Source organism: Ranitomeya imitator, chromosome 9 (genome assembly GCF_032444005.1).
Source record: "Ranitomeya imitator isolate aRanImi1 chromosome 9, aRanImi1.pri, whole genome shotgun sequence".
Taxonomy (NCBI): domain Eukaryota; kingdom Metazoa; phylum Chordata; class Amphibia; order Anura; family Dendrobatidae; genus Ranitomeya; species Ranitomeya imitator.
The window spans coordinates 99,560,744-99,704,922 of record NC_091290.1 but is presented as its reverse complement, the minus strand read 5'-3'; the positions used below and the strand labels follow the sequence as shown (position 1 = coordinate 99,704,922).

Genomic DNA, 144,179 nt, shown 5'->3' with positions numbered 1-144,179 from the left:
CTCTGCACCTCTATTCTTTCTTAAATTATTAATTGATCTTACCCCACCCCCCATGCCACCACCACCCCCAACTTCCTTATTTGTGCCCAGGTCTCTGTCTGCACTATCTTCCCCTCCTATAAAATGAATACCCTCCCCCAATTCCTAGTTTAAACAATCCTCCAACCTTCTAGCCATTTTCTCCCCCAACACAGCTGCACCTTCCCCATTGAGGTGCAGCCCGTCCCTAGCGTAGAGCCTGTAGCCAACTGAGAAGTCGGCCCAGTTCTGCAGGAACCCAAACCCCTCCTTCCTACACCAATTTTTGAGCCACTTATTAACCTCCCTAATCTCCGGTTGCCTCTCTGGTGTGGCACGTGGTACAGGCAGTATTTCGGAAAATACCACATTGGAGGTCCTTGCTTTCATCCTAATTCCCTGAAATCGTTTTTAAGGACCTTCCACCTACCTCTAACTTTGCCATTTGTGCCAATGTGCACCATGACCGCTGGGTCCTCACCAGCCCCTCCCAGTAATCTGTCCACCCGATCAGCGATGTGTCGGACTCGAGCGCCAGGTAGGCAGCACACCGTTCGACGATCCCTGTCTTTGTGACAGATTGCCCTATCTGTTCCCCTAATAATTGAGTCCCCCACTACCAGCACCTGTCTGGCCTGCTCTGCTCTCCTATTTCCCTCCTTACTGGAGCAGTCACTCCTCCGGCTTTTAGAGGACATACCTGGCTGCAGCAGTGCTACCCCTGTACTGGCACCCCCCTCATCTGCCAACTTAGCAAACTTATTGGGGTGTTCCAGATCAGGACTAGCCTCCCTGGCACTCTTCCCTCTACCCGGCCTTCTAACTGTCACCCAGCTTGCTGCTTCCCCGTCCTGCAGCTCCATCCTACCATCCCCCGCCTCATCTGTCCCATTGAGCGTCTGCTCCGTGAGCAGAAGACTCCCCTCCATATTGTCAATGAATCTCAGTGTTGCCAGCTGCACATTTAGATTCAGAATCTGGGTTTCCAAATGCTCAACGTGCTCACATCTCGCACAGCAGTATGCACCCTCGATCGGCTGTTCAAGGATTGCATACATGTGGCAAGATGTGCACTGGATGGCATTAACAAGAGTGGAGCACATTTCCTAATGGGGATTGCACCAGACAGAAAAGTTAAATAAAAAATAAATTCAAAGTATCAATAAAACACAGACAGCAATTCAGTAATTCCTCCCTTGAAAACTCCCTGAATCCAAAGTTACTGAATCACAAATCACACACTTATCGCCGTTCACACTTACGCTCCGGTCACACACAGCTCGTTCACACTCGCTAAGCTGAAAATTTAAAGATTTTTTTTTCTTTTCCCTCAACAGCAATCCACCTTGCTGTTCAATGCACTTCCCCCCAAAAAATTATTATATTCTACTAGATGATGGCCCGATTCTAATGCATCGGGTATTCTAGAATATGCATGTCCACGTAGTATATTGCACAGCCCACGTAGTATATTGACCAGTGATGTAGTATATTGCCCAGTCATGTAGTATATTGCCCAGTCACGTAGTATATTGCCCAGTGATGTAGTATATTGCCCAGTCACGTAGTATATTGCCCAGCCACGTAGTATATTGCCCAGCGACGTAGTATATTGCCCAGCGACGTAGTATATTGCACAGCCCACGTAGTATATTGCCCAGCCACGTAGTATATTGCACAGCCCACGTAGTATATTGCCCAGTCATGTAGTATATTGCCCAGCCACGTAGTATATTGCCCAGCGACGTAGTATATTGCACAGCCCACATAGTATATTGCCCAGTCATGTAGTATATTGCCCAGCCACATAGTATATTGCCCAGCGACGTAGTATATTGCACAGCCCATGTAGTATATTGCCCAGCCACGTAGTATATTGCCCAGCCACGTAGTATATTGCCCAGCCACGTAGTATATTGGCCAGTCACGTAGTATATTGCCCAGTCACGTAGTATATTGCCCAGTCACGTAGTATATTGCCCAGCCCACGTAGTATATTGCCCAGCCACATAGTATATTGCCCAGGCACGTAGTATATTGCCCAGGCACGTAGTATATTGCCCAGCCACATAGTATATTGCCCAGCCACATTGTATATACGTAGCAGAGCCACGTAGTATATTGCCCAGCCACGTAGTAATTTGCCCAGTCACGTGGTATATTGCCCAGTCACGTAGTATATTGCCCAGACACGTAGTATATTGCCCAGTCACGTAGTATATTGCCCAGACACGTAGTATATTGCCCAGTCACGTAGTATATTGCCCAAGCTCATGTAGTATATTGCCCAGTGACGTAGTATATTGCCCAGCCACATAGTATATAGCAGAGCCACGTAGTATATTGCCCAGCCACGTAGTATATTGCCCAGGCACGTAGTATATTGCCCAGGCACGTAGTATATTGCCCAGCCACATAGTATATTGCCCAGCCACATTGTATATACGTAGCAGAGCCACGTAGTATATTGCCCAGCCATGTAGTATATTGCCCAGTCACGTAGTATATTGCCCAGACACGTAATATATTGCCCAGTCACGTAGTATATTGCCCAAGCTCACGTAGTATATTGCCCAGTGACGTAGTATATTGCCCAGCCACATAGTATATAGCAGAGCCACGTAGTATATTGCCCAGCCACGTAGTATATTGCCCAGCCACGTAGTATATTGCCCAGGCACGTAGTATATTGCCCAGCCACATAGTATATTGCCCAGCCATATTGTATATACGAAGCAGAGCCACGTAGCATATTGCCCAGCCACGTAGTATATTGCCCAGCCACGTAGTATATAGCCCAGTCACGTAGTATATTGCCCAGGCACGTAGTATATTGCCCAGCCACATAGTATATTGCCCAGCCACATTGTATATACGTAGCAGAGCCACGTAGTATATTGCCCAGCCACGTAGTATATTGTCCAGTCACGTAGTATATTGCCCAGTCACGTAGTATATTGCCCAGACACGTAGTATATTGCCCAGTCACGTAGTATATTGCCCAAGCTCACGTAGTATATTGCCCAGTGACGTAGTATATTGCCCAGACACGTAGTATATTGCCCAGTCACGTAGTATATTGCCCAGACACGTAGTATATTGCCCAGTCACGTAGTATATTGCCCAAGCTCACGTAGTATATTGCCCAGTGACGTAGTATATTGCCCAGACACGTAGTATATTGCCCAGTCACGTAGTATATTGCCCAGACACGTAGTATATTGCCCAAGCTCACGTAGTATATTGCCCAGTGACGTAGTATATTGCCCAGCCACATAGTATATAGCAGAGCCACGTAGTATATTGCCCAGGCACGTAGTATATTGCCCAGCCACATAGTATATTGCCCAGCCACATTGTATATACGTAGCAGAGCCACGTAGTATATTGCCCAGCCACGTAGTATATTGCCCAGTCACATAGTATATTGCCCAGACACGTAATATATTGCCCAGTCACCTAGTATATTGCCCAAGCTCACGTAGTATATTGCCCAGTGACGTAGTATATTGCCCAGCCACATAGTATATAGCAGAGCCACGTAGTATATTGCCCAGCCACGTAGTATATTGCCCAGGCACGTAGTATATTGCCCAGGCACGTAGTATATTGCCCAGCCACATAGTATATTGCCCAGCCACATTGTATATACGTAGCAGAGCCACGTAGTATATTGCCCAGCCACGTAGTATATTGCCCAGCCACGTAGTATATAGCCCAGTCACGTAGTATATTGCCCAGGCACGTGGTATATTGCACAGCGACGGAGTATACAGCACAGAGCCACGTAGTGTAGAGACTTACAAAAAATAAACATATACTCACCTTCCGAAGTCCCTTTGAAGTCCTGCTATACTTACCATCCGCCGCCTTTCCCGCTCCCGGGACCGCTCTATTGCAAGCTGCAGCTTCCGGTCCCATGGCTGGTATGAGCAGGACCTGTGATGACGTCGCAGTCACATGACCGTGACGTCACGGCAAGTCCTTGTTGCACACCAGCCCTGGATAAAACGGTTATCAGAACATATTTTTGATGCACAAAATAGTAAGGCTGTGTGCACACGTTCAGGATTTTTCGCTATAAAAACGCTTAAAAAACACATACATATGCATCCCATCATTTACAATGCATTCCTCAATTTTTGTGCATATGTTGCGCTTTTTTCTACAAAAAAAACGCATTGCGGTAAAAAAATGCTGCATGTTCATTAATTTTGCGGATTTTTTGCGGATTTCCCACTATATTATTGCATTGGGAAATCTCCAGAAAAAAATGCAAAAAATCCGCAAAAACACCCGCGAAAAAAACGCATGCGGATTTCTTGCAGAAAATGTCCGGTTTTGTTCAGGGAATTTCTGCAAGAAATCCTGACATGTGCATATAGCCTCAGACGCACAGTTTATCTGGTGTTTCAAAGCATTTTCTGCATGCTCACTCAAGGCTACTTTCACACATCAGGTTTTTGGTTTCAGTCACAATCCGGCAAATTTGCTAAAAAACGGATCCGGTGTACATAGTGAAGAAATGGATGCAAACTGATGCACCGGATCCGTTTTTTTAGCTGGATCCGGCTCTATGTACTGCGCATGGTTTTTGAGGAGAGAGAGAGATATTTCTCTATTCGAGAATCAAAAACAAAGCTTCTGGGCATGCTCAGTGTGTTAAAAACGGATTCGGTCCCCGGAAATGTTCTTTCACACATCAGTTCCATGCGTTTATTGCCGGAAACGTCCCTTCAGGCTTTTTCGCCGGACACAAAAACGTTGCAGGAGACGTGTTTTGTATCCGGCAAAAAAGGCTGAAGGGACGGATCCGGCACAAAACGGATGAAACGCATGTCCTTCAGGCACAATCCGGCAGTAATACAACTCTATGGGGAAAAAAACGGATCAGGCATCAGAAAAAAACTGATCCAGATTGTGCCTGAAACTGCCGGATTGTGCCTGAAACCAAAAACCTGATGTGTGAAATCAGCCTAACAATGTGTCTGATTTAAAAATCACTACAATCGAAAAAATAAATATGAGACACCGTGGAGGGGACATAGTGCATAAAAGACAAGCACTCTGGATTCTGCGTTTAAACACCCTTAGGTTTTTTATTATTATTATTATACATTTTTATAGCGCCATTTATTCCATGGCGCTTTACATGTGATTGAATCAGTGATTGAATACAGGTTTGAATCAGAAAACAGATTTATGTTATTTTTATTAATTTTTTTTCCCTACAGAAATAATCTTTGGGTTGATGCTCCATAGTTTTTGATCTACACGTGATATGCGGTTTCTTATATGTGTAGTGTTCCTTATTGATTGGTATGTGTTCTAACATTGATTACACATCAGCTGTTTCACCAATGTCATTTCCTCTCTTGAGCAGGATATCAAGTCAGGAGGTTTGTTTTTTACTCATTATGATTAAGACCCACACATGGGTGGAAAAGCGTAAAGTTTTATTCTCATGTGGGATTAGCTATCCCTCTTTGTCTTTATCTCTAACAATGTTTTTAAGAGGATTTGAATAAAGAAAAGGTTTTTTATTATCAAGAAGATGTGCTGGATAATCATGGATTCATTTTGCATGCAGGCTTGAACGCTATTCCATGCACCTTTGTGGATAACTGCACATGCTGAGGACAATTTAAGGGTGAGCTGTTGAACTTTTCCTTATATTTTATGGACCACAGGTCCAGGTATATCATGTCATGTGCTGGTCACGTGATCATGATATCACTGCAGGTCCTCAAACTCCTGCAGGGAAAGGAGTACGGTGAGCACTCTCCCTCCTGCACTGTGGGTGCTCACATCTAACCGGCCCATTAAATTCTGTACATGGCCTCTCAGCACCGAGTGTGCTGGAAAAAAAAAAACCCTCCGGTTTCAGATCACTGACCGCTGCATGTGCAGTGACATGTACCTTCCTTCCTCTGCAAAGGCAGTTTCTGTCGCTATATATACACACACACACCATAACATAACCAGGCTTACTATGTACAGTTGTGCTCAAAAGTTTACATACCCTGGCAGAATTTTTGCTTTCGTGGCCTTTTTTCAGAGAATATGAAGGATAACACCAAAACTTTTTCTCCACTCATGGTTTGTGGTTGGGTGAAGCCCAAACTACTATTGTCAAACTACTGTGTTTTCTTTTTTAAAATCATAATGACAACCCAAAACATCCAAACAGTGGCGTAGGAAGGGGGGTGCGGGGGGGGGGCGGTCCGCCCCGGGCGGCACAATGCTGGGGGCGGCCGGCGCTGCAGGAGAAGAAGATAAAAAAAAAAAAAAAAAAAAGACGCCCCTTTAAATCTTCGGGCGGCGCCGTCCGCCGCCACGACCAGGGCCAGCTCCCCCCACCCCCGGGTCCCGCCCCCGCCCCCGCCCCCCGCTCTATACTCACCTCTCCTGGTTCCTGCGGCGCCGGCAGCTGCAGCGTCCTCTGACTCTGCGACGTCTCAGAGCAGAGGGCGCGATGACGTCACTACTGTGCGCGCCGCTCTGCCTCTCTGTCCTGAGCGTCGCAGAGCCGGAGAGACGCTGACTGCACCGGACCTGCGCTGGGAACGGGAGAGGTGAGGATTTTACTTTTTTTTTTTTTTTTCTTTATGTCTGACTGTCTGGGGCTGGGGCAATGCTGGACACACTGGGGCAATACTGGAGACCATGGGGCAGATTGCTGGACACACTGGGGCAGTACTGGAGACCATGGGGCAGAATGCTGGACACACTGGGGCAATACAGGAGACTATGGGGCAGATTGCTGGACACACTGGGGCAGTACTGGAGACCATGGGGCAGAATGCAATACTGGAGACCATGGGGCAGATTGCTGGACACACCGGGGCAATACTGGAGACCATGGGGCAGAATGCTGGACACACTGGGGCAATACAGGAGACCATGGGGCAGATTGCTGGACACACTGGGGCAATACTGGAGACCCTGGGGCAGATTGCTGGACACACTGGGGCAATACTGGAGACCCTGGGGCAGATTTCTGGACATACTGGGGCAATACTGGAGACCATGGGGCAGATTGCTGGACACACTGGGGCAATGCTGGACACTGGGGCAGATTGCTGGACACACTGGGGGTAATATACTGGACACACTTGGGCAATGCTGGACACTGGGGGTAATATGCTGGACACACTGGGGCAGACTGCTGGACACACTGGGGAAAGGCTGGACACTGGGGCAGATTGCTGGACACACTGAGGGCAGATTGCTGGACACACTGGGGGTAATATGCTGGACATACTGGGGCAGATTGCTGGACACACTGGGGGTAATATGCTGGACACACTGGGGCAGATTGCTGGACAACATGGGGGTAATATGCTGGACACACTGGGGCAGATTGCTGGACAACATGGGGGTAATATGCTGGACACACTGGGGGCAGGACTTGAGGCATGGGCAGAATGTAGATACGGGGCATGATTGGAGACACGGGGCAGGATTGGATCATGGGGCAGGACGGATACGATGGAGGCTGGTGGGGCAGGATGGGGAGATCATATGGGGTAGAATGGATACTCATGAGGGCAGGATACGACAACATATGGCTGGAGCCAGGAATGAGATAAACGGGGCCAGGGTGGGGAATATTATTACCATAGGGGATAATTAAGGGATATTATTACTGCAGTGATGTATTTATTTTATTTTTTGAGTATACTGTTTTAAATGGGGGGGCGGTCCTGTTACTGTGCAGAGTGACACTATATCACCTTTTTTTCTTCATGTGGTGTAATGTAGAAGTTGTGAAAAATTAAGTAATGTGTTCTGCAAGCGGAGCTCGAGATAACTGTGTTATTTCCTGCAGAAACGAGTCCTGGCTGGAAGGAATGATGGCGGTCTGTGCTGGATGAAAGATGAAGGACTTCACCTAGAGACGTCACTGGTGAGTCAGTGTTACCTATACACTGACACTATACACTGTATACTATATAGAGGTCCTGTGTATAATGTCACCAGTGATCTCTGTATTACCTCTACACAGACACTGCATACTAAGTACAGATCTCCTGTGAATACTGGCACTTATGGTGATAGTATTGTGGTTTTTTTTTTATTACTGATCAGTATTGTAGTATTCAGTCACTATGTGGTGGTAATATGTGGTCTGGAAATGGTGCGGTGGTATTTGTCCCTTGTATGTAGTATTATTCGGTCACTATGTGGCCTGGTCATGGTGTGGTGGTATTAAGTCACAGGTGTGGCATGTGGGGGTGACACCATTAGGCCCAGTTTAAGTTCTACAAAACAGGAAAACCATTTTTGGTAACCTTTGTGTGTATTGAGCTGGGGGGGGGGGCGCCAAACTCGGGATCAGCCCCGGGCGGCAAAAGCTCTAGCTACGCCTCTGCATCCAAATGACCCTGATCAAAAGTTTACATACCCCATTTCTTAAAACCGTGTATTGTCACCTCTAACATCAATGACAGCTTGAACTCTGTTGTGCTAGCTGTGGATGAGGTTCTTTATTTTCTCATATGGTAAAGCTCTCCACTCCTCTTGGCAAAAAGTCTCCAGTTCCTGTAAATTCCTGGGCTGTCTAGCATGAACTGCGTGCTTTAGTTCTCCCCAGAGAGGCTTAATGATATTGAGGTCAGGAGACTGAGTTGGCCACTCCAAAATCTTCTCTTTGTTCTGCTGTAGCCAATGACAGGTCGACATGGCCTAATGTTTTGGATCGTTGTCATGTTGGAACATCCAAGTATGTCCCATGCGCAGCTTCCGGGCCGATGATTGCAAATTTGCCACCAGTATTTGCTGATAGCATGCTGCATTCATCTTTCCTTCAACTTTGACCAAGTTTCCTGTGCCTTTATAGCTCACACATCCAAAAACATCAGCGATCCACCTCCGTGCTTTACAGTAGGAATGGTGTTTCTTTCATCATAGGCCTTGTTGACCTCTTTCCAAATGTAATATTTATGGTTGTGACCAAAAAGTTCAATTTTGGTCTCATCACTTCAAATTACCTTGTTCCAGAAGTTTTGAGGCTTGTCTCAATTCTGTTTTGTGCATTGTAGGCGAGATACTTTTTGGAATTTGTGCAGTAATGGCTTTCTTCTGGCAAGTCGACCATGCAGCCCATTTTTCTTCAAGTGCCTCCTTATTGTGCATCTTGAAACAGCCACACTGCTAGTTTTCAGAGAGTCCAGTATTTCAGCTCATGTTATTTATGGGTTTTTCTTCGCATCTCAAACAATTTTCCTGGCAGTTATGCACAACATTTTTGTTGGTCTACCTGACCGTGATTTTGTTTTTACAGAGCCCCCGATTTTCCGTTTGTTAATCAGTTTGAACGCTGCTTACTGGCATTATCAATTCCTTGGCTATATTTTTGCATCCCTTTCCTGTTTTATACAGGTCAACTGCCTTTTCCCGTGGATCCACAATTCTTTTGCTTTCCCCATGACTCACAATCCAGAAACGTCAGTGGCTCAAGGAAAGATGCAAGAGTCTCTCTGGATCCCAGAAACGCACTCAGCTTTTATGCACACACACTGATTACAAGAAAACAGGTCACAGGTGAGGATGTTACCTTTAGTAGCCATTCAAACCCATTTATGTCAACTTCTGTGCATGTCATCAGGCCAAAATCACCTGTGTATGTGAACCTTTGATCAGGGTCATTAAAATGTTTTGAGTTGTCATTATGATTTAAGAAGAGAAAACACAGTAGTTTGACAATAAATGGCTTCACCCAACCACTATCCATGAGTGGAGAAAAGGTTTTGGTGTTATCTGTTATGGACCTGGTGGTTAGGAGCACCCGGAACGACCTGATGGTTAAACTATCACAGGACAAGCTCTGGGAAGTGGGAGCTCTGCTGACCGCAACCCCTAATCCTATCACACACACTAGAAATAGCCGTGGAGCGTACCTAACTCTGCCTAGACGCCTCTTCACAGCCTAAGAGCTAACTAGCCCTAGAGATAGAAAATAAAGCCTACCTTGCCTCAGAGAAATTCCCCAAAGGAAAAGGCAGCCCCCCACATATATTGACTGTGAGTTAAGATGAAAGTCACAAACACAGAAATGAAACAGGTTTCAGCAAAGGAGGCCAGACTTACTAAACAGACAGAGGATAGGAAAGGTATCTTTGCGATCAGCACAAAAACTACAAAAAGACCACGCAGAGTGTGCAAAAAGACCCCCGCACCGACTCACGGTGCGGAGGTGCCACTCTGCATCCCAGAGCTTCCAGCTAGCAAGGCAAAATCATAATAGCAAGCTGGACAAGAAAACAATGAACAAATAATTAACTAGCAGGGACTTAGCTTCTGCTGGAGTAGACAGGTCACCAGAAAGATCCAAGAATGGGCAGCACGGTGGCTCAGTGGATAGCACAGCAGCCTTGCAGCGCTGGAGTCCTGGGTTCAAGCCCCACTAAGGACAACATCTGCAAAGAGTTTGTATGTTCTCTCCGTGTTTGCGTGGGTTTCCTCCGGGTACTCCGGTTTCCTCCCACATTCCAAAGACATACTGATAGGGAATTTAGATTGTGAGCCCCAACGGGGACAGCGACGATAATGTGTGCAACCTGTAAAGCGCTGCGGAATATGTTAGCGCTATATAAAAATAAAGATTAAGAACGAACTGAACCAGTACAAGAACATTGACTGCTGGCATGGAGTAACGATCTGAGTGGAGTTAAATAGAGCAGCCAGCCAAAGAATAAACTAAGTCACCTGTGGAAGGAACCTCAGAACCAGCAGCTCCACTCACAGCCACCAGAGGGAGTCCATAGACAGAACTCGCCGAAGTACCATTCATGACCACAGGAGGGAGTTTGATAACAGAATTCACAACAGTACCTCCCCTTGAGGAGGGGTCACCGAATCCTCACCAGAGCCCCCAGGCCGATCAGGACGAGCCAAATGAAAGGCACGAACTAGATCGGCAGCATGAACATCAGAGGCAAAAACCCAGGAATTATCTTCCTGACCATAACCCTTCCACTTGACCAGGTACTGGAGTTTCCGTCTCGAAATACGAGAATCTAAAATCTTCTCCACCACATACTGCAACTCCCCCTCGACCAACACCGGGGCAGGAGGATCAACGGAGGGAACCATAGGCGCCACGTATCTCCGCAATAACGACCTATGGAACACATTATGGATGGCAAAAGAAGCTGGAAGGGCCAAACGAAATGACACAGGATTGAGAACTACAGAAATCTTATACGGACCAATGAAACGAGGCTTAAACTTAGGAGAGGAAACCTTCATAGGAACATAACGAGACGACAACCAAACCAAATCCCCAACACGAAGTCGGGGACCAACACAGCGCCGGCGGTTAGCGAAATGTTGAGCCTTCTCCTGGGATAATGTCAAATTGTCCACCACATGAGTCCAAATCTGCTGCAACTTGTCCACCACAGAATCCACACCAGGACATTCCGAAGGTTCAACCTGCCCTGAAGAGAAACGAGGATGGAAACCAGAATTACAGAAAAAATGCAAAACCAAAGTAGCCGAGCTGGCCCGATTATTAAGGGCGAACTCAGCCAAAGTCAAAAAGGACACCCAATCATCCTGATCAGCAGAAACAAAGCATCTCAGATATGTTTCCAAAGTCTGATTAGTTCGTTCGGTTTGGCCATTTGTCTGAGGATGGAAAGCCGAAGAAAAAGACAAATCAATGCCCATCTTAGCACAAAAGGACCGCCAAAACCTCGAAACAAACTGGGAACCTCTGTCCGAGACGATGTTCTCCGGAATGCCATGCAAACGAACCACATGCTGGAAAAATAATGGCACCAAATCAGAGGAGGAAGGCAATTTAGACAAGGGTACCAAATGGACCATCTTAGAGAAGCGATCACAAACCACCCAAATGACCGACATCCTTTGAGAGACAGGGAGATCTGAAATAAAATCCATGGAAATATGCGTCCAGGGCCTCTTCGGGACCGGCAAGGGCAAAAGCAACCCACTGGCACGAGAACAGCAGGGCTTAGCCCGAGCACAAATCCCACAGGACTGCACAAAAGAACGCACATCCAGTGACAAAGAAGGCCACCAAAAGGATCTAGCCACCAAATCTCTGGTACCAAAGATTCCAGGATGACCAGCCAACACCGAACAATGAACCTCAGAGATAACTCTACTAGTCCATCTATCAGGGACAAACAGTTTCTCCGCTGGACAACGGTCAGGTCTATCAGCCTGAAACTTCTGCAGCACCCGCCGCAAATCAGGGGAGATGGCAGACAAAATTACCCCCTCTTTGAGAATACCCACCGGCTCAGGAACACCCGGAGAGTCAGGCACAAAACTCCTTGAAAGGGCATCAGCCTTCACATCCTTAGAGCCCGGAAGGTACGAAACCACAAAATCAAAACGGGAGAAAAATAGCGACCATCGAGCCTGTCTAGGATTCAACCGTTTGGCAGACTCGAGATAAGTCAAATTCTTGTGATCCGTCAAGACCACCACGCGATGCCTGGCTCCATCAAGCCAATGTCGCCACTCCTCGAACACCCACTTCATGGCCAACAACTCTCGATTACCAACATCATAATTGCGCTCAGCAGGCGAGAACTTTCTAGAAAAGAAGGCACATGGTTTCATCACCGAGCCATCAGAACTTCTTTGAGACAAAATAGCCCCTGCTCCAATCTCAGAAGCATCAACCTCGACCTGAAACGGGAGCGAAACATCTGGCTGGCACAACACAGGGGCAGAAGAAAAACGACACTTCAACTCCTGAAAAGCCTCTATGGCCGCAGAGGACCAATTGACCACATCAGCACCTTTCTTGGTCAAATCAGTCAACGGTTTAGCAACACTAGAAAAATTAGCGATGAAGCGACGGTAAAAATTAGCAAAGCCCAGGAACTTCTGCAGGCTCTTCACAGATGTCGGCTGAGTCCAATCATAAATGGCCTGAACTTTAACAGGGTCCATCTCGATAGTAGAAGGGGAAAAAATGAAACCCAAAAATGAAACCTTCTGAACTCCAAAGAGACATTTTGACCCCTTCACAAACAAGGAATTCGCACGAAGGACCTGGAACACCATTCTGACCTGCTTCACATGAGAGTCCCAATCATCCGAAAAGACCAAAATATCATCCAAATATACAATCATGAATCTATCCAGGTACTCTCGGAAGATGTCATGCATAAAGGACTGAAACACAGATGGAGCATTAGAAAGCCCGAATGGCATCACCAGGTACTCAAAATGGCCCTCGGGCGTATTAAATGCTGTTTTCCATTCATCGCCCTGTTTAATACGCACAAGATTATACACCCCTCGAAGATCTATCTTGGTGAAGCAACTAGCCCCCTTAATCCGAGCAAACAAATCAGACAGCAGCGGCAAAGGGTACTGAAATTTGACCGTGATCTTATTAAGAAGGCGGTAATCAATACAAGGTCTCAAAGAACCATCCTTCTTGGCCACAAAAAAGAACCCTGCTCCCAACGGTGATGACGACGGGCGAATATGCCCTTTCTCCAAGGATTCCTTTATATAACTCCGCATAGCGGCATGCTCTGGCACAGATAAATTGAACAGTCGGCCCTTAGGAAACTTACTACCAGGAATCAAATTAATAGCACAATCGCAATCCCTATGAGGAGGTAGGGCACTGGATTTGGGCTCATCAAATACATCCTGGTAATCCGACAAAAACTCAGGGACTTCAGAAGGAGTGGAAGACGAAATTGACAGCAATGGAACATCACCATGTACCCCTTGACAACCCCAGCTGGACACAGACATTGATTTCCAATCCAATACTGGATTATGGACCTGTAGCCATGGCAACCCCAAAACGACCACATCATGCAGATTATGCAACACCAAAAAGCGAATATCCTCCTGATGTGCAGGAGCCATGCACATGGTCAATTGAGTCCAGTACTGAGGCTTATTCTTGGCCAAAGGCGTAGCATCAATTCCTCTCAATGGAATAGGATACTGCAAGGGCTCCAAGAAAAAACCACAGCGCCTGGCAAACTCCAAGTCCATCAAATTCAGGGCAGCGCCTGAATCCACAAATGCCATAACAGAATAGGATGACAAAGAGCAAATCAGAGTAACGGACAAAAGAAATTTAGACTGTACCGTACCAATGGTGGCAGACCTAGCGAACCGCTTAGTGCGCTTAGGACAATCGGAGATAGCATGAGTGGAATCACCACAGTAAAAACACAGCCCATTCCGACGTCTGTGTTCTTGCCGTTCAGCTCTGGTCAAAGTCCTATCACATTGCATAGGCTCATGCCTATGCTCAGAGAATACCGCCAAATGGTGCACAGCTTTGCGATCACGCAAGCGCCGATCGATCTGAATGGCCAAGGACATAGACTCATTCAGACCAGCAGGCGTGGGAAATCCCACCATGACATCCTTAAGGGCTTCCGAAAGACCCTTTCTGAAAATTGCCGCCAGGGCACACTCATTCCACTGAGTAAGCACAGACCACTTTCTAAACTTCTGACAATATACCTCCGCTTCATCCTGACCCTGACACAAAGCCAGCAAGATTTTCTCTGCCTCATCCACTGAATTTGGTTCATCATAAAGCAATCCAAGCGCCAGAAAAAACGCATCTACATCACGCAATGCAGGATCTCCTGGCGCAAGGGAAAATGCCCAGTCTTGAGGGTCACCACGCAACAAAGAAATAATGATCTTTACTTGTTGAACGGGGTCACCAGAGGAGCGGGGTTTTAAAGCAAGAAACAGTTTACAATTATTTTTGAAATTCAGGAACTTAGATCTATCCCCGGAAAACAAATCAGGAATTGGAATTCTAGGCTCTAACATTGGATTCTGAACCACAAAATCTTGAATGTTTTGTACCCTTGCAGAGAGATGATCCACACAAGAGGACAGACCTTGAATGTCCATCTCTACACCTGTGTCCTGAACCACCCAGAGGTTAAGGGGAAAAGAAAGACAAAACACACTGCAGAGAAAAAAAAAATGGTCTCAGAACTTCTCTTATCCCTCTATTGAGATGCATTAACACTTTTGGCCAGCTGTACTGTTATGGACCTGGTGGTTAGGAGCACCCGGAACGACCTGATGGTTAAACTATCACAGGACAAGCTCTGGGAAGTGGGAGCTCTGCTGACCGCAACCCCTAATCCTATCACACACACTAGAAATAGCCGTGGAGCGTACCTAACTCTGCCTAGACGCCTCTTCACAGCCTAAGAGCTAACTAGCCCTAGAGATAGAAAATAAAGCCTACCTTGCCTCAGAGAAATTCCCCAAAGGAAAAGGCAGCCCCCCACATATATTGACTGTGAGTTAAGATGAAAGTCACAAACACAGAAATGAAACAGGTTTCAGCAAAGGAGGCCAGACTTACTAAACAGACAGAGGATAGGAAAGGTATCTTTGCGATCAGCACAAAAACTACAAAAAGACCACGCAGAGTGTGCAAAAAGACCCCCGCACCGACTCACGGTGCGGAGGTGCCACTCTGCATCCCAGAGCTTCCAGCTAGCAAGGCAAAATCATAATAGCAAGCTGGACAAGAAAACAATGAACAAATAATTAACTAGCAGGGACTTAGCTTCTGCTGGAGTAGACAGGTCACCAGAAAGATCCAAGAACGAACTGAACCAGTACAAGAACATTGACTGCTGGCATGGAGTAACGATCTGAGTGGAGTTAAATAGAGCAGCCAGCCAAAGAATAAACTAAGTCACCTGTGGAAGGAACCTCAGAACCAGCAGCTCCACTCACAGCCACCAGAGGGAGTCCATAGACAGAACTCGCCGAAGTATTATTCATGACCACAGGAGGGAGTTTGATAACAGAATTCACAACATTTATCATTCATATTCTCTAAAAAAGGCTAAGAAAGCAAAAATTCTTACGTGTTATGTAAACTTTTGAGTACAAGTGTAGATACGTTTCATTATCTATATATACAATTGCCTAAGGGGTACTTCCGTCTGTCTGTCGTGGAAAACCCGGGTCCCTGATTGGTCGCGGCCGGCTGTCCGCAGGCACAGTCCAGCCATGAATTGGCCCCTCCCTACTCCCCTCAAGTCAGTGCCCCCATTGCGGTTCAGCAGTCCGTTAAACGAACTGCGTTACACCGCAGCATAACGCAGTGTAACGCAGTCCGCGAACGCTGCTATTAACTCTGTGTGACCAACTTTTTACTATTGATGTTGCCTATGCAGCATCAATAGTAAAAAGATCTAATGTTAAAAATAATAAAAAAAATAAAAAATCATTATATTCTCACCTTTCAGCGCCTTTCCCGCTTCTCGCGACGCTCCGGTCCCAAGAATGCATTGCGGCAATGACCGGAGATGACGTAGCGGTCTCGCGAGACCGCTACATCATCACATGTTATTGCCGAAATGCATTCTTGGGACCGGAGCGTCGTGAGGAGCATCGCTAAACACCTGGGCTGGATCCGGGGGCCAACAGAAGGTGAGTATATAACTATTTTTTATTTTAATTCTTTTTTTAACAGGGATATGGTGCCCACATTGCTATATACTGCGTGGGCTGTGGTATATACTACATGGGCTGTGTTATATACTGCGTGGCCTGTGTTATATACTGCATGGCCTGTGTTATATACTGCGTGGGCTATGTTATATACTACGTCTCTGTGCTATATACTACATGGCTGGGCAATATACTTCATGGCTGGGCAATATACTGCGTGACTGTGTTATATACTTCGTCTCTGTGCTATATACTATGTGGCTGTTATATTTTACGTGGCTGTGCAATATACTGCGTGGCTGGGCAATATACTACGTGGCTGGGCAATATACTATGTGGCTGCGTTATATACTATGTGGGCTGTGTTATATACTGTGTGGGCTGTGCTATATAATACGTGGCTTGTGCAATATACTACTGTACATATTCTAGAATACCCGATGCGTTAGAACTGGGCCACCATCTAGTATTATTATAATGATCATCATATATTCATATTTCACTGTAACCAAAACTTCTCTATTTATTTGTTTCCTTTAACTCACAACTTAATTAAAAAATCTTTTAAAGATTTCACTTCCATGGGTATATTTATCTGTACACAGTTTCAGCCTGTGTGGATAATTGCTTACGTTATTGAATTAGATTTTCTCTAAAATTGAGTGCACATGATGATTTGGTCAGATAATGCTGACAGGGTACGAAAGCAATGATACTCTAACTCCTTAAGGCCCGAGTCTCATTTTTCAATTCTGACAGGTATCACTTTATGTGATAATAACTCTGGAATGCTTTTACATTTCCCAGTGATTCAGAAATTTTTTTTGTGACACATTGTACTTTGTGTTAGTGGTAAATGTAGGTCGAAATATTGTCCGCTTTTTTTAAATAAAATATTAGATGAAATAAAAAAAAATCAGTGTAGAAAAATTAGCACACAATACCACACAAAATACCGTATTTGTTGGACTATAATATGCACATAGGTTTTAGAAGTGGAAAATAAAATTGAAGCAAAAAAAAGTGGTCAATCCTGTACTAGTATACCCCATACTGGTATATATGTGTCCCCAATCCAGGTATACATGGCCCCCTCATCCCAATACTGGTATACATGGTCCCCTCACCCCCATTCCAGTATGCATGGGCTTCTCATCCCCATTCTGGTATGCATGGACCGCTCATCCACATCCTGGCAGGCATGGCCCCCTCATTCCCATCCTGGTAGGCGTGGCCCCCTCATCCCCATCCTGGTATGCATGGCCCCATCAGGAAAACATTTTTTTTTTAAATTCTACTTACCTTCTCTGTGCTCCCTCTCAGTGGCCTGTTCTGATGCCAGCAGCTGATTTCAGCTGAGGACAGCTGCCGGAATACTCACTGCTCCCCACGCCCGAGACAATGGTCATCTAGAGCAGTAAATATTCATTGATCTTTAAAAGCAGGCACACTGGTAGCCGCAACCACTGGCTTCCTGCAATGTGGGCGTGTGCCCACTATTAAAGAGAATGAGTATTCACTGGTCTCCACTACAATGGGCATGGAGAGTAGAGTTGAGCGACTTTTACTCTTTTAGGATCGAGTCGGGTTTCACGAAACCCGACTTTGTCAAAAGTCGGGTCGGGTGAAATCGGCAGATTATTGCGAAAAGTCGGGGGCCAACCAAAACACGAAACCCAATGCAAGTCAATGGGGAATCAAAGTCGGCAGTGAGTGGATGACAGGAAAACACCTACAGTTTCCATTTTAATGCCAAAAACATCAATTCTTATTTCTTAAGCTTGTCAATCTTAATTTACTTTATAATAATAGTTAGGCATTGAAAACTGGGGGTCATTTGGCTAAAGCTGTGGGGGGGTAGGGCTGGCTCAAGATTTTTGTGGGCCCAGAAAACGCGGAATACGTCATGGCGGTGGAGCAGGGAGAGGTAAGTATTTCAACTTTGCAAGTGCTGTGATCCTGAGCAAGCAGGGGGGCCCACTCGTTGGCACTTCGCACTGGCACAGGGCCCCTCATAGTACGGCGGTGTTAAGTAAATAAGGCAGCACACTGCAGCGCTAAAACATGCAACCTTGAAACACGAAATTTGAACTGCATTACTGCACTAGAAATATGAAAAATTAGAACGTTTAGCGCATAAAAATGGCCAATTTTATGTGTACCTGGTAGCCCCTTTATGGCATCTCTCTTATACCAGGTCCTAAACTTGCCTTACCTCGCTGAGAATAAACGTCTCCATCTGAATGGGTACATGTGACACCTCTTCCTAGACTAAAATTCTCTCTCTCTGTGGAGGGGTATTGGACCTGCTGTAATTAAAACACCTGTGGCTAGGAGGCGGAGTGCACGATCAGAAGGCTAAAGAATACATTTCAAAAACCTGACCGGCACATCCAAACATAGACTAAGTGTGAACAGGTGCTGAACCTAGAGTCGCCAACTCGTATATAGTTAAGTAAATAAGGCAGCACACTGCAGCGCTAAAACATGCAAGCTTGAAACACGAAATTTGAACTGCATTACTGCACTAGAAATATGAAAAATGAGAGCGTGCTGAACCTAGATTGCTGCCTTATTTACTTAACTATATACGAGTTGGCGACTCTAGGTTCAGCACCTGTTCACACTTAGTCTATGTTTGGATGTGCCATTTTTATGCGCTAAACGCTCTCGGAATGACCTGATAGTTACTGATAATAAGGACGAGCTCTGGGACGTGGGAACTCTGCTGACCGCAATCCCTAATCCTATCAAACACACTAGAAATAGCCGTGGATTGCGCCTAACGCTCCCTATGCAACTCGGCACAGCCTAAGGAACTAGCTAGCCCTGAAGATAGAAAAATAAAGCCTACCTTGGCTCAGAGAAATTCCCCAAAGGAAAAGGCAGCCCCCCACATATAATGACTGTGAGTGAAGATGAAAATACAAACACAGAGATGAAATAGATTTAGCAAAGTGAGGCCCGACTTACTGAACAGACCGAGGATAGGAGAGGTCACTTTGCGGTCAGCACAAAAACCTACAAAAAGACCACGCAGGGGGCGCAAAAAGACCCTCCGCACCGACTCACGGTGCGGAGGCACTCCCTCTGCGTCCCAGAGCTTCCGGCAAGCAAGACAATGTCGGGATCACACTCAGTCGGAGCAGCCTTTGGAAGTGGGGAATCACCAGAAATAATACACAAGACACGTCTTGTATAGTGTATCACTGGGAAGTCTCTGAAGCACGCCTGCCTTCAAGGTGCTATCCCTTCTTTATATAGTTGTTTCAGTAGGTTTAGTGGTTATACAAGTTTTGCATGTTTAAACAAAGAGACAAAACAGGAAAGAAAGAAAAGAAAAGAAAACAGTTTCGTGGGCGGCAGTTTCACAACAAACAGTACAAAGGCAATTCCACAGACAAGAAAAACAGGATTTCATACTATAGCTAAAATGTCCTTGAATGGACAGGTCAATATTTATCACAAATTCTTTTTTTTTATTTTTGTTCATTGAGGTAATCATTTTTGTTCTGCTCTTCACAATCCCCCCTTTGACATATTCCATTCAAAACCTTGTCGATCATTTTAGTCATTCTTTTTGTGATATTACAAAAAAAACTTTATATTCTCGCATCCATTACACAAAATTTATTTGTGCATACCGAGATACCCTTGAGTACAACCTTGAATAATACATACCGTATATACTCGAGTATAAGCCGACCCGAGTATAAGCCGACCCCCCTAATTTTGCCACAAAAAACTGGGAAAACGTATTGACTCGAGTATAAGCCTAGGGTGGAAATGCAGCATTTACCGGTGAATTTCAAAAATAAAAATAGATCATTATTTCCCCATAGCTGTGCCCCATATAGTGCTCTGCACCGTTCATTGTGCCCCATAGCTGTGCCATATACGGTGCTCTGCTCCGTTCATTGTGCCCCATTGCTGTGCCATATACGGTGCTCTGCACCGTTCATTGTGCCCCATATCTGTGCCCATATACGGTGCTCTGCTCCGTTCATTGTGCCCCATACCTGTGCCCATATACGGTGCTCTGCACCGTTCATTGTGCCCCATATCTGTGCCCATATACGGTGCTCTGCACCGTTCATTGTGCCCCATTGCTGTGCCATATACGGTGCTTTGCACCGTTCATTGTGCCCCATTGCTGTGCCATATACGGTGCTCTGCACCGTTCATTGTGCCCCATAGAAATCTCTGCCGCCGCTGCTGCAATAAAAAAACAAACCACATACTCACCTCCCTTGATTGCAGCTCCCGGCGTCTCGTTCCGGCGCCTCCATCTTCCCGGCGTCTCTGCTCTGACTGATCAGGCAGAGGGCGCCGCGCACACTGTATGCGTCATCGCGCCCTCTGCCTGAACAGTCAGAGCGCAGAGACGCCGGGAAGATGGAGGCGCCGGCCGGGAAGATGGAGCGGCGCCCGGCGGCTGGAACGAGGACAGGTGAATATGCTATACTTACCTAGTCCTGGCGATCCTCGCGCTGTCCCTCTGCCTGGTCTTCGGTGCCGCAGCTCTTCCTGTCAGCGGTCACCGGCACCGCTGATTAGAGGAATGAATAGGCGGCTCCGCCCCTATGGGAGGTGGAGCCGCTTATTCATATCTCTAATGAGCGGTCCCACGTGACCGCTGAAGAGGGGAAGAAGCTGCAGCACAGAAGCCCGTGGGACGGCAGGGACAGCGCGAGGATCGCTGGGACTAGGTAAGTATACCTCAGCGCCCTCACCCCCTCACCCGCCGACCCTGCCACCCACATTGACTCGAGTATAAGCCGAGAGGGGCACTTTCAGCCCAAAAATTTGGGCTGAAAATCTCGGCTTATACTCGAGTATATACGGTATATAATTACAATAACCATAACTGTATGTATTAGGCTTTGCATAATCCCGGTAACCCACCCACCGATCCCTCTGAACCAATTGGCCGGGTTAAGAAAAGAAAAGGTATCTGACCACCAGCTATCCTTATTTTGGTCATTGTCTTTGTCATACTGATCCCTGAGTCGTTGTACGTCTTTTAATTTAAATCTCATACTCATAGTACTATTCGGGTCTATATAATGACAGCAGGTGGGTCCGATGATTTGACACATACCCCCTTGTGAGGCAGTTAGGTAATCCAATACCAGGGTATGTTGGTTAGTGACTATTATAAGCTGATTCTGTACAGCTATACTAGTATTTAATATGTCTAATATATCCCAAATCTGATCATCTAGATAATCCGTGGCTCTAACTAATTTATCCCACATTTGTGTTAACATAGGATAAATAAAAATGGTACTAGCAATTTTGTTGGGAATTCCCATTTGTACTATATGCGGCCTCCCCGAGGGACGTGGTGAGTTATCTGCAGCTCTTTTATACAGTGTGTGCTTGGGCACGGCTTGCATATTCACTTGTTTATTTGAAATTATGAAAGTAGCCGGGGTTAGGCGTCCTAATGTACAAGTACCCTTTATACCTACGGGAAGCCATTTATATGCTCCTCCGCATATCCAAAATGTACCCTCAGGCAGATCCCCCAATGCTGAGTGCTGCAATACCAATCTGTGAGCCAAATCCACAAAACTAGATACATTCTGAAGCATACACCAAGAGGGTTTTTGTCCCAAGGGGCTACAGTACCTGGCTGCGGGATTCCCACATACATGCATTCCGTTGACATACTCATTGGATTCATTACAAACCAGGTTCCCCGGCTTACTTGTACAACTGTCTGCATCACCTTGGGGGAACAACTCAGAATGTTCCCATTTTCTATTATGTATGTATCTTTCCAATACTGTAGGTTTGAAAGCATCAGAGGAAGGGGTGGTTGTACTGAAACTGAGCTGTAGATTTTCAGTGGGGACCTGTCCTAAATCAGTTAATCCAGTCTTATTCCTAGGTACCCATTTTCCTCCCTTGAATGCTAAATATTGTAAGTTGTCTATTTTTCCTGTAAGATTGCCCTGCCACCAAGGAAATTCTACCCATCCCACAATTGGTATGGCGATTGTAGTATTCCATAGTCTAGTATTGCCAGGTTGGTTGTTGGCCAGGTTGTCTGAACAATTAGGCCAAGCGAATATTTCTTCAGCTGACACGGGAACTGCTAGAAAAGGTATACTTGTGGCTGATACTGGTGAATGGGTACAGATCCAACAATCTGCCAGGGGTTGCGTATTATTTAACAAGTCATGCACTAATTTTCTATGATGTTGTACGAATCTATTGTTCAAAGGGGCTAGAGAATTCAGTCTTTCCCATGCCTCCGTTGAGGTTAACATTATTAACATCAATATCATGAGTCTTATACTGCTTTTTTGCAATGGCTTGCATGTATCCATGATGCCTTTCCTTCAAGCTTGACTGCTGTTGGAGTTGTTAACAGGACTTGGAAAGGTCCGTCAAATCTCGGTTCCAGAGTCTTTCTGGTGTGTCTTTTCACGTAGACTTGATCACCAGGTTCCAACTTGTGGCCTCCTTCGAGATTTTCTGGATCTGGAAGGGAAGCAAAAACTTGCGAATGCACTTTAGTTAAACGTTTTTGTAATTCTTGTACATAAGCAGTTAAAGTCTCAGTATTCAACATCAGTTGTTGTGGAAAATAACAACCCAAATTTGCTGCTCTACCAAAAAGAATCTCATGTGGTGACAGCTTAGCCTTCCCCCTTGGGGTGTTTCGGATGGAATACAGGGCAAGTGGTAGACACTCGGTCCAAGGCTTTCCTGTTTCTGCCATGGCCTTCTGGATTTTTAATTTTATTGTCCCATTTAATCTTTCCACTTTACCTGAACTCTGTGGATGATATGGAGTGTGAAACTGGTTTTCTACTCCCAACATTTTCATAACATTCTGGAATATTTCCCCAGTAAAATGGGTACCCCTATCTGACTCGATCACCTCAGGCATGCCGTAACGGGGTATCAGTTCATGTGCTATTTTAATGGCAGTAGTTTTTGCTGAGGCTTTACGAACTGGATAAGCCTCTGGCCACCCTGAGAACATGTCCACACACACAAGCACATATTCGTATCCATTGTACCTAGGAAGTTGGATGTAGTCGATCTGGAGTCTTTGAAAGGGATACAGTGGTCTTACATGATGCTTGGTTGGGGTTTTAATGGCCTGACCTGGATTGTGTGCCAGGCATATAGCGCATGCAGCACACATGTTCCGAGCAAAATTACCAAAGCCTGGAGCCAACCACCTTTCTTTTACCTTGAGCGTCATACCATTTGCCGACACATGCGTGGGTAGGTGGAGGTCACTTGCCACTGCGGGGTACCAGGCTCTGGGTAAACACAACAAAGTTCCTTTTTTTCCATAATCCTTGCTGATCTTCTGCCCCTTTTTTCTGCCACTGCCCTCGTTCTTCGTCGTCTACCTGTTTCTGAGCTTCCTTCAATCTTTCCTCATCATCTTCAGAGCTATCTAGTGTGTGGGCATGATGTAAGGGTTTACGTGCTGCCTGTTTTGCTGCCTTATCGGCTTTATCGTTACCCCTGGCTTCCTCGGTGTCGAGTCTCACATGTGCAGCTACCTTTATCACCGCTATTTCTTTAGTTTCTTGTGCTGCCTCCAGAATCTGTCTAATGAGGGAGGCATGTTTAACAGGTTGGCCTGAAGCAGTCATATAACCTCTGGCTCTCCATATTACGCCAAAATCGAAAATAATGCCATGTGCATATCTAGAATCAGTGTATATGTTTGCTGTCTGATCTTTGGCTATTTTTAGAGCTTCAACTAATGCCGTAAGTTCTGCTTCTTGTGCAGACTGATTAGCAGGGAGAGGTTCTGCTTTCAGCACTTCATGCTGAGTTACTACCGCATAACCTGTATGAAATTGTCCATTCATATCTGCATATCTACTGCCATCTATGAAAAGTTCAAATGTAGCATTACAGAGTGGCTTGTCACGTACATTACATAAGCCCTGAGTCTCTTGTTCCATTAATTGTACACAATCATGCATTGACTTTGATGGGTCAAAGGAGTTGGAGAGTGCAGTTTCAAAGGAGTTGGAGAGTGCAGTTTCCTCAGGTATGGTACCCCCCTCAGACTCTAAAGGGAGCAAAGACGCGAGATTAAGAGTCTGAATCCTGGCAAAGGAAATGTTGGGCGGCAGTAGTAGGGAACATTGGAGATGGAGGTGTCTGGCCATTGAAATATGTTTAGGTTGGACCTGGTTAAGAATGCCATGTACATCATGAGTGGTCTGAACTAGAAGTGGGTGATCAAGAACAATCTCAGAAGCTTTATCTAATAACAGTGAAATTGCGGCTACTACTCTTACACAAGAAGGTGCGGCTCTAGCTACAGGGTCCAGATGAGCTGATATGTATGCCACAGGTCTCTGTTTGTTTCCATGTTTTTGTGTGAGCACCCCTGTAGCATGTGAGGATATCTCAGCTGCCATCAATTGAAAAGGTTTAGTGTAGTCTGGGAGTCCCAAAGCCGGAGCTGATACCAGTGCTGTTTTCAAAGAGGAAAATGACTGTTTAGCCTCTTCACTGAGTGAATATGGTGTGTTGGCAATACAGTCATATAAAGGCTGCATGAGTTGACTTGCATGTATGATCCACTGTCTACAGTGTGAAACAATACCTAGGAAAGCACGCAGCTGTTTGTGATTCCTGGGTTCAAGCATGTTACGTATGGCTTCCGTACGTTGAGGTGTGAGGTGTCTGATGCCCTGTGATATGCAGTGACCTAAAAACACGACTGTTTGTTGACAAGCCTGGAGTTTCTGTCTATTTACTTTACAGCCTTCTTGCGCTAGGAAAATTAAGAAATTAACAGTTGAGGTAACTGCCGTCTGTTCATCAGGGCAACAAATAAGTAAGTCATCTACATACTGTAGAATGACTACTCCTGGTTCTGGGATGAAATTTTTTAGCACGGTCTGCATTGCTTCAGAGTACAAAGTTGGTGAGTGTACCATACCTTGTGGCAATCTTGTCCATGCTAATTGTTTACCCTTGAATGTAAAGGCAAACAAATGCCAACAGTTCTTATGTAGTGGCACAGAAAAAAATGCGTTTGATAAGTCAATTACCGTAAAACATGCAGCAGTGCTGGGAATTTGAGACAGTAAGGTATGAGGATTCGGTACCACAGGGGTGACCGGTGCCAAAACCTTATTGATTTCCCGTAAGTCGTGCACCATGCGATATTTCACCATAGTTTCTTTGGAGGACACTTTCTTTTTAACAGGATATAAGGGTGTATTGGCGGGTGACCTGATTTCTACCAAAACACCTTGTAACACATAATCCTGAATTTGTTGAGAAATCGCCTGTTCTTGCTGGGCGCTGATGGGGTATTGCCTAAGCTGAGGTAATATGGTTCCCGGGGCAGTTTCTAACAGTATAGGAGCTACTGATAAAAATCCTACATCAGTGTCTCCTTTTGCCCATAGGCTGTCAGGAACCCGAGACAAGTCAATTTTTGCTTGTTGAGTGTAAATTTCGGGAAAATCCTCCATTGCCTGTATTCTAACATATGGTTCCAGAGTTTCTGCATCTTCAGGGATGGTCAGCATAACTGTGCCATCTTCTCTAAAATGGATGTTTGCATGCATTTTACTTAAGACATCAGTACCCAACAAGCAGGTAGGTGCACCTTTAGCAAATAAAAATTTGGATACAAAAGTTTTAGGGCCAAAGCTCACATTTAAAGGTTTTGTAAAGGGCAACGCCTGAATTTTACCATCATACCCTTCTGCATATGTAACCTTTGAGGATATATTGTCAGGATATGGTAAAAAGTCCTGATTTAAAATGGAGGATGTTGCTCCCGTATCTATCAGAAAAGGTACATTTTTACCCTCAACTTCAACTTGTATTATTGGACTTCTAGAAGGAAGAGAGACCTGCATAACTTTCAGTCATTCTGAGCTGTCTGTTTGATCAGGCACTGGGTTATTTATCCTATTTTTGGGTACAAAGGTTCCTGAATCTATATCTGTTTTTCTCTTCCTACATTCCCTTTGGAAATGTCCTGGCTTCTTACAGTAATGACAAGTAAACTTTTGATTAGCAGAGCCAGTATTAGCCTGTGCAATTCTTACTGGCTTAGAATTTTCTCTTAAGTCCATTTCTATCCCTACAGCTTTCTGTCTAGCCAGGTGTGGGTCTTCCAAGGTTCTCCAATCAGGGGTTGCGGCCTTAAGCTTTTCCTTCACTTTTGGAGACAATCCATCTATAAAGGTTTTTGTAACTAACCTCATCATTCCTGGAGCGGTTAGATCCATGCCTTCATCTCTGAAATTATTTTCTACACTTAGATAATATTCGTCTACTGATTGTCCAGATTTCTGAGCCACCACTCCCGTTGTTCCTCTCTGCCTCTGTCTCTCCCTCATGAAAACCATTAAGTGATCTACAAATTGTGTACCTGATTCTATCGTTTGTAAGGCACCATCTCCTGCTTGGGGCCTATGTACCTGTAGATTTGCTAATAGCTCCTGGAAGAGTCCAGGAGTCATTTTCATTCTACATAATTCTTCTCCATCTGCCCAAACTCCAGCGTGAGTCTGCATAATTTGCTGTATATATTGTGCAAATCTAACTGGACACTGGGTGGGATCTGGTGCGTTATGCAAGAGAGACATGCCTTCAGCGGGGGACCAAGGGAAATATTGTCGAGTTTGGTGATATCTAGTTCCCATTACTCCGTCAGCACCAGGTTCCCTAAAGGGTCTTGGTACTACCCTAACAGGGGCAAGTACAGCGCCATGTTTAGGTGTACCACAGGCTAGGCAATCATTTCTCCAGTCTGGATTTTGTTGTCCACAGTGCGGACATACCCATCCTCCTGGTCCGGCTAAACTTTGAGGTGGTGTTTGGAGAAAAGATGGGGCATGTGGGTTAAGGTATGGGGGTGGGGTATTTTTAGATTCCACATTTTGTTTTTCTCCACAGCCTGTGGGTCTAATACACCACTTTTTACTCTGTTGATTATATGTCCATCCCTCATTTTCTGCTACCCTAGAGACATCAATCAATGCTTGGATCTGATCTATCCATTTCTTGTCTCTGATTATGCCTTTTTTCCTTTCCTGAATTCCTTCCCATAGTTTTCTACTAAAAGCTTCTGCCCTAGTAACTCCAAACTTACTAAAAATCTTTTTCAGCCCCTTAGTGGCATCTTCACCACTTCTCTCCTTTATGATAGTATAGATATCTAATTCTTCTGGTTCCGACTTTGTTTGCTTATTCCCCATTTTCTTATCCTGAGCTTTCTTGCCCTAGGTGGCGTTTGGGTATGAGAATACCTCGTTACCTTCTTCCTAAGGAGCTAGGATGTCTTTTTCTTGCCCTAGGTGGCGTTTGGGTATGAGAATACCTCGTTACCTTCTTCCTAAGGAGCTAGGATGTTTAAACTGTGTTGATGTAAGAAAATCCTGATTCCTACACCTATAGCAAACAACACAAATGCAACCAGACAGAAAAACAAAAAGAACATACAACGTATCTTGTCCCAGGCTAATTTATCTGTCCTGGGCTTATACTATCACATACAACGTATTCTTGTCCCAGGCTAATTTATCTGTCCTGGGCTCATACTATCATACACTTATCCGTCACCAGGTTTTTGTCAAAGACAGGATCAGAGATTGAACATAGGCGTGGAGGTCTCCCCGAAAGGACGCAACCACGTTGCCCAGTGGGACAGTCACTTCTTCTGTTTCAACCCCCTGGGCGGCTTATAGGGCTATTCCCAACTTCTACACACCTTCTATTCACATTCACTCTCATTCAATGCCGTACTCCGTGAGGTGATCAATTCCTAAATAGTTCAAGAACCCGAGCTATAGGTATCCTCCTCTACTAGAACTACCTGCTAAAGAACACGACACAGAACATCTTACGGACAGTGCAGGGCAGATATAAGAGATCTAACAGTGTCTCTTACCTGGCCAGGTTTTTGTTCATCTGCCGTCCATTATCCCAGATTCTCTTTTCGTTCGTATTCTGCCGGTGTTCTTGAAGGAATACACAGACCTCGGGTCCCTGTTCGGGCGCCAGGAAATGTCGGGATCACACTCAGTCGGAGCAGTCTTTGGAAGTGGGGAATCACCAGAAATAATACACAAGACACGTCTTGTATAGTGTATCACTGGGAAGTCTCTGAAGCACGCCTGCCTTCAAGGTGCTATCCCTTTTTTATATAGTTGTTTCAGTAGGTTTAGTGGTTATACAAGTTTTGCATGTTTAAACAAAGAGACAAAACAGGAAAGAAAGAAAAGAAAAGAAAACAGTTTCGTGGGCGGCAGTTTCACAACAAACAGTACAAAGGCAATTCCACAGACAAGAAAAACAGGATTTCATACTATAGCTAAAATGTCCTTGAATGGACAGGTCAATATTTATCACAAATTCTTTTTTTTTATTTTTGTTCATTGAGGTAATCATTTTTGTTCTGCTCTTCACAACAACAATAAAAATAGCAAGCTGGAGAGAAAAATAGCAAACCAAAGAAATACAAGCTGGAACTTAGCTTCTGTTGGGAAGACAGGTCACAAGAACGATCCAGGAGTGAACTAAACCAATACTGGAACATTGACAGGTGGCATGGAGCAAAGATCTAAGTGGAGTTAAATAGAGCAGCAGCTAACGAATTAACCTCGTCACCTGTGGAAGGAAACTCAGAAACACCCACCAGAGGAAGTCCATGGACAGAACCAGCCGAAGTACCATTCATGACCACAGGAGGGAGCCCGACAACAGAATTCACAACAATAAGGATATTCTAACTGCCAGGGTAAAAGACATTGGCCCATATTTTTTGCAAGCTGATTGGGACTGTTTTGGGCCCCTTGTGGCATAACTGTCCACGTCAATTGTCATCCCTGATAAGTGAATGCAAACAGAAACTGGCAATCTGGGTGTAATGGAATGCTGAAGAAGGCATTGGCAAAGTCGATAACTGTGAACCAAGCAGCATCCTGAGATATCTGGGACAAGAGAGTATGTGGATTAGGCACCACTGGAGTTTCTAGAACAGTAGCTGCATTAACTGCCCGTAGGTCTTGTACCAGCCGTTACACAGGGGGTTGGCCGGGTGGGGTCTTTTTCTTAACGGGAAACAAGGGCGTGTTACATGGGGAAACACAGGGTACCAGGGCACCATTATCGAGTAACGTTTGTATTTGCCCCTTGAGGCCCCGCTCCTGATCATGTTTCAAAGGGTACTGATGGACTTTGGGAAAAGGGGCACCAGGTTTGAGAAACACTTTTACTGCTTTTACAGGTATTATTGGGGTGAATCTGGACCTATCAGGGCCATCATAACCGTGGGAAGGGCATGTAAGATACACATCTCATTATGTTCATCTGCATAGGGGTTATATAACGTAAATACCATTTGACCATCATCTTGGAATTGTATTCTGGAGCGGAACTGTGATAATAAATCTGCCCCCAGTAAATTTACCGGACATGAGGGAGAGATTACGAACTGAGCAGTAACTTCAGGAAAGGTCCCACAAGGATGGGTTTTGTGAGAGTATATTTATTGGGTCTGCCATCTACTCTAATTAAAACAAGCTCTTGATCTGAGAATTAACATGGCGAGAGAGATTCCCAGACACAGGGTTAAAAAGGGATATTGGAGTTGGGACTGGATTTGTGTAAGGGAGGGGGGCTGGAGCTAAAGTCTTTTGCTTGGGCCACTGATAAGGAACGGAGCTGTGTCCTTGCAGCTGTGGGGTGGGGGGGAGGCTGAGATTGGAGCAGAAATCGCTGCAGCTACTGATTTAACCCTTGATCTCACTTGATCTCACTGTTGATGCAGAGCGGGTTAAGTTCTTCTGAAAACTTTGTACTACTTTTTTTTTTTTTTCAATGCATCGTCCAGAATGGAAGTCTCAGTATCGGGTCTCATTGACATTATTGCCTCTTTCAATTCAGATTTAAGGCCGGACATCAAAGCTACTGCAAAAAGGTGTGAATGCGCAGTGAAACCCCCAAATCTTTAAATACTACCATAAGACGCCCATAGAACTTCTCGGCAGTCTCCCCCTTGTCCTGTGTGACATCTGTGAGGGAGGTAGCTTGGTCCGCTAGTCTATCTTGTGCCCAAACCTTTAAAGCATTACAGAAATCAACATCACTCTCATAGGTTCCCACTCAATAATTGGAAAATACCCCTCTCCAGCCTTCACATGGAGTAAGTGTAACAGATCTTTCCGGGGAGTGGAATAAATCTCTCGATTTGCTGCTATTTGTCTATAGAAGGCCATGGGGGATATTTCTGAATCGGATAACTAAAGTAGGAGGGGGTGGATACTCATAACCACTAGCAATACTAAGCATACCAGGGACTGGTGCTGGCGGTGGCTGATAATAAGTGCCGTCAGCGTTTAGCAAGGGAAAGGTGGGGGCTACAACTCCGAATCTTCTTGCTTCACAATTGTAACAGACCTGTCTCCACTGAGAATTAGTAACTCTGCATACATCACAAATCCACCCGGCAGGATCATAGGGTGGGGGCGCACTAAGTTTTGGCAACCCAGGATATATTGGAGCTTTGGGGTTAAGGGGCACAGAGCTTACAGTCAGGAGGAGAGGCTTGATTTCCTGGGGAGGGACCTTATCATCTAGCAGGGAGACCCCCTGTTTCAGATTATTATTTTTAATTATTTGTCTTTCTAACACATTACCCTCAATCACTTTCTCAGTTCCTTCTTGCACCACAAACATCCAGTTTTTGTCATAGTAATAGATAACTTTCCTTTTTTCAACGTAACAAAAACAAATCCGAAGTCACTTTCTCTGTTAATCCTTAATTTGCTATATATCAACCACTCAACTTGAAGCAGGTGAATCTTTTACCAATCTTTCAATCACACTGATAACCATCTCTTTCAAGTTTCCTTCTAAAACTAGGCGCCATTTTTTACTTTAAACTTACAATATTTCTTTCTACTTCAATACAATATTGTACTATTGCTTTAAACACAAATCTCTCAGCGCGTACTGAACCAAGGACAGAATATGCACAGCTCCATATTCTTCAGCGCAGCTGCATGGCCCCCCTTTCTCTGGGCCGCAGCACAAGGAGGAGAAATCAAAAACAATTCGCGCAGGGGTTCACCCCTCCCATCAGCTATAAACACAGATAAGAGCTTGTTGTCTTACACACAGAAACAGAATACAGCAGTTCTCAGACTTAATTAATTTATACAAAACCTTCATCACACAATTCATATACCAGAACACCTTAGAAAAACCAATGATTGAGAATATTTTCCTCATCTTTGGGCTAACAGTATCAGATTCATCACACAAATTCAAAGTCTTCTCTTACTTCCATGGAAACATGATTCTCCTTCAGAGCTAAATATCCTTACCTAGTTGTGCACAATACCGAGAGGCCTTTACGGTTTGTTCCACTGGGTCTCTCTGTCCCCTGCTGGGACAACCCAAAACCGCGGTACTCAGTGAAAGGAGGAGGGCGTCTTAGACATTCCCTCCGAATACCTCTGGATATATATACTGTATACTTCTATATATTCCTGAGTTACGTATCCTACCCAATCTTCGATCACCTCACCGCGCCTGATTCTAACAATGATCAGGAATTCAGGATATTTTGACTATAAAGAGAATTACATCACTGGTCAATCCGGGGTGTCCGTCCCTTATGAGGTACGGTTCGAGCACTGGGCTCCCAACGGAACTACACCTCTATATGATTCCACCCAAAAATCACCCCACCATCGGGGACAAACCTCAGATCCTCTTTGCAGCACAAACACAGGAAAACCACACCAAACGGTCAGTCTGGACAGTATAACTGCCAACTTACCGTGGTTGTTGTGGGGGATGATCAGTCCCAATTTTCCAGTGCCTGTGTCCGGTCCGAGGGTCCTTTGTCTGGTTGTCCTCCGGGGGGCAGAGGCGTTCCTGATTGGGGCCCCACGTTTCGGGCACCAAGCTGTTGAGGGAGGATCTAAAGTGACCCTTCACGTTGACCTTAGTGATTTTCAAATTAATTAACAGGGTGTTGCCGGCAACTGGGAATGACCAGACGGAGACTCGTGCCTCTGTGTGGGGGATCGAGCAGATCTCTGGGCCCCCGTTTATTGTCTGACTTTTCATAGTCATAGAAATTATACTTCAACCAATCAGCATAAGAACACGTTCACAGTTCTTAACCTATAAGAATACAGGAAAAACTTAACCCATGAGGATACAGGAAAAATGGAAACTACAGATATGGTCATGTCTTTTTGGCATAAAAAATGTATTAACAGGTGCCTCAAAGTCTTATCTAGCGATACACTCCCGAGTCCCCTCCCTGGCTCACTCGAGTTAGAATACTCAAGGTCTTTATACCAATTATGAACCATAGACTAGCTGAATAACAAAATGTTATCTTCGTGAGAAACAGGACAGAGTTATTTCATAGCAGCTGTAACCTTCTACCTAAGTAAATAACAGAATTTATCTTTAACCAACAACAAAATGGAGTCAAAGCACAAAATGGAGAATCTTTCATAATTTGTTCCTTCACACATCCATCACAATGATGGAATAAGAGCAGTGAGGACCTTTCTGGCTATGACGGATTATAGCACAGAATTAATTGAATTTTTGATCATTCTTTTAGAGTTCGCGTTAACACATAATTTTTTCATCTTTAAGGAAATTATTTACATACAGAATCAAGGGACGGCTATGGGGGCGGCTTTTGCCCCCTCATACGCAAATTTATTTTTGGGAGCATAGGAAAGGAACATCTTTTTTACGAGACCCATTGCATTCATAGAGAAGGTCCTGTTCTGGGTGCGATTTATTGATGATATTTTTTTGATATGGCAGGGCACAGAACAGGACCTTCTCACCTTCCTTGATATTTTGAATGACAACAAGATAAACGTGAGACTCACTTGCAAGTATAGTCAGACGAGTGTTGAATTTTTGGACGTTTTGGTAAATAGAGGAATGGACGACCGGATTGAAACTAATGTACATCGTAAGGAGACGGCGGCAAACTCCTTACTGCATGCGTCGTCATCACACCCACAACCATTAATTAATGGTATACCAACTGGACAGTTCTTAAGGATTAAAAGGATCTGTTCTAATAATGATTCTTTCGAAGCACAGGCCGAGGCTCTATCTGCCAGATTTGTGAACAGAGGTTACTCAAAACGCTGTATAAAGAGAGGATGGAAAAAAGCTAACTCAACCAGAAGAGAAGATCTGCTGCAACCAAGAATTAAACCTCAAGAGGACCCAAAGGTGAGATTCATATCAACATATAGTGATAAGTGGCCTAGTGTGAGACAAGCACTGAACAAGTACTGGCCAATGTTAACAACGGATAGAACATTGTCAAAATATCTGAATATACAACCGTCAATTACGTATAGAAGATCTCACAATTTGAAGGACTTGCTAGTCCATAGCTAGCATGCAGGACAGGCCCCAGGAAGAGTATTTGGATCAAGGGGTCCCAAATGGGGCTTTTATCCTTGCAATGATTGTATAGCTTGTCCAAATATGTTCCAGGCTTGTTCATTTGAGTCCAGTGATGGAAAACACACATACACCATTACACAGAACATCACATGTAATAGTATTGGTGCAGTGTCCTATGCTGTGTGTCCTTGCAACAAAATCTATGTGGGCCTAACCTCCAGACCCCTAAAAATACGTGTCAGGGAACACTATAGGGACATATTAAACTCTAAAGATGTTGCTGATGTTGCAACGCTAAAACCTGTCCCGAGACACTTCAAATTAAAACATAATAGCAATGCAAAACTTTTGAAGGTAACAGGCATTGACAAAGTGTATATTGATCAGAGGGGAGGGAATTGGCGAAAAAACCTGGCCCAATTAGAGGCTAAATGGATTTTCAAAATCAACTCGGTTCAACCATATGGCCTAAATGAAGTCTTGAGCTTTGCTCCATTTCTCTAAGTGTCATTCTCGGTGCTTTTTTAGGTTTTTATGTTTATGTAAATATGTGTTCTTTATTTTAATATATGTGTTTTATGTCTTTTTCTATGTTTTAATTAAAGCTGTTTTAGTTTTTCAGCTTATTGTCATCCATATCCTGCTGCGACTCTCTTCTCAGATGCTATGATCTTCGCTGGCATAGAAGAACTGGTGGATCTGTATTTGCGTCCCCTTCGTAAAAATTCTTTTAAATGCACTTTTCTGTTGTCATTACAGTACATTATAGTTGCTATATTCACTATAAAAATGTGGTGTAGTTTCACACCCCAGTGTGGGATCAATTATTGGCACAATTTTCTAATATAACATCAATATGAGTCCTGGTGTGGCATAGTATTGATATTACGACACGTATGTTTTTTCATTAATTATTTTCATTCATCCGTTTCACGTAGGTGTAATATTTATAGAGAAATCTTACTTTATTTATGTCTTTCACTAGCTAACACTTGGGGTCCAACAGATCTACTATTTTGGAAAGCGTAAGTCCTTTAGTTAGCGTCAATAGTACAACGATGGAGCGTTATGATAGTGGATAGCGCAAGTTTCTTAGTTAGTGTTACTAATGGAGCGGTGGAGCGCTATTCAATAGCGTAAGTTTTCTAACCAGCGCCACTATTAGATCGATATAGCACCATTATGTTGGACAACCTAGTCATTTAGTCAACGCTACTAGTGGAACTATGGAGCATTAATGTAATAGAGAGTGCAGTCCTTTAGCCAGCGTCTACAGCAGAGCGGCAGAGCGCTTCCTGAGACTTCCGGTCTAGTGGATCACCTTGGCGACGCGTCCACAGCGCTGCAGATTCCGCCCTCTCTCTGACGCGTCAGGGGGGAGTGGACCTGCCGCGTGAGACGCCGAACTGAGGGGACGTCACATCCGGTCTAGAACAATGGAAGCGCCGCTACCTAGCCGCGGCAAATATTAGCAAGATGATATATATAAGGAGCACAAATCTATGATATTTTACACGACATTCCCCCTGGAAGAAGCTACCGCGAAACGCGCGTCGGGGTTTCACTGCTGACACAGGTTATGTACCATGCTGCACCTCTAATTGTTTTTTGCACTTTGTATATAAACTATGTTTGTCTCTGCTTACTATAGCAATATACTATTTATACTGGAGGCCATTTATGTAGGAAGCACTTTGCACTTTATGTATAATATAATGCAGTAAGCACTTTATAAATATATGAGACCCAATCTGATATTACTCATTGCAGTGTACGCATTGGCAAACAATAGAAAATGGGTGCTGGCTATATAATGTATGAGCATCTGGCCTAAATGCAGCACACTGTGGACCTTAATCTACCCATCCATATACAAGTACCCTATATTGTATCAGTGGTTTAGCACTAGCATACTACTTATTTAACAAAGTTACAGATGATGGGGATTTGGATACCACAGAGTGGGCTAATGCAAAATATTGCATAGTGATACATATGGATTTTTTCCAAAAATAGATGCTGTAATACCTTTTGGTACATATTATTGTGTTGCAGTTTACTTTGTGGTTGTGTCCCCTTTATATGTATTTTAAATGTTATGTTCAGCAGTCTTGAAATAAAAATTTGTCTAATTTTTCAATAATTTGGCATTGAACTTCCTTGATTATATATGGTATATAACAACACAATCTAAGTGGCAGAAAGTGGCTGGCTGATATACTATAAAGTAACAGGATAGAAGTATATTCACTTTGTGAGAATTTGAATCTCACTTTTTTGGGGGGAGACTGAACCAAAACTCAGACGAATAAAAGAGAGAAAATAGCATATGGACGGCACTGCCCCAACTAAATCCATAATCTTCAGGAAAGCCGGTACTAGAAAGCTATATCATGTCAGCAACAGCCATGGCAAAAAAGATATCGGGTGCAAAACCATGAAATAACATATGTGTCCCAGGTAGCAAAAGGAAAAAGCAGGATGCACTCACCAATCTTCAAAGTAGCAAATTTCATTGAGTCTTCACAATGAAAACTTCATGGCCGGGGGAGAAGAAAAGGAGCTCGTGCGAGCAGGGGAGACGACGGCCGTTTCGCGCGGTCCTTGCGCTTCAACGGGTCTGCATGAGTGAGGGCAGAGTGGTGGATGGGATATGGTGGCCAATAAGCCCACCCCCAACATGAACCCGCCCACACACCTACAACCTCACTCATGTCAAGAAATACAAACTAAAAACATGTACTCGGGTGACATCCGAGTGCAGCCTGAATAAAAACAAGAAAAGTTATATACTATTAATCCACATAAATTATGTTTAGGGAAAGAAGAAAAGTTTTTTACAAAAAACAGTAGCGATATAAACAATTGTAAGATATCCTACAGTCGGTATTTTAAGCTTTATGCAAAAAAGATTTTTTTATGCAAAAAAGATTTTTTTATATAAATATATGCAACACAATAACTCACTCTCTAAAATAAATAATAAAGAGCCTTCACAGAAAAATGGACATATCTATTCTATCATTAAATCCTAATGGTCCCACAGCGTTGGTTCGCATAATCCATTTGGCTTCCTGCCTCAGAAGGAGATTGTCCCAATTACCTCCCCTGGCCGGAGCATTCACTCGTTCAATCCCTGCAAATGTAAGTACAGCGGCGTTACCCTCGTACATCTTTGATATGTGAAATCAGCCTAGGGACACCTTTCCCGGTAATTATCGACCTGCAATGTTCACGAAATCTAATATATAGGGAACAAATAGTTTTCCCTATATGAAACAACTTGCAGGGACAAAAAATAACATAGACAACGTGATCGGTTTTGCAGGTTATAAAATCTTTTACACAATGATCTATGCCTCCCATATGCAGTAACCGCTTTTTTTTTTTTTTTTTTTTTGCTACCTGGAACCAAAACTCAGGCCCAGTGTATATAACAACACAATCTAAGCGGCAGAAAGTGGCTGGCTGATATACGACAAAGTAACAGGACAGAAGTATATCCACTTTGTGAGAATTTGAATCTCACTTTTTTGGGGGGAGACTGAACCAAAACTCAGGCCCAGTGTATAAAACAACACAATGTAAGTGGCAGAAAGTGGCTGGAAGATATATGAAAAAATACAAGGACTGTAGTACAATTTCAATCTCCCTACAATGATCTCAGGAAAAGTATGGCAGCAATAAAAAGGACTGCTGCACAGAAAAGTGTGGACAAATAAACAAGATAACTGTGCAGAAAGAAGCAACAGGATTTTTGCTTTTAAAAAAGCAGTTGGTTTGCACAGCGGAGTGCAAACAGCAATGCAGCTATCAGGGAGCCTTATAAGGCAGCCTAATAAGCTACAGAGCTGATGCACAAAAATATAGCCTCCACTGTCCCTGCAAACAAATGGTGGTGTTGGACAGTGGAAATTGCTACAGCACAACCAGTTTCGGGGCTTAATCTTCCCTCCCTAACTATATCCCTTCTTCTGATGAAGCTGCGGCACCCTCTCCCTATGCTACGATCGGCAGAAGATAGCGGTCGGCGTGCATGCCCCTTTATAGCCCCTGTGACACCGCAGAAAGCAAGCCAATCACTGTCATGCCCTTCTCTAAGATGGTGGGGACCGAGACCTATGTCATCACCCTTCTCACACTCTGTATCCTCCTTCATTGGCTGAAAAATGGCGCTGAAAGCGTCATATGAAACGCGACTTTGGCGCGAAGATCGCCGACCTCATGGCCGATCCCACACTATGATCGGGTCGGGTTTCATGAAACCCGACTTTGCTGAAAGTCGGCGATTTTTGAATTTGTCCGATCCGTTTCGCTCAACCCCAATGGAGAGTAGTGAATATTCATTCTCTTTAGCAGCTGGCAAGCATGATCGCCCAGCAGCTGCAGGAAGCCAGTGGCTTCTGCTACTGTGCCCGCTATTAAAGATCAATATATATTCACTGCTCCCAATGCCCATGAAAGTGGAGAGCAGTGAATATTCATACTTTGTAATAGTGAGCATATGTGATCGCCCAGCAGCTGCAGGAGTCGGTGGCTGCAGCTAACACTGCACCTGCTATTAAAGAGAAATGAATATTCACTATCCCATAGTCCCTCCAACCCCTCCGCATCAGCTTCAGAGTATAGAGATTATGGGTGTGGGGAATAGTGAATATTCATTTCTCTTTAGATGTGGGTACAGGTGTTAGCCGTAGCAGCAGAGTCCTGCCTCCTTTGATCCGTCTGCCGCTGCTGCTTTTTCCTTCAAATTTTTGGAAGAAAAAAGGTGCGTCTTATAGTCCAAAAAATACAGTAATTAATAAATAACATTTCCCATATGTCTACTTAACGTCAGCATAATTTTGTTAGGATGTTAGAAGGTTTGGAATTTAGGAGCAATTTATCTTTTTAAATACATTTGCAAATCCTACTGGCAGATCTATTCAGTTTTGTGACTTTGAGGGGCCTATGTAGTGGAAAACCCCAAGAGGCAATACTTTAAAAATTGCACTCCTTAAATTATTCTAAACTGCTGTCAGGAAATGTGTTACCCTTCAGGTGCTACCTGTGACGCTAGTCACAACCCACGGCCGCCATGAGTCAGCGAAGTCAATACCGTCAATACCAAAAAAAGGGCAAGTAGTAAACTAAGGGAAAATATGAAGTCATAAGTCAGGTCACATGCCAGGGTCAGAATACCAGAGAAATAGAGGATAAGAAAAGGGGCAATAACACATGGCTAGTCTGAACACAGTCCAAAGGTCAGCAGAATATTAGATGCAAATGGGCAATAACAAACGAGTAGTCAGAACATCGTCCAAAGGTCAGCAGCAATAAATCAGAACATACAGCACAGGGAACAGGCGGACACACACCAGGGAGCACAAGCTTAGAACAAGGTTTTGACTGACAGTGATCTGGGCCAATGAACACTGGTCTTTACTTGGAAAGGCAGATCCGAATATCACGGAATTTAACCACTTGCCCATAATATGCTACAAAAAACTCTTACATAATGTTTTAGTATGGGCCGACACTGGCTCTAGTAGGACAGAGATTTCTTGCCACACAAAAATGAGGTACCTTTCCATGCTTACTGCCTCCAGTGTTCAAAAATTAGCAAGGGAGATTCATTTACATATCCTAGGATGGGTATTTCCCAACATAAATCGACCATTCGATATAAAAAAACACCCAAAAAAAACAAAACAATGCTGCCCATTCCAGCACATTTTATTTCAACAGGACACACAATAACTCAAATCTAAATATCAGGTCATTGAGAATGTTAAAATTCCAAGAAGGGGTGGTGATAGTATTAACTTACTGAGGAAAAGAGAATCCTTCTGGATATATAACTTACAAACACTAAAGCCACATGGGTTACATAGAGAACTCAAGGTTTTCTATTGAATAGGACCCCATGACTGTTATCATTCCTTACTGATTATGTAACATTAGATGGAGCCTCGATGCTACTGCATCGGGAGGGCAGTAATGTCACGATGGGGGCAGGCTTTCAGCGTTGAGAATCTGTTCCCCCATGTGCTCACCCACCTATCGACTCTGTCTTTCTCCATGTGCTGACTTCTCCAGTCTGTGCTCTCTTCTTTGACCTGTCTACCCCATGTGATATCCCTCTTGTCTGCTGTCTCTCTCCTTCCTGCGCTGTGTCCTCCCCTCGTGTGCTATCCCGTTTGAGCTGTCTCCCCGTCCTCTGTCTCTCTCACCCCTGTGCACTTTCTCTCTCCCCCATCTGCTGTCTTCTCCTTTCATGTCATCTCTTCTTTGATCTGTGTACTCCATGTGCTCTCCCTTTTGTCTGCTCTCTCTACCACTGTGCTAGCCCATTGCTGCATCTGGCTGCAGAAGGTCTTAGTTGCTGGCTTTGCAGACTAGTGGCCAACTCCCCCAGCCTTAATGTTGTCACCTGGATCTTTGTGTTTATAACTCCCAACTTACTGTTGGGAGTTGTGGGTGTTGTTTTCTATTTGCACTTCCTTGTTGAGGCTTGGAGCTGCAGCAGTCGTCTAGCGTCCTCTTTGGTGTTTGAAGGGCGATGGTGTTTCTCTCTTGAGTCTACTCAAGCTAAGTGTTCCCTTGGTTTGTGTATCCTAGCCGTCTTTAGCAGAAGTGATGATTAACGCTCATACTGTCCAGGGTCAGGCAGGGATTAGATCTCCTGCTCGGCGATAGGTGCAGAACCTATATAGGGATGATAAGACAAACAGGGAGACATTAGATCTGTCTAGGAGTCTCCACTCCCCACTTCCCTAGTGTTAGGCCCCCTTTCCTTTATCCCTGTGTGTTGCACTTAAGTCTGTCCTATAATGTGCGTGACAAAATGACAAGAAGTGTAATTTTGAGTGTCCACTATAATTAGTGATCTGGGCCGGACAGCTCACCAAAATAGCAAGGCAATTATCAAGTACAGGGAGCACTTGTGGAAATCTCTGCACCTCCCAGTCAGATAGGTTAACCGAGTTGTAAAAGCACTGACACAGCTCAGCACGCCCTACCACAGGATAGGATGACAAAGCTGTCCATCGTTGAGTCCCAGACACTCTGAGCAGAGCAATCATGGCACTACCCCTATCTTCAAGGTGGTGCCAGCAAACCCCAGGTTTCCCAGGAAACCTACAATGAAAAGCTCTGACCAAACGATCAGCCTTCACCGAATGAGCGGGAACCCAAGATCTCTCCTCAGATCCGTATCCCCTCCAGTGAACAAGATATTGGAGGAAATTTCAGACGCTCCGAGAATCCACAATCCTCTGCACCTCGTACTCCAAACCTCCGTGAACAGAGACAGTAGGTGGAGGAGAAGAGACAGACAATACAGAAGGAACAAACTACTTTAACAGGGATTTGTGAAACATTGGGGACACGAAGGAACTGCTGAAGCTTTAATCTAAAGGCAACTGGATTTACTACCTCCAGAATCTCGTACAGGCCAATGAATTTCAGACCCATCTTTGCCGAAGGTACTTTTAACCTTATATTCTTGGACAATAACCAAACTTTGTCCCTAACTTTGAAAGTAGAACCTGCCGAACGTTTCCTATCTACCTTACATTTTTGCCGAAACTGAGTCACCCCAGTATTTCCCTGAACCTCCCTTCAAACATCCCCAAGTTTCTGGATGGTCACGTCCACTCCAGGGCATCCAGAACCCATCCTAGAGAATTCACCAAAATGAGGATGAAAACATAATTACAAAAGAAAGGAGAGGTTCCAGTGGACTGATTGACCCGACTGTTAAAGGCAAACTCAGCATGAGTCAAAAATGAGGATCAGCCCTCCTGCTGAACTGCCACAAAACATCTTAATCTTAAAATTTGTTCTAGCAATTGATTTGTCCTCTGTCTGACCGTTTGCTTCAGGGTGATAAGCAGAGGAAAACAACAAATTAATCCCTAACTTCCTTCAAAATGCCCTCCAGAATTTAGAGACAAATTGTACCCCACTATCAGATACAATGTTTAAAGGAATGCCATGCAATTTCACTACATGAGTGATAAATGACCTGGAAAGTGTTTCAGCATTAGGTAACCCTGATAATGAAACAAAGTGAGCTTTTTTACGGAATCGGTCAACCACAGCGGCTGTGCTTTCACTTTCACTTTACGGCCGGCAGTCACTGAGTGCGGGAACCAGACTGCAAGGGACCTGACGGACACCAGAATGTAAGTATGTGCTGTTTGTTTTTTTTTAGTTTAACGCTTGTAACCAGGGTAAACATCGGGTAACTAAGCGCGGTCCTGCGCTTAGTTACCCGATGTTTACCCTGGTTACCCAGGGACCTCGGCATCGTTGGTCGCTGGAGAGCTGTCTGTGTGACAGCTCCCCAGCGACCACACTACGATTTACCTACGATCACGGCCAGGTCATATCGCTGGTCGTGATCGTAGGTAAATCGTATAGTGTGACCCTAAATAACCATTTTTCCACCAGATAAAGGCAAATCTATAATGAAATCCATGGACAAATGAGTCCATGGTATTTCTGGAATAGGCAATGGAGCCAGTCCCCCAGCAGGCCAGTTACGACTGACTTGAGTGCGTGCGCAAATCTCACAAGGGCATACAAAGTACTTAATATTGTTAAGCATGGATGACCACCAAAAGAGTCTAGCAAAACCTTTCTGTGTAGCAGTGACTCCCAGGTGACCACTTGATACAGAGTCATGAAATTCCTGCAATAGAGTAGCGGATGTACCAATGAATGGACCACACAAATTTCAGCTTCCAATTCTGAGGATACCATAGAAATCACAATTCCTAGAGGAAGAATGGAATCAAGGCTGCATGACAAAGCGTCAGCCCTATCATTCTTAGACCCCGGCCTGTAGGTGATGTAAAAATTGAATCTAGAGAAAAAATAAGGCCCATCTGGTTTGTATAGGGTTTAAACATATAGCAGATTCAATATAGGCTAAATTTTTATGATCTGTCACCACAGTAACAGGATGAATAGCTGCCTCCAAAAAATGTCTCCATTCTTCAAAAGCTAATTTGACAGCGAGCAGCTAGCGATTCCCCACATCATAATTTCTATCAGCAGATTAAAATTTCCTGGAGAAAAATGCACTTGGATGCAAGTTGGTCAGAGTTTTGGAACCTTGAGACAAAACAGCCCCTACCCCAACCTCTGAGGCATCCACTTCTACAACAAATAGTTTCTGGAGATCAGGTTGAATCAAAACTAGAGCGGATATGAAGCACTCCTTTAATTTATCAAAGGAGCCAACAGCATCCAACAACCAACTCTTAAGATGAAAGGGGCGCCCTTTCATGTGAGGTCAGTAATAGGTTTCACAATCTCAGAAAAACCCTTAATAAACTTTCTATAGTAATTAGCGAATCCTAAGAATCTTTGCAATGCTTTCAGATCACGAGGTTGAACCCAATCAATTATAGCCTGTACCTTCCTAAGGTCCATTTTAAACCTTTCAGCTGACACTATGAACCCCACAATGAACGATTTTACCTGAACAAAGAATTTTCACTGAGTTTCTGTAAAACAAATCGAACGTGCTCATAGTGAGAATCCAGATCAGGCGAAAAAATTTGAATGTCATCCAGGTATACCACAAGAAATCATCCAATAATAATCAGAAAAAATGTCATAAAGTTCTGAAAGACTGCAGATGCATTGGTTAACCCAAAAGGCATAACAAGATTTTCAAATAAACCCTCTGACGTTAAAAACGTCGTTTTCCACTCATCATCCTCCCAGATACATATCAGATTATATGCCCCTCTAAAGTCAAGCTTAGAAAACAATTTAGCCTCCATAAACCGATTGTATAGGTTAGGGATAAGTGGGAGCAGGTAAGTATTCATAACTGTAATTTACCGTATTTTTCGGACTATAAGACGCACCGGACCATAAGACGCACCCCAAATTTGGGGTGAAAATTGCAGAAAAAAAGATTTTTTTATAACATGGGGGTCCGTCTTATTGTCCGAATTTACAGTATCTTATGGCGGTGGCAGAGCAGGGTCACAGGAGGCAAGGTGTCGGCAGAGGTGGGGTGATGCTGGGATGAGGAGGTGCTGGGATGAGAAGGTGCTGGGATGAGAAGGTGCTGGGATCAGGAGGTGCTGGGACCAGGAGGTGCTGGGATCAGGAGGTGCTGGGATCAGGAGGTGCTGGGATCAGGAGGTGCTGGGATCAGGAGGTGCAGTGAGAGGTATGGCGTGAGAGGGGTCCCTGGCGTACCATGCAGGCTTACCTAAGTGGCAGAGGTGCGGTGGCAGAGGTGCGGTGGCGGGGGTGTGGCGGCAGAGGAGGCGCAGTAAGCGGGGTCCCTTTCCCCGGTATGGTGATGCAGCAGGCCCGGTATGCAGCAGAGCCGGGTGAATCCTCTTGTTATCGGTGGGCGCGGCCATCTTCCTGAGGCCGCGCGTGTGCAGATGAAGCGCTCTGCTCCCGGGGCTTCAGGAAAATGGCCGCGGGAGGCCGCGCGTGCGCAGATGGAGATCGCGGCGGCCATTTTCCTGAAGCCCCGGGAAGCAGAGCGCTTCATCTGCGCACCTCTGCCACCTAGGTAAGCCTGCATTGCGACTATTAGACGCACCCCCCATTTTCCCCCCTTTTTTGGGGGGGAAAAAGTGCGTCTTTTAGTCCGAAAAATACGGTAGTTCACGGAAATCCAGGCAAGCACAGAGGCCACCATCACAAAAAAGAACCCTGCAAGTATAGGTGAGAAGGAAGGATGGATGTAACCCTTCCGTAAACTTTCATTTACATATTCTTCATCATAGCGGTCTGTTCAGGTCCCGACAAATTATACAGGCACACTTTAGGCAATTTCGTATTAGGAAAAAGATTTATAGCAGAATTATAAGGTTGATAGGGAGGTAGTATCTCAGCCTCTTTCTCCGAGAAGACATCTCCGAAGACTTTCAGGTAAGCCAGTAGACCTTCCAGACTAGAGACGAAAATTTGTACAGAGCTAAGACATTTCTTATGACAGTAGGAACTGCATTGAACAATATCTTTCTGACAACAATCAATAACAGGATTATGGATATGCCGCCATGGCAATCCCAACAACAAACCAGCAGGTAAATTATCCAACACATAGCAGGAGATGGCCTCAAAGTGAAGAGTTCCCACTCTAAGTGCGAATTGCACCGTTACCAACTGGACAAAGTTCTGAAGTAATGGTGTCCTGTCCATGGCGACAATTTGAATGAGTCTAAGGGTCATTATACATTGTTGGAGCCATCAGTTTGGGGGCTACTAAGCAGTCACTATACTGTGTGGGTGCATTATACTGTGTATAAGAGAGCATCATGCTGTTTATAGAGGAGCTGTACAGGGGGGGAGACTCGGGACTTTATTAAATGTAAAGTGGGCACTTATTGTTATAAGGGAACTCTGGTTACTGTGTCTATCAAAGGGGCACACAGGGCATTATTACTTCCTAGGGGCAAAATATGGGCACTGTTTTCTAGGGCACTTGCACCCAGCATTTCTATATTGTAGAGCGTTGCTTTAGAATTTAGAGGGCACAGAGAACCACACAGTAGGTGCAGTCATAGGGACACATACGGCAGCAGCGGCTCAGTATTGGGGTATCAGGTGCAGTAATAGGGACACATACGGCAGAAGCGGCTCAGTATTGGGGTATCAGGGGCAGTAATAGGGACACATACGGCAGCAGAGGCTCAGTATTGGGGTATCAGGTGCAGTAATAGGGACACATACGGCAGCAGCGGCTCAGAATTGGGGTATCAGGTGCAGTAATAGGGACACATACGGCAGCAGTGGCTCAATATTGGGGTATCAGGGGCAGTAATAGGGTCACATACGGCAGCAGCGGCTCAGTATTGGGGTATCAGCAGGATGAGGAGTTTGTGCAGGTTGGGAATAGATGGTGATGGGGCTGGAATATGAGAAGTGAAATGTGTCTTTGTTGTATTCTCTGCAGGTGAGTCGTTGCTGGAAGAAATTGTCATGTCGGTCTGGGCCAGATGAAAAAGACGGGAAAAATGAACGATTCCATCAAAGGACGTCAGTAGTAAGTCACTATCTGTAACTGTGCTGTGATCTCTTATATATTCTGTAGGATTGGTATCTACCATACCACTGACCATATGGTGGTAATATCCATATTGGTCTTTATATAGAGATTATTTTCAGTAACATCGCGGTCATCTGCTGAGGTTTTCCTCCAGTATTAGGGCGCGTCACCGAGTTGTAATCAAGGTTACCTGGTTAGCACTCAGAAGTTTCGCCCCCCTAGACCAAAACCATAGCTACGCCTCTGCTAAGGGGTCTAGTTTCCAAAATGACTGTCTGCCTTTAGGTACCGAGATGAGATCCTCAGACCCCCTGTGAGACCATATGCTGGTGCGCTTAGCCCTGGGTTCCTCCTAATACAGGACAATGCCAGACCTCATGTGGCTGGAATGTCAGCAGTTCATGCAAGATGAAGGCATTGAAGCTATGGACTGGCCCGCCCGTTCCCCAGTCTTGAATCCGACTGAGCACATATGGGACATTATGTCTTGCTCCATCCACCAATGTCACGTTGCACCACAGACTGTCCAGGAGTTGGCGGAAGCTTTAATCCAGGTCTGGGAGGATATCCCTCAGGAGACCATCCGCCGCCTCATCAGGAGCATGCTCAGGCATTGTACAGTAGGGAGGACATACAGGCACGTGGAGGCCACACACAATACTGAGCATCTTTTCCTTGTCATGAGGCATTTCCACTGAAGTTGGACCAGCCTGCAATTTGATTTCCCACTTTGATTTTGAGTATCGTTCCAAATCCTGACCTCCATTGGATATTCACTTTGATTTACATTGATAATTGTTGTTTTATTGTTTTTAACACATTCCACTATGCAATGAATAAAAATTTGCAACTGGAATATTTCATTCAGAGATATCTAGGATGTGGTATTTTAGTGTTCCCTTTACTTTTTTGAGCAGTGTATGTTAATTGCCAGGTGATGTTAGCTCATGGGTGCGCTGGGCGACAGGGGGCATGAGATGCCAACTGTCTCCTTGGACCACATGCATTACAGAGAGAGGTACCACACTAGCCTTTATCCCCTTTGGGTCACTTCCCTCCTACCCTCTGCGCTGAACCTAAATCTCCTCCCCTTGGCTCTGCAGCTGCAAACTCCTATGAAAGAATATTAACTCCTTTCTGTACGGTCCTAGGCCGGCGGTTCTGGCGCCATCGGATCCAGCCAGGTCCTTGCTTTGCATTAAGACCAAACATAGTTTTGCTATCTGGTTTCTACTGGCTGTTCTATGTATCTCTATACCCCTGGATGCTAGAACGAGTCGAGACCCAGCACGGCGCTCACCATGTTCTAGGGATCTCAGACATACTCTATGCCCCTTCATTCTGTGACTGCTCCATGAACCCATCTAATCCGTCAATTTTATTTATTTATATTTTCTTCTGGGGGGGGGAGGGGAGGGGGCTAAGGACTTTGACTGCCCTGACCTCGGCCTCCCTATTAGACCCAGTGTTATGCTGACAGACAAAATACAGTGCAAATAGGTAGTAGGGCAGCATATTATATGAGTGATCAAGACTATTCAAGCACAAGTTCCCTAAGGGGACTAAAGTATAAAAAACAAAATATACAAATACAAAAAGAAGACACCTTTTCCCCAAAGGTCAAGTTCAGACAGGCGTACTTCATAGTCAGTATGTGAATCGCAAAGCCAGGACGGGTTGTGGGTCTCCCGAGCTGAACTTATAGCCTCATAAACACATTCAAGCTATTGGTTCATGTACGGACTATAAAACATGCCTGTCTGAACCTGCTCTTACCCTCATGTAATTGGCATTGCCATATTCTTAATAACTTTAGGTCTAAAAATATCACATTAGTAAAACAGCACAACCAATGCCCGAATTGTTTACTTTCTTCTATTGCCCAAAATCTAGAATAGAAAGTGATGGGACCAATGAACACGTCAACTATTAAAAAGAATAATCCCATGCTCCACCGTCAAAGAAAAAGGTTAAGCTCTCAGAATATGATGCAAAAACATTTACTTTTTGCAAAATAAACCTTTAATAAAAAAAAGTGTATGCAGAGTTTGCCATAATCATCCTGTCCTGTCCAGTAAAGTTAGCATGTCATTTATTTTGCATGATGAATACTGTAAAACAAAAACACAAAAAGGCAAAGTAGAAAAACAGAATTGCTGCTTTCGTTCATTCCACTTACCCCCCCCCCCCCCCCAAAAAAAAAAATAAAAAAAAATAAATAAAAAAATCTAAACATACCCAATAAAAAACAAGTTCTGGTATGGAAATGTAACTTCAAAAAGTATTTAGCTGGTGGGTCCTGAATATGGTTAAAAAACAACTACAATTAGTGCTGTGTCCTTAATGGGAGCCTGTCAAGTGATTCCTGCTGCCCAACCACAGGCAAGGGCAACATGAACCACAGCCTGGCCGAATTATTACTAGTCCGGCGATCACCCTGGCCGCCAGTGCTGCTCACCCGGTCCATCATCTGCAGCATGGCTAGGAAAGGCCGGCCCGGCTGAACTAGTCTGGTCTCTGGCTATGGTGCCAGTTGGATCTTCAGTATATGATCTCTGAACCTCCAGGGTGTTACAGAGTAACAAACCTGGCTACACGCCAGCACTGAGGCTGTGAGCTATGCTATGGGCAGCATGAATCGCCTACAAGGCTCCCATTACAGGGGCTGTCTCCAGATGGATCCTCAGGAGCACAACATTCCTGGTCCCCAGCTGGTTCTTCAGTATATGATCTCTGAACCTTCAAGGTATTATAGAGTAACAAACCTGGCTGCACGCCAGCACTGAGGCTGTGAGCTATGCTATGGGCAACATGAATCGCCTACAAGATGAACCCTCAGGAGTACAACTTTCCTGGTCCCTAGCCGGTTCTTCAGTGTATGACCTCTGAACCTTCAGGGTGTTACAGAGTAATAGACCTGGCTGCACGCCAGCACTGAGGCTGTGAGCTATGCTAGGTGCAGCATGAATCGCCAACAAGGCTTCCATCACAGGGGTTGTCTCCAGATGAACCCTCAGGAGCACAACATTCCTGGTCCCAGCAGGATCTTCAGTGTAGGATCTCTGAACCTCCAGGGTGTTACAGAGTAACAGACCTGGCTGCACGCCAGCACTGAGGCTGTGAGCTATGCTATGGGCAACATGAATCGCCTACAAGGCTCCCGTTACAGGGGTTGTCTCCAGATGAACCATGAGAGCACAACATTCCTGGTCTCCAGCTGGATCTTCAGTGTAGGATCTCTGAACCTCCAGGGTGTTAGAGTAATAGACCTGGCTACACGCCAGCACTGAGGCTGTGAGCTATGATGGGGGCAGCATGAGTCGCCTACAAGGCTCCCATTACGGAGGTTGTCTCCAGATGAACCATGAGGAGCACAACATTCCTGGTCCTAGCAGGATCTTCAGTGTAGGATCTTTGAACCTCCAGGGTGTTAGAGTAATAGACCTGGCTACACGCCAGCACTGAGGCTGTGAGCTATGATGGGGGCAGCATGAGTCGCCTACAATGCTCCCATTACGGAGGTTGTCTCCAGATGAACCATGAGGAGCACAACATTCCTGGTCCTAGCAGGATCTTCAGTGTAGGATCTTTGAACCTCCAGGGTGTTAGAGTAATAGACCTGGCTACACGCCAGCACTGAGGCTGTGAGCTATGATGGGGGCAGCATGAGTCGCCCACAAGACTCCCATTACAGGGGTCGTCTCCTGATGAATCCTCAGGAGCACAACATTCCTGGTTTCCTGCTTTGTATGGACATGAGAGCATTGGAGAGGGCTGCGCTCGTGAAGATGGACATTTTGGACCATTGTCCACACAGGGAGACTATGGCCTCATTCACACGAGGGATGTTTTCACATAGGAGAAAATAGAATTAGAACTTACCGGTAATTCTCTTTCTAGGAACCTTCCACAACAGCAGTATCGGAGGATGTCTCCCCGCCCTAATAGGGGACAGGAAACAGAAAGAGGTTAAATACCCCTCCCCTTCCTGCAACCACCAGTGTTTTTTTTTTTCTGGACACAGTAGCATGTATAGTTACCACTTAAGTGCAGGAAACATCTAATACATAAATCAGATAGGGAGGGAAATTAGTGCTGTCGTGGAAAGGTTCCTAGAAAGAGAATTACCGGTAAGTTCTAATTCTATTTTCTCCAGTCACCTTCCACGACAACAGTATCGGAGTGATACCAACCGCTAATTTCTTTAGGGAGGGACAACTGTTGTGAATTCTGTGGCAGAGTTCACTCCTGTGGTCACAAGTGGTACTTCGGCTGATTCTCTCTGGGAGCTTCCGTTTGTGGAGGAAAGTGGTACTGCAGCTTCTGAGTTTCCTCCCTCAGGTGATCTGGTGAGGTCGTTAGCTGCTACTCTACTTAACTCCACCTAGTGCTTTGATTCATGCTTCCTGTCAATGTTCCAGTGTTGGACTTGTGTTTCTCTGGATCTTTCCTGTGGCCTGCTGCTCTGCATAGCTAAGTGCTCCTTTGCTATTTGTTGCTATTTTTTCTGTCCAGCTTGTCTATTTGTTTTGCTGGAAGCTCTGGGACGCAAGGGGTGTACCTCCGTGCCGTTAGTTCGGTACGGAGGGTCTTTTTGCCCCCTTTGCGTGGTTTTCTTTAGGGTTTTGTGTAGACCGCAAAGTTATTTTTCCTATCCTCGTTCTGTCTAGAATATCGGGCCTCACTTTGCTGAATCTATTTCATCCCTACGTTTGTCTTTTCATCTTACTCACAGTCATTATATGTGGGGGGCTGCCTTTTCCTTTGGGGTATTTCTCTGAGGCAAGGTAGGCTTATTTTTCTATCTTCAGGCTAGTTAGTTTCTCAGGCTGTGCCGAGTTGCATAGGGAGCGTTAGGCGCAATCCACAGCTGCCTCTAGTTGTGTTTGGAGAGGATTAGGAATAGCGGTCTACAGAGTTCCCACGTCTCAGAGCTCGTTCCGTTATTTTGGGTTGTTGTCAGATCACTGTGTGTGCTCTGATCGCTATGTACATTGTGTATATGTACATCCTGAATTGCCTAACACAACAGACAACAGCTTGGAGAACTCGTCTGCCAAACGATAGGTCCCTATTGAAGTTGAGCCTGTAGTGTCTGGTGAATGTATGGACTGACGACCAGGTGGCGGCTCTGCATATCTGCTCCGATGATGCGTTACCCCTCTCTGCCCAGGAAGTTGAGACTGAACGGGTGGAGTGAGCTTTTAGAGAAGCTGGAGGAGTCAGATTCTGGGATGAGTATGCAAGACTAATGGCCTGTTTAATCCAATTTGCTATTGTGCTTTTGGCTGCCTTCTTGCCTTTATTTCGTCCTGACCACTGGACGAACAGATTCTGATCCACTCTCCAACTTTATGTCTGCTGAAGATAGAACAGGACCACTCTATGGACGTCCAGGGTATGAAAAACCTCCTCTTTTGGATTAGAGGGATTCGGACAGAATGAGGACAAGATGGTCTCCTGATTTCTATGGAATTCTGAGACTACTTTAGGCATAAAGGAAGGATCTAATTTGAGGATTATGCTGTCCATAGTTATGGTCAGGAATGGCTCCTGGATAGTGTTGAGCGATACCTTCCGATATCGGAAAGTATCGGTATCGGATTGGATCGGCCGATATTCAAAAAATATCGGATATCGCCGATACCGATACCCGATCCCAATGCAAGTCAATGGGACCAAAATATCGGAATTAAAATAAACCCTTTCTTGCCTTGTAGGTTCATTCTACATGAAGGAAAACAACTAAGAATAATGCCGGATGTATTTGGGGAGGTGGCGGAGACATTAAAGTCATAGAGGTTTATCCCAATCAAATAGAATAGCATGTTTTTTGTTTTTTTTTAAGACGTTCGGAGTGACAAAGATATTTTTTTTTTTATTACATTCTTCATATTCATTTTATTCAACTATTATTATTCTTCCTATTCTACATATTCTTTTTATTCCACTGTTATTATTCTTCCTATTCTACTTCTTCATTATATTCTCATTTGTGACAGGCATTCCCGTAGTTGTTATCTATAAAAGTTGGAAGATTACACCTTCCGTTATGCCAGTCACAAAAGTTACATTTGTCCGCGTTCAGTTTGGCCTGCAGCATCAGGCTTTATCCAGGGGCACCACGAGGAGGAACGGACTCACCCCCATACACTGCTTAGTCTTCTTCTGCATATAATTTAGATATCTTTTGCTCTGATATTAAGTCTTATGCTTAATGTTCTTCTGCTCTTTGTTCTGCAGCCTCTTGTTCTTCTGCTTCTCGGTCTTCCATGTCGTCGTCTCCAGAGTCGTCGTCTCCAGTGTCGTCATCTCCGCCGTCGTCGTCTCCGCCGTCGTCGTCATCGGGGTGGTCTTCCGGGTCGTCGTCGTCATCGGGGTGGTCTTCCGGGTCGTCGACTTTAGGGTCTTCAACTTGGAAATGTAGCAGAAGGTACAAGAAGGCTGAGAAAATGCCAATAACCAGCTGATGGAACTGGAACTCGGATGGCTACCCGAAGGTTCAAGAGCCTATGGAACTACCGAGGACCAGCTGACGTTACTGGAACCCGGTTACTAAGCAGGAGGTACCCGTGCTAAAAAGCACTACCAAGGACCGCCTGACGTTGGCGGAACTCGGATACCCAGAAGGAGGCACCTAAGCCAAAGGCTCTGCCCGGAACCAGCTGACGGTACTGGAACCAGGATGGGGAGCAGAAGGTACAAGAACAAAAGACACTGCCGAGAACCAGCTGACGGTACTGGAACCCGGATGGGTAGCCGAAGGTCCAAGAGCCAATGGAACTACCGAGGACCAGCTGACGTTACTGGAACCCGGTTACTAAGCAGGAGGTACCCGTGCCTGAAAGCACTACCAAGGACCACCTGACGTTGGTGGAACTTGGATACCCAGAAGGAGGCACCTAAGCCAAAGGCTCTGCCCGGAACCAGCTGACGGTACTGGAACCAGGATGGGGAGCAGAAGGTACAAGAGCAAAAGACACTGCCGAGAACCAGCTGACGGTGCTGGAACCAGGTGGTGGACCTGAAGGCCCACAGGAGAGGAGAGAACAGCTAGGCCGCGAGGCAGCCGCAGTTACCGAACCCCAACAGTCCTACAGGGGGAGCTGGGCCTACTGGCACTACAGAACCAGCCTTGACTACCAGTTCACGCAGCCCACATAGGAAGCTCCTAAACTGGAGGCACCCTGGAGTTGGCTAACCCGACCGCACCACGACGGGGCAAGCATAGGCGTCTCAGTGAGCTTGACACAACCCGGAAACAGCCGACGGTGCTGCAACCAGGCTTGGCACGAGGGAGTACCTGTGTCAAAAACACTGCCGAGAACCAGCTGGCGTTGCTGGAACCCAGATGCGTTGCCCCAGTGTGCAAGAGCCAATGGCACGACCGAGGACCAGCTGACGGTGCTGGAACCCGGTTACTAAGCTGTAGGTGCCCGCGCTTAAAAGCACTACCAAGGACCGCCTGACGTTGGCGGAACTCGGATACCCAGGAGGAGGCACCTAAGCCAAAGGCTCGGCCTGGAACCAGCTGACGGTGCTGGAACCAGGAGGTGGACCCGAAGGCCCACAGGAGAGGAGAGAACAGCTAGGCCGCGAGGCAGCCGCAGTTACCGAACCCAACAGTCCTACAGGGGGAGCTGGGCCTACTGGCACTACAGAACCAGCCTTGACTACCAGTTCACGCAGCCCACATAGGAAGCTCCTAAACTGGAGGCACCCTGGAGTTGGCTAACCCGACCGCACCACGACGGGGCAAGCATAGGCGTCTCAGTGAACTTGACACAACCCGGAAACAGCTGACGGTGCTGAAACCAGGCTTGGCACGAGGGAGTACCTGTGACAAGAACACTGCCGAGAACTAGCTGGCGGTGCTGGAACCCAGATGCGTTGCACCAGTGTGCAAGAGCCAATGGCACGACCGAGGACCAGCTGGCGGTGCTGGAACCCGGTTACTAAGCTGTAGGTGCCCGCGCTTAAAAGCACTACCAAGGACCGCCTGACGTTGGCGGATCTCGGATACCCAGGAGGAGGCACCTAAGCCAAAGGCTCGGCCTGGAACCAGCTGACGGTGCTGGAACCAGGTGGTGGACCCGAAGGCCCACAGGAGAGGAGAGAACAGCTAGGCCGTGAGGCAGCCGCAGTTACCGAACCCCAACAGTCCTACAGGGGGAGCTGGGCCTACTGGCAGTACAGAACCAGCCTTGACTACCAGTTCACGCAGCCCACATAGGAAGCTCCTAAACTGGAGGCACCCTGGAGTTGGCTAACCCGACCGCACCACGACGGGGCAAGCATAGGCGTCTCAGTGAGCTTGACACAACCCGGAAACAGCTGACGGTGCTGAAACCAGGCTTGGCACGAGGGAGTACCTGTGTCAAGAACACTGCCGAGAACCAGCTGGCGGTGCTGGAACCCAGATGCGTTGCCCCAGTGTGCAAGAGCCAATGGCACGACCGAGGACCAGCTGGCGGTGCTGGAACCCGGTTACTAAGCTGTAGGTGCCCGCGCTTAAAAGCACTACCAAGGACCGCCTGACGTTGGCGGAACTCGGATACCCAGGAGGAGGCACCTAAGCCAAAGGCTCGGCCTGGAACCAGCTGACGGTGCTGGAACCAGGTGGTGGACCCGAAGGCCCACAGGAGAGGAGAGAACAGCTAGGCCGCGAGGCAGCCGCAGTTACCGAACCCCAACAGTCCTACAGGGGGAGCTGGGCCTACTGGCACTACAGAACCAGCCTTGACTACCAGTTCACGCAGCCCACATAGGAAGCTCCTAAACTGGAGGCACCCTGGAGTTGGCTAACCCGACCGCACCACGACGGGGCAAGCATAGGCGTCTCAGTGAGCTTGACACAACCCGGAAACAGCTGACGGTGCTGAAACCAGGCTTGGCACGAGGGAGTACCTGTGTCAAGAACACTGCCGAGAACCAGCTGGCGGTGCTGGAACCCAGATGCGTTGCCCCAGTGTGCAAGAGCCAATGGCACGACCGAGGACCAGCTGGCGGTGCTGGAACCCGGTTACTAAGCTGTAGGTGCCCGCGCTTAAAAGCACTACCAAGGACCGCCTGACGTTGGCGGAACTCGGATACCCAGGAGGAGGCACCTAAGCCAAAGGCTCGGCCTGGAACCAACTGACGGTGCTGGAACCAGGTGGTGGACCCGAAGGCCCACAGGAGAGGAGAGAACAGCTAGGCCGCGAGGCAGCCGCAGTTACCGAACCCCAACAGTCCTACAGGGGGAGCTGGGCCTACTGGCACTACAGAACCAGCCTTGACTACCAGTTCACGCAGCCCACATAGGAAGCTCCTAAACTGGAGGCACCCTGGAGTTGGCTAACCCGACCGCACCACGACGGGGCAAGCATAGGCGTCTCAGTGAGCTTGACACAACCCGGAAACAGCTGACGGTGCTGAAACCAGGCTTGGCACGAGGGAGTACCTGTGTCAAGAACACTGCCGAGAACCAGCTGGCTGTGCTGGAACCCAGATGCGTTGCCCCAGTGTGCAAGAGCCAATGGCACGACCGAGGACCAGCAGGCGGTGCTGAAACCCGGTTACTAAGCTGTAGGTGCCCGCGCTTAAAAGCACTACCAAGGACCGCCTGACGTTGGCGGAACTCGGATACCCAGGAGGAGGCACCTAAGCCAAAGGCTCGGCCTGGAACCAGCTGACGGTGCTGGAACCAGGTGGTGGACCCGAAGGCCCACATGAGAGGAGAGAACAGCTAGGCCGCGAGGCAGCCGCAGTTACCGAACCCCAACAGTCCTACAGGGGGAGCTGGGCCTACTGGCACTACAGAACCAGCCTTGACTACCAGTTCACGCAGCCCACATAGGAAGCTCCTAAACTGGAGGCACCCTGGAGTTGGCTAACCCGACCGCAACACGATGGGGCAAGCATAGGCGTCTCAGCGAGTTTGACACAACACGGAAACAGCTGACGGTGCTGAAACCAGGTTTGGCACGAGGGAGTACCTGTGACAAAAACACTGCCGAGAACCAGCTGGCGGTGCTGGAACTCAGATGCGTTGCCTATTAAAGATTGTCTTCCTAGAGCCCCAACTAGTGGTGCTGGAGCAAAGGGTAAGCAGGGGGAGCAGAGTGTAGGCCGAAGCCTGCACTGGAGGCAGCTTTGTGTCAGCGTTGCGTTTGCAGGACACTTTGCCGGCTACACAGTGTGGGAACAGCTGGCGTTGCTGAACCCCACTAACACAATGGCGGGTGTTTTTCTCTGTGCAGCTAGCAGTTCCAGACAAAAACTAGCGGTGTTTGAGCCCAGGGTCAGCAGGAGGAGGAGAGGAGCAGAGTGTAGGCCGAAGCCTGCACTGGTGGCAGCTTTTGGTCGGTTGTGCCAGCGTGGCTTGTGCTGGACACGATGCCGGCTACACAGCAGGGGAACAGCTGGCGGTGCTGAACCCCACTAACACATTGGCTGGTGTTTTTCTCTGTGCAGCTAGCACTTCCAGGCTACAACTGGCGGTGTTATAGCCCAGGGTCAGCAGGAGGAGGAGAGGAGCAGAGTGTAGGCCGAAGCCTAGTTGAACCAATTTCAAAGGTAACCTTTAACCCCCCCTCGGGTGTTGCAAGGTACAAGAGCCACACCTTGAACTGCATTAATAATGATGCACAAGTCAAAGGTTGCTCTCTTAATTTTGCTCCTTGCACACGCTGAATAAAACACGTACACTATTTAGCCCATTATACTGTCAAACAGTAGTGGAGGCGTGACTTGTCTTTTTAAGGAGACGCAGCACAGGTGTACAAATTTACACCTAGGTGCTGGGCGCAGATTCCTTACCGTTGTTATTTGCAGTACAGGAAACTGCGCTCTTGTGTTATCCCTTGGCTATACCCTGTTAGTGCAGGCCGTCTCATGACCTCATTTCATGTTGGCCGGTGCGGTTAACGATGGCCATAAATCCCAGACCCACAGTGCCTTTTCCTAAAGTCACACTGCGGTGCTGGGATTCGTGGCCTTGTGCAGTAAATATGTTCGCCGCTCACACATGTCCTTACACCTGCTTCAGACTGGGCGGCCTCAGCTGATCCCTTATCGCATGCCGCGGCCATGAGGCCGCACAGTCAGAAGAAGGCGGAAGGAGGGGAGTGAAGACAGGGGAACATATGCACTGCTCGTGCCCATCAATCACACCCTCGCAGTCAAAATATATGAGACAACGAGGGGCGTTGTGTCGGGCAGGGCGGACGCACAGGCACAGCCAGCCAACCAATGATGTCAGAAGACGGGCAGCGCTAACAATGGGGGTGCTGCGTGTCATTAGAAAGGAAAGTCACACCTCAGGGACAGTGGAATGGTCTCTAATGAGACACATTTTGTACGTGTTGAGTTCCACGTGGGCAAGGAGAAAAACGTCAGCCACCTTGTACAAATGCAGCAGTACTGCTGTACAAGATGGCTGTTATACATAGAAACACCTGGGGGTGGGGGGCAGGCTCCCTTCAATTTCAGTTCATGTGCCTGCGTGGCGTTTGCAGGACACGTTGCCGGCTACACAGCAGGGGAACAGCTGGAGGTGCTGAACCCCACTAACACATTGGCTGGTGTTTTTCTCTGTGCAGCTAGCAGTTCCGGGCAAAAACTAGCGGTATTTGAGCCCAGGGTCAGCAGGAGGAGGAGAGGAGCAGAGTGTAGGCCGAAGCCTGCACTGGTGGCAGCTTTTGGTCGGTTGTGCCAGCGTGGCTTGTGCTGGACACGATGCCGGCTACACAGCAGGGGAACAGCTGGCGGTGCTGAACCCCACTAACACATTGGCTGGTGTTTTTCTCTGTGCAGCTAGCACTTCCAGGCAGAAACTGGAGGTGTTTGAGCCCAGGGTCAGCAGGAGGAGGAGAGGAGCAGAGTGTAGGCCGAAGCCTGCACTGGTGGCAGCTTTTGGTCAGTTGTGCCAGCGTGGCTTGTGCTGGACACGATGCCGGCTACACAGCGGGGGAACAGCTGGCGGTGCTGAACTCCACTAACACATTGACTGGTGTTTTTCTCTGTGCAGCTAGCAGTTCCGGGCAAAAACTAGCGGTGTTTGAGCCCAGGGTCAGCAGGAGAGGAGCATAGTGTAGGCCGAAGCCTAGTTGAACCAATTTCAAAGGTAACCTTTAACCCCCCCTCAGGTGTTGCAAGGTACAAGAGCCACACCTTGAACTGCATTGATGATGCACAAGTCAAAGGTTGCTGTCTTAATTTTGCTCCTTGCACACGCTGAATAAAACACGTACACTATTTAGCCCATTATACTGTCAAACAGTAGTGGAGGCGTGACTTGTCTTTTTAAGGAGACGCAGCACAGGTGTACAAATTTACACCTAGGTGCTGGGCGCAGATTCCTTACCGTTGTTATTTGCAGTACAGGAAACTGCGCTCTTGTGTTATCCCTTGGCAATACCCTGTTAGTGCAGGCCGTCTCATGACCTCATTTCATGTTGGCCGTTGCGGTTAACGATGGCCATAAATCCCAGACCCACAGTGCCTTTTCCTAAAGTCACACTGCGGTGCTGGGATTCGTGGCCTTGTGCAGTAAATATGTTTGCCGCTCACACATGTCCTTACACCTGCTTCAGACTGGGCGGCCTCAGCTGATCCCTTATCGCATGCCGCGGCCATGAGGCCGCACAGTCAGAAGAAGGCGGAAGGAGGGGAGTGAAGACAGGGGAACATATGCACTGCTCGTGCCCATCAATCACACCCTCGCAGTCAAAATATATGAGACAACGAGGGGCGTTGTGTCGGGCAGGGCGGACGCACAGGCACAGCCAGCCAACCAATGATGTCAGAAGACGGGCAGCGCTAACAATGGGGGTGCTGCGTGTCATTAGAAAGGAAAGTCACACCTCAGGGACAGTGGAATGGTCTCTAATGAGACACATTTTGTACGTGTTGAGTTCCACGTGGGCAAGGAGAAAAAAGTCAGCCACCTTGTACAAATGCAGCAGTACTGCTGTACAAGGTGGCTGTTATACATAGAAACACCTGGGAGTGGGGGGCAGGCTCCCTTCAATTTCAGTTCATGTGCCTGCGTGGCGTTTGCAAGACACGTTGCCGGCTACACAGCAGGGGAACAGCTGGCGGTGCTGAACCCCACTAACACATTGGCTGGTGTTTTTCTCTGTGCAGCTAGCACTTCCGGGCAGAAACTGGAGGTGTTTGAGCCCAGGGTCAGCAGGAGGAGGAGAGGAGCAGAGTGTAGGCCGAAGCCTGCACTGGTGGCAGCTTTTGGTCAGTTGTGCCAGCGTGGCTTGTGCTGGACACGATGCCGACTACACAGCAGGGGAACAGCTGGCGGTGCTGAACCCCACTAACACATTGACTGGTGTTTTTCTCTGTGCAGCTAGCAGTTCCGGGCAAAAACTAGCGGTGTTTGAACCCAGGGTCAGCAGGAGGAGAGGAGCAGAGTGTAGGCCGAAGCCTGCACTGGTGGCAGCTTTTGGTCGGTTGTGCCAGCGTGGCTTGTGCTGGACACGATGCCGGCTACACAGCAGGGGAACAGCTGGCGGTGCTGAACCCCACTAACACATTGGCTGGTGTTTTTCTCTGTGCAGCTAGCACTTCCAGGCTACAACTGGCGGTGTTATAGCCCAGGGTCAGCAGGAGGAGGAGAGGAGCAGAGTGTAGGCCGAAGCCTAGTTGAACCAATTTCAAAGGTAACCTTTAACCCCCCCTCAGGTGTTGCAAGGTACAAGAGCCACACCTTGAATTGCATTAATGATGCACAAGTCAAAGGTTGCTCTCTTAATTTTGCTCCTTGCACACGCTGAATAAAACACGTACACTATTTAGCCCATTATACTGTCAAACAGTAGTGGAGGCGTGACTTGTCTTTTTAAGGAGACGCAGCACAGGTGTACAAATTTACACCTAGGTGCTGGGCGCAGATTCCTTACCGTTGTTATTTGCAGTACAGGAAACTGCGCTCTTGTGTTATCCCTTGGCAATACCCTGTTAGTGCAGGCCGTCTCATGACCTCATTTCATGTTGGCCGGTGCGGTTAACGATGGCCATAAATCCCAGACCCACAGTGCCTTTTCCTAAAGTCACACTGCGGTGCTGGGATTCGTGGCCTTGTGCAGTAAATATGTTCGCCGCTCACACATGTCCTTACACCTGCTTCAGACTGGGCGGCCTCAGCTGATCCCTTATCGCATGCCGCGGCCATGAGGCCGCACAGTCAGAAGGCGGAAGGAGGGGAGTGAAGACAGGGGAACATATGCACTGCTCGTGCCCATCAATCACACCCTCGCAGTCAAAATATATGAGACAACGAGGGGCGTTGTGTCGGGCAGGGCGGACGCACAGGCACAGCCAGCCAACCAATGATGTCAGAAGACGGGCAGCGCTAACAATGGGGGTGCTGCGTGTCATTAGAAAGGAAAGTCACACCTCAGGGACAGTGGAATGGTCTCTAATGAGACACATTTTGTACGTGTTGAGTTCCACGTGGGCAAGGAGAAAAAAGTCAGCCACCTTGTACAAATGCAGCAGTACTGCTGTACAAGATGGCTGTTATGCATAGAAACACCTGGGGGTGGGGGCAGGCTCCCTTCAATTTCAGTTCATGTGCCTGCGTGGCGTTTGCAGGACACGTTGCCGGCTACACAGCAGGGGAACAGCTGGCGGTGCTGAACCCCACTAACACATTGGCTGGTGTTTTTCTCTGTGCAGCTAGCAGTTCCGGGCAAAAACTAGCGGTGTTTGAGCCCAGGGTCAGCAGGAGGAGGAGAGGAGCAGAATGTAGGCCGAAGCCTGCACTGGTGGCAGCTTTTGGTCGGTTGTGCCAGCGTGGCTTGTGCTGGACACGATGCCGGCTACACAGCAGGGGAACAGCTGGCGGTGCTGAACCCCACTAACACATTGGCTGGTGTTTTTCTCTGTGCAGCTAGCACTTCCGGGCAGAAACTGGAGGTGTTTGAGCCCAGGGTCAGCAGGAGGAGGAGAGGAGCAGAGTGTAGGCCGAAGCCTGCACTGGTGGCAGCTTTTGGTCAGTTGTGCCAGCGTGGCTTGTGCTGGACACGATGCCGGCTACACAGCGGTGGAACAGCTGGCGGTGCTGAACCCCACTAACACATTGACTGGTGTTTTTCTCTGTGCAGCTAGCAGTTCCGGGCAAAAACTAGCGGTGTTTGAGCCCAGGGTCAGCAGGAGAGGAGCAGAGTGTAGGCCGAAGCCTAGTTGAACCAATTTCAAAGGTTACTTTTAACCCCCCCTCAGGTGTTGCAAGGTACAAGAGCCACACCTTGTGCAGCATTAATGCTGCACAAGTAAAAGGTTGCTCTATTTAATTTGCTCCTTGCACACGCTGAATAAAACACGTACACTATTTAGCCCACTATACTGTCAAACAGTAGTGGAGGCGTGACTTGTCTTTTTAAGGAGATGCAGCACAGGTGTCAAAATTTACACCTAGCTGCTGGGCGCAGATTCCTGAGCATTGTTATTTGCTGTACAGGAGTCTGCGCTATTGTGATCCCTTGGCCATGCGCTGTGAGCGCTTCCTGTCTTCTGACCTCATTTCATGTCGGCCGTTGCGGTTAACGATGGACATGAATCCCAGACCCACAGTGTGTTTTCAAAAAATCACACTGCGTGGATGGGATTTGTGGCCTTGTGCAGTAAATAGGTTTGCCGCTCACACATGTCCTTACACCTGCTTCAGACTGGGCGGCCTCAGCTGATCCCTTATCGCCTACCACGGCCAGGAGGCCGCACAGTCTGAAGAAGGCGGAAGGAGATGAGTTAAGACAGGCGAACATATGCACTGCTCGTGCCCATAAACCACACCCTCGCTGACAAAATAAATATGACAACGAGGGGCGTTGTTTCTAGCAGGGCGGATGCACAGGCGCAGCCAGCTAACCATGATGACAAAAGACGGGAAACGCTACCAAGGGGGGTGCTGCGTATCATTAGAAAGGAAAGTCACACCTCAGGGACAGTGGAATGGTCTCAATGAGACACATTTTGTACGTGTTGAGTTCAACGTGGGCAAGGAGAAAAAGTCAGCCACCTTGTACAAATGCAGCAGTACTGCTGTACTAGGTGGCTGTTATACATAGAAACACCTGGGGGGGTGGGGCCAGGTTCCCTTTAATTTCAGTTCATGTGCCTGCGTGGCGTTTGCAGGTCACGTTGCCGGCTACACAGCAGGGGAACAGCTGGCGTTGCTGAACCCCACTAACACATTGGCTGGTGTTTTTCTCTGTGCAGCTAGCACTTCCGGGCAAAAACTAGCGGTGTTTGAGCCCAGGGTCAGCAGGAGGAGGAGAGGAGCAGAGTGTAGGCCGAAGCCTGCACTGGTGGCAGCTTTTGTTCTGTTGTGCCAGCGTGGCTTGTGCTGGACACGTTGCCGACTACACAGCAGGGGAACAGCTGGCGGTGCTGAACCCCACTGACACATCACCTAGTGTTTTTTCTGTGTAGACAACACTTCCAGGTGGCAACTGACAGTGTTGAAACCCATGGAATCAAAGAGGAGCAGAGTGTAGGCCGAAGCCTGCAGTGGAGCAAGTTGAAAGGGAACCTTTAACCCCCCCCCCCAGGCATTTGTTGCTGAAAGAGCCATCTTGTACAGCAGTAATACTGCACATGGAAAATGGTGGCTCCGAAAATTATGCTCCTTGCAAACGCTGAAGTACACACTCATATAATGTGTCCCCTCACACCGTCAAACCATCCCGGAAGTGGGACTTTCCATTGTAATGTGACACAGCACAGCCGTCATTCCAACCCCCTTGGTGTCGGGCGCCACCTCCTCAACGTTGTTTGGTTCTGTCACGGAGCCCGCGTTGTAATGTTATCCCTTGGCCATGCACAGTTAGCGGTGGCCGTCTTCTGACATCATGTAGGTGTCAGGCTGGCAGTGCCTGTGCGTCCAAGCTGCCCGAGATCAAACCTTGCAGTGTCATCTAATGTAGTCCCACTGCGGGCCAGGGATCCATGGGCATGCGCAGTGCATATCATCGCCTCTCACTCACCTCCTTCCTGCTTCTTCAGACTGTGCGGCGTCACGGCCGTGGCATGCTATTAGGGATCAGCTGACGCCGCCTAGTCTGAAGAAGCGTGAAGAAGGGGAGTGAGAGGCTAGTAGATGCACTGCGCATGGCCATGGATACCAGGCCCACTGTGGGATCACATTAGACGACACTGCGAGGTGTGATTTCGGGCAGCGTGGACGCACAGGCGCAGCCAGGACGACAACAAATGATGTCAGAGGACGGGCAGCGCAAACTGTGCATGGCCAAGGGATAACATAACAGCGCAGGGTCTATGACGGAATCAAACAACGCTAAGGAGGCAGCGCACGGTGCCAAGGGGGTAGCAATGACGGCTGTGCTGCGTCACATTACAAAGGAAAGTCCCACCTCCGGGACGGTTGGACTGTGTGAGGGGACACATTACATGAGTGTGTAGTTCAGCGTTTGCAAGGAGCATAATTTCAAGAGCGACCTTTCCCTTGTGCAGTATTAGTGCTGCACATGGTGGCTCTTTCAGTAACAAACGCCTAGGGGGGGGGGGGGGGGGGACAGGTCCCCTTACATTTTAGTTGTGCCAGCGTGGCGGTCGCATGACACGTTGCCAGATACACAGCTGGGGATCAGCTGACGTTACTGAACCCCAATAACAGAGGAGCGACTGTTGACTGTGCACACAGCACTTCCAGGCACCACCTGGCGGTGTTAGAGCCCAGGGACAGCAGGAGGAGCAGATTGGAGGTATTGCCGCACACACAGCTGGGGATCAGCTGACATTACTGAACCCCAATAACAGAGGAGCGACTGTTGACTGTGCACACAGCACTTCCAGGCACCAACTGGCGGTGTTAGAGCCCAGGGACAGCAGGAGGAGCAGATTGGAGGTATTGCCGCACACACAGCTGGGGATCAGCTGACGTTACTGAACCCCAATAACAGAGGAGCGACTGTTGACTGTGCACACAGCACTTCCAGGCACCAACTGGCGGTGTTAGAGCCCAGGGACAGCAGGAGGAGCAGAGGAACAGAGTGTAGGCCGAAGCCTGATTGTAGCAAGTTGAAAGGGAACCTTTAACCCCCCCCCAAGACGTTTGTAGCTGAAAGAGCCATCTTGTGCATCACTAACGATGCAAAAGGAAAAGGTGGTTCTTTTAATTATGCTCCTTGCAAACACCGAAGTAAACACTAAAAATGTGTCCCCTTATACCGTTAAACCGTCCCGGAGGTGCGAATTTCCTTCGTAATGGGACACAGCACAGCTGACATTCCTATCCCCTTGGTGCCGTGCGCTGCCTCCTCAGCGTTGTTTTAAGCTGTCACGGAGCCTGCGCTGTTCTGTTAGCCCTTGGCCATGCCCAATTAGCGCTGCCTGTCTTCTGACATAATTTGGTGTCAGGCTGTTACTGCCTGTGCGTCCACGCTGCTCCAGATCCCACCTCGCAGTCTCGTCCAACGTAATCCCACTGCGGGCCTTGGAACCATGGACATGCACAGTGCATATCCTCGACTCTCACTCCCCTCCTTCCCTCTTCTTCAGACTGTGCGGTGTCACGGCCGTGGCATGCTATTAGGGATCAGCTGACGGCGCACAGTCTAAAGAAGGCGGAGGGAAATAAGCGAGAGCCCGAGGGGAAGATATGCACTGCGCATGCCCATGGATCCCAGGCCCGCAGTGTGACTCAATCAGAAGACACAGCGAGGCGGGATCTCGGGCAGCGCGGCCGCACAGGCGCAGCCAGCCTGACACCAAATTATGTCAGAAGACAGGCAGCGCAAATAGGGCATGCCCAAGGGATAACAGAACAGCGCAGGCTCCGTGACAGCTTAAAACAACGCTGAGGAGGCAGCGCATGGCACCAAGGGGGTAGGAATGACGGCTGTGCTGCGTCACATTGCGAAGGAAAGTCCCAGCTCCGGGACAGTATAACGGTATCAGTGAACACATTTTATAAGTGTTAAGTTCTGCGTGTGCAAGGAGCTAAAAAAAAAGTGCTACCTTTTCCTTGTGCAGCATTACTGCTGCACAAGATGGCTCTTTCAGTAACAAACGACGGGGGGGGGGGGGGGGGGGGACAGGTTCCCTTACATTTAGGTTGTTGTGCCAGCGTGGCGGTCGCAGGACACATTGCCGGCTACACAGCTGGGGATCAGCTGACGTTACTGAAACCCAATAACACTGGGTCGTATGTTTTTACTGTGCAGCCTGCACTTCTGAGCCGCAACTGGCGGTGTTGGAGCCCAGGAATAGCAGTTCAGGTGGTAGAAAGATGAACACAGCAGGAGACCTGGATGACACCCAATTACTTAATCAGGCAGAGGAGTGGCAAATTCCTGCGAGATCCAGGCCTGGTTCATTTTCAGGAAAGTAAGCCGGTCAACGTTATCGGAGGATAGTCGCATGCGACGGTCTGTTAGTACACCACCTGCGGCACTAAAGAGACGTTCCGATAAGACACTAGCCGCAGGGCAAGCCAGCACCTCCAATGCATACTGGCTTAGCTCTGGCCATGTATCCAGCTTAGAGACCCAAAACTTGAACGGGGAAGAGCCGTCTGGGAGTACAGTAAGAGGGCAAGCCATGTAGTCTGTCACCATCTGACGGAACCGTTGCCTCCTGCTGACTGGAGCCGCCGGTGATGGTGTAGACATTTGGGGCGGGCACACAAAAGTGTGCCATACTGGGCTTGCCTTGGGCAGAGGCACTGCTTCTGCTCCCTCTTTGGGCAGAGCCTCCCCCACTGCCTCGACGCACTGAGCTGCTTTGTAAAGCACTAGCAGCACTCCTCTCAGTTGGACAGGAGAAGATGATGGAATTCACCAGTGTGTCGTGGTACTCCCGCAATTTACGCTCCCGGGTCAACGCAGGGATGAGGTTTTGGACGTTGTCCCGGTAGCGAGGATCGAGGAGGGTGAACACCCAATAATCAGGCATGTTGAGAATGTGGTCGATGCGGCGGTCGTTTCTCAGGCACTGCAGCATGAAATCCACCATGTGCTGCAGAGTGCCAACTGGCCCAGAAACGCTGTCCCCTGCTTGAGACATGATCTCTGCCCGCTCGTCATCACCGCACCCTCGCTGTACACACTGACCACTGGACAATTGTGTCGCTCCCTCCTCTGGACAGAGCTCTTCCTCCTCCATTGACTCCTCCTCATCCTCCTCACAAATTGGCCCCTGCGTACCCCTTTGTGAGGAACCACGTGGCGCTGACTCTCCAGAAGCTGATGGAAAAGGTGACTCCTCATCCTCCACCTCTTCCACAACATCATCCCTTAACCCTTGCAAAGTTTGCTGAAGCAGGCAGATAAGGGGGACAGTCATGCTGACTAGTGCATCATCTGCACTTGCCATCCGCGTGGAATAATCAAAAGGACGCAAAACCTGGCAGACGTCCTTCATAGTGGCCCACTCTGTGGTTGTGAAGTCTGATCGGCGCTGACTGCGACTTCTTTGCGCCTGATGCAGCTGGTACTCCATAACTGCTTGCTGCTGCTCACACAACCGCTCCAACATATGTAACGTGGAATTCCACCGGGTAGGTAGGTCACATATGATGCGGTGTTCCGGAAGGCGGAATCGGCGCTGCAGAGCAGCAATGCGGGATCTGGCCAAGCTGGAACGCCGCAAGTGAGCACACTCTAGGCGGACCTTGTGCAGCAGGGCATCAAGATCCGGATAGTCCCTCAGAAAACTCTGCACAACCAAATTGAGCACATGTGCCAGACATGGGATGTGAGTGAGGTTGCCAAGGGCCAAAGCTGCCACCAGATTTCGGCCATTGTCACACACTACCATGCCTGGCTGGAGATTCGCTGGCAGTAACCACACATCGCTCTCCTGCTTGATGGCATTCCAGAGCTCCTGCGCTGTGTGGCTTCGATGCCCCAATGAAACTAGTTTCAAGACGGCCTGCTGACGTTTGGCCACGGCTGTGCTCATGTCGGTCATAGGTAAACGTTCACGGGTCCATGTGGAGGTGGACTGTGACGGATCCTGCAGAGAGGAATCTGAGGAACAGGTGTAAGAGGAGGAGTCGATGCGTACAGACTGGATTCCTGCAATCCTTGGAGTGGGCAGGACACGTCCTGCGCCACTCGCACGATCTGTACCTGGCTCAACATTAACCCAATGGGCAGTGAGGGAAACATATCGCCCCTGTCCATGCTGACTGGTCCACGCATCGGTGGTGAGGTGGACCTTGCTACTGACGGCGTTCAGTAGCGCATGTTTTATGTTTGCCTCAACATGCCTGTGCAGGGCAGGGACAGCCTGCCTGCTGAAGTAAAAGCGGCTGGGCACCTTGTACTGTGGGACTGCCAATGCCATCAAGTCACGGAAGCTGTCAGTCTCCACCAGCCTGAACGAGAGCATTTCCAGGGACAACAGTTTGGCAATGCCTGCATTCAGAGCCTGTGCTCGGGGGTGGTTGGCCGAGAATGCCCGCCTTTTCTCCCATGCCTGTACTACCGATGGCTGTAGAGTAGACTGGGAGTGTGAGGATGACTGGGAAGGTGGTGCTGTGGGTGGAATTACACTAGGTCTCTGGACAACAGTGGAGGAAGAGGCAACACGAGATGAAGAGGTGGTAGCTGCCGCTGTTGGTTGGCCTACGTCTTCACTGTGTTTCTGTAACTCCACCGCGTGCCTGGTCCGCACATGTTTCCACATATTTGTGGTATTGAGGTTGCTGACACTTTTACCTCTTTTTACTTTCTGATGACACAGCTTGCATTTGACAAAACAAATGTCATCTGCAACTGTGTCAAAAAAGGACCAGGCACTGCAAGTCTTGGGAGCGCCCTTTTTGGCTTTGGAAAGAGACAGGCTCCTAACGGGTGCCAAAGTGGAGGCTACAGGCTCCGCAGTCTTCCCCCTCCCTCTTTGGCCCGTAAGGGGAAGCTCTTCCTCAGAGCTGCTCCCACCACCTTCCTGTTCCTCACGCCACGATGGGTCAAGGACCTCATCATCTCCACTACCCTCTGCCACCAACTGCTCCTCCTGGGTAGTCTCGGCAGCACAGTACGCATCAGAAAGCGGCACCTGAGTTTCATCATCAGATGCGTACTGCGCTGTGGTCACCGGAGGCACTGGCCCACCTGCCTCTTCAGAGTCAGAGAGAAAAAGCTGTTGGGCATCACTGCACACTGCCTCTTCTTCCATTTCTCCAATGCTGCTTGGCTGGCCCCGTTTCCAAGCCAAGAGATTCAGAGAACAGAAGTAGAGATGGCTCCTGTCCTGGGCTCTCTGACTGCCTGGCCAATTTGGCAGGTGGTGAAGAGACAGATGGCTGCTCTCCAGTGCTCTGTGCCTGGGAGGATGTGGCACTAACTGAAGTCGATGCCGAGGCGTTAGCTGCCATCCACCCGACAACGGCTTCAATTTGGTCTTCACGCAGCAGTGGTGCACGGCGCTCTCCGACAAAGCTGCGCATGAAGGACTGTTCCCTGCTGAAACTGAGTGACGACGAGTCACCGGCGCCCGCAGCAGGCACAGAATCACCACGTCCTCTCCCTGCTCCGCGCCCACGCCCACGTGCCTTACTCCCTGCCCTCTTCATCTTGGTTGACAGATAAAGATAAGCAGAAAAGTACTAAGGCCTTAGCGTGCTTATTCCTGAAATGCTCCTCCTAACAGGTGCAAGAAACACTAATGTTGTAAAGTGTGGACTAAACTTTATTATTTTTCAAATGTGGCCTACACAAGTGTTAAAGGGAACCTGTCACCCCGTTTTTTGAGATTGAGCTATAAATACTGTTAAATAGGGCCTGCGCTGTGTGTTCCTATAGTGTATGTAGTGTACCCCGATTCCCCACCTATGCTGAGAAATAACTTACCAAAGTCGCCGTTTTCGCCTGTCAATCAGGCTGGTCAGGTCGGCAGGGCGTGGTGACATCGCTGGTTCTTCCTCAGCTTTACGTTGGTGGCGTAGTGGTGAACAAGCAGCGCGCGATCTGCGCTGTAATCCCTTGCATCGGTGGGGGCGGCCATCTTCCTGGGGCCGCGCGTGCGCAGATCGAGTGCTCTGCTGCACGGGGCTTCAGGAAAATGGCCGCGGGATGCCGCGCGTGCGCATTAGAGATCGCGGCGGCCATTTTCCCAAAGCCGAGTTTGCATCTCGGCTTTGGGAAAATGGCCGCCGCGATCTCTAATGCGCACGCGCGGCATCCCGCGGCCATTTTCCTGAAGCCCCGTGCAGCAGAGCACTCGATCTGCGCACGCGCGGCCCCAGGAAGATGGCCGCCCCCACCGACGAAAGGGATGACAGCGCAGATCGCGCGCTGCTTGTTCACCACTACGCCACCAACGTAAAGCTGAGGAAGAACCAGCGATGTCACCACGCCCTCCCGACCTGACCAGCCTGACTGACAGGCGAAAACGGCGACTTTGGTAAGTTATTTCTCAGCATAGGTGGGGAATCGGGGTACACTACATACACTATAGGAACACACAGCGCAGGCCCTATTTAACAGTATTTATAGCTCAATCTCAAAAAACGGGGTGACAGGTTCCCTTTAAGTTGTGTTTGGTGAACTTTACTTTTTTTTTGTGCAGATCGGGCTACAGAGCTAGTTTAAATCACACGGAGACCGTGCAGACAGCCGTAAACGGCGCTGCAAGGCCAAAAAACCCTCCTCTAGGTTATCCTATGTAGTGTTTTTCCACTATTTAGCTGGAGACGGGTGGAAAGACACTAATAGGAATTTTTTTTTTTACATTTTAAACATGCTGCACTATTTGAAAAAAAGGAAATTGTTTTTCAAGGTATGAGGTAGTAATGCACCCTGAGCTGAATCCAACCGGCTATAGCTGCACACAGACTACAGGGCGAGCTGCGCTCACACAGAGACCGTGCAGACAGCCGTAAACGGCGCTGCAAGGCCAAAAAACCCTCCTCTAGGTTATCCTATGTAGTATTTTTCCACTATTTAGCTGGAGACGGGTGGAAAGACACTAATAGAATTTTTTTTTTTTTAATTTTAAACAGGCTGCACTATTTGAAAAAAAAGGAAATTGTTTTTCAAGGTATGAGCCAGTAACGAACCCTGAGCTGAATCCAACCGGCTATGGCTGCACACAGACTACAGGGCGAGCTGGGCTCACACGGAGACCGTGCAGACAGCCGTAAACGGCGCTGCAAGGCGGAAAAAACCCTCCTCTAGGTTATCCTATGTAGTATTTTTCCACTATTTAGCTGGAGACGGGTGGAAAGACACTAATAGGATTTTTTTTTTTTAAATTTTAAACAGGCTGCACTATTTGAAAAAAAAGGAAATTGTTTTTCAAGGTATGAGGCAGTAACGCACCCTGAGCTGAATCCAACCGGCTAGAGCTGCACACAGACTACAGGGCGAGCTGCGCTCACACAGAGACCGTGCAGACAGCCGTAAACGGCGCTGCAAGGCCCAATAAACCCCCTCTAGGTTATCCTATGTAGTGTTTTTCCACTATTTAGCTGGAGACGGGTGGAAAAACACTAATAGGGAATTTTTTTTTAAATTTTTAAACAGGCTGCACTATTTGAAAAAAAGGAAATTGTTTTTCAAGGTATGAGGCAGTAATGCACCCTGAGCTGAATCCAACCGGCTATAGCTGCACACAGACTACAGGGCGAGCTGCGCTCACACAAAGACCGTGCAGACAGCCGTAAACGGCGCTGCAAGGCCAAAAAACCCTCCTCTAGGTTATCCTATGTAGTATTTTTCCACTATTTAGCTGGAGACGGGTGGAAAGACACTAATAGGATTTTTTTTTTTTAAATTTTAAACAGGCTGCACTATTTGAAAAAAAAGGAAATTGTTTTTCAAGGTATGAGCCAGTAACGAACCCTGAGCTGAATCCAACCGGCTATGGCTGCACACAGACTACAGGGCGAGCTGGGCTCACACGGAGACCGTGCAGACAGCCGTAAACGGCGCTGCAAGGCGAAAAAACCCTCCTCTAGGTTATCCTATGTAGTATTTTTCCACTATTTAGCTGGAGACGGGTGGAAAGACACTAATAGGATTTTTTTTTTTTAAATTTTATACAGGCTGCACTATTTGAAAAAAAAGGAAATTGTTTTTCAAGGTATGAGGCAGTAACGCACCCTGAGCTGAATCCAACCGGCTAGAGCTGCACACAGACTACAGGGCGAGCTGCGCTCACACAGAGACCGTGCAGACAGCCGTAAACGGCGCTGCAAGGCCCAATAAACCCCCTCTAGGTTATCCTATGTAGTGTTTTTCCACTATTTAGCTGGAGACGGGTGGAAAAACACTAATAGGGAATTTTTTTTTAAATTTTTAAACAGGCTGCACTATTTGAAAAAAAGGAAAATTTTTCTCAAGGTATGAGCCAGTAACGAACCCTGAGCTGAATCCAACCGGCTATGGCTGCACACAGACTACAGGGCGAGCTGGGCTCACACGGAGACCGTGCAGACAGCCGTAAACGGCGCTGCAAGGCCCAAAAACCCCCCTCTAGGTTATCCTATGTAGTGTTTTTCCACAATTTAGCTGGAGACGGGTGGAAAAACACTAATAGGGATTTTTTTTTTAAATTTTTAAACAGGCTGCACTATTTGAAAGAAAGGAAAATTTTTCTCAAGGTATGAGCCAGTAATGAACCCTGAGCTGAATCCAACCGGCTATGGCTGCACACAGACTACAGGGCGAGCTGGGCTCACACGGAGACCGTGCAGACAGCCGTAAACGGCGCTGCAAGGCCCAAAACCCCCCCTCTAGGTTATCCTATGTAGTGTTTTTCCACAATTTAGCTGGAGACGGGTGGAAAAACACTAATAGGAAATTTGAGAAAAAATGTGCAGCAGGCTGCACTATGAGCAAAAAAGGACAACTGTGTGAGGCAGTGTGAACCCCCCCTGAGCTGAATACAACCGGGTATATGGCTGCACACAGACTACAGAGTGAGCTGCACACACACACACACAGAGACCTTGCAGAACGCTGTTAAAACAGCGCTGCAAGGCAAGAGCAAGGTGAACAGTGAAGAACACACAGCGTTTTGCTAAATTAGCCTTTGGAAAGGAAAATAAAGCAATTAGCTAGCTCAACTGGCCCTCAGTTAGAACACAGCGTCCTGTCCCTAACTGAAATCACAGCAGAGTGAGCGCAAAATGGCGGCAGCGTTTTTTATAGTGCAGAGTGACATCATTTCAGCAGCCAATCACAGCCTTGCCAGTACTTACATGCCCACCATGCTAAACAGGATGTGCCCACACTTCCAATCATTCCTCATTGGCTGCTGCATGCAGTTTGAATTCTGGGAACTTCCGATTCCGGTATCCGATACGCGGGAAGTATCGGAATTCGGTATCGGAATTCCGATACCGCAAATATCGGCCGATACCCGATACTTGCGGTATCGGAATGCTCAACACTACTCCTGGATTGACAAAGCCTGTATCTCCCCTATACGCCTGGCGGTAGTGATAGCCACCAGGAAGACGGTTTTAAGGGTCAAGTTTTTTTTAAGTTGGAGGCTGAAAGGGGTTCAAATGGGTCACCGGTCAGACTGTTTAGAACAAGATTCAAGTCCCACGGAGGGGTGTAGATAAGACGTCTCGGACGGATTCTAGTTGCTGATATTATGAACCGTTTGATCCATCGGTGATTTGTCAGATCTTGGTCGAAGAAAGACCCCAGAGCTGACACCTGAACCTTTAGGGTGCTAGGTGAGAGCCCCAGCTCCAAGCCCTTCTGGAGGAATTGAAGGATTTGTGCAATATCTGGGTTGAATGGATCCGGTTTGTTCGGGAAACACCATGAAGAAAATTTTTTCCATATTTTGCCATAAATGGCATTAGTTATCGGCTTCCTACTTTTTTGTAGGGTTTCAATCACGTCTTGAGAGAGCCCTCTGGCTTTTAGGATCTCGGCTTCAGAAACCAGGCTGCTAACTTCAGCTTGTGCAGGTCTGGATGAAATAGGGGACCCTGTTTGTTGTGAATTCTGTGGCTGAGTTCACTTCTGTGGTCACAAGTGGTATTGCAGTCTCTGGGCTTCCTCCCTCAGGTGTTTTGGTGAGCTCGTTGGCTGCCTTGCTATTTAGCTCCACCTGAGTCTGTCTTCCTTGCTCCTTGTCAATGTTCCAGTGTTGGATCTGAGCTACTGCATCTTTCCTTGGGCCTGCTGCTCTGCTAGATAAGTGCTTCTAGTTTTTTTTCTGTTTTTTCTGTCCAGCTTGCTATTAACTTTTGCTGGAAGCTCTGAGAAGCAAAGGGGTGCACCGCCGTGCTGTTAGTTCGGCACGGTGGGTCTTTTTGCCCCTTTGCGTGGTTTTCGTTTAGGGTTTTTTGTAGACTGCATAGTTCTCTTTGCTATCCTCGCTCTGTCTAGAATATCGGGCCTCACTTTGCTGAATCTATTTCATTCCTACGTTTGTCTTTTCATCTTGCTAACAGTCATTATATGTGGGGGGCTGCCTATTCCTTTGGGGTATTTCTCTGAGGTAAGTCAGGCTTGTATTTCTATCTTCAGGCTAGTCAGCTCCTCAGGCAGTGCCGAGTTGCATAGGTAGTGATAGGCGCAATCCACTGCTGCTTATAGTTGTGTGAGGATAGATCAGGTACTGCAGTCTACAGAGATTCCACGTCTCAGAGCTCGTCCTATTGTTTTTGGTTATTGCCAGATCTCTGTATGTGCGCTGATTACTGCACGCTGTGTTGCCTGATTGCCAGCCATAACAGTACAAGGAGCCACACCAATGATTCCCAATAGAGGGAAAAAAGAAATCCTGACATCATTTTTTTTTCTTAGCTCTGTCTTCAGTCTTTTTTTTCCCCTAGACATTAGAGTGCTTCAGGACACAGCTGTGGACATGGATATTCAGGCTCTGTGCTCCTCAATGGATAATCTCGTTGTAAATGTACAAAAGATTCAAGATACTATTGATCAGAAATCGATGCTAGAACCAAGAATTCCGATTCCTGATTTGTTTTTTGGTGACAGAACTAAGTTCCTGAGCTTCAGAAATAATTGTAAGCTATTTTTGGCCTTGAAACCTCATTCTTCTGGTAATCCTATTCAACAGGTTTTGATTATTTCTTTTTTGCGCGGCGACCCACAGGACTGGGCGTTTTCTCTTGCACCAGGAGATTCTGCATTGAGTAATGTTGATGCATTTTTCCAGGCGCTGGGATTGCTTTACGATGAGCCTAATTCAGTGGATCAGGCTGAGAAAAATCTGCTGGCTTTATGCCAGGGTCAGGATGATGTAGAAGTATATTGTCAGAAATTTAGGAAGTGGTCAGTACTCACTCTGTGGAATGAATCTGCACTAGCGGCTTTGTTCAGAAAGGGTCTCTCTGAAGCTCTTAAGGATGTAATGGTGGGATTTCCTATGCCTGCTGGTTTGAATGAGTCTATGTCCTTGGCCATTCAGATCGGTCGTCGCTTGCGCGAGCGTAAATCTGTGCACCATCTGGCGGTATTGTCTGAGAGTAAACCTGAGCCTATGCAGTGCGACAGGACTATGACTAAAGTAGAACGGCAAGAACACAGACGTCTGAACAGACTGTGTTTCTATTGTGGTGATTCTACTCATGCTATTTCTAATTGTCCTAAACGCACTAGGCGGTTCGATAGCTCTGCCGTTATTGGTACTGTACAGTCCAAATTCCTTTTGTCCATTACCTTAATGTGCTCTTTGTCATCGTATTCTGTCATGGCGTTTGTGGATTCAGGCGCCGCCCTGAATCTGATGGATTTGGATTATGCTAAACGTTGTGGATTTTTCTTGGAGCCTTTGCGGTGTCCTATTCCGTTGAGAGGAATTGATGCTACACCTTTGGCCAAGAATAAGCCTCAGTACTGGGCCCAGCTGACCATGTGCATGGCTCCTGCACATCAGGAAGTTATTCGCTTTCTGGTACTGCATAATTTGCATGATGTGGTCGTGTTGGGGTTGCCATGGCTACAAACCCATAATCCAGTATTGGATTGGAACTCTATGTCGGTAACCAGCTGGGGTTGTCAGGGAGTACATGGTGATGTTCCATTTTTGTCTATTTCGTCATCCATTCCTTCTGACATCCCAGAGTTCTTGTCGGACTTTCAGGATGTATTTGAAGAGTCCAAGTCTGATGCCCTACCTCCGCATAGGAATTGTGATTGTGCTATCGATTTGATTCCTGGTAGTAAATTCCCTAAGGGTCGTTTATTTAATTTGTCCGTACCTGAACACACCGCTATGCGCAGTTATGTGAAGGAGTCCCTGGAGAAGGGACATATTCGCCCATCGTCGTCACCATTGGGAGCAGGGTTCTTTTTTGTAGCCAAGAAGGATGGTTCGCTAAGACCGTGTATTGATTACCGCCTTCTTAATAAGATCACTGTTAAGTTTCAGTATCCCTTGCCATTGATTTCTGACTTGTTTGCTCGGATTAAGGGGGCTAGTTGGTTTACTAAGATTGATCTTCGTGGTGCGTATAATCTGGTGAGAATCAGGCAGGGAGATGAATGGAAAACGGCATTTAATACGCCCGAGGGTCATTTTGAGTATCTGGTGATGCCGTTCGGACTTGCCAATGCTCCATCTGTTTTTCAGTCTTTTATGCATGACATTTTCCGTGAGTATCTGGATAAATTCTTGATTGTTTACTTGGATGACATTTTGATCTTCTCAGATGATTGGGAGTCTCATGTGAAGCAAGTCAGAATGGTTTTCCAGGTACTGCGTGCTAATTCCTTGTTCGTGAAGGGATCAAAGTGTCTCTTCGGTGTGCAGAAAGTTTCATTTTTGGGGTTCATCTTTTCCCCTTCTACTATCGAGATGGATCCGGTTAAGGTTCAGGCCATCCAGGATTGGACTCAGCCGACATCTCTAAAAAGTCTGCAGAAATTCCTGGGCTTTGCTAATTTTTATCGTCGCTTCATCTGTAATTTTTCTAGCATTGCCAGACCATTGACTGATTTGACCAAGAAGGGTGCTGATTTGGTTAATTGGTCTTCTGCTGCCGTGGAAGCTTTTCAGGAGTTGAAGCGTCGTTTTTGCTGTGCCCCTGTGTTGTGTCAACCTGATGTTTCTCTTCCGTTCCAGGTCGAGGTTGATGCTTCTGAGATTGGTGCAGGGGCGGTTTTGTCACAGAGAGGTTCTGGTTGCTCAGTGTTCAAACCATGTGCTTTCTTTTCCAGGAAATTTTCTGCTACTGAGCGTAATTATGATGTGGGCAACCGAGAGTTGCTGGCCATGAAGTGGGCATTCGAGGAGTGGCGTCATTGGCTTGAGGGTGCTAAGCATCACGTGGTGGTTTTGACTGATCATAAGAACCTTACTTATCTTGAGTCTGCCAAGCGCTTGAATGCTAGACAGGCCCGTTGGTCGTTATTTTTTGCTCGTTTTGATTTTGTGATTTCATACCTTCCGGGCTCTAAAAATGTGAAGGCGGATGCTCTGTCTAGGAGTTTTGTGCCCGACTCTCCGGGGTTATCTGAGCCGGCGAGTATCCTCAAGGAAGGAGTCATTGTGTCTGCCATCTCCCCTGATTTGCGGAGAGTGTTGCAGAAATTTCAGGCTAATAAACCTGATCGTTGTCCGGCCGAGAAACTGTTCGTCCCTGATAGGTGGACTAGTAAAGTTATCTCTGAACTTCATTGTTCGGTGCTGGCCGGTCATCCAGGAATCTTTGGTACCAGGGAGTTGGTTGCTAGATCCTTCTGGTGGCCGTCTCTGTCACGGGATGTGCGTGCTTTTGTGCAGTCCTGTGGAATTTGTGCTAGGGCTAAGCCCTGCTGTTCACGTGCCAGTGGGTTGCTTTTGCCCTTGCCGGTCCCGAAGAGGCCTTGGACACATATTTCGATGGATTTCATTTCTGACCTTCCCGTTTCTCAAAAAATGTCGGTCATTTGGGTGGTCTGTGATCGCTTTTCTAAAATGGTCCATCTGGTGCCCTTGGTTAAATTGCCTTCCTCCTCTGATTTGGTGCCTTTGTTCTTCCAGCATGTGGTTCGTTTACATGGCATTCCTGAGTATATTGTTTCTGACAGAGGTTCCCAGTTTGTCTCGAGGTTCTGGCGAGCCTTTTGTGGTAGGATGGGCATTGACCTATCTTTCTCCTCGGCCTTCCATCCTCAGACTAATGGCCAGACCGAACGAACCAATCAGACCTTGGAAACATATCTGAGATGTTTTGTTTCCGCTGACCAGGATGATTGGGTGTCATTTTTGCCGTTGGCTGAGTTCGCCCTTAATAATCGGGCCAGCTCGGCTACCTTGGTCTCTCCATTTTTCTGCAATTCTGGGTTCCATCCTCGTTTCTCTTCAGGACAGGTTGAGTCTTCGGACTGTCCTGGTGTGGATTCTGTGGTGGACAGGTTGCAGCAGATCTGGACTCAGGTAGTGGACAATTTGACCTTGTCCCAGGAGAAGGCTCAGCTTTTCGCTAATCGCAGACGCCGTGTGGGACCCCGACTTCGTGTTGGGGATCTGGTTTGGTTATCTTCTCGTCATATTCCTATGAAGGTTTCCTCTCCTAAATTTAAACCTCGTTTTATTGGTCCGTATAGGATTTCTGAGATTCTCAATCCGGTGTCTTTTCGTCTGATCCTCCCAGACTCCTTTTCCATACATAATGTATTCCATAGGTCGTTGTTGAGGAGATACGTGGCACCTATGGTTCCATCTGTGGAGCCTCCTGCCCCTGTTTTGGTGGAGGGGGAATTGGAGTATATTGTGGAGAAGATTTTGGATTCTCGTGTCTCTAGACGGAAACTCCAGTATCTGGTCAAATGGAAGGGTTATGCTCAGGAAGATAATTCCTGGGTTTTTGCCTCTGATGTCCATGCCCCAGATCTTGTTCGTGCCTTTCATGTGGCTCATCCTGGTCGGCCTGGGGGTTCTGGTGAGGGTTCGGTGACCCCTCCTCAAGGGGGGGGTACTGTTGTGAATTCTGTGGCTGAGTTCACTTCTGTGATCACAAGTGGTATTGCAGTCTCTGGGCTTCCTCCCTCAGGTGTTTTGGTGAGCTCGTTGGCTGCCTTGCTATTTAGCTCCACCTGAGTCTGTCTTCCTTGCTCCTTGTCAATGTTCCAGTGTTGGATCTGAGCTACTGCATCTTTCCTTGGGCCTGCTGCTCTGCTAGATAAGTGCTTCTAGTTTGTTTTCTGTTTTTTCTGTCCAGCTTGCTATTAACTTTTGCTGGAAGCTCTGAGAAGCAAAGGGGTGCACCGCCGTGCTGTTAGTTCGGCACGGTGGGTCTTTTTGCCCCTTTGCGTGGTTTTCGTTTAGGGTTTTTTGTAGACTGCATAGTTCTCTTTGCTATCCTCGCTCTGTCTAGAATATCGGGCCTCACTTTGCTGAATCTATTTCATTCCTACGTTTGTCTTTTCATCTTGCTAACAGTCATTATATGTGGGGGGCTGCCTATTCCTTTGGGGTATTTCTCTGAGGTAAGTCAGGCTTGTATTTCTATCTTCAGGCTAGTCAGCTCCTCAGGCAGTGCCGAGTTGCATAGGTAGTGATAGGCGCAATCCACTGCTGCTTATAGTTGTGTGAGGATAGATCAGGTACTGCAGTCTACAGAGATTCCACGTCTCAGAGCTCGTCCTATTGTTTTTGGTTATTGCCAGATCTCTGTATGTGCGCTGATTACTGCACGCTGTGTTGCCTGATTGCCAGCCATAACACCTGTTGAAGCAGGTCGCGTCTTTGGGGAAGCAGGATCGGACCTTTTAGACACGTCTGTTAACGCGTTGAACCAGCTTCTCCCTGGCCACAATGGGGCTATTAGAATCGTTGTAACTTGATCTATCCGGATCTTCTGTAACGTTCTGGATAGCAATGGGATTGGTGGGAAGGCATATGCTAGGGCAAATTCCCAAGGATGGGAGAATGCGTCCAGCCCCTGTGCTTCGTTTGAGGTGCTTAGGGAGAAGGTGTTTGACTTTGTATTCTGCCTGCTGGCGAACAGGTCCACCTCGGGGGTTCCCCACCTCTGGACCAAGGATAGGAATACCTTAATTTGGTAGACTGGGACAATATCCTCAGAAATAAGAATACAGATAATAAATGGGAAATGTTTAACATCCTAAATAGGCAGTGTAAGCGGTTTATACCTTGTGGGAATAAAAGGACTAGAAATAGGAAAAACCCAATGTGGCTAAACAAAGAAGTAAGACAGGCAATTAACAGTAAAAAGAAAGCATTTGCACTACTAAAGCAGGATGGCACCATTGAAGCTCTAAAAAACTATAGGGAGAAAAATACTTTATCTAAAAAACTAATTAAAGCTGCCAAAAAGGAAACAGAGAAGCACATTGCTAAGGAGAGTAAAACTAATCCCAAACTGTTCTTCAACTATATCAATAGTAAAAGAATAAAAACTGAAAATGTAGGCCCCTTAAAAAATAGTGAGGAAAGAATGGTTGTAGATGACGAGGAAAAAGCTAACATATTAAACACCTTCTTCTCCATTGTATTCACGGTGGAAAATGAAATGCTAGGTGAAATCCCAAGAAACAATGAAAACCCTATATTAAGGGTCACCAATCTAACCCAAGTACAGGTGCGAAACCGGCTAAATAAGATTAAAATAGATAAATCTCCGGGTCCGGATGGCATACACCCACGAGTACTAAGAGAACTAAGTAATGTAATAGATAAACCATTATTTCTTATTTTTAGGGACTCTATAGCGACAGGGTCTGTTCCGCAGGACTGGCGCATAGCAAATGTGGTGCCAATATTCAAAAAGGGCTCTAAAAGTGAACCTGGAAATTATAGGCCAGTAAGTCTAACCTCTATTGTTGGTAAAATATTTGAAGGGTTTCTGAGGGATGTTATTCTGGATTATCTCAATGAGAATAACTGTTTAACTCCATATCAGCATGGGTTTATGAGAAATCGCTCCTGTCAAACCAATCTAATCAGTTTTTATGAAGAGGTAAGCTATAGGCTGGACCACGGTGAGTCATTGGACATGGTATATCTCGATTTTTCCAAAGCGTTTGATACCGTGCCGCACAAGAGGTTGGTACACAAAATGAGAATGCTTGGTCTGGGGGAAAATGTGTGTAAATGGGTTAGTAACTGGCTTAGTGATAGAAAGCAGAGGGTGGTTATAAATGGTATAGTCTCTAACTGGGTCGCTGTGACAAGTGGGGTACCGCAGGGGTCAGTATTGGGACCTGTTCTCTTCAACATATTCATTAATGATCTGGTAGAAGGTTTACACAGTAAAATATCGATATTTGCAGATGATACAAAACTATGTAAAGCAGTTAATACAAGAGAAGATAGTATTCTGCTACAGATGGATCTGGATAAGTTGGAAACTTGGGCTGAAAGGTGGCAGATGAGGTTTAACAATGATAAATGTAAGGTTATACACATGGGAAGAAGGAATCAATATCACCATTACACACTGAATGGGAAACCACTGGGTAAATCTGACAGGGAGAAGGACTTGGGGATCCTAGTTAATGATAAACTTACCTGGAGCAGCCAGTGCCAGGCAGCAGCTGCCAAGGCAAACAGGATCATGGGGTGCATTAAAAGAGGTCTGGATACACATGATGAGAGCATTATACTGCCTCTGTACAAATCCCTAGTTAGACCGCACATGGAGTACTGTGTCCAGTTTTGGGCACCGGTGCTCAGGAAGGATATAATGGAACTAGAGAGAGTACAAAGGAGGGCAACAAAATTAATAAAGGGGATGGGAGAACTACAATACCCAGATAGATTAGCGAAATTAGGATTATTTAGTCTAGAAAAAAGACGACTGAGGGGCGATCTAATAACCATGTATAAGTATATAAGGGGACAATACAAATATCTCGCTGAGGATCTGTTTATACCAAGGAAGGTGACGGGCACAAGGGGGCATTCTTTGCGTCTGGAGGAGAGAAGGTTTTTCCACCAACATAGAAGAGGATTCTTTACTGTTAGGGCAGTGAGAATCTGGAATTGCTTGCCTGAGGAGGTGGTGATGGCGAACTCAGTCGAGGGGTTCAAGAGAGGCCTGGATGTCTTCCTGGAGCAGAACAATATTGTATCATACAATTATTAGGTTCTGTAGAAGGACGTAGATCTGGGGATTTATTATGATGGAATATAGGCTGAACTGGATGGACAAATGTCTTTTTTCGGCCTTACTAACTATGTTACTATGTAATACCTCCTGATTTAGGGACCATTCCCTTGGATGAAAGTCCCTCCTGCTGAGGTAATCCGGGAATTGTCCAAACCCTTTATATGCACTGTGGAGATGGACAGGAGGTGCTTCTCTGCCCAGGAAAAAATCCTTCCAGCAGTTAACTTTAGGCTCGAGTGTCTTGTGCCCCCTTGGTGCCGGAGATAGGCGACAGTGGTCATATTGTCGGACATCACTCGTACATGGTGACCCTGGACGAGGGCCGATGAGGCTTTCAGTGCCTCCTCCACTGCTTTCAATTCTCAGATTTGAGGAGCTGCGTCTCACATCTGGGGGCCACAACCCCTGAAAGTGGGAACTCCCGATCACGGCACCCCAACCTCTCTGACTTGCGTCTGTTGTGAGTACTCTGAGAGGAGTCTGATCCCAGCTGACTCCCCGATGTAGGTTTCGGTTTCTTTTTGTCTGAAGCCTTGTCCAGGATGTCATCCAAGGCTGGCCCAAAAACATGATGACCTTGGAAAGGAATACCACAAAGTTTGGACTTTGAGGTAATATCTCCTCCCCAGGACTTAAGCCACAAGGCCCTCCTAGCTGAATTTGGGAGGACAGCGGATCTAGCGGCTACCCGAACTGTTTCCGCGGAGGCGTCCATGAGGAATCCATTTGCTTTTTGAAGCAGCGGGAGAGAATTAAGGATGTCTTCCCTGGATGTACCCTGTACGAGGTGATTCTCCAAGGTACGAAGCCAGAGAAACAACGATCTGGCTACACATGTTGAGGCTACGTTAGATCTCAATAAGTTAGTTGAGGTCTCCCAAGATTTCCTCAATAAACTCTCAGTTTTACGATCCATAGGATCTTTCAGCTGAGAGGAATCTTCAAAGGGTAGGGCCGTTTTCTTGGTTACCCTTGACACCTGAACATCCACTTTGGGCATTTCAAATAAAGAACAGTCTCCCTCAAGGGAGAAACGATTTTTAAACTCAGATGGGACGTTTAACTCCTTTTCCGGCAGGCCCCACTCTTGGAGGATAAGGTTTTCGATGTTTTCATGTATGAGGAATCCCTTTACCGACTTAGGCTTCAGACCCCCGAACATATCATCCTGTACGGAATGGCCCTCTACCTCATCTTCTACCCCCATGGTGCCTCTCACCATGGAAACTAACTATTCCAAATCCTCAGAGGAGAAGAGGTATTTTTTACTGTCAGATTTGGGAGAAGTAGAAGTAGAACCCTCGTTTTCCCAGCTATACTCTGAACCCGTGGTATGTATCTCGCCTGAGTCAGAGTCTGAGGCAACCGGGCCCATCTTCCTTTTTTTAGGAGGGGGAGGCTGCGGAGTCGGGGCCTGAGAGAAGGCCGCCATAGAGGACTGAACCTCCTGTCTAATGAAGGTTCTGATGCTGTCCATCAGTGAAGGCTGTTTGCTACGCAGCACTTCGTCTGTGCATGGTTGGCAGAGCTTCTTTTTATACATCGAGGGAAGCTTGGACGCACAAGCAGCACACTTGCGGCTGGGCATCTTGATTTTCTTAGGGTCAGAGACCTTGTCTCCCTGGAACGAGAGAGGAAGGTGGACTAAGTTGCTTAAATTAAAACAAAAAATGGACAGCAAAGGACATCAACCCACTACTTACGGTAGAGGGGTGCGCGCTGGGCTCTGCAGGAGCAGAGTGTAAGGGTTTATCGCCGTCCATAACGTCAGAGGTCCAGTGAGGGTCACAGACAGACGTCTTACCTGGAGGCTTCCCCAGTCAGGAATAAATAATCTTATCGAGGCTCCAGCGAGTTTGGTGCTCCTCCCCCTCGATAGTGTCCCTGGGGGGGGGGGATTGGCCATAGCCACTGCTGATCATCCAAGGCCAGGACGCCGGCTGGCGCGCGCAGGAGCTCCAGCCCAAAAAACCGGAAGTTCGGGTGAGCGTCACTTCCGGTGCGCACGCGCCGACCCCAGCAGCAGCGTGGAGGAGAGAGGAAGCCAGGGAGCTGCAGGAGGACCCCGGAGCACTACACCGCTCTGCATTGCCACCCGAAAGTGGCGCCGGAAGAGCGGGTGAAGGTCCCCGGTCGCGCGTCGAACACGGAGATGGGAGCAGTATGGAGAAGGAGGAGAGCGGAGCTCCCGACCGCGACTGCCCGGCTATCGGGTAACAGCACTCCCGTTCGCCGGCCACGGTAGCACTATCAACGAACCTCTTCATGCCCCATAGGGGACAGGAAAAAACACTGGTGGTTTCAGGAAGGGGAGGTGTATTTAACCTCTTTCTGTTTCCTTTCCCCTATTAGGGCGGGGAGACATCCTCCGATACTGCTGTCGTGGAAGGTGACTGGAGAAAATTGGATTTTTCTGATCAGACTCTGCCCAGTTTGATCAGATTGTAACATGTGTCACCTGATTGGAGCGTCATCGTTGGAGAAATAAAGAAAATTATTTCTCCATTCTGACATTCCAAGAAAACTGAATCCCACGGTCATCCGGGTGCGCGCCGACTCTTCACGGACCCGTAGACTGACATCGCTGATTGTGAGCCGCCCCTGGAATCAGACATGTCTCCGATACTGTCGCAGTTCGTGGAGTATGAGGAAACAATCTCACGTGAACTGCCCCACATACGACAGGCGCAGGCTGTACAGCGCACAGGCGCCACACTGACTTCTCTGGGACGGTGGGTGGCCGGTAACCTAGGTAACGAGCTGTGCACTATAGAATAGACAGTCACTCCTCTGTGGACAGTAGGCAGCTTCTAGGGGCCACTTCCAAGCTGCTCCGTCACACAGTCTGCAGGTATACCCATATGCTAGACTCCACGCTCCACACTGACACTATCCACCACAAATTCCTCACACAAGAGCAATGCGAACAATAGCGGCACACAGGCAGCTGACCCCGAGCTCGTCCTCGGCCCCCTGCCCGGCCGCAGCGTCACTCGTCACATGTCCCAGCTATGAACCCGTGACTGCCGGCCACATCCCGTGACTGCCGGCCCGGGAACAGGCATTAGTAATCGCGCGCCAGCCTGCAGAGCCTCCCGATGACGCGCTCGGTAATCGGCTGCTCCCGCCTGCAGCGGTGAGCAAGAAATAAATGGCAGCCGGCGGGCGGACAGTAGTGACGGGGAGCGCAGGCGGGAGGACGTGTGTGCTCAGCGGGAGGCGATAAATGGTGCTCATGCCTGGCGGGCACTATGCGGAGGCAGACATGGCTGCTGGAGTAGGCTGGTGGTGGCGGCTCGCCGGGCTCCTCCTGTGCGCGCTGTCCGCCCGCTGCGCGGCGTCCTGTGACGGGTGTGCGCCCGGGCCGCCCGTGCTGCTGGGTGAGTAGTGTGCGCTGCCGGCTGTGTAGTGTCTGTGTGGGGTGCAGATGCCGGCTGTGTAGTGTCTGTGTGGGGTGCAGATGCCGGCTGTGTAGTGTCTGTGTGGGGTGCAGATGCCGGCTGTGTAGTGTCTGTGTGGGGTGCAGATGCCGGCTGTGTAGTGTCTGTGTGGGGTGCAGATGCCGGCTGTGTAGTGTCTGTGTGGGGTGCAGATGCCGGCTGTGTAGTGTCTGTGTGGGGTGCAGATGCCGGCTGTGTAGTGTCTGTGTGGGGTGCAGATGCCGGCTGTGTAGTGTCTGTGTGGGGTGCAGATGCCGGCTGTGTAGTGTCTGTGTGGGGTGCAGTGTGTGGTCGGTATTTATTCCTATGGGGACCATCTAAGAAGAACTGTTTACTTAAAGGGATATGTGCGCTATTAAAGGGGTTTCCAGGATTTTATAAGAGTGGCTGTTAGCCCTAAAGACATGCTGGTTACTTGTCTGCTGCTACATGCCCTGTTGCTTCTGCGTGTTCTTTACTGATGTCACCCTACCCATCGTTTTCATGCTCTCTGCTGCCAATCACTGGCTGTACATCTTGGTCAGTGATTGTCAGCAGGGGTCACATGACTGATGGATTACTGGTCCTTTCTTTATTGTATATATTCTTAATCTTTGGAAACGGCATTTAACGTGGACCTGCGTTAGGTCTCACCCTATACAGCTGTGCACGGAGACGTGTGCTGATCGCTGGCAGCGCCTCTTGGACTAGTCATGTGAGCGGCTCGGTGTATTTTCTGACATATCCCTATGGTTCAGGCACTAGGAAGTGACTGGTTCCCTTTAAAACAGCATTTACTTAACTTCAATTGCTGCTGTCATCTCTGCTGGCCTTTACTTACTGCCTGCAGTGATCATTGTTGTGATTGGCTGCAGCGGTCATGTGAATGACGTATGGCGCATGGTTGTTACAGGAACCATTGAAACAGTACAGCTGAAGTTGGGAAGGAATTGAACAGGTAAGTATATCATGGTCCGGGCATCAACATGACCAAAGCTTTTTTTTTTTTTTTTCCCCTCTGGTAAGTTACACTTCTGTCTACATTTGATTTTATATGTAATTTTACATAGAATAACTTTTTATACAAGACTTCCAACAGACTTGTTGGTAGATAAGTTTGTAGCAGTATGCAGAGCTCTCCTATGAGTGTCCAAGTTATTAAGGAGCATGACAATCATGTTTACAAATGACTTGCTCCTTGTATCCGCTGTTTTTTTTTTTCTCTGCATTGATACTGTGCCGCACAAGAGGTTGGTACACAAAATGAGAATGCTTGGTCTGGGGGAAAATGTGTGTAAATGGGTTAGTAACTGGCTTAGTGATAGAAAGCAGAGGGTGGTTATAAATGGTATAGTCTCTAACTGGGTCGCTGTGACCAGTGGGGTACCGCAGGGGTCGGTATTGGGACCTGTTCTCTTCAACATATTCATTAATGATCTGGTAGAAGGTTTACACAGTAAAATATCGATATTTGCAGATGATACAAAACTATGTAAAGCAGTTAATACAAGAGAAGATAGTATTCTGCTACAGATGGATCTGGATAAGTTGGAAACTTGGGCTGAAAGGTGGCAGATGAGGTTTAACAATGATAAATGTAAGGTTATACACATGGGAAGAAGGAATCAATGTCACCATTACACACTGAATGGGAAACCACTGGGTAAATCTGACAGTGAGAAGGACTTGGGGATCCTAGTTAATGATAAACTTACCTGGAGCAGCCAGTGCCAGGCAGCAGCTGCCAAGGCAAACAGGATCATGGGGTGCATTAAAAGAGGTCTGGATACACATGATGAGAGCATTATACTGCCTCTGTACAAATCCCTAGTTAGACCGCACATGGAGTACTGTGTCCAGTTTTGGGCACCGGTGCTCAGGAAGGATATAATGGAACTAGAGAGAGTACAAAGGAGGGCAACAAAATTAATAAAGGGGATGGGAGAACTACAATACCCAGATAGATTAGCGAAATTAGGATTATTTAGTCTAGAAAAAAGACGACTGAGGGGCGATCTAATAACCATGTATAAGTATATAAGGGGACAATACAAATATCTCGCTGAGGATCTGTTTATACCAAGGAAGGTGACGGGCACAAGGGGGCATTCTTTGCGTCTGGAGGAGAGAAGGTTTTTCCACCAACATAGAAGAGGATTCTTTACTGTTAGGGCAGTGAGAATCTGGAATTGCTTGCCTGAGGAGGTGGTGATGGCGAACTCAGTCGGGGGGGTTCAAGAGAGGCCTGGATGTCTTCCTGGAGCAGAACAATATTGTATCATACAATTAGGTTCTGTAGAAGGACGTAGATCTGGGGACTTATTATGATGGAATATAGGCTGAACTGGATGGACAAATGTCTTTTTTCGGCCTTACTAACTATGTTACTATGTTACTATGAATGCTTTTATCTTTCATAGTATACAGCTGGTTTCCATGAAGCTTGGCTGCTAGTGCCTGCCCAGATCCAGGCATGAGTGCACAAGTCGCCACATTCCAGGAGACGGGTTAACTTCTAACATACCAGCCACCTCCTTCCATAATGATTTCTATATCCCAGTTATCTGCTCACTTTCCTCTCAACTCCTATCATTCCTTCCATAATTGTAGTGCCTCTGTACCCAGCATGGCATAAGCAGTTGTAATCCTGGCCCTCACTTTCCAGAGCTGTGGACTGTGTAAGCGTAGTAGCGCTGACAGACCACTAGTGTGTTGTAGCAGAATGACGGTGTAGTCAAGCGGCCATATAACACAGATGAGGATCACATAGCAATGCTTGGACTGACCGGCGGTCCTCCTGACCCGAGCTCAACAACTTGTATTTCTATGCAGGAGAGCTGCTGGCCAGTCCATGCTCTGCGATGCGATCCTCATCCATGTTATATGACCATCTGACTGATCCCTATAGCTGCTCACGGGAACTGTCCCTCAAGAACGAACGCCCACTTCATCCCAAAAATCAGGATGGATGTAATGAGATTACCCCTGTGAGTCTATAGAAATAGATGGCTGATGCTTTAACCCCTTCATGACCCAGCCTATTTTGACCTTAAAGACCTTGCCGTTTTTTGCAATTCTGACCAGTGTCCCTTTATGAGGTAATAACTCAGGAACGCTTCAACGGATCCTAGCGGTTCTGAGATTGTTTTTTCGAGACATATTGGGCTTCATGTTAGTGGTAAATTTAGGTCAATAAATTCTGCGTTTATTTGTGATAAAAACGGAAATTTGGCGAAATTTTGAAAATTTTGCAATTTTCACATTTTGAATTTTTATTCTGTTAAACCAGAGAGATATGTGACACAAAATAGTTAATAAATAACATTTCCCACATGTTTACTTTACATCAGCACAATTTTGGAAACAAATTTTTTTTTTTGTTAGGAAGTTATAAGGGTTAAAATTTGACCAGCGATTTGTCATTTTTACAACGAAATTTACAAAACCCTTTTTTCTATTCGCCACGACAGCACCCACTAGAGAGAGGGGATCCGCCCCTAGGAACAGGAAACCTACAGAGAGATAAAAGGGGCGGCCCCCCCTCGCTCCTCAGTTGGTTTCCTGTTCCCAAGGAGGAAACCCTCAGAGAGAATCTCTGCAGCTAAGAAGAGGAAAAGCTCGCCTGGAACACAGCCTGTACGTCTCTGTTGAGCGACAGGGGCCCCAGAGCGAGCATCAGAGACGGGTGTTCCTGTTGGTTCCCCCCTCATCTGGATACATCAGCAGCATGCCGGGATCACAACAGTCTCCCTGTTGGGAGACCGTTGGTTTTTGCTCCACCGCCTAAAGAATCCCCGTCAGCACATCAAGTAAGTGTCGCTATGGAAAGCGCTTACCCTCCGGCCACAGTGGGGCATGAACGGCCGCGGTAGCAGGAGCTTCTCTTCCTCTGCAGCATAGAAGGAAGACGCGCGAGCGCACATGCAGGCGCTGTATGGTCGGCGTACCCGGATGTAAAGAGGAACTTCCGGGTATGCGGGGTCAGCTGAGCGTGCTGGCGTGGACGCCTTGGCGCTCAACAGCGGTGGAGAGGGCCAATAAAGTTGGTCAGGTAAAAAAAAAAAAAAAAAGGGGGGAGGAAAGATGGGGGCGTGTATCCCTTGTAAGAACGGCTCTATATAAGGCTGAAGACACATGGCACTGTGCGCACCATGTCGTCTCAGGAAGATATTGAGCGCCCACTGGAGGTTGTAATCCTGCCTAGTGGTGATGCTAATAAGAAAATCAGCGGACACTCAAAAATGAGTGATTCCACGGATAAATCAGGGAAAAAATCGTCCCGTTCCAAACCCCAGGCCGACCAGACAACTCTGCAGCCGGTATATATTTTATTTTCCGGATAAGTGTATATATAGCTTCATATCTCTTACAGTAGTCTCCTCTGCTTGTGTCTTTTTTGTAGGCTAAGCGGACGTCAAAATCTAAACATAAGCAGTGTAAGATATGTAATGAGCCCCTACCTGACTCATATATTAAGGAGCTATGTCAACATTGCATTGATAACACTTTACAGCAGGAGAGTTCGGTCAGGATGAAAGACATACGTCTCATGATCCGGGAAGAGCTTCAGTCCTTGAGGGGTAGTCCGGCGGTTAATATGGAAAGGAGAAGTAGAAGGACTCTTTCACCTATAGCCGACACATCAGCAGAAAGTGGAGAGGTGGACTCAGACATCTCTCAGAGATTGGATTCCTCGGAGGAGGAAGATTATGTCTGTTTTCCTACAGACAATGTAAATAATTTGGTTAAAGCTGTAAGAGGAACAATGGGGGTGTCAGAGTCTAAAGATCCCCAGACACCACAGGACATCATGTTCGCAGGTTTATCGCAGCGAAAGGGCCAAGTATTCCCTGTGAATCAGGCCATTAAAGACCTTGTTAAAAAAGAATGGGCTAAAGGACAGAAGGGCTTTGTACCGGTATCATGTAAGAGGCGGTACCCCTTTGATGATGAGGACTTGGCAGTTTGGTCTAAAATTCCTAAAGTGGATGCGGCTGTAGCATCAACTTCTCGCCGATCCTCCTTACCCGTAGAGGATGCGGGCTCCTTGCCTGACCCCATGGATAGAAAATCAGACGCTCTGCTTAAAAGGTCATGGGAAGCTTGTGTCACGGCATTTAAACCGGCGATCTCAGCCACGTCCACTAGTAGATCTATGCTGGTCTGGCTGGAGCAGTTGGACCAAAATATTAAGAGTGGTGTATCTAGGGAGAAACTACGTGCCTCTATTCCTTTGATTAAGGGGGCGGCAGCCTTCATTTCTGATGCCTCTATAGACTCTCTCCGCCTAGCAGCCAGAACAGCCAGCCTCACTAATACGGCACGGCGCGCTTTATGGTTAAAGAATTGGAAAGGGGATGCCCAGTCCAGGGCTAAATTGTGTACTATACCCTGCCAGGGTGAGTACCTCTTTGGAACGGTCTTAGACGAAATTCTCACTAAGGCAGGTGAAAGGAAGAAGGGGTTCCCTAATCCCTTTATTCCTTCTTACAGAAGGGCGTTCAAGAAGCCACCATTCGGAAGGAAGGGAGGCTTCAGGGACCGATGGAATAACAAAGATTTCAAACAAAGAGGAAATTTGTTCAATAAGCGCCCCTTCAAGCCAGCAGATAAATTCCGCTGATTATATTTCACCGGTGGGAGGAAGACTAAAACAATTTAGTAAGCAGTGGAAAGACATAACTGTTAATCCATGGGCCATTGATTTAATATCTTCAGGCCTCACATTAGACTTTATTAGAAGGCCTCCGGACTCCTTCCTCCTTACCACCTTAAGATCCAGGCCTCAACAAGAGGCACTTGAAACCGAAGTTAAATCCCTCTTACTCAAACAAGTCCTGGTAGAGGTTCCATCTTCCCAGATAGGGAGGGGATTTTACTCTCCCTTATTTCTGATTAGTAAGCCTGATGGCTCTTTCAGAACTATAATTAACTTGAGAAAACTGAACTCCTTTATAAGACCCAAAACATTTAAAATGGAATCCATACGTTCGGCCATAAAAAATCTATTTCCAAACTGTTACATGGTAGTATTGGATCTTAAAGATGCTTATTACCATATTCCTATACACCATTTACATCAGCAATTTCTTCGAGTAGCAGTTTGTATAGAAGGGCAAATTCGTCATCTACAATACCGGGCAATGCCCTTCGGTTTATCTATGGCCCCAAGGGTTTTTACTAAATTGCTACTGGAAGTAATGTCCTTTTTACGGGTAAAAGATACCTTGGTCATTCCGTATTTGGATGACCTATTGATTGTAGGTAAGAATTCCCTACAATGTGAGCAGAGGTTACAGGAGGTAGTGTCATCCTTACAAAACCTGGGCTGGCTGGTTAATTGGGAAAAATCTAGACTCCAGCCAGTAACGTGTCAGAAATTCCTTGGGCTCCTTCTAGATTCAGTTGACCAGATTTGCAAGCTTCCTGAGGATAAGAAAACTTCCATATTCGATAAAGTGTCCTTAGCGATCAGAAAGCGTAGTATGTCATTAAGGAATGTCATGTCACTACTAGGTTCTCTAACATCGTGCATTCCTGCGGTCCAGTGGGCGCAGTTCCATACTAGGCATCTACAAAAATTTGTATTGGATGAGGACATTAAAAATAGAGGATGTCTGGATAGAACAGTTTTCCTAACGTCAGAAGTAGTACACTCCCTTATGTGGTGGTTGAATCGAAAAAATCTTTCGAGAGGGGTTCTATGGGTAATCACCCCTTCTAGTATAGTGACCACAGACGCTAGTCCTGAAGGCTGGGGGGCACATTTTCAGGATCAGTGGGTCCAGGGTCTTTGGTCCAGTTCAGAACTTAATAATTCCTCAAATGTCAAAGAGTTGAGGGCTATATACTACTCCCTACTTCACTTTCTTCCTCAGCTCAGCGGCTCACACACAAGAGTATTCTCCGACAACACCACTGCGGTGGCGTATCTGAACCATCAAGGAGGTACAAGGTCGGACAAACTCAGAGAAGTGGCTTCAGACATCATGGAGTTGGCCGAAGGTCATCTGCTATCCTTGTCAGCAGTGCACATCAGGGGCATAGACAATTTTCATGCCGATTTCCTCAGCCGTCACACTCTTCATCAGGGAGAATGGATGCTGAACAGGAAGATTTTCAGATTAATAACAGCTCGATGGGGTGTTCCTCAAATAGACTTGTTTTCCACAAGAGCCAACCGTCAGGTCAGGAGGTTTGCCTCTCTATGCAGGGAGGACAAGCCGGACATACTCGATGCCCTCCAGGTACCATGGACATTCGACCTGGCCTATGCTTTCCCCCCATGGAATCTATTACCTATAGTAATAAGAAAAATAAGGGAGGAAGGCGCAAGAGTTCTGTTAATAGCCCCATTCTGGCCCAAAAGGCCATGGTTCTCATGGCTGAGGGCGATGTCAGTGTCAGACCCGTGGATTCTGCCTCAGTCCAAGGACTTGCTCTCTCAGGGACCATTCCTCCATCCTCAGGCAAAGGGCATGAACCTGACTGCCTGGAGTTTGAGAGGCAGTTACTAAGTATAAGGGGGTTTTCTAGTGGGTTAATTAACACTCTTATGAAGAGTAGAAAACCTTCAACTACTAGAATTTATGTTAGAATTTGGAGAAAATTTCTCCAATTCCATACTGCACAACTTTCATCTGAAGTTCCTATATTTCCAGTGTTGGAATTTCTAAAAGAGGTTTGGAATTAGGACTCTCCGTAAGCACTCTGAAGGTCCAGGTTTCAGCTTTAGGAGCTCTTTTTAATTATGATGTTGCGGGTAATAGGTGGATATCCCGATTTATATCTGCCTGTGAGCGTTCAAGACCAATTAGCATACCGCAGGTTCCTCAGTGGGATTTATCCATAGTCCTGGAAGCATTGACACAGCCACCGTTTGAGCCTCTCCATACAGCCTCACTAAAAAATATTTCTTTGAAAACGGTATTGTTAGTGGCATTAGTTTCTGCTAGAAGAGTGAGTGATCTCCATGCATTATCTATAGATCCTCCCTTTTTATCTGTAACATCAGATAGGATAATTTTGAAAACAGACCCTTGTTATCTTCCTAAAGTAGCCACTACTTTTCATAGAGCCCAGGAGATCTTGTTACCTACCTTTTATGAGAACCACTCAACTCCAGAAGAAGTAAAACTTCATACTCTAGATGTAAAAAGGATTGTGCTAGCCTATTTAGAGAGAACCAGGGACTGGAGGAAGAGTAGGGCTCTCTTTGTGTCTTTCCAGGGTAAAACCAAAGGTACCAGAGTGACAAAGAACACATTATCTCGCTGGATCAGAGAGGCCATAATCTTGGCGTATAAAGCTGGAGGTAGAGATCCTCCAATGCATATAGGAGCACACTCTACAAGAGCCTTGTCGACTTCCTGGGCAGAAAGGGCGAATGTGCCAATAGACCTTATATGTAAGGCTGCAATTTGGTCTTCACCTAATACCTTCTATAAACATTATAGATTAGATCTATCCTCTGCTTCTGATCTGACTTTTGGGGTATCGGTCCTTGACTCAGTAAACCCACCCAGTCTATAGTCTCTGAAATTCTCTCTAGTGGGTGCTGTCGTGGCGAATAGAAAATACCGGATTACTCACCGGTAATGCTCTTTTATAGAGCCCACGACAGCACCCTTTCACATCCCTCCCTTTTCTGTATATAGTCGCACGTGGTGCTTCTTTGGTGAGGTGTAAATATTAGAAGAAAGTAGCATAAGGTTGTAAAAATATATATATATATATATATATATATATATATATATATATAATATACCTGAACCTGTTAACTAAAACCTGGCGGCGGTTCCTCCTATTCTCTGTAAAACAACTGAGGAGCGAGGGGGGGCCGCCCCTTTTATCTCTCTGTAGGTTTCCTGTTCCTAGGGGCGGATCCCCTCTCTCTAGTGGGTGCTGTCGTGGGCTCTATAAAAGAGCATTACCGGTGAGTAATCCGGTATTTTTTAGGGACCACCTCACATTTGAAGTCAGTTTGAGGGGTCTATATGGCTGACAATACCCAAAAGTGACACCATTCTAAAAACTGCACCCCTCAAGGTACTCAAAACCACATTCAAGAAGTTTATTAACCCTTCAGGTGCTTCACAGCAGCAGAAGCAACATGGAAGGAAAAAATGAACATTTAACTTTTTAGTCACAAAAATTATCTTTTAGCAACAATTTTTTTATTTTCCCAATGGTAAAAGGAGAAACTGAACCACGTACGTTGTTGTCCAATTTGTCCTGAGTACGCTGATACCTCATATGTGGGGGTAAACCACTGTTTGGGCGCACGGCAGGGCTTGGAAGGGAAGGAGCGCCATTTGACTTTTTGAATCAAAAATTGGCTCCACTCTTTAGCGGACACCATGTCACGTTTGGAGAGCCCCCGTGTGCCTAAAAATTGGAGCTCCCCCCACAAGTGACCCCATTTGGGAAACTAGACGCCCCAAGGAACTTATTTAGATGCCTAGTGAGAACTTTAAACCCTCAGGTGCTTCACAAATTGATCTGTAAAAATGAAAAAGTACTTTTTTTTCACAAAAAAAATCTTTTCGCCTCAATTTTTTCATTTTCACATGGGCAGTAGGATAAAATGGATCATAAAATTTGTTGGGCAATTTCTCCCGAGTACGCGATACCTCATATGTGGGGGTAAACCACTGTTTGGGCACTCGGCAGGGCTCGGAAGGGAAGGCGCGCCATTTGACTTTTTGAATGGAAAATTAGCTCCAATTGTTAGCGGACACCATGTCGCGTTTGGAGAGCCCCTGTGTGCCTAAACATTGGAGCTCCCCCACAAGTGACCCCATTTTGGAAACTAGACCCTCCAAGGAACTTATCTAGATGCATATTGAGCACTTTAAACCCCCAGGTGCTTCACAGAAGTTTATAACGCAGAGCCATGAAAATAAAAAATAATTTTTCTTTCCTCAAAAATGATTTTTTAGCCTGGAATTTCCTATTTTGCCAAGGATAATAGGAGAAATTGGACCCCAAATATTGTTTTCCAGTTTGTCCTGAGTACGCTGATACCCCATATGTGGGGGTAAACCACTGTTTGGGCGCACGGCAGGGCTCGGAAGGGAAGGCACGCCATTTGGCTTTTTAAATGGAAAATTAGCTCCAATCATTAGCGGACACCATGTCACGTTTGGAGAGCCCCTGTGTGCCTAAACATTGGAGATCCCCCAGAAATGACACCATTTTGGAAACTAGACCCCCAAAGGAACTAATCTAGATGTGTGGTGAGGACTTTGAACCCCCAAGTGCTTCACAGAAGTTTATAACGCAGAGCCATGAAAATAAAAAAAAAAATTATTTTCTCAAAAATGATCTTTTAGCCTGCAATTTTTTATTTTCCCAAGGGTAACAGGAGAAATTGGACCCCAAAAGTTGTTGTCCAGTTTCTCCTGAGTACGCTGATACCCCATGAGTGGGGGTAAACCACTGTTTGGGCACACGTCGGGGCTCAGAAGGTAAGTAGTGACTCTTGAAATGCAGACTTTGATGGAATGGTCTGCGGGTGTCACGTTGCGTTTGCAGAGCCCCTGGTGTGCCTAAACAGTAGAAACCTCCCACAAGTGACCCCATTTTAGAAACTAGACCCCGCAAGGAACTTATCTAGATATGTGGTGAGCACTTTGAACCCCCAAGTGCTTCACAGACGTTTACAACGCAGAGCCGTGAAAATAAAAAATCCTTTTTCTTTCCTCAAAAATTATGTTTTAGCAAGCATTTTTTTAGATTCACAAGGGTAACAGGAGAAATTGGACCCCAGTAATTGTTGCGCAGTTTGTCCTGAGTATGCTGGTACCCCATATGTGGGCACACGTCAGGGCTCGCAAGTGAGGGAGCACCATTTGACTTTTTGAATACGAGATTGGCTGGAATCAATGGTGGCGCCATGTTGCGCTTGGAGACCCCTGATGTGCCTAAACAGTGGAAACCCCTCAATTCTAACTCCAACACTAACCCCAACACACCCCTAACCCTAATCCCAACTGTAGCCATAACCCTAATTCCAACCCTAACCCTAAGGCTATGTGCCCACGTTGCGGATTCGTGTGAGATATTTCCGCACCATTTTTGAAAAATCCGCGGGTAAAAGGCACTGCGTTTTACCTGCGGGTTTTCCGCGGATTTCCAGTGTTTTTTGTGCGGATTTCACCTGCGGATTCCTATTGAGGAGCAGGTGTAAAACGCTGCGGAATCCGCACAAAGAATTGACATGCTGCGGAAAATACAACGCAGCGTTTCCGCGTGGTATTTTCCGCACCATGGGCACAGCGGATTTGGTTTTCCATATGTTTACATGGTACTGTAAACCTGATGGAATACTGCTGCGAATCCGCAGCGGCCAATCCGCAGCCAAATCCGCACAGTGTGCACATAGCCTAATTCTAAAGGTATGTGCACACGCTGCGGATCCGCAGCAGTTTCCCATGAGTTTACAGTTCAATGTAAACCTACGGGAAACAAAAATCGCTGTACACATGCTGCGGAAAAACTGCACGGAAACGCAGCGGTTTACATTCCGCAGCATGTCACTTCTTTGTGCGGATTCCGCAGCGGTTTTACAACTGCTCCAATAGAAAATCGCAGTTGTAAAACCGCAGTGAAATGCGCAGAAAAAAACGCGGTAAATCCGCAGCGGTTTAGCACTGCGGATTTATCAAATCCGCAGCGGAAAAATCCGCAGAGGACCAGAATACGTGTGCACATACCGAAACCCTACCCCTACCCCTATTCTAACATTAGTGGAAAAAAAAAATTTCTTTATTTTTTTTTTTATTGTCCCTACCTATGCGGGTGACAAAGGGGGGGGGGGGGGGGGTCATTTATTATTTTTTTTTATTTTGATCACTGTGATAGATTATATCTCAGTGATCAAAATGCACTTTGGAACGAATCTGCCAGCCGGCAGATTCGGCGGGCGCACTGCGCATGCGCCCGCCATTTTGGAAGATGGCGGCGCCCAGGGAGAAGACGGACGGGACCCCGGCTGGATCGGTAAGTATGATGGGGTGGGGTGGGGACCACGGGGGGGGGGGGTGTATCGGAGCACAGGGGGCGTGGAACGGAGCACGGGGGGGGGGGCTGGAATGGAGCACCGGGGGGGGGGGGGGATCGGAGTGCAGGGGGGGTGATTGGAGCACGGGGGGAGCGGACAAGAGCACGGGGGGGAGCGGAGGGGAGCCGGAGCAGTGTACCGGCCAGATCGGGGGGCTGGGGGGGCAATCGGTGGGGTGGGGGCACATTAGTATTTCCAGCCATGGCCGATGATATTTCAGCATCGGCCATGGCTGGATTGTAATATTTCACCAGTTATAATAGGTGAAATATTACAAATCGCTCTGATTGGCAGTTTCACTTTCAACAGCCAATCAGAGCGATCGTAGCCACGAGGGGGTGAAGCCACCCCCCCCCCTGGGCTAAACTACCACTCCCCCTGTCCCTGCAGATCGGGTGAAATGGGAGTTAACCCTTTCACCCGATCTGCAGGGACGCGATCTTTCCATGACGCCACATAGGCGTCATGGGTCGGATTGGCACCGACTTTCATGACGCCTACGTGGCGTCATGGGTCGGGAAGGGGTTAATTGGAAGGGTGTGCTCGGCATTCTGATGACTGAGTCCCTGGAGAGCAGTGCCTTGTGAGCGTGATCAGAACTCCGAGATGTTACCAGGCCACGTGTTGGGGTGAAATGAAGCCGCACTAAAGAAACTCGCAGCCTTTTATCAATCATTGAAAGCCGCTTTAAATACTGTAAAGCAAAATATTCAGAAAACCTACTGTTTCCCTCCCCCGACTTATGAGTTTAATCCTATAAATGGATCAATGACTAGTCTGTGCTTTTATGCAGATTGCAGAGGAATGAATAATAATAATAATAATTTTTATTTATATAGCGCCAACATATTCCGCAGCGCTTTACAAATTATAGAGGGGACTTGTACAGACAATAGACATTACAGCATAACAGAAATCAGTTCAAAACAGATACCAGGAGGAATGAGGGCCCTGCTCGCAAGCTTACAGACTGAGGAAAAGGGGAGACACGAGAGGTGGATGGTAACAATTGCTATAGTTATTCGGACCAGCCATAGTGTAAGGCTCGGGTGTTCATGTAAAGCTGCATGAATCAGTTAACGGCCTAAGTATGTAGCAGTACAGACACAGAGGGCTATTAACTGCATAAAGTTTATGAGAACATGATGCGAGGAACCTGATTTATTTATTTGAATGGGCCACACAGGGATTGTTAGGTTAATGCATTGATGTGGTAGGCCAATCTGAACAAATGCGTTTTTAGGGCACGCTTAAAACTGTGGGGATTGGGGATTAATCGTATTAACCTAGGTAGTGCATTCCAAAGAATCGGCGCAGCACGTGTTAAGTCTTGAAGACGGGAATGGGAGGTTCTGATTATTGAGGATGCTAACCTGAGGTCATTAGCGGAGCGGAGGGCACGGGTAGAGTGGTAGACTGATACCAGGGAGGAGATGTAGGGTGGTGCTGAGCCATGGAGTGCTTTGTGGATGAGGGTAGTAGTTTTGTACTGGATTCTGGAGTGGATGGGTAACCAGTGTAATGACTGGCACAAGATAGAGACATCGTGTAACGGTTGGTGAGGAATATGATCCTGGCTGCAGCATTCAGGACAGATTGGAGCGGGGAGAGTTTGGTAAGAGGGAGGCCGATTAGTAGAGAGTTACAATAGTCCAGACGAGAATGAATAAGTGAGACAGTAAGGCTGTGTGCACACGATGCAGATTTGGTGCAGAAAAATCTGCTGCAGTTCTGCACTAAATCTGCATCTCCTGGCAGAATCTGCAGGTGCGTTTTTGATCACAAATCTGCACAAAAAACGCACCAAAAACGCACCTGCAGATTTCTATTATGGAGGGGTGCAGAAATGCTGCAGAACTGCACAAAAGAAGTGACATGCACTTCTTTGAAATCTGCAGCGTTTCTGCGCAGATTTTTCTGCACCATGTGCACAGCTTTTTTTTTTTTCCGATTGATTTACATTGTACTGTGATCACAGTGCAGTTCTGCAGCGTTTCTGCTGCAGAAAAATCTGCTGCAGTTCTGCACTAAATCTGCATCGTGTGCACATACCTTAAGAGTTTTTGCAGAGTCGAAAGTAAGAAAAGGGCGAATTCTAGAAATGTTTTTGAGATGCAGATAAGAGCGAGCCAGTGATCGGATGTGGGGAGTGAATGAAAGCTCGGAATCAAGGATGACCCCAAGGCAGCGGGCATGTTGCTTTGGAGTAATGGTGGAACCGCACACGGAGATGGCAATGTCAGGCAAAGGTAGGTTAATAGAGGGAGAGAACACGAGGAGTTCAGTTTTTGACAGGTTCAGTTTCAGATAGAGGGAGGACATGATGTTGGAGACAGCGGTAAGACAATCACTGGTGTTTACTAAAAAGGTCGGCATGATAATAATGAATTGGTTTAGGTGCACACGGTAAGTAAGCGCTGCGTACTTGCACAGCGTCCAGATGTTACAGCGTAGTGGGTGGGATTTCTAGAAATCCCATGTCCATTATGGGTCCAGATACGCCTGCGGCTCACCCGTGGAGATGGACATACGGCGCGTCTTTCCAGACCGCAACATGTCTGGAATCGCCTGCATTAGAGTCGGCAGCACACTGGACACCACAGACATGTGCTGCGTCCCAAGCGCTGCCGATTCTTGACCCGTCTGCCCATGCCCTTAGGCTAGGGTCACATTGCGTTAGTGCAATCCGTTTAGCGCTAGCGGATTGCGCTAACGCAATGTTTTCTATGGGGCTGCAGTCGGGGTCGCGGTAACGTCCCCGCTCTCGCAGATCCCCGATCTGCGAGAGCGGGGAACGGACCGCGGGCGCGCCTCGGATGCTGCAAGCAGCGTCCGCGGCGCGCCAGGAATCACCGGCGCGTCGCTAGCGCGTGCCGAACATGGCACGCGCTAGTGAAGCGCGTTCCCATTGCCTTCAATGGGCGCGTTAACGGACGCGTTGCACGGCGTTAATTTCGCCGTTAAACGCGGTCCCATAACGCAATGGGAACCCAGCCTTACACCTGTACATATCCTCATGGCACTTGTACCTAAGACAGTCTGACTGTGGGGTATGGGCAGCAGCCATTTCTGCAGTAAAAACACTGTAAAACAGGAGCACTTTTTGCCTTCATTTTTCGCTCTAACATTTGAGTGAAAAGACATTGAAATAATTGGCATGAGGCAGATTTCACATGGCTTCTAATCTGTGAGCTAAACAATAAGCAACAATTGTATGAGATCTGACATCCCATTCACTGTGCTACTACAATAAAATGCTGCGGAGGTGAGGTGTGCATGGTCTCTAAAGAGGACTTTGACTGGGGTGTTTGTTTACATAAAAAAAAGTCCTTGTTCCACTGATTCTGGAACAGTTATTTTTACTTCTGTGCCTTCTGTTTTCAAAGTTATCTCCCTGGTAATAGTGATGCAAATTTTCCCGTTCAACTAACCAGGTACATACCACAAAACTTCTCTTTGGGTGTCTTGTCATTTTCTTCTCTATGGCGCTGGGCAATCGAAACGTAGCCACGTCACAGAGGGGCAAAAGCATGCGCTTACAGAGCAGATCAGAGCTGCTGCTCGGGTCAGTATGAACTCCTGAGGACCTTGCAGTCGCTGACTCTGCAGCAGCTCGGGTCAGTATGAACTCCTGAGGACCTTGCAGTCGCTGACTCTGCAGCAGCTCGGGTCAGTATGAACTCCTGAGGACCTTGCAGTCACTGACTCTGCAGCAGCTCGGGTCAGTATGAACTCCTAAGGACCTTGCAGTCACTGACTGCAGCAGCTCGGGTCAGTATGAACTCCTGAGGACCTTGCAGTCACTGACTCTGCAGCAGCTCGGGTCAGTATGAACTCCTGAGGACTCTGCAGTCACTGACTCTGCAGCAGCTCGGGTCAGTATGAACTCCTGAGGACCTTGCAGTCGCTGACTCTTCAGCAGCTCGGGTCAGTATGAACTCCTAAGGACCTTGCAGTCACTGACTGCAGCAGCTCGGGTCAGTATGAACTCCTAAGGACCTTGCAGTCACTGACTCTGCAGCAGCTCGGGTCAGTATGAACTCCTGAGGACCTTGCAGTCGCTGACTCTGCAGCAGCTCGGGTCAGTATGAACTCCTAAGGACCTTGCAGTCACTGACTGCAGCAGCTCGGGTCAGTATGAACTCCTAAGGACCTTGCAGTCACTGACTCTGCAGCAGCTCGGGTCAGTATGAACTCCTGAGGACCTTGCAGTCGCTGACTCTTCAGCAGCTCGGGTCAGTATGAACTCCTAAGGACCTTGCAGTCACTGACTGCAGCAGCTCGGGTCAGTATGAACTCCTAAGGACCTTGCAGTCACTGACTCTGCAGCAGCTCGGGTCAGTATGAACTCCTGAGGACCTTGCAGTCGCTGACTCTGCAGCAGCTCGGGTCAGTATGAACTCCTGAGGACCTTGCAGTCGCTGACTCTTCAGCAGCTCGGGTCAGTATGAACTCCTGAGGACTCTGCAGTCACTGACTGTCTGGGTCCCTTCTGTTGTCCGAGCTGGAGCACTGGACCCGGCTGTGTTCCCGGCAATGCACTGTGTTGTCTCTCCAGCACGGCTGCTTTCCTGTGTTCCAGCACCCCAACACCAGGAAGGGACGCAGTGTCTTTGTGAGTAGAACATGCTGAGCCAGGCTGCAGCTGTGACCTCCTCTGGTAGCATTTGCTTTTCCCCATCCCCTGGGCAGCCCTATTTTGTGTCTGTCTCCATTCTTAATGATGCCTTTTTGGGGGTGAATATGGTGTTTTCATCTTTCAAATATTTTATTGTTTTATCAATATGACCAAGTATAAACATTTAATAAACAAATGAAGCACTTTACACAAATCCTATTACTGTAGGAAACTCTAAAGCCATGGCGTATAACGTCAGTACAGCGGTATAAAAACAGGAACAAAAAAGGAGCTGACACAAGTGTGTTCAGGTGTATAATTAACCACCAGACAAACTGCAACTTAATAAAAGTGGATGAGAATGTGTTACTCATGGGTCAGTCTGCAAGCACCATGATCCAGTGTTATATACTAGATTTTAATCAATCAACCCCTTATGTCATGACAAGCTGAACCCACATCTTTTCTGGCAGATTATGGCTGAATTATTTAGCCATCATGTGCCTCTAGAAACCTGATGGCCGAGGGGTGCATCATTCCACATGCTTAGCAGTGTTCTTATTAGGGGCAAGTGTCTAAATATGATATTGGTGTGCACTTTTTTTTTTTTTTTCCTCGCGCCATTTTCAGATCGGATTAATTGTATTACATCCATTCACTTTGTATTGGTGCTGTGATATTGTGCCTGTGGGATGGTGTGGCCTGGAGTGATGGGGACTCAGTCTTGCAGTATGGGTGCTGTGAGGCACCGGGTCACACATGGGACAGCATCCTTTAGGTTAGGGAGCCACAGAGGATTGCCGTGGCGTGCCAGTGGGCGTCATACAATCTGATCAGAATGTTAAACTAAGGCTAGTTTCACATTTGCATTAGAATCCGCAGCGTTTAATCCACATCTGAAAGTGCAGGAAAAAGCGCATATAAACACGTACAAACGCTGGGTTTTTTTTTTTTTTTTTTTTTAGACGCATGCGGTTAAAAAAACGCCACGATGGTAAGCTTTTCCATGCATTTTTTTCCTGCGTTGGCGTTTTTGGTACGCGTGGTGACAAATTTTGCAGGAGGAAAATCTAGATAACCAGACACTGCCAAGGTGACTGCAGAGGGCGTGTATTATGGGAGAAATATATATATATTAATATATATTATATTTTATTTATTTCCCCTTGGACTGCTCAAATCTTAAGTGTGCTACTGTATCCTGTGTCATGATGGATCTTCGCATGGGGAGCTTTTATTTCAACCTGGATTTAAGCATCAAACTGTTTCTTGCCTGTGCATTTGCTTGGGAGCAAGACAGAAATCACGAAAGATGAAGGAGACGGCGTAGGCCGTCTTGGAGACACCCCATTATTGAACTACGTGAGAGCCATGGAGCCTATCACACGCTGTATGGCGAGCTTAATGCCAACCCGGACAAATTCCCGGAATACACAAGGATGTGGCAAGACTCGTTCCGGGATTTGCTTGCTCGTGTCCAAGGAGCCATATAGAGACAGGACACCCAGCTCCGTAGAGCGATTCCACCAGAGGAACGTCTGCTGGTTACATAAAGGTACGTAACAAATCTAAACAAATCAGCATCACCCGCTGCAGTCAACTGCTGAAGTTGGCCACATGCGGGACCAATTTGCTGCCTTTTTTCAATCAGATATTGGACATGTGTCATGGCAGGACAATGTTGTGTAAATGTCCTGTTGGGATTTTGTCTGTAACAGTTATTTTCTTAAATGTTACTAATATAAAACTTTATTTTTTTGGTATCTTAACCGTGTCTTCTATGTATTTCCTCTACAAACCAAGGCTGCCCTCACACTAGTAGTATTTGATCAGTATTTTATATCACTATTTGTAAGCCAAAACCAGGAGTGGGTGATAAATGCAGAAGTGCTAAATATGTTTCTATTATACTTTTCCTCTAATTGTTCCACTCCTGGTTTTGGCTTACAAATACTGAAAATACTGACCACATACTTGTAGTGTGACGGCAGCCAGGTTGTTAGTGGTTAGGTTGTTGACGTCATTCTGTTCTGCAGTATCTGTTGGACGCAGACTGAAGAGACGATGGCTGTTTTAATACAACACAGATCTTTACTCATCAAATCAGGTGTCAGAAATAATGAATTCATAATGCACATATATCAGCCTCATGAATTCACATTTCTGACACATGTCCAGGTGACAGCTAACATAGAAAAAACTCAGAAAAAATACATACCATGAGATACGGCCTTCCCAAAACCCTGTCTGATGACAAATGCACACTTAGCAGGATGCAGCAGGCCTCCACTGATAAAGGCTAGGAGCGGCACAGGTGCAAACTACTTGATAAAAACAACCACCCCAACCAAACATTGCAGGGGCTGGCTGCCTAGCAGAAAAAAATGCACATTGATATAGCTCACATAGGACGCCAGTCACACTGATAGGTGCAGTGCACAGTGTCTGTATGCAACCTATTGATGACGCCCCTTGTATTAACAGGCGGGCTGCCCAGCACTATAAAATGCAGCGCACAGTGAAATACGCCCCAGAAAAACCTAGCCAACATAAAGAGGCCTGGCCACATCCTGCAAAAAAGGATATGATATGGTGCAAAAAAAAAGTGGCCGCTCCTAGCCTTTATCAGTGGAGGCCTGCTGCACCCTGCTAAGTGTGCATTTGTCATCAGACAGGGTTTTGGGAAGGCCGTATCTCATGGTATGTACATGTCCAGGTGAGCATAGATATGCCGTGTATGACCTCCATCGTCCCTTCACTTTGTGTGAAATAGATAACGTACACTGAAGAGAAAAAGGAGGTTATACAATGCACTTCTCTACTCAACAGGTCAGGTGTCCTAACTAATTAGTTTTTGGACACCTGACCTGTTGAGTATAGTTCTGCATTGTATTGCCACCATTTTCTCTTCAGTCTGCAACACTAGTCACAGACTAAGCAGAATGAAGAGATTATGGAGAAAATACGAGTATAAATTTTTTGGTCCACCTCATCTCTATACTAAAGACACACAAAGTGTTGTACTTGCAAACTACTAAAGCTATGATGTGGCCAAAAAATAATGTGCGGCGCAGTGTTTTATTTGGCGCACAGTGTGTGTTGCTGGCGGCAAAATACACAATTAACCACACATAATTGGGGGCAAAAAACAATAGTATTTTCTTACAAACAAAATTCTTATTTAACTGCACCTGCTAGGGGGTAGAGTGATGGAAATGGGGGGTGTGAGGCCTGGCTAAGTGTGGACGACGAAGGGGCAATTAAACTAGTGGGGTCTGGTAGTTTGGGGATGGGGCTTGACACATCAGGGGCCTGAGACGCACTGGAAGGGTGAGACAAACCTGACATTACAGACACACTGCGAGGTGAGGGGGAGGAATACTGATAGTACGCATTTTTATTTATTTATTTTTTTCCCTTTCTGGGATCGACTTGTTCTGGGAAGCCTCGGTGGGCTCATGTCGTGGCATGGTCATGGTGGGTGAGCTGTCAGGGTCCGGCTGCACTGTGCTCGTACCATGCCATGGTCCATAGTGCTCGTAGAGCGTGCAGCCATGCCAGGGTCCTGCTGCTGTGCATCGTGGTGTCAGTGGAGGAGGTCCAAGCAGGAGCAGCGGTTGTCATGGTGGTGGCTGTGGGCTGTCCTACAGCACTTGACATGGTGGTGGTGCTGTAGTGGTGTCCGGCAGTGCTAGGAATAGAAGTGGCTGTGCAGTGGTATGCAGCAGAGGTTGGCATTGAGGTCAATCGTGACAGTGTTGGCACAGGTGGATATGCCGCCACTGCTGAAAATACCGACTCTGCTGCATAGCCTGCACATATGCTGCATTGCAGGCCTGCATGACATGAAGCTGGAGATCAGGAGTAAGGTGTTCCGACATGCCCTACTCAATTTGGTTAAAAAAATGTGCTGGCCTCTGGAGGTCTGCTTTTACTTGGTCAAGGCTTTTGGTGACCTCCTTGTATTCATATGGCTTATGGCAGTATCCAGTCGGTCACCCAAAGCCTTAAGTCCATCAAGTGCAAAAACTCGGGCATGAGTGACCTGTCCGATGCCCTCTGCCGGGAGGAGCCCCCCAAAAAAGGGGCAGAGGACTGGGAAAGGGGAACACCTGATGGACCAGCTTCCTGGTCTCCAGTTAGTGTGGCAGGCCCACTTGCTGCAGTGCTGCAGGATGGCTGGGACGGTTCCATATCTGTCTGAAGGACCACTCCAGAACCTGGGTCAACAGTGCTGCTCCATGTGCTGTGAACAAAGGAAAAAAAATTAATACCAAAAACAAAAAAAAAAACCTCCAACTCCTGTTGAATAGAAACATACAGATTATGGCAATAACACAACCTAATGCACAGGAGAAATACTTACGTTCTCTGGACAAGGACCAGTCTTAAAAATGCCAGAATGCGATGGTATTTATACTTTCGGATCCTTGCTCCAAAACCACTGGGAACACTACTCTCGACGCAGGTCCTTGAAGCGGTCCTTCACCGAACGCCAACATGCTTTGACTTTGAGCACTGTTAAAAAAACAAAACATAATGGTTAGACAATGTACTTTTGGCCGTGCTCACACAACTGTTTGTGATGAGAGAAACTCCTGAGAGTTTGTCATCACACACCGTTTTAGTGAGCACGGCCAAGGTCTCTGCTGCTTCACACTGCATTGCAATACTTACAAAATGCAGTTCGGACGCGAGTCGGGGCATTGTCCCATCCATCCCACATCTTTTGGCCACCTCATTCCATAAGCGCCGGATCGTCACGTTGTCGGAGTGCTGTGGAAGCTGGGTGTCCCACAACGGGACTCTGTCATGGACCAGCGAGATGAGGATATCGTTGTCAATGAGGTCCTCATCCCGTTATGGAACCTAAAATATAAATGAAGACATTAAATGTTGTATACATTAATATAACGAAAAGAGAGAACAGGCTGAGAAATGGCATGAATAAGGAAAGTCAAGATAAGAGTCCAGAAGAAAAATGTAAAGAAAGGAAGACTCAAGAATACTATAGTGAGGAAACAGTAAAGTCAGCCAGGTATACTTACACGCTGCCGCCTTGACACCCGACCGTGACCCCGCTGCTCCTGCTCACCCTCTGCCGCAGTGGAAGTGCTCTTAAAAAAAAAAAAAAAAATGTCATGTGTAGATGTGACAATGAATACTTGCCAATTTGAGGAGTTGAGTACTGACTTCACAGACATGTTCGGCTTGAGAAGGCCCACGATGTTGCTCCTCATCAGAAGACCTTCTGATGCATGCAGAAAGAAATGACAGAAATTAGGACATGTAGAGACAGAAAATAGAAAATGCAGGCATTGGCTAGGATATACTGATTGTTCACAGGCTTGTTTCCTCCAAGGTGCTTTTCTGTCTGCTCTGCTTCCGTCTGCTGAGTAGTGACCTGCAACTGTTCACACCCTCCCTTTATCACCTTGTATGTGGGGGGTGGCTAATTAGTGTCTAGACATGTTTTTCTCTGATGCAACGCATGCCTTCACGAACGCAAGCAAATGCATGTGCTTGCGGCCGCATGCGTTCACATAGACAGCAATGCGTTTTTTTGCCGCATTTCTTCCGCTAACAACCGCATATGTTTCTAGGCTACAAATTGACGTCTCTAAAATTACTACATGTAGCGTTTACCGCGCCAAACCGCAGACGACAAAACGACGTATGCGTCATCAAACGCGGCAAAACACAATCAAATGCAGACACTTTCGTCCCTAATGTTAAATATAGGAATACATAACGCATGCGGATTGTTGCAGAAGAAACTCTGCGGACACAACCGCAAATGTGAAACCGGCCTAAGAACTTCATATGAAGTGTTTTGGATGTGCAGTCCATGACAGGTCTATAGTTCTGGTTATTTTATTTTATATTTCAATTATGTCTGACTTTTACAAATGCAGTGGTACTAAATGTTTTTGTTTAGTTTTTTACTGCCTTATTTTTAATGGGGCAAAAATAGGGGAGATTTTTAAGTTTAGATTTTTTTTTTTTTTTTTTACTGAATTTGATGGGGTTGGGGGGGGAATTCAGAGTGCAGTGAAATTCCACAAGTTAAATATTTTACCCTGTTAACCAAATGCTAAAACTGATCCGCCTTTACGATTCTCCAGATCATTACAAGTACATAGACACCAAACATGTCTAGGTTTTTTTAATTGGTGGAAAAAAAATAAAATAAAAATCCAATTGTCACCTTTTTCCAATACCTGTAGCTTCTTATTTTCATTACCTTGGCTTGGGTGAGGGCTTATTTTTTTGCACGCCAATCTGACGTTTTTATTGATCATGTCTGCACCAAAATGGGATCTTTTGATCGTCCTTTATTGCAATGTTGCAGTGACCAAAAAAGTAATTTATTTTTTTTTTTTCTCATTGCGCCGTTAACCGTTTGGATTTATTTCATTTTTATATATTGATTGGGTGATTCTGAATGCAGCCATAACAAATGTGTATGTATGTGTAGAGAGAGAGATGTATAGATATGTTTGTTTTTTTTTTAAAAACTTTGGGGGGTGATGAGAACTTCTATAGTTTTGATAAACTTTTTTTTTTTTTTTTTTTCTTGTTACTTTAATAGTCTTCATGGGAGACTAGAAGCTATGATCATCCAGTAGCTTGTCTACATAGAGCAGGGCTGCAGTCCTGCTCTATGTAGCAGATAAGCTCACTTGTTATGAGCACCAAGTACTGGGCGGCGCTCATAGCGATCCAGCAATGACCACCACAGGGGTCTCCTGCAGACCCCCAGGTTGTCATGCCAAGCCATCAGCGGTAATCTGACATGGTTGCCGATAAGTTGATGATGTGCTTCCTGCACGTGCATGTTAAATGCCACTGTCTGTTTGCGATTCCAGCCGTGGTTGTTAGGGGCACATGTCAGCTGATGGAATCGGCAGTCATGAGCCGGACAAGGTGTGGGCTCATCGTCTGAGCCCGCATCAAATGGGCACGTGTCCAATGTCTGATATACGTCATTGGACTTGAAGCTGCGATCATCTGATCATTTGTACCATAATAGTGCAATGGTACTGCTATCTATATCGAAATTCAGTCTCCTATGACCGCCAGCCACGGGCTGGTTTTCACCGCAGTACCATAATGACAGGCACTGGGGTCTTCAGCAGACCGTGTGTGTGTGTGTGTATATTTCACTGTTATGAAGTCCATCCACAGGCTGAGCTTCAGGCAGATTAAGCTGACAACCCTGCCGCCCCACTTAGCGTGACGTGGGAGCTAGTGTATGACAGTGACATCTAGTGCAGTGCGCTCCGGTTGCTGCAATGGCTGACAGCTGTGGCTATGCAACACAGGCATCTTCCTGGCATGGGGCGAGCTTGTTGCATACTTGCCCGTGTGCCATAAATTTGCATATTCTTTAGATGTTAAATCTAAAGGGGAATTCGAGATAAAGATGGATAACAGAGGCTGCAGGTTGTCTTCTGATTGACAACGTCATACAAGCTGCAGAGGTTCCCCCTGGTAGATGAGCTCCTGCATACACTATTAGCGGGGCACATGACAATAAGTGTTATTACGTGATGTTCCCATGTCCTTATTGTGCCCTCTATGGGAGTGACTGCTGACTATCTTCCTTATCAGTCACAGCGAGGAGGTTTCATGATGTTCTGTAACCACAGTGGTCAAACCCACAAGTGTAGATGTCACTGAGGAGGTGATGTGCAGCTGATTACAGGAAAACCCCCCCCCCTCACAAGCCCCATCTAGGTATGTGCACCCCATGTCTGCCAGGGGAACTCTGTCTGAAAACATGGGTAGCTAAACCCCTGCACTGCAATATTAAAGCCATTTGTTTTCCAAATGTTCAGTCATTTTGCGCTTCTTTTGTCAACACAGCTTTCAAAGCTGTGAGTATCTGAGCTTTCTATAGGTAGCACACACTCGCACACTTACTTTAGGGTCACCCAGACAATTTTGTTTTCCATGAAAACTCATACTTTTAATAAATGAGTTGCCAAATGAATTGAAAATCTAGTCCAGACATTGACAAGGTTCGAAAAAAAGATTTTTATTTGAAATAATTTCTCCTTCAAACTTAGCTTTCATCAAAGAATGCTCCCTTTGCAGCAATTCCAGCTTTGCAGACCTTTGGCATTCTAGCAGTTAATTTACTGAGGTAATCTGGAGAAATGTCACCCCATGCTTCCAGAAGCCGCTCCACAAGTTGGTTTGGCTTGATGGGCACTTTTTGCGTACAATACGGTCAAGCTGCTCCCACAACAGCTCAGTGGGGTTGTGATCTCGTGACTGAACTGGCCACTCCATTACAGATAGAATACCAGCTGCCTGCTTCTTCTAAATAGTTCTTGCATAATTTGGAGGTGTGCTTTGGGTCATTGTCCTGTTGTAGGATGAAATTGGCTCCAATCAAGTGCTGTCCACAGGGTATGGCATGGTGTTGCAAAATGGAGTGATAGCCTTCCTTATTCAAAATCCCTTTTACCTTGTACAAATCTCCTCTTTACCAGCACCAAAGCAACCCCAGACCATCACATTACCTCCACCATGCTTGACAGATGGGGGTCATGCACTCCTTCAGTATCTTTTCAGTTGTTCTGCGTCTCACAAATGTTCTTCTGTGTGATCCAAACACTTTGGATTCGTCTGTCCATAACTTTTTTTTTCCAATCTTCCTCTGTCCAATGTCTGTGTTCTTTTGCCCATATTAATCTTTTCCTTTTTATTAGCCAGTCTCAGATATGGCTTTTGCTTTGCCACTCTGCCCTGAAGGCCAGCATCCCAGAGTCGCCTCTTCACTGTAGACGTTGACCCTGCGTTTTGCGTGTACTATTTAATGAAGCCGCCAGTTGAGGACCTGTGAGCTGTCGATTTCTCAAACTACAGACTCTAATGTACTTGTCTTGTTGTGCAGCGGGGCCTCCCACTTCTTTCTACTCTGGTTAGAGCCTGTTTATGCGCTCCTCTGAAGGGAGTAGTACACACCGTTGTAGGAAATCTTCAGTTTCTTGGCAATTTCTCACATGGAATAGCCTTCATTTCTAAAAACAAGAATAGACTGTCGAGTTTCACATGAAAGTTCTTCTTTTTTTTTTTTTCTGGCATTTGAGTTTAAGGGTTTGTGAACACGTTGCGAATTTGGCTGTGGATGTGATGCTGCGGATTTGCAGCATTTTTCCATGCGTTGTACAGCACCATGTAAACCTATGGAAAACCAAATCCGCAGTGCCCATGGTGCGGAAAATACTGCACGGAAATGCTGCGGTTTATTTTCTGCAGCATGTCAATTCCTTGTGCGGATTCCGCAGCGTTTTACACCTGTTCCATAATTGGAATCCGCAGGTGTAAAATCCACAGTAAAACGCAGGGCATCTTACCTGCGGATTTTTAAGATTCTGCGTGGAAAAATCGGCACACGAATCTGCAACGTGCACATACCGTTATGGAACCAACAAATGTAATGCTCCCAATTCTCAACTAGCTCAAAGGAAGGTCAGGTTTATAGGTTCTCTAATCTGCCAAACTGTTTTCAGCTGTGCTAACATACTTGCACAAGGGTTTTCAAGGGTATTCTAGCCTTCTTACAGTTAGCAAACACAAAGTAACATAAGAACACTGGCGTGATGGTTGTTGGAAATGGGCCTCTACACCTATGAAGATATTGCATTACAAACCAGATGTTTGCAGCTAGAATAGTCATTTCCCACATTAACAATGTATAGAGTGTATTTCTGAATCATTTGCATGGGTCTTCAGGGGCGCAGGCAATCCCCCCCCCCCCCCCCCAAAAAAAAAAAAAAAAAAACAAGCTGGTCAAATGTAAATTTGACATGAACACATAGGTATTTATATATGTAGATTGTTAATACAAAAAATTGGTTTGATAAGTAGAGGCCAAAAAATAAATGTCTTGGCAAAATAAAATATCACTGTTATAAAAGCTTCTTAAACACAACATTGGGGGTGATAATGTCGGTCCAAATTACTTTTTGATTGTAAGTATCGCTTACACAAGCATGAATATTTTTTTTTTGAAGCTTCACACTCTTGAAAATGCCACGTACAACTGGCCGTGTGAAAATACTGGTTTTGGTAGGAACAGGTCAGCTGTTTGAAGCGTTTGTCCCTGTGCATTATTAATGGTCACTGCAAATGCCACTTTGGGAATTGCTTTCTGCTCAGGTGGAAAGGCATAGTTGGATTGGAAGGTGTGAGGTTAATTCGAGGTATGATAACTGAGCGGAATTAACGACTTTTGCAGTGATTGTGGTTTTTTGTTTTTTTTGACGGAATGCAACACCTTATTTGCTATCGCTGCCTGCTCTGCATTGAGTTGGCTGTTTGACTCGTCTGTTTTTGCGCTCGTTGTCAACATCGTACGTCTCGCTTGGCTGTTGTACGTAAACTGGCTGTGGCAAATTAAATTGACAGTTTGTGCTATGTTGTTTGTAAATGTCTTGCAACTGTAAATGTCTTTGAAACTCTTCTGCCGAGACGTGTCTGTTTCTCACAACTGAGGTACATTGCTAGGTTTAGGGAAAATGCAGATCATTGCGAAAAGGCATCTTAACTGGGATGGCATTTGGTGTTGAGCAGCCTCTTGCAAACATTCCTTCCATTCTGTGTCATTAATAACCAAATCTTTGGGGAAGTGTGGTGCCACCTGCAGGTCATTTTTCCTTACTGCAGGTTTATGAACACTAATGTCTAAACTGTATTTTGTGATCACATCGTGGATGTGTGGTTTGTTTGGCTATTTTCTTGCTGAAGGGGGCAAGTTTACCTTTCATGTGGTGTATGGGTGCAGTATGAGCCAGAGATACAAAGTAATCACTGAAAGAGTGTTTAGAAATAATATATAAGGATATTATTTGGTACAAAAAGGGCACTGAAGCATTTTGGCTATGTGCACACGTAGAAAAATCTGCAGCGTATTTTTCTACGTGTGCACATAGCCAAAATGCTTCAGTGCCCATGTGCACACGTAGAAAAATCCACTGCGGATTTTTCTGCAGCGGATTTGATAAATCCGCAGTGCAAAACCACTGCGGATTCTGCTGCAGTTTTCCATCTGCAGTTTTCTATTGGAGCAGATGGAAAACCGCTGCGGATTCCGCACAAAGAATTGACATGCTGCGGAAAATCCGCTGCATTTCCGTGCGGCTTTTTCCGCAGCATGGGCACAGCGTTTTTGGTTTCCCATAAGTTTACATTGTACTGTAAACTTATGAGAAACTGCTGCGTATCCGCAGCAAAATCCGCAACATATGCACATAGCCTTTCTACATCCCAACCTCCGCAGACACGCAGCTGTCCAAAAGATGTGCTGTAACCACATGCCTTTTATATACAGGCTGTTAGTCGGAAGTTAAATTGTTGGTTTCTTGATAATCTGCTTGTCCAAACATGCCAGCAATCACTTGATGAGCGGGCAGACAGATCATTCAACGGGTGAGTTGATTTCTAAGCAGGCTTAAAAATGATTCTTGGCAGCACATCATCCCATGTAATCAGCAGTGCTGATGAGAACGTGTTTTATGCACACAGTACGATGGACCACATTTCCATGCAAGTACAATCTAAACTTTTTTTTTTTTTTTTTTTTTAAGTGATATTGTACATCTCACCGGGGGGTTCACTGCTGGGACCTCCATCAATCAGGAGAAAAGGGCTGTGCAGCTCTGAACTGAATGCATGGCCTCCGCTCCATTCATAGCCTAGTGCTGTTCATAGCAGGCCCATAGACTATGAATGGAATGAATGCCATGCTTGTGAACCTCTACCCCATTCAGAGCTGCAATGCTGACTAGTTAGTACTTTTCCATTTTGTCACCATATTATATAATTTTTTTTTTTTCTGTGAACTGACCCAGAGACTTAAAACTGATTATCTGTAGCTTTGTTTCTTTGACTTATTAAAAACTTGTTACAGGGGAAATCCATCCTTGTATTTTGGACATGTGCCGGGCACTGGCTTCATCATTGCAGTGGTTTGTCTTACTCTGAAGCACTGCAGAGTTGCACAGAAAATCTCTTTTGAAAAATAATCTGTAAACCATGGATATCTGATCACTAGCTGAGGCCAAGCTCTGGTGCCATCTTCCCACCCCTATAGCGCCGGGTCTCCTTCTCTGTAGGGAGAGGACCTTCAGCCCAGAATATCAGGGTGGTTGGAAGCTGTTGGGGTCCGGCCAACACTACTGATGCAAGAAGCGGTGTTACAGCTGCAATAACGCACCCAGTGCTGTTTCATGGCAGTAGGAATTCTCAGTAAGCAATTTCTGTACTTGGATTTCTGTGTAACTGATCACAAGGTGTCCCACAACTCTAACAAGTGCGGCTAAACACAGACTTTATGTAGTGCATGTCTTCCATTGCTTGCAGCAGTATAGTCCCTGGCATTCAACTATAGCTGGAAAGTGGAAATATGAAAATCTGCCACTTGTGCAAATGTCTGCGTGTTGTGGGAGGCAACTGTGCGGTTAACTGCTCATGCCTCTTATTCGGGTTTTGTCACAGTTCATTCAGCCACATTTCCTTTTAATAGGGAATTCTGCATTGGGCAAGCTGCCTCTTGGCACGGCCTTTGTTTTTCACGCGTCAGCCACTTTCACAGGGCCATATTCGTCACAATGTTTTGCATGATGTTTGTAGACCTAAGTGTGATAGACTTGCTCCTCTGCACTTTGGAACTTATTTCTGTGTTTGTCTTTCAAAGATGGCTGTATATAGTGTTGTGATAAAGGGTTTGGCTGGAAGCTGTGCTCCAGCATTAGTGTATGCAGAGCTATACTGGGGTTTACTGTGGGTTTAGGCTTCTTTAATAAAGTGAATGTAGAGTTTAGAATGCGCTGTCCAATATTTTTTTTCCTTTTCATTCCTGCGCTCTTGTTTTTACTACTGAGTGATAGTCCAGAGGCATACACTGTCCTACCGACTTTCGCTCTACATGGATAGTTAAAATTGGCACTACGAGCAAATAAAAATAAATAATTTGGAGTTTCAAACTACTGCAGAAAGGGTTAAATGCCCTTATGTCTTCTGTTGTGCCCTTTTATTGGAACATTGTGTGTTCACCTTATTTGCTCCTCCAACATAAATGAAGCACACCCAACTAAAAGGGTCGTTATATTGCCTAAAACAGTCTGCGTTCTTCAGATTAAACCAAAAGTTTATCTCCACTTCAAAAAACCAAAACACCCCACACTAAATGTAATGATTTTAGCACAAATCCAACCTAGCGGTGTAGATGTATAATCCACACATAGGTGAGGAGCTGTGAAGGCTTTTATGCCAGAACTCTTAATATATACCTTTGAAAAGTCATAGGATTTTGTGGCAACACAAGGCTGTGCTAACGCTTACTGACACTTGTCATTGACAGTCTTCACCCAGCTCCAACAAAGTGTACAAAGATGGGACAGTGGCGTGATGTCAGACGCATAACGAACAGTGGTGTACCTTGCACCATGTATCTTTCTCCAGTCGCCAACTGGAGTAAATTTGTGGCGAGATGCATGGGGAGGCACACTCCAGACTTATCAATAGGGAATTTGTGTGAGGATGAAAAAATGCTGTTAGGCTACGTTCACATTGGCGTTCCGCCAATGTGCGTCGCTGTTGCGCCGGCGACGCAGCGGCGACGCGCCCCTATGTTTAACATAGGGGACGCGTGCGTTTTTAGGGTGGCGTTTTTCGACACTTGCGTCGTTTCCGACGCTAGCGTCGGACGCTAGAAAATGCAACAAGTTGCATTTTCTGTGCGTCCGATTTTGGTCAAAACGACGCACTCGTCGCAAAACGCGCACGTTTTTGCGCGCGTTTTTTCGTGCGTTGCGTCGCCGACGCAGGGCGGCGCAACGCTAGTGTGAACGTAGCCTTAATGGCTCACTGAAGGGAGGCAAATACCTTTACTCCCCCGGCAGCATTTGGCATCCAGTTATCGCTCTGTAACCATGGCCACGGGACTGACAAGCAGCCAACGCTCTCTATACACAGAGCGATGACTGAACGCGTGCCGGTGTCACCCCTGGGACCAAATGCTGCTGGGAGAGTCCATTTTCCCGGAAGTGGGGCTCTAAGTGTTGTCGCCAGGCGGGTTCAGAAATCTTTTCACCTGCAGGTTAATGGGGTTAGTAGTGTTTTTTTAGGTGACTGGTTCCCTTTCATGAGTCTCCAGTATCTGACTGCAGCACACCCCTTCGAGTAACCGGTCTTGATGAATCGCAGCCAGTGTTGGATTTTGGCACATACTTTTTACCTACTGAATAGGCTCTGAAAACAAAGTAAAAATTAAATGGAGCCAACAAACCAAAAACTGGTATATGACAAAACATGTATATTCAAACTATAGGAAACGGGTACAGGTATACACCTCAGAAGTGCTGCTTGTACATGTGCCTGTGACCCAAACCCACCAGGTAGGATTACACCTGTATGTTATTACCGGGAATAATGCACATTATTTCCTCCTCTCTAGTGCCAGGTGACTTGGGAAACCAGCTGGAAGCTAAACTGAATAAACCATCGGTTGTCCATTACATGTGCTCCAAGAAGACAGACTATTACTTCACTCTCTGGCTAAATCTGGAGCTGTTACTGCCCCTGGTAATCGACTGCTGGATAGACAACATCAGGTGGGGAAGTGGTTAATGGTTTACACGTCAGTGTGACTCTATATTGAAGTACAGATGGAGACGGCTCATTTATAATGTAATTCTAGTTCTTGTATAATTGGGAGCTGTCTCATCCGCTTTCACACCCTGGTCCTGAACTGGGATCAGTCTCCAGGTTTCACAGCTCACTGTATTGGCTATCAAGTAGACCTTGTGCCAGGGACCGCCGGTGTCCTTGCATCAATGTCATAACTGCTTTAAAGCTTCTCAATCACCAGAGTTTACATTACCATAGATCTAGAACAAGGTGTAATCCAAATATTAGGATGAGCAATTCCTACCTCCAGCCCAATCTACAGTGTGATAGTCAGCTGGGTGCAGGAAGCACTCCTCCTAATATCTGGATTACACCCATCTTGGTAACGTAAAATTTGTACACATGATACTCCGTGGGTGGGTGTGTGCCCCTGTGAGTGTTTTGGGTGTGTCCCCCGCTCATTCAAGAAAGTGTCACACTGATATTTGTATTATTTCTGTGATAGAAGAAAATAATTGTCCTCCTGGTGAGCCTTCAGGTTCTCCTCCTGCACTAACTAGTAGGAGAATCTATTATATTGTTGTATATTTTAAAGGCTACACCACAAGTATTGTGGGGTCTGCTCCTTATGTGAAGCATCGCCTTCTTGTTGGTGCAGGAGAAGTTGGAATATGCCCTTGTTCTTGCAGATAACTAGGACCACTCATGTAAGCGGACCCTTTTTTAAGGCTCAGGCTATGTGAAGGCACACTGCTGTGCAGGCCTCCTGCTGTGCAGTAATGGTGAACACTGACCGGTAATTTCTCGGCACTGAAGACCTATGGCATAAGACATACTGTATATTGGTGACCTTTTAACTTCTTTATTTCCCTTTAGGTTGGTCTACAACACCACCACCAGGACTACTGCTGCTCCTGAAGGCGTTGATGTCCGCGTCCCAGGCTTTGGCCAGACATACCCATTGGAGTTTCTGGATCCTAGCAAAAGAAGTGTTGGTAAATGTCCTGTCTGTGATTGTCTGTCACTCTGAACTCCTGGCTCCCAAACAGTATTCGGTGTGTCCACACGTGCGCGAATGAGAACTTTTGACTTTGCTAAACCCATTAATGGCCACAAGTATACCTTGTCATAGCTTAGCCAGAAAATGGGCAGTAAACCGTAGTGGCTGTCTGGCTGCCTTGCTTGGATAGAAGTCTTTAATAAGCTGTTCCACTTCTGTTACCATGCATTATATACACCCGATGGACGCTCCTAGATGACACTTACCCATACACACGCTTGTAAATACTTGCAGACGTTTTCATGGTTGAAATACAGTTATTATGCTGCAGAAATGTGTTGTGCGTGCACATACAGAATGGTGACCCTTCTGCTGTACGTTGGCTTTATCGATCTTTCCTGGCTACGGGGAATGTTTATCTGCTATTTACAGAAACGTTCTCAGGGTAAAATGACTGCAGATCACAATCCAAAGGGTAAATGTGACTTATCCTCATTTATTCGGACTCCCATGACAGCACTACGAGAGAGGGGATCCGCCCTTCAGGAACAGGAAACCTACAGATACAAAAGGGCGGTACCTCTCCCCATGCATCAGTTGGTTTCCTGTTCCTGGAGGGGCAGGATCCTACAGATTGAATCTCGTAGAATGGATCCCAGGCCGGCCGGTCGAATCAGGTAGCGGGGGGGTCTCCTACCTCGACCGGTGCGGAAGCTCCTGGAAGACATCACGGTGGTCCTGGCTGGACTGCACGTCAGTGATGTAGACAGCAGGGAGCAGAGTCCAGAGGATTCCTGATCTCCGTTAGCGCCGGCGCCGGTAAGTATATCGCTCCTTCGGTCCATGTGGTGGTGCAGCACGGTGGTGATGTAGCGGTGCCAGGAGGGGAACGCTATCCGGAACGCTGCTGCGTGCTCTTCGGCGTCCTGCATCGCTCTCAGCGTTAGCTGGAGCGTTTCCGGTGCAGTGACGTCGAGGGGGCGGAGTCAGCAGGCGTTTCCGGTCTCTGGGTGACTGCGCATGCGCAGTTCATCCAAAATGGCGGCGCCCATCGATCCCGAACGCCGGTCTCCTCACACACTGCGCTGACCCCCCAGATGTAGTCTCATCAGCCGGAACCAATAGGAGTGGCGCCAGGCAGCCTGCTGACCGGATCTGAGGGGGATTTAAGCAGGAGCTGGGAATAGAGCTCTGCCTTTGGTCACATCCACATCATGGAGAGTGATGGTGAGCGGCAGCTTCAGTTGCCGGAGGACGTGCGACAAAAGCCCACGGAGAAGGAGCATGCCAGAAGTGACCAGTCCAGCCGTAAAAGCTCGTCCAAGCAGGGATCCAGAGCATCGACTGGCAAAGAACCCCCTCGTGTTCCGGTACCTTTTTTGGCGTACACTGGTAAGAGATCTACGTGAATGCTCACTCAGTGACGCGGGCCCCTTATACTTTGTCATTTTAGGGAAAGAAAAGTGCAAAGTCGAAACATAAGGAGTGTGCCCTGTGTGAAGTCCCGTTACCAGATTCTTATATTAAAAAATTATGCGCCTCCTGTATACAACAGACGGTGAGGTCTACAGGAGTGGAGGGGTTGAGTGACATCAGGCTAGATAGATGGTATCACCCTTATTGTCCTCCCCTAGGTAGCGGAAGAATCTGCTTCTACGGCTAATCTGCGTGAGATGATCCGTACAGAAGTAAGGGAATCCCTGCGGTCTATGTCCCAGGCGGGGAGTTCAAAACAGAGAACCTCGGTGATCTCTGATTCATCAGAGGAAGATAAGGATGAAGGTTCCTATGGCTCAAATCTCTCTTCCTCGTCATCAGAAGAGGAATCTGGCCGATTCTCTCTGCCTCTGGACCGGGTAGATAAATTAGTTAAGTCGGTCAGAGGTACGATGGGCCTAGAAGAACCTAAGACTCCGCTTTCCCGTCAGCAACTAATGTTCAGTGGTTTGGAACACAAGAAGCGTAGGTCCTTCCCGGTGAATGATAAAATTCAAGACCTGATTCTCCGGGAATGGAAGAAACCGGAGAAGAAAGGCTCATTACCACCAGCCTTAAAACGCAGATATCCCTTTGAGGATACGACTGTGGATACCTGGGACAAGGCCCCTAAATTAGATGCTGCGGTAGCAAAGGCATCAAAAAAGGCCGCATTACCTTTCGAAGATATGGGATCCCTTAAAGACCCCCTTGACAGGAAGGCGGATACCTTCCTTAAAGGTACCTGGGAGATGGCAGCCGGATCGTTGAGGCCAGCGGTGGCTGCGACTTGTACAGCCAGATCCCTAATGGTCTGGCTGGAACAGTTGGAATCCCAGCTTAAGGAAGGTGCTTCCAGAAGTTCCATTCTAAGTGCGCTTCCGGTGATTCAAGATGCTGCGGCTTTCCTGTCGGACGCGTCGGTCGATTCGGTCAGGATGGCGGCCAGAGCAGCAGGACTCTCCAACGCGGCTCGTAGAGCCCTGTGGTTGAAATGTTGGTCGGGTGACATTCAATCAAGGTCCAAATTATGCGCTATCCCATGCAAAGGGGAATACCTTTTCGGACCAACCTTGGATGACCTGCTTGAAAAGGCTGGAGATGACAAGAAAAAATTCCCGAGTTTGTCATCATCTTCTTATCGGCGTCCATTCAACAGGAGGAGATTTGGTCGCGGAAGGAAGCGCGCATCCTCACCCGCTAGAGAGAATTTTAGATGGGAGGATAGACGCAGGAGAGGTACGGGTTACATGTTCCGCCGTTCCTCAAAAGAACGTAAGAAACCGGACCAATGACTAGCGATCCCTGTGGGAGGGAGATTGTCAGCCTTCTCTTCCGCATGGTCTAACATCTCAAATAGTGACTGGGTCCGAGGTATTATTTCAGAAGGTCTGAAATTAGAATTTATTCACTGGCCTCGGGATAAATTTATGTTAACCCCCTTACGTTCCTCCACTATTGAACAGACGGCTTTGGAGGCAGAAGTTGTGAGTTTATGCCTCAAAAACGTGCTGATTGAAGTTCCAGAGTCAGAAAGAGGGAGTGGATTCTACTCTCCCCTTTTTCTGATCCAGAAACCAGACAGATCATTTAGGACTATTATTAACCTTAAATCCCTGAATGAATACCTGGTTAAATACATGCTAGCCACCTTAGGGAGAGACCCAAGTTGGGCTAAATGTAGCGGGACGAAAGAGACCGAAAAGCCCTCTACTTAAAGGAAATACATAGTGGATGCTTTCCTGAAACGGAAAGTACTTGCAAGCAGCATAATACAAAGAATAGCAGGTTTACCCAGAATCCTTTGCAGTAGGCGGAGCTATGCAAATCATCTCTTTCCACCCCTGTCTAATCCACAGCGCTTGGAACCGCCAAGCGTGCAATGCTGCGGATTAGTTTCTAAATTTACACAGCCAACCAATTCCTCAGGTAGGAATTGGTTGGCTGTGTAAATTTAGAAACTAATCCGCAGCATTGCACGCTTGGCGGTTCCAAGCGCTGTGGATTAGACAGGGGTGGAAAGAGATGATTTGCATAGCTCCGCCTACTGCAAAGGATTCTGGGTAAACCTGCTATTCTTTGTATTATGCTGCTTGCAAGTACTTTCCGTTTCAGGAAAGCATCCACTATGTATTACCTGGTTAAAGCCACATTTAAAATGGAGTCAATCAGCTCTGCAATTAAAATGTTGTTCAAACACTGCTTCATGGTAGTTGTGGACTTAAAAGATGCGTATTATCATGTTCCTATCCATGAAAACTTTCAGAGGTTTCTACGTGTGGCGGTGTCTATGGGGGGTATTGTTCGACATTTTCAATTTAGAGCCCTTCCTTTCGGCCTCTCAACGTCTCCCCGAGTATTCACTAAAGTAGTTGCGGAGGTCATGGCGCATTTACGTGAATCTGATATCCTTATAATCCCTTATCTGGATGATTTCCTGATAGTTGGGAACTCAGCAGACCATTGCCTTGCTCAGGTAAAAACAGCTATATCTAAGCTAGAGAATCTGGGCTGGATCGTGAATTATGAAAAATCCCGATTACAACCCCTAAAAAACCAGAGATTCCTAGGTCTGCTGTTAGATTCCGAGTCCCAACAATGCTGTCTTCCAACTGATAAACTGCGCCATATCCAACAACAGGTATTAAAAGCAATTAAAGAACCAACCATGACTCTTAGACAGGCTATGTCCTTGTTAGGTTCCCTAACTTCCTGTATTCCCGCCGTCCGTTGGGCCCAGTTCCACTCCAGACCTTTACAGTTTGACGTACTGAATTATGACAGAGTCTTACAGGGTTCCTTGCAGGGTCAGATGACATTGAGTCCAGAGGTTCTGACATCTCTTAGATGGTGGCTAAGGGAAGACAATCTGTCAGCAGGAGTTCCCTGGGTGACTCAAGTGACTCGGGTAGTTACGACGGACGCCAGCCCCACAGGGTGGGGGGCACACATGGGTGACGTGGTAGTCCAGGGTCTATGGGACCCCCAAACATCAGCCTCTTTTAATCAAAAGGAGTTGTTGGCGATTGAATTATCAATTAAGGAACTCCTCGTGTATCTACAGGGTCACCATGTCAAAATCCTCTCCGACAATCAGGTGGCAGTGGCCTACGTGAATCACCAAGGTGGAACACGCTCCGAGTCCCTGATGGAAATAGCGGACCGCCTGCTCCAGATAGCGGAAAACCATTTTCTATCTTTATCCGCAGTACATATAAAAGGGAAGGAAAATATAAAGGCGGACTTTCTAAGTCGAAACACCTTAAGACAAGGAGAGTGGTCTCTGAACACAAAAATCTTCAACCAGATTGTCCGCAGGTGGGGTCATCCAGAGGTGGACCTATTTGCCAACAAGGACAACAGAAAAACGAAAAAATTCTGTTCCTTGAATCCCAGGGAATATCCGCTGGTAGTGGATGCCTTCCTGATCAGATGGGATTTCCGGTTGGCTTATGCGTTTCCCCCGCTAAACCTGTTGCCTCTGGTGGTCAGAAAGATAAGGGAGGATCAAGCGAGAATCATACTGATCGCTCCGTTCTGGCCCCGAAGGGCTTGGTTCTCCTGGCTCAGGACCATGTCGGTGGAAGACCCCTGGGTACTGCCAGACATCCCGGACCTACTTCATCAAGGTCCGATCAACCATCCACAAGTGAAGGGTCTACATTTGACGGCATGGTTTTTGAGAGGTCATTGTTAAAAAGCAGAGGTTTTTCTCCAAACCTCATTGATACCCTTATGAAGAGTAGAAAACTCATAACAACTAAGATCTACTCTAGAACTTGGAGGAAGTTTCTGGCCTCTTCAAATTTTAATATCGAAGAGGGTTTACCAATTAACCAGATTCTAGAATTCCTGCAGAGGGCTAGAGCTAAATCTATCCACGAGTACGCTAAAAGTACAAGTCTCAGCCCTAGGGGCCTTATTTTCTTGCAACATTGCTGGTAATTATTGGGTATCAAGGTTCATCAAAGCAGCTAGTAGATCCAGACCTATACACAGGAATAGGTCAATGCCCTGGGATCTTAACCTAGTCCTCTCAGCCTTGACTAAAGAACCGTTTGAGCCTTTACATTCAGCCTCACTTAAATTACTATCCCTCAAAACAGCATTTTTGGTGGCAATTACATCTGCTCGTAGGGTAGGAGACATACAGGCTCTTTCTAGGCTGTCCCCCTATACAGAGTTTCTACAGGACAGAGTAGTCCTCAGACCAGATCCAGCTTACTTACCAAAAGTGGCCTCAGAATTTCATAGATCTCAGGAGATAGTTCTACCATCATTTCTCCCTAATCCTTCTAATTCCAAAGAGGAGTTACTCCATACGTTAGATGTTAGGAGATGTCTCTTAGAATATATATCAGTCACTGATGCTTGGAAGAGAGAGGAGGCGTTGTTTCTATCTTTCCAAGGTCCCAGGAAAGGTCTTAGAGTGTCGAAGTACACGCTAGCGAAGTGGATTAGGGAGGCTATCTCTCTGGCTTATACTGCAGGTGGAGGTCCAGCTCCGCAGAATCTGAGGGCACATTCCACTCGGGCCATGGCTGCATCCTGGGCTGAGAGATCTGGAGTTTCCATCGACCAGATATGTAAGGCAGCTACGTGGTCATCCCCTTCCACCTTTTTCAAGCACTATAGGTTGGACTTGGGGTTCTCTTCTGATCTCACCTTCGGGTTAAGGGTGCTACAGGCTATAGTCCCTTCCTAAGGTAGTTTACATCTCTGTAATTCTCTCGTAGTGCTGTCATGGGAGTCCGAATAAAGCATTAAGCTACTTACTGGTAGCGGCATTTTTCGGAGGCCCATGACAGCACCCTTAGTTCCCTCCCTATTCACGTGGGGGTTGCACTTCCCATAATGTATATAATGAGATAGATAGATCTCACGTGTGGTATATAGTTCATTATGATTGATTATTTTTGGACATAAACTGTATATAATGTATGTTTGTGTGCTACTAACCGCGGTAGTCCTCTCAGGCTCTAATATACAACTGATGCATGGGGAGAGGTACCGCCCTTTTGTATCTGTAGGTTTCCTGTTCCTGAAGGGCGGATCCCCTCTCTCGTAGTGCTGTCATGGGCCTCCGAAAAATGCCGCTACCAGTAAGTAGCTTAATGCTTTCCCCAGCTATACTGCCATAATGATGCCCTCAGTGAGATGTCTATATCTGTGGACCAGAAGGCCGGTGTGCACGTGCTCATAACGTGGCTTTTATGAGCAGAAAGGAGCTTGTATGTTAGGGCCAGAGCCTACAATCTGGGGCCTTTGCCTGGAAAGACATAAGAAAAAGTGACTAGTGTATGCTGCATTTGTGATCATTATGACCTCGTGGTGGTCCGTGCGATATGGTGCTCGGCTTGTATCAGCGCTTGTTTGTGTATTAATGGCCCTTCGGTTACAAATATATCAATGAACATTACCAGCTCCTGGTTATGGCACAATTTCTGTTTTGCAGGCATATATTTCTACACTCTTGTCCAGAGTATGGTTGACTGGGGGTACAAACGTGATGTCAATGTAAAAGGCGCACCTTATGATTGGCGGAAAGCTCCTAGTAAGTATCTTGCGCTCATGAACACAGAAGTACACCCTAAAATAGAAACTATATATATATAATTTTTTTTTTTTTTTTTTTTTCTAGATGGTGGCCCGATTCTAACACATCGGGTATTCGAGAATATGCATGTCCACGTAGTATATTGCCCAGCCACATAGTTGGGCTGTTGGGGACACACAGGGTTAATAGCAGCGGAGCGCGTTACACCGCTGGCTGCTACCGCTGCCATTAACCCTGTGTGAGCGGTGGGGATTATGGAGCGGACGCCGGGCAGTGAGAGTAGGGGAGGGAGTAATCGGACTGTGGCCGTCGCTGATTGGTCGCGGCAGCCATGATAGGCAGCTGCCGGGACCTATCAGCGAACGAATAACCGTGACAGAAAGACAGACAGACGGAAGTACCCCTTAGACAATTATGTATATAGATTATATTAAATCCCACTCTTCACCCCTTTTTCATCCACCAAAGATGAATAAAAATAAGCACAATGCCTCTTGCATAAAAGTTGACTTTGCAATGTATGTGCACCAAAGTGATAGTGTTTAAAAACCACAGCTTGGATTAAAGTAAAAAATTTATGCTGCTCCATCAGAAAGGAAAATGGGAAAAGCCTGTAGAGCTCAGATTAAGGCAATACAAACCGAATATAAAGATACCATTTTTTTTTTTTTCTTGCAATGGTCTTGTATTTTGCTTTGTGTGGTACAGGTAGCACACTGGTCAGGACTCAGTTAGACTTTTTTTGTCTAAATGTCATTAACTTTGTCTTTGTAGATGAGAATACGGAATATTTTGAAGCCTTGCAGAAGCTCATAGAAACTTTGTATGAGGAGAACCAGAGCCCGGTGGTGCTAGTGGCTCACAGTATGGGCAATTTGTACACCCTTTACTTTCTAAATCGGCAAAAGCAATGCTGGAAGGACAAGTATATCCACTCCTTTGTGGCTCTCGGTGCTCCTTGGGGAGGAGTGGCAAAAACTCTTCGTGTTCTTGCATCAGGTTAGTAGAAAACCAAGTATAAGAAACTTGGTATACTGGAAACCTGGATAAACTGAAAGGAGTCCAGTTTTTAAAAGGTTTACCTCCAACCTCCAAAACAACTAGAGGAATGTGATTGTCGGGGCAGTGGGTTCACTTTGGCTTTTATATTATTGCGGCTTCTTTCTGGTGGCATGGTAGAATTAGTCCCTGAGATTGTTCAAATTCTTATCACACAAGCACCTACAGACTGGCTGTTTTTGGGGTGTTTGCCCCTCTTCAAAGCCCAGATGTTTGACACATGCCATAAATGTCTGAATGCAGGTCATAACTCTGGGACCTGGATCACATTATAAAAAATAAAAATAAAATAAAATAAAAAAAAAATAGAAAATTACAAAATAGTTCTTTACAATTTTTTTTATTTTTTTTGTAATGGCCAGAAAAAAAAGACCAGTAATCTTTGGGAGAATGTGTCCCCTAAGCAGCTTGACTAAGAACAGGTCTTGACTGCGAGTGACAGAGGAGCCTGTTCCCAAGATAAATGTAAGTCCAGAGTTTATAAACTCCCAGTGTCACCACCAAACTCTACTAAAGAAGTAGGCTTCATATCTTGTATGGTGCAAGGCTTGGAGCTGCTGACATCTCATCTAATTCCTTTGGTTTTTTTTTTCCTCTGTAGAATGCGGCCAGATCCTGTAATGTTGGTGGGGTGCACTTGTATAGTGCTGGGCGGCCCGCCTGATCTAATAACCAATGGGCTGTAAGCTCAGATGGTGCACTACACGTAGCTGTGACTGATACCTTATCGCAACCTTATGCATGTGCATTTATGCAAGGCAGCCACACACGCCATGAATGATGCGTGCATGAGTGGTTCTTTTATCAATATTTTGCACCATTTGCTATGGATAAGTGACTTTTTAAGAGCAAAAATAATTTTCAGAAAACTTAATTTTTTTTTTTTTTTCCAAAGTACTTTGTTTAACCTTTTTACCCCCAAGGGTGGTTTGCACGTTAATGACCGGGCCAATTTTTACAATTCTGACCACTGTCCCTTTATGAGGTTATAACTCTGGAACGCTTCAAGGGATCCTGGTGATTCTGACACTGTTTTCTCGTGACATATTGTACTTCATGATAGTGGTAAAATTTCTTTGATATTACCTGCATTTATTTGTGAAAAAAAAAGGAAATTTTGCGAAAATTTCGCAATTTTCCAACTTTGAATTTTTCTGCAATTAAATCACAGAGATGTCACACAAAATACTTAAGTAACATTTCCCACATGTCTACTTTACATCAGCACAATTTTGGAACCAAAAATTTTATTTTTTTAGGGAGTTATAAGGGTTAAAAATTGACCAGCAATTTCTCATTTTTACTACACCCTTTTTTTTTTTTTTTAAGGGAACACCTCTCATTTGAAGTCATTTTGAGGGGTCTATGATAGAAAATACCCAAGTGTGACACCATTCTAAAAACTGCACCCCTCAAGGTGTTCAAAACCACATTCAAGAAGTTTATTAAAGGGAACCTGTCACCTGAATTTGGCGGGACTGGTTTTGGGTCATATGGGCGGAGTTTTCAGGTGTTTGATTCACCCTTTCCTTACCCGCTGGCTGCATGCTGGCTGCAATATTGGATTGAAGTTCATTCTCTGTCCTCCATAGTACACACCTGCACAAGGCAAGATTGCTTTGCACAGGCGTGTACTATGGAGGACAGAGAATGAACTTCAATCCAATATTGCAGCTAGCATGCAGCCAGCGGGTAAGGAAAGGGTGAATCAAACACCTGAAAACTCCGCCCATATGACCCAAAACCAGTCCCGCCAAATTCAGGTGACAGAGTCCCTTTAACCCTTCTGGTGCTTCACAGGAATTTTTGGAATGTTTAAATAAAAATGAACATTTAACTTTTTTTCAGAAAAAAATTTACTTCAGCTCCAATTTGTTTTATTTTCCCAAGGGTAAGAAGAAAATGGACCCCAAAAGTTGTTGTCCGATTTGTCCTGAGTACGCTGATACCCCATATGTGGGGGTAAACCACTGTTTGGGCGCATGGCAGAGCTCGGAAGGGAAGGAGCGCCATTTGACTTTTCAATGCAAAATTGACTGGAATTGAGATGGAACACCATGTTGCATTTGGAGAGCCACTAATGTGCCTAAACATTGAAACCCCTCCCACAAGTGACACCATTTTGGAAAGTAGACCCCCTAAGGAACTTATCTAGATGTGTGGTGAGCACTTTGACCCACCAAGGGCTTCATAGAAGTTTATAATGCAGAGCCGTAAAAATAAAACAAATTTTTTCCCACAAAAATTATTTTTTTGCCCCCAGTTTTGTATTTTCCGAAGGGTAACAGGAGAAATGGGACCCCAAAAGTTGTTGTCCAATTTGTCCTGAGTCCACTAATACCCCCATATGTGGGGGGGAACCACCGTTTGGGCGCATGGGAGAGCTCGGAAGTGAAGGAGCGCTATTTGGAATACAGACTTAGATGGAATGGTCTGCAGGCGTCACATTGCGTTTGCAGAGCCCCTAATGTACCTAAACAGTAGAAACCCCCCACAAGTGACCCCATATTGGAAACTAGACCCCCAAGGAACTTATCTAGATGTGGTGTGAGAACTTTGAACCCCCAAATGTTTCACTACAGTTTATAATGCAGAGCCGTGAAAATAAAAAATAATTTTTGTGGAAAAAAAAAAGCTTTTTTAGCCCCCAGTTTTGTATTTTCCCAAGGGTAACAGGAGAAATTGGACCCCATAAGATGTTGTCCAACGTGTCCTGAGTACCCAAAACAAAGGCCTAAATCAGGGGCACTTCCAAAATATACAAGATATCAGATTAGAGAAACAACGGAAGCTTATTGCCAATAAAAACACTGAATTTTATTAATACATATAAAATCTAAACAAGTCCAATAGCAGTCAGTGGAGATAATGTGACAGAATATACTGTCTGCATAGTAGATGGTCCATCTAATGACCTGCATTCTCAGGTAAAATACACCTTGACCTGTCCCTATGCCCTGCACTTTAGCACTAGACGCACTTTTTAGCTACCATATAGGTGAGTGTAGTAATCCCACTTTGGATCCTTAGAACCTGTATAGACTTTGTCTTAGGTAGTTTTTCTGCCACGCATTTTCTATTACCCTTGGTTTTTTGTAGCATATTCTTAACCATAGTTGAGGCATGTGATTGCTGTACATATATTTGTAGGCATGCTACCTTCAGCCCACATATCTTAGACTTTTATCCACTGTGATATATGTATGGTTTATATAAACCACTTGTATGGGAAGTTATTGGCTATTTTTTCTCATTGCTGGGCTTGTGTAATTCTATGCCATATTATGTTATGCACATCTAGGTTCATTCCTGTCTATTTATCTGCAATCTTTGGGATCATTTGATTATTTATAGGTTTCTTTTTGGTGTATCTTTCCTATGCAGACAGTAGATTCTGTCACATTATCTCCACTGACTGCTATTGGACTTGTTTAGATTTTATATGTATTAATAAAATTCAGTGTTTTTATTGGCAATAAGCTTCCGTTGTTTCTCTAATCTGATATCGTGTCCTGAGTACGCTGATAACCCATATGTTGGGGTAAACCCCTGTTTGGGCGCACGGGAGAGCTCGGAAGGGAAGGAGCACTGTTCTACTTTTTCACCGTAGAATTGGCTGGAATTGAGATCGGACGCCATGTCGCGTTTGGAGAGCCCCTGATGTGCCTAAACAGTGGAAACCCCCCAATTATAACTGAAACCCTAATCCAAACACTCCCCTAACCCTAATCCCAACAGTAACCCTAACCACACCTCTAACCCAGACACACCCCTAACCCTAATCCCAACCCTATTCCCAACCGTAAATGTAATCCTAACCCTAGCCCTAACCCGGAAATAAATACATTTTTTAAAATTTTTTTAATTTTTCCCTAACTAAGGGGGTGATGAAAGGGGGTTTGATTTACTTTTATAGCGGGTTTTTTAGCGGATTTTTATGATTGGCAGCCGTCACACACTGAAAGACGCTTTTTATTGCAAAAAATATTTTTTGTGTTCCCACATTTTGAGAGCTATAATTTTTCCATATTTTGGTCCACAGTCATGTGAGGTCGTTTTTTGCGGGACTAGTTGACGTTTTTATTGGTAAAACTTTCGGGCACATGACAATTTTTGATCGCTTTTTATTCTGATTTTTGTAAGGCAGAATGACCAAAAACCAGCTATTCATGAATTTCTTTTGGGGGAGGTGTTTATACCGTTCCGTGTTTGGTAAAATGGATAAAGCAGTTTTATTCTTCGGGTCAGTACGATTACAGCGATACCTCATTTATATCATTTTTTTTTTTGGCGCTTTTATACGATAAAAACTATTTGATAGAAAAAATAATTATTTTTGCATCGCTTTATTCTGAGGACTATAACTTTTTTATTTTTTCGCTGATGCTGTATGGCAGCTCGTTTTTTGCGGGACAAAATGACGTTTTCAGCGGTGCCATGGTTATTTACAGGTCCTTCTCAAAAAATTAGCATATAGTGTTAAATTTCATTATTTACCATAATGTAATGATTACAATTAAACTTTCATATATTATAGATTCATTATCCACCAACTGAAATTTGTCAGGTCTTTTATTGTTTTAATACTGATGATTTTGGCATACAACTCCTGATAACCCAAAAAACCTGTCTCAATAAATTAGCATATCAAGAAAAGGTTCTCTAAACGACCTATTACCCTAATCTTCTGAATCAACTAATTAACTCTAAACACATGCAAAAGATACCTGAGGCTTTTATAAACTCCCTGCCTGGTTCATTACTCAAAACCCCCATCATGGGTAAGACTAGCGACCTGACAGATGTCAAGAAGGCCATCATTGACACCCTCAAGCAAGAGGGTAAGACCCAGAAAGAAATTTCTCAACAAATAGGCTGTTCCCAGAGTGCTGTATCAAGGCACCTCAATGGTAAGTCTGTTGGAAGGAAACAATGTGGCAGAAAACGCTGTACAACGAGAAGAGGAGACCGGACCCTGAGGAAGATTGTGGAGAAGGACCGATTCCAGACCTTGGGGAACCTGAGGAAGCAGTGGACTGAGTCTGGTGTGGAAACATCCAGAGCCACCGTGCACAGGCGTGTGCAGGAAATGGGCTACAGGTGCCGCATTCCCCAGGTAAAGCCACTTTTGAACCATAAACAGCGGCAGAGGCGCCTGACCTGGGCTACAGAGAAGCAGCACTGGACTGTTGCTAAGTGGTCCCAAGTACTTTTTTCTGATGAAAGCAAATTTTGCATGTCATTCGGAAATCAAGGTGCCAGAGTCTGGAGGAAGACTGGGGAGAAGGAAATGCCAAAATGCCTGAAGTCCAGTGTCAAGTACCCACAGTCAGTGATGGTGTGGGGTGCCATGTCAGCTGCTGGTGTTGGTCCACTGTGTTTCATCAAGGGCAGGTTCAATGCAGCTAGCTATCAGGAGATTTTGGAGCACTTCATGCTTCCATCGGCTGAAATGCTTTATGGAGATGAAGATTTCATTTTTCAGCACGACCTGGCACCTGCTCACAGTGCCAAAACCACTGGTAAATGGTTTACTGACCATGGTATTACTGTGCTCAATTGGCCTGCCAACTCTCCTGACCTGAACCCCATAGAGAATCTGTGGGATATTGTGAAGAGAAAGTTGAGAGACGCAAGACCCAACACTCTGGATGAGCTTAAGGCCGCTATTGAAGCATCCTGGGCCTCCATAACATCTCAGCAGTGTCACAGGCTGATTGCCCCCATGCCACGCCGCATTGAAGCAGTCATTTCTGCCAAAGGATTCCCGACCAAGTATTGAGTGCATAACTGAACATTATTATTTGATGTTTTTTTTGTTTGTTATTAAAAAACACTTTTATTTGATTGGATGGGTGAAATATGCTAATTTATTGAGACAGGTTTTTTGGGTTCTCAGGAGTTGTATGCCAAAATCATCAGTATTAAAACAATAAAAGACCTGACAAATTTCAGTTGGTGGATAATGAATCTATAATATATGAAAGTTTAATTGTAATCATTACATTATGGTAAATAATGAAATTTAACACTATATGCTAATTTTTTGAGAAGGACCTGTATATCCGTCTTTTTGATCGTGTTATTCCACTTTTTGTTCGGCGGTATGATAATAAAGCGTTGTTTTGCCTTTTTTTTTTTTTTTTTACCGCGTTCACTGGGTTAACTAGCGGGACAGTTTTATAGGTGGGGTCGTTACGGACGTGGCAATACTAAAGGTGTACTTTTATTGTTTTGTTTTTTTTATTTAGATAAAGAAATGTATTTATAGGAACAATATTTTTTGTTTGGGGAATTTTTTTTAATTTTTTTTTTTTTTTTACACATGTGAATTTTTTTTTTTTTTACACTATAACATTGCCCTGGGGTGGGGGCATCATATTATAGTGTAAGATCGCTGATCTGACACAGTGCACAGCAGTGTCATATCGGCGATCTGACATGCACAGCTCCAGGCTTCTCAGTGCCCTGCTGTGAGCAGGCGCTGTGAAGCCACCTCCCTCCCTGCAGGACCCGGATGCCGCGGCCATTTTGGATCCAGGGCCTGCAGCGAGGAAGGAGGTAAGAGACCTTCGGGGGGCTCCGGGGGTCTCAGGGAAGCAAGGATGCTTCCCTGTACCGCCGGCACACCGCGATCATGTTTGATCGCGGTGTGCCGGGGGTTAATGTGCCAGGAGCGGTCTGTGACCGCTCCTGGCACATTGTGCTGGATATCAGCTGCGATGGGCAGCTGACACTCGGCCGCGCTCCCCCCGTGAACGCGGCCGATCGCTATGACGTACTATCCTGTCGGTGGTCATACGGGCCCACGCCACCTCAACGGGATAGTATGTCACATGTCAGAAAGGGGTTAAGGTTTCTCTTAGTTTCATATCAGCTTATGAGCCCCCAGATATGATTAGTTTAACTGGCGCTGTGCACAGGATACAGATTCACTTTATATTGGAATGACCCCTTAAAGTGAACCTCAGATCAGGTAACACCATTTGCCTACAAGTATATAGCATTAGAAAGGTGCCAGGTGGCTGTACTGAAGGCACAGCGCCCATTCCAGGAGAAGGGGTATGTTCACACGTTGCAGATTTGCCTGTGGAATTTCCTGTGCAGATTCTTCCCTCTCTTGCCAGAAAACGCAGGTGCGTTTTTGATGCGTTTTTTCCATGCGGATTTGTATGCGTTTTTGAAAGCTAAATAAAGATCTACTATTGAACAAAAAAAGTTATTTCTTGTCCAACCTCCTTTTACATTTGTCCAACACACTCCATTACACACAGATGGATGGACGGATGGATGGAAAGACGGATGCCGGCGTCACACTAGTTTTACGGACGTATGAGAGGTGCAAAAACAACGCATTGCACACTGACCAATGATTCTCTATGGGGCAGCTCCTATCAGATGTATATTTCGCAGCCGCATTTTACGGGCGTAGAAAATCGCAGCATGCTGTGTTGGTCAGCGTATTGCGCAAAAAATCCGCCAATGAAAGTCTTGCCAACCTTGCCAACGGATTACATGCAGAACACTGTTCTGGGAACATTTCTGCGTATTGCGCCTGTAAAAAATGGACCGTATTTTCCTACGCCAAGTGTGACGCCAGCCTGAGAGGGAAAGAATGAGATGGATAGGCTACTTTCACACATCAGTTTGTTTCCGTCAGGCAGGATCCGGCGAATTTTTGAAAAAACGGATCCGTTGCAAATGGTGAAAAACTGATGCAACTGATTGCTCTTTAAAAAAACAATAAAAAAAACGGAAAATGTGCATGATTTGAATGGAGACATGCATGAAAAAAGATTCGGAGGCCGGATTCATCATTTAACATCTCAGTTTCATATATTTTTCGCCGTACAAAAAAAAACATTCTTCTGTATGTTTTCTCCGTCCGGCAGAAACAGCTTTTTTGACGGATCCAGCAAAAAACGGATGAAACATGTGGCCATCTGGCGCTAGTACATCTCTGAGAAACTGACCAGCAGGAAAAAAAAAAGGATGTTTTTTCCAGGACATCCCTCCTGACAGCACCACCAGGAGATTGTCCTTCTTATCCTTGATAGGGACAGGAATAAAGAAGAGGTTAAATAGCCCTCCACCCTTCAGTGTTTTTCCTGTCCCTATCAGGGATCGATGCAGAGGAATTATGGTGCGGCTTACTGTGCCGAAGATTCTAGGACAGCTGATTGAGCAGAGCTCCCGGGAAGCTTCATCCCTCTCCAGAGGGCTCTGAGCATAGGAGGCTTGCTCCAGCGGCAGACTCCGCAGAGCGCGCTGATACCAAGGGAGGTCCCTCAGCGCGGGTCAAGCTGTGTGCTCCCATCTTCGGCGCACCCCTCTCCAGAGGGCTCTGCAGCTGTGTACCCGGCCACACGCCGGCGGTGATAAGTATCCTGGCGCGACGGCGTCCACTTCCAGTTCCAGGGGCGGGGTTCTGGCCCGGGCCTCGTTGCTGCCGGCAGGGACGCCGAGAGAACGCGGCCTCGTGGGATGTGCTAGTGGGGCCGGGGAGGAATTCCCGCCCACGGTTCACCGTTCCATCAGGGATGCATACAGGTCCATTGCCTTACCGGGCTTCAAATCATCTGCCTTGTCCTCCTGATCTGCAATCTATTTAAACACAAACATCTGACAGCACACTTGTCCTAGGAACATGGAAGGTGCAGGTCGTGCAGACAGTCCTCAGAGCTCGCCCCAGAACATGTAAGTTATACATAGTGGGGTTTATTTCACAGCACTAGTCACACAAGCTATAGGGCTTTCTTATATCTCTATTGCAGGATAAAGCGCCCAAACGTTCAGTGGCAGTTCCTAAACGCAAGACTAATAGATGTCCACTATGTTCTAACAAACTTCCAGATGGACATTCTAAGAAATTGTGTGACGGCTGTATGTCAGGACTACTTAAAGAGGAGCAGTCCTCCTTTCTAGATAGTATTAAAACTATCAATAGAGAGGAGGTACAGTCCACAGTATCAACCCTGATGCCAGTTGAATCCCCCCCAGCCTAAAAGGCCCAGGTGGGAGCAGGATCCTAGCTCAGAAGAGGGTGAGCTTTCAACTTGCTGTATATCTGATTCCATGGAAGGCGAATGTTCAGCCATCCTCCCAGAAGAGAGAAAGATATCTGTTCTCTTCTGAAAACACGGACATACTCCTGCAGGCTGTTAGAAACACCATGAAGGTGGAAGAGGCCACAGAACCCCTTATGGTCCAAGATGAGATGTTTGGCAGGCTCAGAGCTCGCAGAAACAGGGTGTTTCTGGTGAACCACCATATAACAGAAATGATCCTGGAAGAATAGGAGGATGTCGGAAAGAAGCTAGTAGTCCCAAAAGATTTTAAATACCGACTCCCTTTTGATCCAGACGAGACCAAAGTATGGGAATCTGTACCTAAAGTGGATATACCAGTGGCCAAGATCTCAAAAGACCGCTATACCATTTGAAGATTCCTCTGGACTCAAAGACCCTATAGACAAAAGATCAGAAGATCTCAAGAAGGCCTGGGAAGCGTCATCAGCTATCATGAAAACTAATATCGCGGCTACCTCAGTAGCCAGGTCAATGACTCTGTGGGTAGAAAAATTAGAAACCCAAATTAACAATGAAACACCCAGAGAGGAAATCCTCAAGTCTTTACCGTTATTGAAGATGGCAACAGACTTTATGGCTGATGCTTCAGCTGAATCAGTTCGGTTCGCAGCAAGAAACAACGCCCTATCTAACGCAGCAAGAAGAGCTCTATGGCTCAGGTCATGGTCTGGCGATACGCAGTCAAAGAACAAACTGTGTTCAATACCCTTCTCCGGCCTTCATGTTTTTGGTCCAGTTTTGGACGAACTGCTTGAAAAAAGCAGAAGACAAGAAGAAAGGCTTTCCTGAGGAAAAGCCGAAAAATCCACCGTCCTTTCGGAGGACTTGTTCCCATCCCAGACAGGACTATAGAGGGAAAGGGAAATGCGGAAGATGGAGCTACCCGAAAGGTGGTAGAGGTACCTTTTCAGGATCAGAAGCCAAGAACCAGCAGACAATTCTTACAAGGCTGGAAAAAATCAGTCAAAATTCTTGGATCTTAAATACGATAGAGTGGGGGTACAGAATAGAATTCAGCCAATCACCTCCCAGGAGATTGTCTGACTCAGACCCACTCCTTGACAATTCACCAGAGACTTCTAAAAGATATTCAGGAACTTTACCAGATAAAAGCCATCATTCCGGTACCCCACTCTCAGAGGTTCAAGGGACACTATTCAAGCCTGTTCTCCATTAAAAAACAAAAAAAACAAAAGTGGAGAATACCGTACGATCATAAATCTAAATCTGTCGGTAACCTACAAACCGTTCAAGATGGAGTACCTCAAATCCGTCATGCCTCTAATCCAGAAAGGATCAGTAATGAGCACTTTAGACCTAAAAAGTGCTTACTACCAGGTTCCCATCTACGCCTCACACCAACAATATCTGATTTGCTATAAAAGACGGAGCAGAGGTGATGGCCTTTTTGAGAGAGAGATCCTGATTGTCCCTTATCTGGACGACATCCTGCTTATAGCAAACTCCTCTCAACAAATGAAGAATTTAACAACGATGTCAGTCCTAAAGAGCCTAGGATGGCTAATAAATCTAATAAAATCAAACTTCAAACCCGAGACAAGGAAGTTGTTTCTCTGAGTGATCTTAAGGTACCGTCACACTAGACGATATCGCTAGCGATCCGTGACGTTGCAGCGTCCTGGCTAGCGATATCGTCCAGTGTGACAGGCAGCAGCGATCAGGCCCCTGCTGTGATGTCGCTGGTCGGGGAAGAAAGGCCAGAACTTTATTTCGTCGCTGGCTCTCCCGCTGACATCGCTGAATCGGCGTGTGTGACACCGATTCAGCGATGTCTTCGCTGGTAACCAGGGTAAACATCGGGTTACTAAGCGCAGGGCCGCGCTTAGTAACCCGATGTTTACCCTGGTTACCATAGTTAAAGTAAAAAAACAAACACTACATACTTACCTACCGCTGTCTGTCCTCGGCGCTCTGCTTCCCTGGTCTGGCTGTGAGCGCCGGGCAGCCGGAAAGCAGAGCGGTGACGTCACCGCTCTGCTTTCCGGCCGCTGTGCTCACAGCCAGACCAGAGAAGCAGAGCGCCGAGGACAGACAGCGGTAGGTAAGTATGTAGTGTTTGTTTTTTTACTTTAACTATGGTAACCAGGGTAAACATCGGGTTACTATGCGCGGCCCTGCGCTTAGTAACCCGATGTTTACCCTGGTTACCGGCATCGTTGGTCGCTGGAGAGCTGTCTGTGTGACAGCTCTCCAGCGACCAAACAGCGACGCTGCAGCGATCCGGATTGTTGTCGGTATTGCTGCAGCGTCGCTTAGTGTGACGGTACCTTTACTCAACTCGGGAACATGCGTACCTCCCGCAACACAAGCAAGAATCATTCAAAAAGATTCAAATGTTTCATAAGCAAAAACAGACCTCCATAAGGAAGGCAATGCGGGTGCTGGGGTTAATGACATCATGCATTTCCAGCATTCAATGGAGTCTGTATCACTCAAGACCTTTGCAGCAGGAAGTTCGGTCACTGTGGGACGGCAGAGACCCAACCCTGGACAACAAAGTGCGTCTATCCAGAGACTTAAACAGATCACGGTCATGGTGGACCATACCAACAAACCTCGAGAAAGGAAGACCTTGGAGAATATCTCCGTGTGTGAACATCACTACAGACGCAAGTCTCAGAGGCTGGGGAGCCCACATGGAGGAGGACTACTCAAGGAACTTGGACTGCGTCAATACGAAGCAGGTCTTCAAACTACAGAGCTCAGGGCAGTCTGGGAAGCCTTAAAAACAGATCGGTGAAAGTTAAAGGACCAACACATCCATATTTTTTTCTGACCATTTAACAGTAGCCTTCCTACTTCACCACCAAGGAGGTCCAAAACATCACCATTTACAGGACCTGTCAGATACAATATTCTCCTGAGCAGAGCTCGGTCAAATCAATAATGGCAGTTCACCTAAAAGGCACCGAAAAACCAGGTAACCGACTTTGAGCAGACAAGTTATGCCCCACAGAATTGTCCCTAAATCAGGAAATCTTCCTCCACTTAACCCAACGTTGGGGTTTCCCAGAGGTGGATCTATTCGCCTCAAAGAAAAATACAAAGACAAAGGTTCTTTTCTCTAAATCCAGGAGACAGGCTGTCAGGAATAGACGCCCTGGCTCAGAAGTGGGATATAAATCTGGCATATGCTTTTCCTCCATTGGCTCGAATACCGAGAGCCTTGTGGAAGATCCAGGAGAGCCAGACATCAGTAATCCTAATAGTTCCATACTGGCCCAAAAGGAGCTGGTTTCCTCTACTAAAATGGATGTCCTTGGAAGAGCCAATCCATCTAACAGCAAGACTGGATCTTTTATCCAGGGCCCTCTACTTCATTAGAACCCGGATCTGCGACAGTAACAGCATGGATCCTGAAAAAAAATCCTAAGGTCAAAGGGCCTCTCAGATCCAGTCATTGCCACTATCCAGAGCAGCAGGAAGCCTGTGACTTCCACAATATACGGGAAAGTATGGAAGAAGTTCTGTTCAGAGTACAACTCCTGTGTCTGTCCGAGGGCCCAAACATCCCTAAGATCCTAGACTTTCTCCAGTCAGGCTTTGATAAAGGACTAAGACCTAGTACGTTAGAAGGAACTAAGGGCTGAAATTTGTACTTTTTATGACTTTGTTAGCTACTCATCCATGGATAGTGAGATTTAAGGCCATCCAAAGACTTAGGCCTACAATTCGCAGTACAGTACCTCCCTGGGATCTAAACCTGGTCTTGAACGAACTTTGTAAAGATCCATACGAACCACTAAATCAGGCAGACTTAAAAGCTGCTACCTTTTAAAGTCCTCTTCCTAGTTTCAATAACTTCAGCGAGACGTATTGGCGAGATTCAATCCTTATCCATTAAAGATACATACCTGAAAATTCAAGATGATTGTATCATCCTTAAACTAGATCCCGGGTTTCTCCCTAAGGTCTTTTTGACTTCCATAGAAGTCAAGAGATTGTTCTACCCACATTTTGCCAGAATTATAGTAATGAGAAGGAGCGTTCTCTTCACGCCTTAGCTGTTAAGAGGACAATTCCACACTACTTAGAGATCACAAACAATTGGAGAGTGGACTCTAACTATTCATCCAGATGGCCGGAAAGAACAGAGGGAAGAAGGCCCTCCAAAGCTACTCTAGCTAGATGGATTAAGTCAACTATCAGGGCAGCCTATATCTTCGGCAGGGAAACACCCACCAGAAAGTCTCAGAGCGCACTCATTGAGGGCAGTCTCGGCCTCATGGGCAGAAAGCACTGGGGCTTCTATGGACCAAATATGCAGAGCTACAACTTATTCTAGATCAAATACGTTCTGTAGACGCTATAAATGTTACAGCGAACCAACAGACTACAATTGGGAGGAAAGTCCTCCAGGCGGTAATCCCGCCCTAAAATAGGAATTATTTGGTATTTCTCCTGGTGGTGCTGTCAGGAGGGACCTCCTGGAAAGTAGGAATTAGTCCTACCGGTAATAGTGTTTCCAGGAGTCCATCATGACAGCACCCCTTATATACCCTCCCTTGAGTTCCTGTTTGATATGTGATGTAAACATGTGTAGAAAGGAATACCAATAAAAGAGTTGCATCCATCCTGGTGTGGTACTTGGAAAAATCACTGAAGGGTGGAGGTGGAGAGGGGCTATATAACCTCTTATGTTCCTGTCCCTATCAAGCATAAGAAGGACAACCTCCTGGTGGTGCTGTCATGATGGACTCCTGGAAACACTATTACCGGTAGGACTAATTCCTACTTTTTTTTAAATTTTTTTATTTTTTTATTCATTTAAGGTTTTTTTTTTTTTTTTTCAAAACTCGCCGGATTGTGCCTGATGGCAAAAATCTGATGTGTGAAAGTAGCCAGATAGTTATATCTATAGATAGATATATCCATAGATAGGCCGATGTTGATTAATGAACATAAAGAATAAAACGGGGGGGAGGAAATGGTGTGGGCTCCCACGCAATTTTCTGTGCCAGAGGGGGAAAGCCAGGGGCCAATATCTGTAGCCTGGGAAGGGGGATAATACCCATGGCCTCTTTCCAGGCTATGAATATCAGCCCACAGCTGTCTGCGTAGCCTTTACTGGCTATTAAAATGGGACCCAGAAAAAAAAAATGTTGGGTCCCCCCTATATTTTATAGCCAGAAAGGCTAAGCAGACAGCTGCAGGCTGATATTCATGGCCTAGAGAGGGGCCATGGATATTGGCCGCCCCAGAAATGGCGCATCTGTAAGATGCGCCAATTCCGGCACTTAGCCCCTCTCTTCCCACTCCCCTGTAGCGGTGGGATATAGGATAATAAGCGGTTAATGTCACCTTGCTAATGTAAGGTGACATTAAGCCTGGTTAATAATGGAGAGGCGTCAATAAGACGCCTATCCATTACTAATTCTATAGTAGTGAGTTAAAAAAACACACAGCCAGAAAAAAGTATTTTAATATTCTTAATTTAACCATACTTGCCATACTCGATCGCCAGCAAAAAATTAAAAATAATAAACTGTATTCTCACTTTCTGCTGCAGTCCAATTAATAACGCGTGTCCCACGACGATCTCCCCTATAGCACAGTGACATCAGGAGATGTCACTGCTCTATAGGCCTCCAGTCACACACTGACAGGAGACAATGGCTCCTGCAGAGCATCACTGAGAGGTTACCCTAGTTCACTGGTCTCACTTTATGCCATTGCTGCGTGGGAACTTTCTCACACAGCAGTGCCACAAGCGAGACTAGGGACTTTTTTTTTTTTTTACAGTGGCGGAGGTATACAGTGCGGAAGGATACCTCCCTCCCGTCATTGTATTCCTGGCGCCCTTGGAGAGCGGTTGCATCAGCTGATGCTGCTGCTCTCCCACAGGAGATCGTCGTGGGATATTCGTTTTAATAGGATTTCTGTGGATCAGGGAGTATATTTGTTGTTTTAATAATTTTTTACAGGTGACACTGGCTTTGTGGAGCAAAGTGACAAGTGATGGTGAGTATGTACTGTTGTGTACTGTTTGTTGTTTTTTTTTGTTTTTTTACATTCAACACATTGCCTTGATGATGGGACTACTGCTGTCCCATCATTGGCTAATGTCCCATCATTGGCTTAGTATGATGTGATGGCGGAATAAAGACTTTTCTTTCATATACCCTTCACCTGGAATGGATGCTGCTTCTTTTTCTACATTGTGAGTATTGGTCCAGTGGATCCATGGACGTTGGAGCGTGCATCCTGGTTGATTGAGTGCTGCTGGTTGCTGCTTTTTTACATCATTGGCTAATGTGTCAATCACTGCCACTGTAGCAGGCATAGCCCAATGGGACTTGTAGTCCCTTCGGACGATGCCTGCACACGCGCACACCCTCAAGGAGCCACGCAATCGCCGCAAACACGCACATTTTCCCCCGCACAGTCACCGCCCACACACGCAACACACTCCGCCCCTCCCGATCTGCAGCATTTCTCGCAGCTAAACCGCAGATCTTTTTGAGATCTGCGGTTTTGCTGCGGATGTGCCCTACTCAATGCAAGTCAATGGGTGCAGAAACACTGCAGATCTGCCCAAATAAATGACATGCTCCTTCTCTTAACCCGCAGCGCTTTCAGTGTGGAGTTTTCCACACAATTAGCGCATCATTTTATTTTGTCCATTGATTTACATTGTACTGTAAATCACTTGCGGATCTGCAGCGTTTCCGCGCGGAAAAAAACCCGCTGCGGATCCATAGGAAATCCGCAAAGTGTGCACATTGCCAAAAGGTTCACTCTCTCCCAGGAGCTGCAAATGTAGTACGGCAGCCAGGCACCTTTCTAATGCTATATACCTGTAGATTAACCCTATATCTACAAGTTGTGCTATCAGACATGACCGGTTCCCTTTAAACTCATTCAAAGTTCACGTCCATTGCTTCTTTCTCCTCCTGGATTGAGCTTTCATTCACCAAATTATCGACTTGCAGATGGCTGTCTTTGAGTACAAACTTCCCCATTTCTCAGAAGTGAAGTTAGTTCTTCATAGAACTTTTTGGCTATGTGCACACGTAAGAAAAGAGGTGCAGAATTTTCTGCACAAAATCCGCAGCTCCTGGCAGAATCCGCAGCTGCGGATTTGTCACAGATTTTTTGTGGTTTTTATGCGGAATTTGTGCGGATTTTGCCACTGTGGACTTTTAACATGGAGGGGTGCAGAAACGCTGCAGATCCGCACAAAAGAAGTGACATGCACATGAAATCCGCAGCAATTCCGCACTGATTTTTCTGCACGATTTTTTTTTTCCCCATTAACATTGTACTGTACATCACAGTGCAGATCTGCAGCGTTTCTGCGTGGTAAAATCCGCTGCGGATCCGCAGCAAATGTGCACATAGCCTTAGAGCTTTAACTATTTCAGTCAAACTTGCAGCACAATGTCCACTTCTAGCTCCTCCCTCCCCTCGCCATAGAATGTTTTATAAGCACCAACTATTCTATCTCAATAATGATTAATCTGTCTTCGAGTACAGATTTTCCCCTGGTCAGTCTGGGAGGAGAGATCTCCATGATCTGTTAACGTTGCATGACGTTTTAAAGTAAATTCTTCGGCTCCTGGAATCTCTAACTCCTCTGTCCCCTTTAAAATCCTAGCAAAGACAGATAATCCCAGGAGACCATGGCCTAGAGCAATATATATATATTTTTTTTATTCAAAATGTATAGGGTTACTTTTCTGTTATTTAAATAAAAACTCATTAACCTAATTAAAATATGAGCATTGCACTTAAAAAGAACCTGTCAGCAGGATTGTGCCCAGTAAACGACCGTGTCAGGTTGGCGCTATTATACTGATTAAAATGAGAATTTTCCAATAAACTATATATTATTTGGGAAAACATAGGATTATACACTTGCGTTTTTGAACTTTTGCTTTTGATTCCACATGGGTAAAATATTAACAAAAATACTCTTGACATGTCTCAAAGCCTGTACTGTTCTGAGTTGAATGGTGTTTGTCCCATTTCACTACCTTGTTTGTGGCCTGAGTTATGAGGAGAAACATGTAGGCATAGAATACAGAAATTTTTTTTTTTTTTTTTTCACAACTTTGAAAACTAAAAAAATAACAGATTTATAGAATTTTTAATTTGGTTTCTTCACATTTTGCATCTTCTATTCATTGGCTCACTTGACGGGGAATGACCCCTATCCATGTCCAATATTGATTTAAAATTTTCTTATTGTATATCTACATTATGCACACTTTTTTTATATGCTTAGATTGTATTTGTCCAAACCGATATTTTTATAATTTTGGATTTTTTTTTTCTCTTCTGATCTGTGTTTTAGGAGACAATAATAGAATTCCAGTCATCAGCTCCTTGCGGATCCGTGACCAGCAGCGCTCGGCAGTCACCACCAGTTGGCTACTACCCTATGATAACACTTGGCCAGCCAGTAAAGTTTTTGTAACCACACCAACTACGAACTACACATTGAAGGACTACCAGAATTTTTACAATGACATTGACTTTAAGGAGGGTTGGTTTATGAGAAAAGAAACGGAAAGCCTTATCTCCTCTCTTACTGCTCCAGGGGTGGTAGTACATTGCCTTTATGGAACGGAGGTTGACACACCCGATTCATTTCACTATGATTCTTTTCCAGACAAGGACCCAAACATCATTTATGGACCTGGAGATGGAACAGTCAACATAGAAAGTGCCTTACAGTGTCGGAAGTGGGTAGGCCTTCAGAAACAGGCAGTATATCTGGTGGAGCTGCCGGGAAATGAACACATTGCCATGTTGTCAAATATCACCACTATATCCTACATCAAGAAGCTCCTTCTGGGGGTCTAGCTTGTATTTCTTGGGTGTGGTGTTGCCTTCTGTGCACTGGTTTTGGTAGTCATCTACCATATGGTTTGCTGCACAAGAGCAGATGATCTCTACTTTTAATGCATAAATGAAGAGATGGTCTCCATACAATAGGCCTATTGTGCAGACAGTCTGTTATTTATAGAGATCATGCATTGCTGGAAGATGCTTTCTTGGGTTGCTATGATTCGACACGCCGTGTGTTTCTCGGGCTTCATTTATGCTCAATATCTTTTTCAACAACTCATAACCCACAAGTGTGTGTAATATATGTATTTTATATTTTTTTTAATGTATGAATAAAATGTCATATTTAAACTATTGTATGAAGAACAATATTCCATTATTTAAGTGTATTAAGACATATATGTTTTTCAGTCACATTTTGATGTAACCAGAAAACTCTTAAAAATCCATGTGATATTTAATTGAGCCCTCAAATGAGTGTCTGATCATAATGCACAGATGGTTTACAGCAGTGTTCCCCAACTCCGGTCCTCAAGAGCCACCAACAGGTCATGTTTTGAGGATTTTCTTAGTATTGAACAGGTCATTGAATGCTTGCCTGTCCATGTGATGCAATTATCACCTGTGCAATACTAAGGAAATCCTGAAAGCATGACCTGTTGGTGGCTTTTGAGGACCGAACTTGGGGAACACTGCTTTACAGCATAGATGTTTGCTTATAAAAGCGATTTGTGACCTACAGGAACAAGTGAAGGTGTTTACAAAAAATGTAATGTCGGCTCTGACAGTGTACCTCAATGATGTTGTTGTTAAATATGTAACAGAAGATATTCCGATTTGATATTCTTGCACATGAATAGTATTTGCCCCTGAATATTGTATTGTGTTGTATGTTGCCTCCATGTCTTAAGGCTGTCCTAACAGTCAGCAGATAGGCCGTTCCCCATGTGATGGACATTGCAGGATGCACCTTCACCATCTCACCACAATGTCTGTTCCAGAAATCAGGTTGTCAAAGCTGAAACTGCCAAATTTATATACATGATGCGTTTTCGTATTCTTGGGATGTGAATTTTTTTTCTAAATGTTAAATGTTTGCCTTTTGTGCCTCAAAATTTAAATAAATGTTTTAAATACAAATGTTGTCAGTAATTTTAAATGTCACTTCTATCATCCATGACAGTACCAACAAGAGAGGGCATCCGCCCTTCAAGGACAGGGAACCTTTAACCCCTTCATGACCCAGCCTATTTTGACCTTAATGACCCGGCCGTTTTTTGCAATTCTGACCAGTGTCCCTTTGAGGTAATAACTCAGGAACGCTTCAACGAATCCTAGCGGTTCTGAGCTTGTTTTTTCGTGACATATTGGGCTTCATGTTAGTGGTAAATTTAGGTCGATAATTTTTGCATTTATTTGTGAAAAAAATGGAAATTTGGCTAAAATTTTGCAATTTTAAAATTTTCAATTTTTATTCTGAGTTGTGACACAAAATAGTTAATAAATC

The 144,179-nt window shown here is 46.3% G+C and overlaps 1 protein-coding gene across 3 annotated transcripts; it reads left to right on the top strand.

Moving 5' to 3' along the window:
- Positions 1 to 83,964: 83,964 nt before the first annotated feature.
- On the top strand, positions 83,965 to 143,812 carry PLA2G15 (phospholipase A2 group XV). Of its 3 annotated transcripts, none has more exons than XM_069740262.1 (6): positions 83,965 to 84,069; positions 115,505 to 115,661; positions 116,554 to 116,672; positions 123,609 to 123,707; positions 124,485 to 124,709; positions 142,176 to 143,812. In XM_069740262.1, exons 2-6 carry the CDS (start codon positions 115,567 to 115,569, stop codon positions 142,685 to 142,687), a joined length of 1,050 nt encoding a protein of 349 aa, XP_069596363.1. In that variant the 5' UTR covers positions 83,965 to 84,069; positions 115,505 to 115,566; the 3' UTR covers positions 142,688 to 143,812. The 3 variants fall into 3 exon arrangements, with proteins under 3 accessions (XP_069596363.1, XP_069596362.1, XP_069596361.1); XM_069740261.1 differs by having other exon boundaries at positions 83,976 to 84,313; XM_069740260.1 differs by lacking the exon at positions 83,965 to 84,069 and adding an exon at positions 102,391 to 102,589.
- Positions 143,813 to 144,179: the final 367 nt, after the last annotated feature.

Excerpts from the sequence above, each read along its gene's own strand:
- PLA2G15 (XM_069740260.1), top strand. The coding sequence starts at position 102,406 with ATGGAGCCTATCACACGCTGTATGGCGAGCTTAATGCCAACCCGGACA. Across the intron at positions 116,673-123,608 it reads TCCTAGCAAAAGAAGTGTTG|GCATATATTTCTACACTCTT; the intron begins GTAAATGTCCTG and ends TCTGTTTTGCAG. Across the intron at positions 123,708-124,484 it reads TGATTGGCGGAAAGCTCCTA|ATGAGAATACGGAATATTTT; the intron begins GTAAGTATCTTG and ends TTGTCTTTGTAG.